Raw genomic sequence first — 127,677 nt, forward strand, 5'->3', positions numbered from 1 at the left:
GGATGGCCTCAAACTTTAGGTCCTCTTGCCTTGGCCTCCCAGTTAAATCCTGCGTTTCCAACAAATTCCAAGGTAATGTTGTTGGCCCACGGGCCAGACCTTGAGTCATGGCAAAAAATATATGACAGATCAAAAGAGGGCGTGCAGAATTCAGAAAATACTACCTATAAAGGAAAAATTTTTATGGTGCTGGGGACAGGGGCATTCTACCCCATTTATTTTGCAGGTCTGGGGTTGGAACCCAGGGGCATTTGACCTCCAAGCTACACCCCCTGCCCTGTATTTTTATTCATTCATTCTTTCTTTCTTTTCTTTCTTTCTTTCCTTCTTTCTTTTGGTGGTACTGGGGGTGGAACCCAGAGGCTTTCTACCTCCGGGCTATACTCCCAGACCTTTTTTATATTTTATTTGGAAACAGGGTCTCACTAGTTCCTGGAAGCCTCACTAAGTAGCTGAGACTGGCTTTGAACCCGTGCGATCCTCCTGTCTCAGCCTCCCAAGCTCCGGGATTACAAGCGTGCGCCACCACGCCCGGCTCTTATTCTTTATGTTGAAACAGGGTTTCACTAAGTTGCGGAGGAGGGCCTCACTAAGTAGCTGAGGCTGTCGGCGAAACATGATCCTCCAGTCTCAGCCCCCAATGCTGGGATTACAAGCATGGGCCACCACCCACAGCTCTTATTTTTTTTTTTTTTTTGTGGGTCTGGGGATGGAACCCAGGTGCATTCGACCTCCGAGCTACACCCCCTGCCCTATTTTTTTTTATTCTTTATTTTGAAACCGGGTCTCACTGAGTTGCAGAGGGCCTCACTAAGTAGCTGAGGCTGTCCGCGAACCAGGATCCTCCAGTCTCAGCCTCCCGAATGCTGGGATTACAAGCATGCGCCACCACGCCCAGCATCTTCTTTATTTTTTTGAAACAGGGTCTCACTAAGTAGCTGAGGGCCTCACTAAGTAGCAGAGGCTGACCGTGAACCCAGATCCTCCTGTCTCAGCCTCCCAAGTACTGGGGTTACAAGTGTGTGCCACCACGCCTGGCTCCTATAAACAAAACTCTAACACTGCATTGGTTAATACACTGTAATATCTGGGATAAACAAGACAGTAAAAACTAGCATTGACTACTGCCACACTAGGAATAAGCAAGCACAGAATATATTCACCAGCTTACACAACTCGCAGCCAGTGGAGGCTTGATCTGGTTTCTGCAGATCTGAGAGACATCATGGAGACCTTCTGAAGTCCCTGTGTTTTGTGTTTCTTCCATCTCTCTCCTACTCCATAAATTCAATTCTGAAGAAATTCAACAAAACACTCTTCCCCCAGTGCAGACCACAGAGAAGCTGGTGATGCTCTTGGTCATTATTTTTTTAAGCCACTGTGGTTTTATCTTCAGCACTCTGAAATACTGTCTTCTTTTCATTCTCAGGCATGTAAATGCTTGTTATATACTGGTTTAGAAACAGATAAACACAGCCAGGTGTGGTGCTTGTAATCCCAGTACTTGGGAGACTGAGACAGGAGGATTGCAGGTTAGCAGCAAGCCTCAGCTACTTAGGCCCTCTGCAACTTAGTGAGACCTTGTTTCAAAACAAAAAATAAAAAATTAAGTGGGGGTGTATCTCAGAGGTAGAAATCCTCTGGGTTCCATCCCCAGTGCCAGGAAGGAAGGAAGGAAGGAAGGAAGGAAGGAAGGAAGGAAGGGAACAGATAAAGCCAGGTGTGATGGAGCACACCTATAATCCCAGTAGTTAGGAGGCTGAGACAGAAGGGTCACAGGTTCACAGCCAGCCTCAGTAACTTAGCAAGACCCTCAGCCTATTTCAAAAATAAAAAATAAAAAAATAGGTCTAGAGGTGGAGCTCAGAGGTAGAATGCCCCTGGGTTCTATCCCCAGTACCGCAAAAAGACAGAATAAAACAGCTGTGGCTGTAGCAGTGGCAGAGCATTGCCTGGCATGTGAAGGCCCTAGGTTGAATCCCCAGCCTCCCCCACACAAAAAGTAAAACAAATACATTTTATGATTTCAATTTGGACAATATCATCTTTTTTTGTTTGGGGTACGGGGGGGTGGGACTCTGGGAATTCTACCAATGAGTGATACTTGTAGCCCTTTTTATCTTTTATTTTGAAACAGAATCTCTGTAAATTAACCAGGCACACCTCAAATTTGTGATCCTTCTGTCCCAGTCTCCCAAACACTGGCATGTACTGCCATGCCCCCTTTATAAAAGTTGGTGATTGTTCAGCACTTGGGAGGATGAGACAGGAGGATGGAAAGTAGCCAGCCTCAGCTACTTAGTGAAGCCCTCTACGACTTAGTGAGAACTTATTTCAAAATAAAGAATAACAAATAGGGCTGGGTGTGTAGCTGGGAGGTAGAATGCCCCTTGGTTCAATCCCCAGGACTGCAAATAAATAAATAAATAAATAAATAAATAAATAAATAAATAGGGGTTTAGCTTGTAGGCAGACTATTCTCCTTTGGATTCAGCCTTCAGGAGGAGGAGGAGGAGGAGGAGGAGGAGGAGGAGGAGGAGGAGGAGGAGGAGGAGGAGGAGGAGGAGGAGGAGGAAAAAGATATATAATGTTTGCATGCTTTAAACTTTTTTTTTTTTAGGGTCTGGGAATGGAACCCAGGGCCATTCGACCTCCGAGCTACACCCCCTGCCCTATTTTTTATTCTTTATTTTGAAACCAGGTCTCACTGAGTTGCAGAGGGCCTCATTAAGTAGCTGAGGCTGTCTGCAAATGGCGATCCTCCAGGTCTCAGCCTCCCAAATGCTGGGATTACAATCGTGCACTACCATGCCTGGCTTGCTTTAAACTTTTATAATTAGTATCATCCCATATATATTGTACAAGTTGCTTCCATTTTTCTATCAACATATTTATGGGAGTTGTTCACCTGGGCTGATATTTCATATTTTATATTTCACTAAGTAAATATATAGCCAGGAATGGTGGCACACACTTGTAATCTCTTTTCTCTATCTTTCTGTGTGTGTGTGTGTGTGTGTGTGTGTGTGTGTGTGTGTGTGTGTTTGTGTGTGAATGAGGATTAAACCCAGCTCTACCTCTGAGCTACACCCCCAGCTCTTTTTTTTTTTTTTTTTTGTTGGTTTGGGGGTGGAACCCAGAGGCTTTCTACCTCCCAGACCCATTTTTTTTTTTTTTTTTTTTTTTTGTGGTACTGGGGGTGGAACCCAGAAGCTTTCTACCTCCGGGCTATACTCCCAGACCTTTTTTATATTTTATTTGGAAACAGGGTCTCACTAAGTTGCTGAGAGCCTCACTAAGTAGCTGAGGCTGGCTTCGAACCTGTGTGATCCTCCTGTCTCAGCCTCCCAAGCGCGGGGATTACAAGCGTGCGCCACCACGCCCGGCTCCCAGACCCATTTTTATATTTTATTTGGAAACAGGGTCTCACTAAGTTGCTGAGAGCCTCACTAAGTAGCTGAGGCTGGCTTCCAACCTGCGCGATTCTCCTGTCTCAGCCTCCCAAGTGCAGGGATTACAAGCATGTGCCACCACGCCCAGCCTCCCCCAGCTCTATTTTATTTTGAAGCAGTTGTAAATTGCAGAGGGCTTCTCAGCCTCCCAAGTACTGGGATTACAAGTGTATGCCACCAGGTCCAGTTTAGAGAGACAATGTTTCAAAATAAAAAATAAAATAGGGTTGTTGTAAACCGGGCGTGGTGGTGCACACTTGTAATCCCCGCGCTTGGGAGGCAGAGACAGGAGGATCGGGCAGGTTTGAAGCTAGCAGCGCGCGCTGGTTTAGGAGACCCTGTTTCCAAATAAAAATGTAAAAATAGGTCTGGGAGTGTAGACCAGAGGGAGAAGGGCTTCCAGGTTCCAGGAACCCCAGTACCACCAAAAAAAAAAAAAAAAAAAAAAAAAAAAAAAAAATATATATATATATATATATATATATATATAGAGAGAGAGAGAGAGAGAGAGAGAGAGAGAGAGAGATTCTGTTGTAGATCAGAAGTAGAATGCCCCTGGGTTCAATTTCCAAAGCCACAAAAATAATAAAATAAAATAAAAACATAATAATTTTGCTGATGTTCTCCCGTTGCTCAATATTTAGATAGTTTGTGACCATAAAATTTCAGCAAATATCTTTTTACATGTTATATGTTTTCTTCACTTAGAATTATTCTTTATGTATAAATCACAGAAGTAAAATTATCAAAGACCATAAACCTTTTTAATAGCCTTGCACATTTACTACCCTGCCTTCCAAAAGGATTGTGCAACTTTAATATAAATATAGGCACCAGTATATCTTAGTTTTTTATTTTTTTTTATCACATACTTACCAGCTATGGATGATACCTAAGTTTTTCTTTAACTTTGGCTAATTTGCTCAGCAAAACTGATATCTTGATTTCTGGTAATGTTGAAATTGAGTAACTGTTTCATGTTATCACTTAATCTCAGTACCCCTGTTGTAATCTGTCTTTTCAATGATCTTGGGGACATTCTTAAGCTTTTTTTTTTTTTTTTTTTTTTTTTTTCTGGTACTGGGGATGGAATCCAGGGACATTTTACCTCCAAGCAACACCCCAGCCTTATTTTTTATTCTTTTTTTATTTTTGAAACAGGGTCTCACTGAGTTATGAAGGGCCTCGCTAAGTAGCTGAGGCTGTCCACGAACCACGATCCTCCATTCTCATTTTTCTTTTTTTTTTTTCAGAACTGGGGATTAAATCCAGGGGCATTCTACCTCTGAGCTACATCTCCAGCCCTGTTTTTTTATTCTTTTACTTTAAAACTGAGTCTTTAAAAATATAAAATAGGTCTGGGAGTGTAGCCTGGCAGTAGAAGGGCTTCCAAGAACCCCAGTACCACCCAAAACACACACACACACACACACACACACACACACACACACACACACACAAATAGGACCGGGGATGTAGCTCAGGGTTGAGTACTTTCAAGAAGGTAGACCCCTCCTACCATCTTAGCTGGCTTATCATGTAGATCTGTCTTGAGATAGAGAAAGGCCTAGTTCTCCTCTCCTACTGACTTGCTAATTACTTTTAGCTAAGTCAATCTAAGTTTCAATAGCTGTTTGCTTCCTGACCAAAGCCAAGCCTTTCTCTCTCCAGGTCTGCCGCCATTTTGACACAATTATTTTTGAAATATATTAATAATCAGAGCTTTCTCAAATCTTCCTAGGCCATTCCCAATACTGGCACACAAAACAAAACAAAGATTAAAAAAAAAAAAAAAAGCCGGGCATGGTGGTGCATGCTTGTAATCCCCGTGCTTGGGAGGCTGCTTAGTGAGGCTCTCAGAAACTTAGTGAGACCCTGTTTCCAAATAAAATATAAAAAAGGTCTGGGAGTATAGCCCAGAGGTAGAAAGCCTCTGGGTTCCACCCCCAGTACTACCAAAAAAAAAAAAAAAAGACTGAGGGTATAGCTCATAAGTAGAATGGCCCTGGGTTTAATCCCCAGTATATATATACATACATACATAAGCGGGGCATGGTGGTACACACTTGTAATCCCAGTACTAGGTAGGCTGAGAGGAGGATCGCAGGTTTGTGTCCAGCTTCAGATACTTACTGAGGCCCTCTGCAACTTAGTGAGACCCTGTTTCAAAAATGAATAAAAAAATAGGGCTGAGGGTGTATCTCATTGGTAGATGCCCAGATACCTCTAGGTTCAATCCTCAGTACCGCAAGAAAAAAAAAGAAGAAGAAAGAAGGAAAGAAGGACATAAAGATAAGAGAAGATAGGCTCTTATTAAAATCTTGCTGGAGATAAAGACTACAGAAAGCAGTAATTTGTGCTCCATGCTTTGTATTTGACGTTATCGTTTCTCCTGTCTTTATATAATCAATGTTTACACCCTGTGGTTGGTGTTTTGACTGACCATACAATGTCAGGGAACAGGAATGAATGCGGCCAGAGTTGCCCGGACTTGTTAGCAGATGTGATCTCAGTAACTAGCTACTCGCTGACTCAAAAACAAGAGGAAAGCACAAATCTCTCCCAGGTTCATGGCCAGCCAAGCAATTACCAGACTGTCTACAGTGATGGGAACTGTTTTACAGTCACTCCTTAGCCTGGATTGAAGTTTCAGTCTCAGCTTAAAGAAACAAATGAGTCATGTAAATCATTTCCAGGGCTTGGTATCCTGGAACAGGTGACATAAAGACCAGACACTCTGTCTTCCTTTCTGGCCGGAGGCTCCATTATTCACCTGGTCTCTTGTGTGCATCTACAGATTGCCCTCGAAGAAGAGCTACCACCTTATCCTCCCCCATCCCTGTTAAAGAAAACAAATAATGACTCCAACCAATGGGGATCAAACCCAAACCAAAAGCCTTCGCATGTAGGGCATGTGCTCTACCACTGAGCCACATTCCAGCCTTCCTATACTAGTACTTAGGCTGAGGTTTGAGGCCAGATTCAGCAATTAAGGGAAGAATCTATTCCTAAATAAATAAATAAATAAATTGCCCAGGCTGGCCTCAGGTCTGCTATTCTTCTCTCTCAGCCTCCAAGAGTAATTTGTATTACAGAAGTACATCACCAGGCCGGGTGTGGTGGCGCATGCTTGTAATCCCAGCATTCGGGAGGCTGAGACCTGGAGGATCGCGGTTCGCGGACAGCCTCAGCTACTTAGTGAGGCCCTCTGCAACTCAGTGAGACCCGGTTTCAAAATAAAGAATAAAAAATAGGGCAGGGGGTGTAGCTCGGAGGTCGAATGCCCCTGGGTTCCATCCCCAGACCCGCAAAAAAAAAAGTAAAAAAAAAAAAAAAAAAAGAAGTACATCACCATATAAATTTCTTATAAATTTGCAAGAAATTTGCCCGGCATGGTGGAACATATCTGTAATCCCAGTACTTGGGAGGCTGAGACAAGAGGATTGCAGGTTTTGAGGCCAGTTTCAGCAACTTAGCAAGACCTTATTTCAAAATAAAAATAGGAGCCGGGTGTGGTGGCACACGATTGTAATCCCAGCATTCGGGAGGCTGAGAACAGAGGATTGCGGTTTGCAGACAGCCTCAGCTACTTAGTGAGGCCCTCTGCAACTCAGTGAGACCCTGTTTCAAAATAAAGAATAAAAAATAGGACTGGGGGTGTAGCTCGGATGCCCCTGGGTTCCATCCCCAGACCTGAAAAAAATATAAAAATAGATTAGGTGAAGTCGGTAGTGGTGCACGCTTGTAATCCCCGCACTTGGGAGGCTAAAACAGGAGGATTACACAGGTTTGAAGCCAGCCTCAGCAACTTAGTGAGACCCTGTTTCCAAATAAACTAGAAAATAGTTTTGGGAGTATAGCCTGGAGGTAGAAGGCCCCTGGGTTCCACCTTTAATACCACCAAAAAATAAAAAAATAAAAAAAGGTTAGGTGTATAACTAAGAGGTAGAATGCCCCTGTGTTCAAGCTCTAGTACAGAAGAAAGAGAGAGAGTAGAAAAAGGATTGTCTTTGGAGTCAGCTGGGACTGAATACTGGTCTTCTCAAGGTTGAATGACCTCCTGCAAGATAGTTAAGATACTTGTGTAGCCAAAGTTTCTCACTTCTAAAATGATATGACCAGCCAGGCATGGTGGCTCATGCTTGTAATCCCAGCATTAGGGAGGTTGAAACAGGAGGATTGCAGTTTGAGGACAGTCTCAGCTAATTAGTGAGGCCCTTTGCAACTCAATGAGATCCTGTTTCAAAATAAAGAACAAAAATTAGGACTGGGGGTGTAGCTCGGAGGTAGAATGCCTCTGAGTTCCATCCCCCATACCAAAAATAAAAATAATAAAATGATATGACCACACATACCACATACCTATTCAAAATAACAGACATATGACATCCGTACACTCATATTTTGCTGACAGGTATGTAAAATGGCACAGCCTGGCCGGGTGTGGTAGCTCATGCTTGTAATCCCAGTACTTGGGAGGCCGAGATGGGAGGACCGCGCAGGTTCAAAGCCAGCCTTATTGAGGCTCTCAGCAACTTAGTGAAACAGGGGTTTCTTGAGAGGAAACCCGGCGTTTCCTAAGAAGGAACTCGACGTTTCCTTACCGGGTTCTTGTCTACGGTGAGCGAAGAATGACACCCGCAGACCTCAGGAAGGGGAGTAAAAGGTTTATTGGAAGTAGCAGGGAATGGGGGGGGAGGGTGGCTGAACACCCCAAAGGGGCTGGAACTCTGGGGTCCAGCAGCTGCCTTCAGGACAGTACTTGAGAGTAGCCAGCCCAAGCCGAATTGCCTTCAGGTGCAGGCTGCTTTCTTCCAGAGTCCGCACGATCTGCCAGAAGGAAATAGAGAAAAGTGGCCGAACACCCAAAAGGGGCGGTCAGAACTCCGGGGTCCAGTAGCTGCCTTCAGGGTCCCTACCCGAGTGTCGCCCGTCAGTTGCAAACTACTTTCTCCCAGAGTCCACACGATCTGCCAGAAAAGAGGTGCAGGTCACCCCTAGGGGCCTGGCCAGCCTTGATGTCCAGCAGAGGCCTTCAGGTCACTACACCCGAGCCTCAGATGCACTCTGCCTTCTCTCAGGGCCAACACGACCTGCGAGAGAGAGAGAGAGAGAGAGAGAGAGAGAGAGAGAGAGAGAGAGAGAGAGAGAGAGAGAGAGAGAGAGAGAGAGAGAGAGAACAGCTCCCCAAAAGGGGAGGGGGTCCCTAGAGGGAAAGCCCCCCCTTTGTTATCCGACTAAGGCGGAAGGCCTGATCGTTTGCGACCTCTTTTGGTTAGGGTGACTTTGAAACTCCAGAAAAGGAGAATTCTGGGAAGTAGCTCTCAGAATTTACATAGGGTATTTACAAGTCCTTTGAAGGGTCTCCTTTCAGGAATGCCAGACTTGCTTGGTGAGGGGCTCCTGGGTTTGTTGATTAGTAAACAGATGACTTTTGTGAAGTTCTGGCCTTCTTATCTCTGAGCCTTTGGAATTTCAGGTATTTGTTGCCCCTCAGGAAACTCAGGAGATTAGCTTTTTTCTACCAAGGCCTCTTCCCTATCTGCCTATTTCCTCCTACCTCCTCATTAGTGAGACCCTGTTTCCAAATAAAATAGAAAATGGGTCTGGGAGTATTGTCCAGAGGTAGAAAAGCCCCTGAGTTCCACCGCCAGTACAAAAAAAAAAAAAAAAGCACAGCCACTTTGGAAACCAGTTTGGCAGTTTCTTAGTTCAACACAAATCCACCATGCATCCCGGCCCTTCTACTTCTTGTCTTGGTGACTTAGCGCAGGGAGAAGGCACAGGAAGAAAGATGCTGCTCTCCTGGGAGTGGACTGGAGACAGTGTGACTTGGGGGAGGCCAGCGAGTGCCACCTGGAATTTGGATGTGGAAGTGGCCGGAGTCATGGTCCCGGGAATGGAAGTCGAGGGACGGCTGATGCGAATCATCTGGCAGCATCCCCACGACAGAGCCACAGAGAGCCCACTGAAGGACTGACCTCACCACTGATGTGAGTGAGCCACAACCTGGAAGCTTGGAAAGAACAAGGGGGCGTCACTGAGAGGCAGGCAGCCAGGATTGGCCGCCAGGAAAGGCTGCCAAGAGAGGCTGCCAGAGCCTGTCTTGGAAGAGGGGACATTGAGGGAGAAGACATTGGTCCCCTTTTCCTGGAGGAGAAGGAAACAGGGGGATGGGAAAGGCATGAAGCAAGCCTTAATTTGAATGTGAGATTTAAAAATTTAAATTAGGGGTTGGGGATGTAGTTCAGTTGGTAGAACACTTGCCTGGCATGTGCAAGGCCCTGAGTTCCATCCCCAGCACAGGAAACACACACACACACACACACACACACACACACACACACACACACATGCACAGGGTTGTGTGTTTTTTGCGGTACTGGGGATAGAACTCAGGGGCCTTCTACCTCGGAGCTACACCCCCAGCCCTATTTTTTTTTATGCTTTATTTTGAAATAGGGTCTCACTGAGTTGCAAAGGGCTTCACTAGTAGCTGAGGCTGTCTGCAAACCACAATCCTCCTATCTCAGCCTCCCAAATGCTAGAATTATAGGCATGTACCACCGCAGCCGGCTTTTTTTTTTTTTTTTTTTTTTTTTGATACTGGGGATTGAACCCAGGGACATTCTACCTCTCTGAGTTAAAACTCCAGCCCTATTTTGTTCTCTTTCTTTCTTTCTTTCTTTCTTTCTTTCTTTCTTTTTTGCGGGTCTGGGGATGGAACCCAGGGGCATTCGACCTCCAAGCTACACCCCCTACCCTATTTTTTTTATTCTTTATTTTGAAACCAGGTCTCACTGAGTTGCAGAGGGCCTCACTATGTAGCTGAGGCTGTCCGTGAACTGCAATCCTCTGTGAACTGCAATCCTCTGGTCTCAGCCTCCTGAATGCTGGGATTACAAGCGTGCGCCACCATGTCCGGCTTGTTCTTTATTTTGAAACTAGGTCTCACTAAGTTGCAGAGGGCCTTTCGAAATTGCCAGGCTGTCCTTAAACCTGAAATCCTGAGCCGGGCATGGTGGTGCATACTTGTAATCCCCGCGCTTGGGAAGCTGAGACAGGAGCCAGCCTCAGCAACTTAGTGAGACCCTGTTTCCAAAAAAAAAAAAGTCTACGAGTATAGCCTGGAGGTAGAAAGCCTCTGGGTTCCACCCCCAGTACCACAAAAAAAAAAAAAAAAAAAAAAAAAAACAACACCTGAAATCCTGTCTTAGCCTCCCAAATACTGGAATTATAGGTATGCGCCACCACACCCTGCTAGACTGGCCTTTTCTTAGAAGTAAAAGTGATCAGACATTATCTATGAACTCCACCCAAGAGATAGTTGAAAAAAACTTACTTTTTCTTAAGTAAATGGCTTTCCTAGTATATGGGAAGCCTGGTGTGGTGGCCTGGAAGATTGTGGTTCTCAGACAGCCTTAGCTACTTAGTGAGGCCCTCCACAACTTAGTGAGACCCTGTTTCAAAAATAAAGAATAGCCAGGCGTGGTGGCGCACGCTTGTAATCCCCGCGCTTGGGAGGCAGAGACAGTAGGATCACGCAGGTTCGAAGCCAGCCACGCTGGCTTAAGAGACCCTATTTCCAAAAATAAAAAAGTATAAAATAGGTCTGGGAGTGTAGCTCAGAGGTAGAAGGGCTTCCAGGAACCCCAGTACCACCAAAAAACAAAACAAAACAAAATAATAAAAAATAGGGCTTGGAGGTTGAATGCTCCTGATTCCATCCCCAGACCCACACACACAAAAAATGGGAAATATTGGAAAGAGAGAATAATCATTCTTTCCCAGAACAAGGGAGAGACTGAGCATAGCAGAAGGTGGTAACTGGAGATAAAGAACATTTCATCTTCCTCGTCCACTGGATTCAGACTGTTTAATAAGCTGGGTGGAGAAGGAGCCAATCAATTTCTGAAGCTCTCACTTTCAGATGATGCCATTCAATGCAAACCATCATTGTAATGTCTGAGTTGTTGTTTGTTTGTTTGTTTGGTGCTGGGGATTGAACCCAGAGGAGTTCTACCTCCAAGCTATACCCCCAGCCACATCCAGCTAACATTTTTTTGAAACTGTCTCATTATGTTACTGAGGCTGACCTCAAATCTATGAGTCTCTGGTCTCAGCCTCTCAAGTATGTCTCAAGAATGTCTAAAGTTCTTTTTTTTTTTGTTGGTACTGGGGGTGGAACCCAGAGGCTTTCTACCTCCGGGCTATACTACCAGACATTTTTTATATTTTATTTGGAAACAGGGTCTCACTAAGTTGCTGAGAGCCTCACTAAGTAGCTGAGGCTGGCTTGGAACCTGTGTGATCCTCCTGTCTCAGCTTTCCAAGTGCGAGGATTACAAGCATGCGCCACCATGCCCGGCTTAAGAACGTCTAAAGTTCTTTGGTTCCAGCTGTATTTGGGAAACTGCTCTAGGAGACATGAAGATCTGCTTTCAGCCAATGTTAGTCAGCGTCCCGTTGCTGTGGCACAATTTCTTGATACTGTGAGATGAACAACTTTGAGGAGGAAAGATGGATTTTGCTTCACCAGAGGTGTCCGTTTGTGGTGGTGTGGCCCTGCCACTTTGGACCCATGGCAGGGAAGCACAGCATGGCAGAGGCACTGGATACAGTAAAGCTGCCCATCTCACAGTGGCTGGAAGCAAAGAGAGAGAGACCTGAGGGGCCTAACTTCCTTCAGCTAGGCCCCGCCTCCCAAAGTTTCCATCGGCCTCCAATACGGCCTCCAATACCGCCAAGAGCTGGGTATTGTTTGGGGGAACATTTAAGATTCAAATCAAGCCGGGTGTGGTGGCACACACCTGTAACCCAATAGTTAGGAGTCTGTGACAGGAGAATCGCAGGTTCAAGACTGGCCTCAGCAATTTAGCGAGAACTTGTTTAAAAAAATAAATAAATAAAGGGGTAGGAATATAGCTTAGAGGTAGAACACTTCCAGGTTCAACCCCAGGACCACCTCCTTACATACACACACACACACACACACACACACACACACACACACACAGAGAGAGAGAGAGAGAGAGAGAGAGAGAGAGAGAGAGATTGATTTAGCCAGGCATAGTGGTGCACATTTACTTTATTTTATTTTTCGTTGCGGGTCTGGGGATGAAATCCAGGGGCATTCGACCTCCGAGCTACACCCCCTGCCCTATTTTTTATTCTTTATTTTGAAACAGGGTCTCACTGAGTTGCAGAGGGCCTCACTAGGTAGCTGAGGCTGTCTGCAAACTACGATCCTCCGGTCTCAGCCTCCCAAATGCTGGGACTACAAGCGTGCGCCACCATGACTGGCTGGTGGTACCCATTTATAATCCTAGTACTTGGGAGGCTGAGACAGGAGGATTGCAGGATTGTGGCTAGCCCCAGGAATTTAGTGGGGACATCTGCAACTTAATAATACTCTGTTTCAAAGTAAAAAGGGGCTGGGGTTGTAGCCCAGAGGTAAGATGCCCCTGGGTTCAATCCCTAGTATCACACACACAAAGATCCAAACCATAACACAGCCCCACACTCTGATGCTGTGGTTCCCAGCAAAAGCACTGAAAGGTGTGATGACAGCTCTGTCTCCTTTTAGTCTTTATGAACCCTGGATGGTGTCCTAAGATGTGACCAGCCAGGGCAACCTGTAGTCACTGCACACACCTGACCAAAGGAGGCTGGGTTCTCTTCACTTAGTTTTTCCTCTCAGTTTTCCTCATCTCACTATTTCTTTTCCCCCTTGCTCATTTCTTGGTGCCTGTGTGTGTTTATGTGGGGGTCCTGGGTCTCACCCCTGGGCTCAACTAATTGCTTCCCCAGTCGCTGGAACTACATGCATGAGCCACCATGCCTTGAGTGGGGATACTCCCTTCCTTCCTTCCTTCCTTTCTTCCTTCCTTCCTTCCTTCCTTCCTTCCTTCCTTCCTTCCTTCCTTCCTTCCTTCTGTTCTTTCTTTCCTCTTTTCCTTTCCTTTCTCTTTCCTTCCTCTCTCCCTCCTTTTCTACCTTCTTCTTTCCTTTGAATTAAACCCAAGGGTATAACTAACTTTGAGCTACACCCTCAGCCCTATTTTATTTTTTTATTTTGAAACAGGATCTTGCTGAGTTGCTGAGGCTGGCCTCAAACCCATGATCCTTTTGTTTCAACCTCCAAGTACTGGTATTACAGTGTGCGCCACCATTCTTGGCTCCCTCCCTCCCTCCTTCTCTCCTTCCCTCCCTCCTTTCTTTTTTTTTTTTTTTTTTTGGTACTGAGGATTATTGGGCCCAAAGGCATTCTACCTCAATTTTTATTTTTTATTAAGAAACAGAGTCTCACTACATTGCTGAGCTTGGCTTCGAACCTGTGATCTTCCTTCTCAGCCTCCAAAGTACAAGATTACAAGTGTGTGCCACCATGCCTAGCTTCTTTCTTTGTTTTTGTAGTATCAGGGATTGAACCTGGGGTATTCTGTCTAGGTTGCTGAGTCTTGCTGCATTGCCGGAGCTGTTCTCGAACTTGTGTTCCTCCTGTCTCAGCTTCCCAAGTTCTGGCTTACAGGTGTGCGCCATCATGCCTGGCTTCCCTTACTTAAAAAAATTGGTACTGCGGATTGAATTCAGGCACATTCTACCTCTGAACTATACCACAAGCCCTATTTTATTATTTTAAATTTTGAAACAAGGTCTCACTAAATCAAGAAAGGCCTTGCTAAATTGCTGAGGCTGGCTTCGAACCTGCAATCCTGTCTCAGCCTCCCAAGCACTGGGATTACAAGTATGTGACCCCACACTTGGCTTCACTTGCTCATTTCTTGGTGCTTGCCTTCCTTTGGTCAGGAGAGAAGAAATCTCCTCGGTACTTTTTACTCTCTACTGGAAGGTCTTAGGGTAAAATGAAATCCCAAATCTTGAGCCGCCCAAGGCACTGTGGGAGGCAATAGGCTGGGATGGAAAAACTCCTGTTTGCTGAGCCTGGTGGTACTCAGCCTCCTTTTATTATTATTATTACTTTTTACAGTAACAGAGATGGAACCCAGGGGTATTCTACTTCAGAGCTACACCCCCAGCCCTATTTTTTTTTTTTTAGCCTTTTTATTCTTTTTTAGATTTTTATTTACTTATTTATTTTGAGGGTCTGAGAACGGAACCCAGGGGCATTCAACCTCTGAGCTACACTTCCTGCCCATTTTTTATTTTATTTATTTATTTGTTTATTTATTTATTTATTTATTTATTTATTTATTTGTGGTACTGGAGTTCCTGGAAGTCCTCTACCTCCGGGCTACACTCCCAGACCTATTTTATATTTTTTATTTGGAAACAGGGTGTCTTAAGCCAGAGAGGCTGGCTTCAAACCTGCCCGATCCTCCTGTCTCCGCCTCCCAAGCATGGGGATTACAAGCGTATGCCACCGCCCAGCTTTTATTCTTTATTTTGAAACAGGGTCTCACTAAGTTGTGGAGGGCCTCACTAAGTTGAATGCTGAGATTACAAGTGTGCACCACCATGCCCAGCCAAACAGGGTTTCACTGATTTGCAGAGGTCTTCACTAAGTAGCTGAGGCTGTTGATGACTGCCATCCTCCGCGATCCTTCTGTCTCTGCCTCCCGAATGCTGTGATTACAGGCGTGCGCCACCATGCCCAGTGGTGGTTTTATTTATTATTTATTATTTATTTGTGGTACTAGAGGTTGAACCCTGAGATGGTCTTCTACTGAACTATAACCTTTGCCCTTTTTATTTTTTGTTTTTAAGAGAGGGTCTCACTAACTTGCCTAGGCTGATCTCAAATGAGATCTTTCTGTCTCAGCCTCCCAAGTACTGGAATTTCAGGCATGCTCCACTGCACCCAGTTTGTGGCTAGCCACATTGTACACACCTGTGATCCCAGTTCTTGGGAGGTTGAAACAGGAGGATTGCAGGTTCAAGGCTCAGTGTGCAGTAACTTAGCAAAATCCTGTTGCAAAATAATTAATAGAACAGCTCTGGTGGTGTAGCTTAGAGGTAGAATTCCCCTGGGTTCAATTTTCAGTAGCAAATAATAATAATAATAGTTTTTCTTTTTTTTTTTTTTTTGGTGGTACTGGGGGTGGAACCCAGAGGCTTTCTACCTCTGAGCTATACTCCCAGACCTATTTTATATTCTACTTGGAAACAGGGTCTCACTAAGTTGCTGAGAGCCTCACTAAGTACCTGAGGCTGGCTTTGAACCTGTGCGAGCCTCCTGTCTCAGCCTCCCAAGCACGGGGATTACAAGCGTGTGCCACTGCGCCCGGCCAATAATAATAGTTATTGTTATTATTATTTTTTTCGGGTCTGGAGATGGAACCCAGGGGCATTTGACCTCCAAGCTATACCCCCTGCCCTATTTTTTAACCTTAATTTTGAAACAGGGTATCACTGAGTTGCAGAGGGCCTCACTAAGTAGCTGATGTTGTCTGCAAACCGCAATCCTCCGTTCTCATTTCTGCTTTCCGAATGTTGGGATTACAAGCGTGCACCACCACGCCCTATTATTATTTTTGAATTAAGATGTGTTTCAATATTTCTTAGAAACATATAATTAAATGAAGACCCATTAGAAAAATTGCATGCAATGCAATTCATTGTGAATTTTAAAACACATAAAACATGTGTCTTACATATTATGCATGAATATATTCATAAATAGGAAAAGTACTTAAAATGGGTGGAGAAAAAAAACTACGTGCTTATGGTTACTTATGGGGAAAAAAGGGCCACAAGACTAGAAAGGGTACACAGGAGACCTTAGCTGCTGCTATAGTATTTTTGTTGTTTTTTTAATGGCACTGGGGATTAAACCCAGGGGGATTCTACCTCTAAACCACAACCCCAACACCCCCCCCCCCTTTTTTTTTTACAGTACTGGGGATGGAACTCGGGGGCATTGTTATGGTGTGGGAATGTTATGGTTTTGGGGAAACTGTCCCTGGGGACCTCTGTTAGGGTCCCGGACACAATTTTCCTCAAACCACAACAAAACCCCAAAACAGAAAAACCGTGGGTTCTTGTCCTGAGCTAAGGGTGGATACACATTAGTCCAGACTTGCTGAAGATTTAAAGAAGTTTATTATAAAGATAGAAATACAGAAGACAGTTAAAGCCCCATGCCATTCAGAAATGGCACGGGGTGGGGGGGCGATTTGAGCGAATTCACCAAAGGGACCACACGTGGACCCGGCTTTTTTATACACATGACCTCCATCTTGTTCACGTAATTCTGATGTAGTCCCCTATTTCCCTGCCAAGTTGGAGCCCAGGTGTCCTTTCCGCCTAGGTCTCTTTTCACAAAGGTCATGATCAAAGGTCAGATCGACCCCCTCCTCCTATCCTAGCTAGATTATCTAATCATGTACATCTGTCTTTAGACAGAGAAAGTCCTAGTTCCCCTCTCCTATCGACTTGCTAATTACTTTTAGCTAAGTCAATCTAAGTTTCAATAGCTGTTTGCTTCCTGACTGAAGCCAAGCCTTTCTCTCTCCAGGTCTGCCATTTTGACACAATTATTTCTGAAATATATCTATTAATAATCAGAGCTTTCTCAAATCTTCCTAAGCCATTCCCAATACTGGTACACATTCTACCTCCACTACAACTCCAGTCCTATTTTTTAGTCCTTGTTTTGAAACAGGGTCTCACTAAATTGTGGAGGGCCTAAATAGCTGAGGCTGGCCTTGAACCTTCGATCCTCCTGTCTCAGGTTCCAACCTTTTACTTGTTTTTCTTTTTTTCAAACTGGGTTTTGAACCCAGGAGCATTCTACCTCTGAGCTACACCCCCAGCCCTACAATTTTATACTTCATTTTGAAACAGGGTTTCACTAAGTTGTGGTCCAACCTTTTATTTCTTAAAAAAAAAAATAGAAGAAAATAAATATGCAAAACAAACATAAAAAATTATGAACAACTATTCAGCTTGAGAGTATGAGTGTTTACTACATTATTCTCTATGATTTTTCTCTATTTTAAAAAAAGTTCTTAAACCGGGCATTGTGGCACACACCTGTAATCCTAGTACTTGAAAGGATGAGACAGGAGGATTGCAGGTTCATGGCAAGCCTCAGCAACTTAGTGAGACCCTGGTTGAAAGTAAGAAAAAAAAATCAGGCTTGGGATGTAGTTTGGGGGTAGAATGCCCTGGGTTCAATCCCTAGTACAAAAATAAAAAAAGTTTTTAAAGATGTCTCAGTTTAGCTTAGGCATGACACATGCCTGTAATCTCAGTATTTAGGAGGCTGAGACAGGATTGTAGGTTCTCAGCAAGCTTCAGCTATTTAATGAGACTCTATTTCAAAATAAAAAATAAAAAGGGTTGTGGGTGTAGCTCAGAGATAGAATGCTCTTGGGTTCAATCCCCACTACCAGAAAAAAAAAAAAAGTCTCAGCTTAATGTTGAAAATATTAAGAAAACAGAAAAGAAGAAGACAGTAACCACTACTGCCAGGCGTGGTAGCGCACGCTTGTAATCCCTGTGCTTGGGAGGCAGAGACAAGAGGATTGCGCAGGCTTAAGAGACCCTGTTTCCAAATAAAATATAAAATATAGGTCTGGGAGAGTAGCCTGGAGGTAGAAGGGTTCCATCCCCAGTATCACCAAAAAAAGAAAGAAAAAAGAAGAAAGAAAGAAAAAGAAGTAACCACTACAAACTTTGTGTGTGTGTGTGTGTGTGTGTGTGTGTGTGTGTGTGTGTGTGTGTGTGTGGGGGGGGTACTGGGGATGGAACCCAGGGGTATTCTACTTCCAAGCTATACCCCCAACTCTATTTTTCTTTATTTCTTTATTTCTTTATTTTGAAACAGTCTCACTGAGTTGCAAAGAGCCTCACCAAGTAGCTGAGGCTGTCTGCGAACCTTCGTCTTCCTGTCTCAGCCTCCTGAATGCTGGGATTATAAGTGTGTGCCACCATGCCTGGCCTTTATTTTTTGGGGGGGAGGAGTACTGGGGATAGAATCCAGGGGTCTTCTACCTCTAAGCTACATTCCCAGACCTATTTTTTATTTATTTATTTATTTATTTTTAATTTGGAAATAGTGTCTCACTAAGTCGCTGAGCGCCTAAGTAGCTGAGGCTGGCTTCAAACCTGCATGATCCTCCTGTCTCAGCCTCCCAAGTACTGAGATTACAAGGGTGTACCACTATGCCCAGCTCCCTTTTGTCCTTATAATTCTTAACACCCTGTTTCAAAATATGATAAATAAAATAGGCTGGAGATGTAGCTTGGAGGTAGAATACCTCTGGGTTCAATCCCTAGAACCATTAAAAAAAAAAAAACAAAAACAAAAAACTAAGCTGGGCACGTGGTTCATGCTTGTAATCTCAGCATTCTTGAGGCGAAAACAGGAAGATCGTGGTTCAGGATGGCCTCAGCTACTTAGTGAGGCCCTTTGCAACTCAGTGAGACCCTGTTTCAAAATAAAGAATAGGAACTAGGGTTGAGAGTGTAGCTCGGAGGTCAAATGCCCCTGGGTTTTATACCCAGTACTGCAAACAAATAAAAACCCCAACTAGATAACTTTATTCTGGGATACATGTGTTCCCTGCTGATGCCAGGGTTTTTTATTGCCTTTAACTTAGGTGTCAAAGAGCAGGTTGTATACAAACAAAACCATTTCCACCTCCATTCATTACTGAGGCTTCTGGTTTATAAGCTTGTCCTTTACAAAAGATCTGGTGTGTATTCTATAAATATTTAATTTAATTCACATCTACTTAGGCCGGCCTGGTGTTTGTTTTTCATTCATTTTTCACTGTGTTACACAATACCAAATTCGTGTGCCAGTTTGCTCCATTCTGTTTCTAAAAGAAAGAAAGAAAAAAAACTAAAATGGTTGGTGTTGCATTGAGAGAATATGTTCAAGGTAATCAATATTTCCGTTTTATCTCCTTGGTTTGGAATAGAATATGTGTCTTCCTTCTACCTGTAGTTATTTTATTTATTTATTTATCTATTTATTTATTTATTTTTGGTACTAGAGGCTGTATCTAGGGGCATTCTACCTCTGAGCTACACCCAGCCCTATTTTATTTTTTATTTTGAGATAGGTAGCTAAGCTGCTGAGACTAGCCCCAAACTTTTAATTTTATTCTCTTAGCCTCCCAAGTACTGGGATTATAAGCGTATGACACAATGTCTGGCTTCCTTCTAACTTAATAATATATAGGGATTTTTTTTAATTTATTTTTTTTGGTGGTGCTGGGGATGGAACCCAAAGGCTTTCTACTTTCCAGCTACACTCCCAGACCTATTTTCTATTTTATTTGGAAACAGGGTATCACTAGGTTGCAGAGAGCCTCACTAAGTAGCTGAGGCTGGCTTCGAACCTGTGTGATCCTCCTGTCTCAGCTTCCCAAGTACTGGGATTACAAGTGTGCGCCGCCACACCCAGCTATAGGGACCACTTTTTTCTCTCCATCTTTTCACTTTGTGTGTGTGTGTGTGTGTGTGTGGTACAAGGAACTGAACCCAGAGGCATTCTACCTCTGAGCTACATCCCCAGATTTATTTTATTTTTTGTTTTTGAAACAGCATCTAGGTTGCTGAGTCTCACTACATTGCTGAGGCTGGCCTAGAACCTGCGATCCTCCTGTCTCAGCCTTCCAAGTACTAGGATTACAGGTTATGTGCTACCATGCCTCCCCCTCTCTTGCTTTTTTCCTCTCCTCTCCTCTCCTTTCCTCCCCTCTTCTCACTTCTCTCCCCTCCCCTCCCCTCCTCTCTCTCTCTCTTGCTCTCTTTTGTTTCTAGGATCGAATGTGTCTGTGGTACTAAAGATGAAGCCCATGCGCATTCTACTTCTGAACTATACTCTCAGCACTATTTCATTTTCATCTTTTTCTTTTTTCTCTCTCTCTCTCTTTTTTTTTTTTTTTTTTGGTGGTACTGGGGATGGAACCCAGGGACCTTCTACCTCCGGACTACACTCCCAGACCTATTTTTTAAATATATTTTTATTTGGAAACAGCGTCTCTTAAGCCAGCTGAGTCTGGCTTCGAACCTGCGATCCTCCTGTCTCAGCCTCCCAAGTGCTGGGATTACAAGCGTGCGCCACCACGCCTGGCTTCATTTTTTAAATTTTATGACAGGGTTTTGATAAGTTTCTGAGGTTAGCCTCACCATCATATTCAGCTCCTTTTACATGTGTGTGTGTGTGTGTGTGTGTGAGATACTGGGAGTAGAACCCAGAGGCTTTCTACCTCCGGGCTATACTCCCAGACCTATTTTATATTTTATTTGGAAACAGGGTCTCACTAAGTTGCTGAGAGCCTCACTAAGCATCTGAGACTGGCTTCGAACCTGTGTGATCCTCCTGTCTCAGCCTCCCAAGTGCGGGGATTACAAGCGTGCACCACCACACCCAGCCTTTCTTTTACTTTTTAACCAATTTCTTTATTTAGGGTGATAATTCAAGAACTGGTGAGCCAGGTGTGGTCATATACACCTGTAAATCCTATTACTTTGGAGACTAAGACAGGTGGATTGAAGTACTTGGCCAGTCTCAGAAATTTAGTGAGGCCTTCCACAACTTAGTGAGACCTCGTTTCAAAATAGCTCAGGGGAAGAATGCCCTGGATTAAATCCCTAGTAACACACACACACACACACACACACACACACACACACACACACACACACACACACACACAGAAACTGGTGAAGGTTGGTGGTGCACACCTGTGATCCCAGCATTTGAGAGGCTGAGACAGGAGGAGCTTACATTCAAGACAACCCTCAGCAATTTAGTGAGACCCTGTTTCAAAATAATAATAAGGGCTGGAAGTATAGCTCAGTGATAGAGCACCCTTGGGTTCAATCCCCAATATCAAAAAAAAAAAAAAAGAAAAAAAGCTGGGCATGGCAGCACACGCTTGTAATCCCCGCGCTTGGGAGGCTGAGACAGGAGGATGGCGCAGGTTTGAAGCCAGCCTTAGCTACTTAGTGAAACCCTGTTTCCAAATAAAATATAAAATAGGTCTGGGAGTATAGCCAGGAGGTAGAAAGCCCCTGAGTTCCAACCCCAGTACCACCACCAAAAAAAAAAAAAAAAAGAAAGAAAGAAAGAAAGAAAGAAAAAAGAAAAAAGAAAATCAATTAGCAAATTTCTGATGACAGTATCTTCCTAAAACTCAGGAGGGACAGAGGCACACGTATAGCTCAGTGGCAGGAGTGCTTAGTGTTCACGAGGTCCTCCAGCATCACCCCCCACCCACACACACACAGCAAAGCTTGTGTGAGTTCTCTTAACATTCTCTCCATTGTTCCTGCGGTCTCACCTCATGTACTATTATTTAATTTTTTTATTGATTTCATTCTCCCTCTGGATTTTTCCATTTAGCTTACCCTGAGGTGGATCCTGTCGCTATTCCAGGCTGACTCGATATGCCTTTAACACCTTACGGCACCACATTTTATTAGAACACCTATAAAGTATTTATTATTTCAATTAATAAAAGTATGTCCTTTGCAATAATTGCCTTGGCCCATAAGCACAAAGTTAAAAACACTCGGTAAGTTATATAAAGCTATAAAAGCCTCCAGCAGATGACAAATGTGTGTTTTAGGCATTAAGCCATTTTAAATCATTTTAAAGCTGCTTTCCCCCAAAAAGCTGTTGTATGGAGAGGCCTAGCTGAGGAAAGAGAGACGCTGGCCCAAACTCTGGAAGAAGACAAGCGAGGAGCTTCACCAGGATGGCAGTAGGTAGGAAGTTGTGTAAATATGTTGTCCATGGAGAGGCCTGGCCAGCTTTTGCTTCCTCCTCTGCAGGTGGAACCTGGGGACTGTAAGTGGGTGTGCCCTGCCAGACCTCCAGTGGCCACAGCGCTGGGGAGGGAGAAGGCAGTCTCTGGGTAACCAAATCCCAAACCACTGGGGCCTTCAGTGTTGCTATGGTCAACACTTAGTTCTCTGAAGCACATAGGGAGATTGTCCCGGCCCCTCAAGACACACTCAGTCTCATACTTGCTGTTTCAGAGGTAGCGAGAAGAGATGGGATTCATTTTTGTTTAATCTTGTGTCTTTCTCTGAGAGCTGGGCAAATATTAGCCTGGTGTGTCCTCACCGCTCAACCCACTGGGGGCTAATCATCTCTCCCAGCTATTCATCTCTGCTTCTTTGTATTAGCAATAATGAGCTCAGGAAAGAGGATCTGAGAAGCCTCTTCAATTTTAATCAGCCGCACAGAGTTACTAGTTACAAACAGTCTCACCTGTTGTTGAATATGCTATTTAGGACAATGCTCAGATTGCTGAATAAGAATAGTCCCATGTTTATGAAAAAATATATTTCTGGGCTCTACCCAAGACCCAGTGCGTCAGAATCTCTAGATAAAGGTATCAAGTATTTACATTTTAAGAAGCTTCTTAAACCGGGCGTGGTGGTGCACGCATGTAATCCCCACGCACCGTACAGATTCAAAGCCAGCTCCAGCTATTTAGTGAGGCTCTCGGCAACTTAGACCCTGTTTCCAAATAAAATATAAAATAGGTCTGGGAGTATAGCTTGGACTCTGAGTTCCATCCCCAGTACCACCACCACCACACACACACAAAAAGCTTCCTATGTGATTAGTAGGCACATTAATATTTAAGATTGAGCCAGGAACTGTGGCTGGCTCAAGTCTGTAATCCCAGTACTTGGGAGGGTGAGAGAGGAGGATCACAAATTCAAGGCCAACCTCAGCAATTTAGTGAGACCCTGTTTCAAAAAATATAATGGACTGGGGGTATAGCTCAGAAGTAGAATGTCCTTGAGTTCAATCTCCAGTACCAAAACAAAACACAATTTAAGATTGAATGGTTCGCAGCCAGCCTCAGCTACTTAGTGAGGCCCTCTGCAATTTAGTGAGAACCTGTTTCAAAATAAAAAGAATAAAAAAATTAGTCTGGGGATATAGCTCGGTGGTAGAATGCCCCTGAGTTTGATCCCCAGCAAAACAAAACAAAACAGATTGAATGGATGGAAGATTAAAAAAAAAAAAAAAAGATTTGTTTTGTTGTTTTGTGACAGTGGGGATTCAATTTAGGGACCTGTACCACTTCACACCCCAGTCCTTCTATTTATTTATATTTATATTTATATTTATTTATTTGGCACTGGGGAAGATTCAGGGACATTCTACTTCTGGGCTATATCTGCTGCCTTTTTAAATTACTTATTTATTTGTTTATCTATGAATCTATTTATGGTACTGGGGATTGAACTTGGGAGCAGCCTACCTCCAAGCTATACTCCCAGCTCTGTTTTTTATTTTTATTTTGAAATAGGGTCTCACTAATTTTTTTTGTTTTTTGTTTTTTGGTGGTACTGGGGGTGGAACCCAGAGGCTTTCTACCTCCGGGCTATACTCCCAGACCCATTTTATATTTTATTTTATTTGGAAACAGGGTCTCACTAAGTTGCTGGGAGCCTCACTAAGTAGCTGAGGCTGGCTTCGAACCTGTGCAATCCTCCTGTCTCAGCCTCCAAGCGCGGGGATTACAAGCGTGTGCCACCACGCCCGGCCAGGGTCTCACTAAGTTGATGAGAGTCTCACTACATGCTGAGTTGTCCTTGAACCTGCAATCCTCCTGTCTCAGCCTCCAGAGTTCTATAATTACAAGTGTGTGCAACCATGCCTGGCTGGTTTGCTTATTTATTTATTTATTTATTTAAGCACTGGGGATTGAACCCAAGGGCATCTTACCTCTGAGCTAAACCCCCAGCCCTATTTTATTTTATTTTTTATTTTTGGTGGTACTGGGGTGGAACCCAAAGGCTTTCTACCTCTGGTCTATACTCCCAGATCTATTTTATACTTTATTTGGAAACAGGGTATCACTAAGTTGCTGAGAGCCTCACTCAGTACCTGAGGCTGGCTTCGAACCCATGTTATCCTCCTGTCTCAGCCTCCCAAGCGCAGGGATTACAAGCGTGTGCCACCACGCCCGGCCTTTTTTTTTTTTTTTTTTGGTGGCACTGGGGATAGAACCCAGAGGCTTTCTACATCTGGGCTACACTCCCAAACCTATTTTATATTTTATTTGGAAACAGGGTCTCACTAGGTTGCTGAGAGCCTCACTAAGTAGCTGAGGCTGGCTTCGAACCTGTGTGATCCTCCTGTCTCAGCCTCCCAAGCACAGGGATTACAAGTGTGGGCCACCACGCCCGGCAGCCCTATTTTATTCTTTATTTTGAAACAGGGTCTTGCTAAGTTTCAGAGGGTCTCACAAGTCGCAGAGGCTGGCTGTGAACCTGTGATCTTCCTATCTCAGCCTTCCAAGTACTGGGATTACAGAAGTGTGCTACCACGCCTGGCTTATTATATATCTTTTACTTTTGAAGAAAAGATGAGTAAAAAAAATGTACCTCTTTGAACTGAAATGAAGAAAAATTAATAACTGAAATAACACAAGGCCAAAGTCAAAATGGAATTTTTTTAATTATTTTATTTTTTATTTTTTGTGGTACTGGGGTTAAAACCCAGAGGCTTTCTACCTCCGGGCTATCCTCCCAGACCTATTTTATATTTTATTTGGACACAGGGTCTCACAAAGTTGCTGAGAGCCTCACTGACGACCTGAGGCTGACTTCGAACCTGTGCGATCCTCCTGTACTCAGCCTGCCAAAGGTGGGGATAACTAGGGTGTGCCACCACACCCGGCTTGAAGTAGAAGAATTTTAATATTGTAAGTACTTCTAAGGAAGAGTCCAATGACTTGGCAAACCCTTATTGATGACGTGCCTCCTGTTTTTCAAGTCTATTTATTTGTTTGTTTGTTTGTTTGTTTACTGTGGTACTGGGAATGAAACCCAGGAGCTTTCTACCTTCAAGCTATACCTCAGCCCTCATATCGTTAATTTTATATATTTTTGTGGTACTGGGGATGGAACCCAGGGGATTCTACCTCTGAATGACATCCCCAGCCATATATATATGTATATATATATATATATATTTTTTTTTTTTCTTTATTTTGAAACAGGGTTTCACTAAGTTGCAGAGGGCCTCACTAAGTAGCTGAGGTTGGCTGTGAACTGCAATCCTCCTGTCTCAGCCTCCCAAATGCTGGGATTACAAGCATGCACCATCACATCCAGCTTTTACTCTGTTATTTTGAATCAGAGTTTCACTAAATTGCAGAGACTAGCCACGAACCTGTGCACCTCCTGTCCCAGCCTTCCAAATACTGTGATTACAGGCATACTCCACCAAACCTGGCTGCAAATCCAATGTCAAATATTGTGTTCTAGGGGCTAGCATGTAGTTCAGTATATGAGATCCAGGATTTTCTGCCATCACTAAAAGAAAAAAGAAAAAAGAAAGAAAGAGAAATTGTGTTCTAGTGGCTGAATAACTACCAGCAAGTGTTTATCTCCTCTTTATTTCCATTTCTCATTTGTAAAACATAGATTTCTGTATTATGTACCACATAAGGATTTTACAAAAATGGGTCAAACGAGATAACATCTACAAAAGCAGTTTGTAAAGAATAAAGTGCTTTTTAACCACTATTTAAGTCCCGGGAGTAGTAAATTGCATTATTCTTTCATTGACCAATTCTTTGTAATTTTGGGGGGAAAAATCAGCTACTAATTCAATCTTCTCCTTTGTGACTTAGGGCTGTGTCTTTGAATCATGACTGAGTGAGGTAGACGGTGGCACATGAATACATTCACTGTTTGTCTTTGCAATTGAGTTAACCATGTGGGGATTCACATGGTTGTGGAAATACTCAGATAAGATGTGTTCCTTGGAGCTCTTCCTAAGTGTAGACAAAGTTTACATCCTCATCCCTCTCACCATTCATCTTCATATCATTTCCTTTGGTGTTCAGTGTGTGTGTGTGTGTGTGTGTGTGTGTGTGTGTGTGTGTGTGTGTGTGTGTTTTACTGTGGATTGAACCTAGAAATGTTCTGCCACTGAGCCAAAGCCCCAGGCCTTTAGTTTTTATTTTGAAACAGGGTCTTGCTAAATTACTGCACATTGACCTAGAACCTGCAATCATCTTGTCTCAGCCTTTGACTTGGTTTTCAAATGACTAACAAATTTGAAGCAATAAAGAAATACAAAGCTATAAAAAGAAATCTCTTTCCCCTTTAATTGCACATCCATCTAGTTCCCACCTACTAATGCAATTACTGTCATTGATTTCATGTACATATTTTCAGATTTACTTTTATTTATGCACAAGCAGATATAAGTATATGTCATTTTTTTTCTTTTGTGGAACTAGGGATTGAAACCAAGGGCATTCTACCTCCAAGCTACACCCCCAGCCATATTTTTTTATTCTTTATTTTGAAATAGGATCTCACTAAGTGCAGAGACTAAGTAGTTGAGGCTGGCTGCAAACCAGCAATCCTCCTGTCTCAGCCTCCTAAATACTGGGATTACAAATATGTGCTACCACGCCTGGCTTATGTCTTTCTTTCTTTCTCTCTCTCTCTATTTTTTTCTCTCTCTCTCTCTCTCTTTTTTTTTTTTTTTTTTTTTTTTTTGTGTGTGTGTGTGTGGCAGTAGGGATTGAACCCAGGACCTTTCTACCTCTGAACTACACCCCCACCCTGTTTTATTTGTATTTGGAACAGGGTATCACTAAGTTGGTGAGAGTCTCACTACTTGCTGAGGCTGTCCTTGAACCTTCAATCTTCCTGTCTCAGCCTCCTAAATACTAGGATTACAAGCATGCACCACCATGCCCTGTTTATCATTCTTTTTGTATTTGTTTTTTTATTCATTTATTTATTGCTCCTGGGGTTTGAACTCTGGGCTTCATGTAATTCTGACAAGTGCTCTACCAGGATACTATACTGTTACTGTTACTTTTTAGGCACTGTGGCAGTATACTGCACCTTGCTTACTTCACTGAATGATGAATCTTGATGAATCTTGAGCTGAATGTGGTCGCACAAGTCTGTAATCTGGTACTTGGGAGGCTGAGACAGGAGGATCACAGTTTTTTGTTTTGTTTTGTTTTTGTTTTTGTAGTTCTGAGGGTTGAACTACTCAGGGGTGTTTTACCTCTGAGCTATACTGCAGCCCCATTTTTAATTCTTTTTTTTTGAAACAGGATCTCACTAAGTTGCAGAGGGCCTCACTAAGTAGCTGAGGCTGACTGTGAACCTGTGATCCTCCTGTCTCAGCCTCCCAAGTACCAGAATTACAACCGTGTATGCCACCATGCCTCGCTAGGATCACACTTCTGAGGACAGCTCAGCAAATAGTGAGACAGTCATCAACCTAGTGACATTCTGTTTCAAAATAAAAATCAAATGGGGGCAGGGGGGTGTAGCTTGGAGGTAGAATGCCCCTGGGTTCAATCCCCTGTACTACAAAAAAAAAAAAAAAAAAAAAGATGAAATGAATCTTGGAGATCTTTCCATAACAGAACATAAAGTTTCCTCAATCTTTTGTTTTTATTCTATTGTATAGCGGTGTCATCCATCATTTACTTAGTCGTTATTTTATTAGAGAACTTTTAGATGGATTACAATCTTTTGCTATTATAATGTTATAACAAATAAACTTGAACATTCATTCTTTTCCATCTATGGGAGTATATTTGTAAGATAAATTTCAAATGGCTTGTTTTCTAGCCTCTGAATGTTTTGGTTGATTTATTGGGATGATTCTCAAATTGTGCATATCCTTTGTTTTCAATTAGAGAAAACAAAACTGTCCACAATACTCAATACACAATACTCTAAGAATAATTTCCACACAGTGTTGAATATAGCAGAATTGCATTTCTCTCTTTTTGTTCTTGCAAATAAGATCTGCCAGAACTGTGAACCGGTTTTTAAAATGGCCTAACAACTCTTCCAAAAGTTTAATTTATTAAAAGCAATGACCTAACATTGCTGAAGAATAATAAGTATCTAAGCATCATGATATCTAGTTCTTTTGCTGCTACTTAGCTGAAGACTTCTTTTTGTCTTTACCACAGTTTCATTGCTTTGGTTCCCTTATTAATGGAAGTGTTTGGTTAAGGTCAAAGTGGCCCAATATATAACGATGAAGCCAATTATGAATAGTGAGTAAGATGGGGAAATATGATGGCTCAGCCGGATATGGTGGCACACCCCTTGTGATCTCAGTACCTGGGAAGTCGAGACAGAATGATTACAGACCAGCCTCAGCAACTTAGCAAGGCACTCTGCAACTTAGCGAGACCCTGCATCAAAAATAAAAAAAATAAGCCAGGTGTGGTGGCACATGCTAGCAATCCTAGTATTTGGGATACTGAGACAGAAGGATCACAGGTTTGCAAACAGCCTCAGCTACTTAGTGAGGCCCTGTTTCAAAATAAAGAATAAAAAAATAGGGCTAAGAGCGTAGCTCAGAGGTAGAATGCCCCTGGATTTAATCCGCAGAACCGCAAAAAAACAAAATAAAATAAAAGTAAGTAAAATATAAGAAAGGGCTGGAGGTGTAGCTCAGAAGCAGAATGCTCCTAGGTTCAATCTCTAGTAACACACACACACACACACACACACACACACACACACACAATGCATGGTGCCTAAGTGATTTTTGTGTATGTGTGGTACTGGGGGGGGGGTAGAACCCAGGGGATTTCTACCTCTGGGCTACATCCCAGCCCTATTTATAATTTATTGGAAATAGGGTTTCACAAAGTTGCTGAGAGCCTCACTAAGTTGCTGAGAGCCAGCTGAGGCTCTCAGCTTTGAAACTGTGTGATCCTCTTGTCTCAGCCTCCCAATAGCTGGGATCACAAGCGTGTGCCACCATGCCCGGTTGGCTAAATGATTTCAAATAGCTCATCTAATTACCAGAATTTTGTTTTGTTTTGTTTGAAACAGGGTCTTGCTAGGTTGATGAGAGTCTCGTTACTTATTGAGGCTGTCCTTGAACATGTGATCCTCCTGTCTCAGTATCCCAAGTAGTGGAATCACAGGTTCATTATCAAATCTTATGCTTCAAATTCAGCTTTAGAAAAGTTAAGTTTTGTAGCTATAGCTTGTTAACAATTGCTTGAGAACTCCAACTTTTCCTTTTTTTTTTTTGTTTTTTGTTTTTTGTTTTTTTTGCAGTACTGGGGATGGAACCCAAGGGTATTCTACCTCTGAGCTACATCCCCAGCCCTATTTTTTATTCTTTATTTTGAAGCAGGGTCTCACTGAGTTGCAAAGGGCCTCACTAAGTAGTAGCTGAGGCTGTCCTAGAACTGTGATTCTCCTGTCTCAGCCTCCCAAATGCTGGGATTACAAGCATGCGCCACCACTCCCAGCTCCAACTTTTCCTTAATGTTGATTAATAATCAAAGTGATTTCAGTGGCAGACAGAAATTACTACTTACTCTAAGATGATTTTGAAGTATTTATTCAATCTACATGAAACAGATGGCACTAGATTTATTTTTGGTAAGAGGTAGAGCTTTAACGGAAAGCCACGAACAATCCTCAAAGTTCGCTTTAATTGTCTTGCAATGATCTTTATCTTAGCTGTCCCTTCCTCATTCTCAAATGCCTTTTTGTCAGATTTGCTTAATCAAGGGCAAAATAGACTTAAAAAAAATCTGTCCTTGCACTTCCTCAAGGGAATGAATAAAAAGAGAGTTAGCAGTTTGAGAAACTAAGACAGAGGTCTTGGACAACATAAAATAGATGGATGGTTGGGAGCTGACTTTGGTTTTCATCAGACAATTCAGCACTTGAATTGGAATTGACACATAACATAGCTTTATGATGCAAAGCAACAGAACTCAGGATTGAAGATCCATTTTTTATATAAAGTACTAAGCTAATTGACATATAGATGAAGAATTAAATGGAAATCCATTTACCTATTTTTGAAGACAGAAATCCTTAGATCTGCTGGGCCGCACCCTTTGTCACTGTAATTTCCACCTCATAGATACTGGGGATTCTACTTTAATCTCTCTAGGGTGGCAGCCAAGAACAGAAGATTAAAACAACCACCGCAAGAATAACTTCTCATTGCAATGGGTTATGGCCCTATACATCAGTCTTTGCGAGTTGAAACTGTGACAGTCTTTTTATTTGGTTACTGAGCCTGATCTTGTGATATTCAAGTACCACATCTTCACTAATATGTTAGCTTTCAATACATGTATCTTATAGTTTGTATTTACTGCACTTCCATGCAAATCATTTTTTTTGAAGATTTAAAGAAGTTTATTAGAAATATAGAAATACAGAAAATAGAAATACAGCTCCATACCAGACTGGCATGGAGGGGTGACTCGAAATTAATACACCCTCCATGCAAATAATTTTTACCAGATATGAGAGGTTACACATATTGTCAAAGGATGGCTTAAAAAATAGGTATGCAAGCCGGGGGCGGTGGCGCACACTTATAACCCCAGCATCTGAGAGACTGAGACAGGAAGATCTCAGTTCGCAGCCAGCCACAACTACTTAGTGAGGCCCTTTGCAACTCAGTGAGATCTTGTTTCAAAATAAAGAATAAAAAATAGGGCTGGGGATGTACGTTGGAGGTAGAATCCCCCTGGGAGTTTACCTTGGAGGTAGAATGTTCCATCTCCAGTACTTCAAAAAAACAAAAAACAAAAAACAAAAAACAAACAAACAAAGAAAACAAGAAATAGGTATGCAAGCTGGGCATGGTGTTGCACACTTGTAATCCCAGTACTTGGGAAGCTGAAATAGGAAAATTGCAGGTTGGAAGCCAAAAAGCAGTAACTTGTTGAGGCTGTTTCCAAAAATAACTAAATAAATAACTAAATAAATAAGTAAGGCTGGGGGTATAGCTCAAGAATAGAACACCCCAGTAACAGAAAGCAAGCAAGCAAGCAAGACAGATACTGGTATGCACTTTTAAGTTTATCATATTAAATATTAAATTCTGTCTCCTTTAGTCTCCTCCTTCAAGAGGCAACCTTACTCTTCAGTTTCACTCCTAAATACTATTTTCTGTAAGCATCTCAAAGGGAAAAATGAGCCAGGAATAGTGGTGCATGCCTGTAATCCCAGTACTTGGGAGGCTGAGATAGGAGGATTGCAGGTTCAAGACCAGCCTTAGCTAAGTAGTGAGGCCCTCCGTGACTTAATGAGACCCTGTTTCAAATTTAAGAATAAAAATAGGGCTGAGGGTGTAGCTCAGAGGCAGAGTGCCCCTAGGTTCAATCCCCAGTACCCCCCCAAAAAAAGGGGAGAATGATAGCTTATCACATAACAAAACACATTGTCACATCTAACAAACCGAACAAAACTTCTCCATCTTGAGTCCTAATTCCATACTATTTTGCCATGCCTATGTAATCTAGTGTGAATACCAGCAAATCATAGTTGACAACAACTCCGGGCTCCTGAGCAGAGCTGAAGCAAAGCTGGACTTTCCGAGATCAGTACTATCTGAAGGCGCAGCGGCGGTGTTTGTCACCACATGGTGAAGGGTGCCTGCTCTAATCTACAGCTCACCCCAGAGTGAAGCACCGCTGCCTGGAGTAGGCCTGGAAGTGGCTCAAGTCTTCTGCAACCTTCATCATGTAAAATGCCTCAAGGGATTTCAAAGCTGATGCTAGAATATGTTTGTGCACTGCTGGACGCAGAACCCTTTTTATCTCAAAATAGTACAGACATCATCAAAAGTCCCTGTAGGGCAGGCATCCAGGGGCTGCTTTGAATGCTGCTGACTGTGCTTTAAAGGAAGCATGCCATGCCAGAAAATGCAACCGGGAGCCAGTTCTCTTAAGAAGTTAGGAGAGAGAGCCTCAAGAAGGGCTTTCTGGAGTTTGGAGACCTTGTCACCGTGCGACGATACAACCACTGTGATTTCGCATACTTTTTTTTTTTTTTTTTAAGTTGCTGTCTGTAGAAGTAATGGTGTTGTATTGAAAATGTGGAGAACAAGCCGGGCGTGGTGGCGCATGCTTGTATTCCCAGTATTGGGAAGCTGAGACAGGAGGATAGAGGTTCACGGTCAACCTCAGCTACTACTTAGTGAGGCCCTCTGCAACTTAGTGAGAGCCTGTTTCAAAATAAAGAATAAAAAATAGGACTGGGGATGTAGTTCAGAGGTAGAATATCCCTGGGTTCAATCCTCAGTAGACACACACACACATATACACACACAAAGTGGAAAACAGTCATTTCCAACAAATGTGCAATGAACTATTTGGTGGTGTTTGAGTAACATGTGTGTGGTCTATTACTTAAGAAACACAGCACTGGGACGAGGTAGACCTGAGTTCAAATCCTGTTGCTTCCCACCTATTTTCTAGGTAATGTGAAATAAATTTAGCTTTTTTATTTGCAGGTTTTTTTTTGGGGGGGGTGGAACCCAGGGGCATTCTACCTCTAAGCCACACCCCCCCCAGTCTTATTTTTTATTCTTTATTTTGAAACAGGGTCTCACTGATTTGCAGATAGCCTCACTAAGTAGGAGCTGAGAGGCTGTCCTCCAACTGCAATCCTCCTGTCTCCACCTCCCAAATGCTGGGATTACAAACTTGTGCCACCACACCTAGCCTTATTCTTTATTTTGAAACAGGATCTCACTAAGTTGCAGAGGGCCTCACTAAGTAGCTGAGGCTGTCTGCGAACCGCGATCCTCCTGTCTCAACTTCCCCAATACTGGGATTACAAGCGTACGCCATCACGCCGGGCTTTTTATTCTTTATTTTATTTTATTTTATTTTTTTTTGGTGTGTGTGTGTGTGGTACTGGGGGTGGAACCCAGGGGCTTTTCTACCTCCGGGCTATACTCCCAGACCTATTTATACTTTATTTGGAAATAGGGTCTCACTAAGTTCCTGAGAGCCTCACTGAGTAGCAGCTGAGGCTGGCTTCAACCTGTGCAATCCTCCTGTCTCAGCCTCCCAAGTACTGGAATTACAAGCATGCACCACCATGCCTGGTTGTTTGGCATCTTTTTTTTTTGTGTGTGTGTGTGGTCCTGGGGATGGAACCCAGGGGTATTCTACCTCGGAGCTACCTCCCAGCCCTATTGTTTATTCTATGGTATATTTTGAAACAGGGTCTCACTGAGTTGCAAAGGGCCTCACTAAGTAGGCCAAGGCTGGCCATGAACTGTGATTCTCTAGTCTCTGCCTCCCAAATGCTGGGATTACAAGCATGCACCACCACACCCAGCTATTGGCATCATTTTTTAAATAAAAATATAAACTAGAGTCAGTGTGGAAGCCAAACATAGGTGCACGCTTGTAATCCCAGTACTTGGGAGGCTAAGACAGGAGAATTGCAGGTTCTCAGCCAGGCTCAGCAACTTAGTGAGATCTTCCACAACTTAGTGAGACCCTGTTTAAAAATAAAGAATAAAAAATAGGGCTTGCCGAGCTCGGTGGTGCACGCTTGTAATCCCAGTACTTGTGAGGCTGAGACAGGAGGATTGTGCAGGTTCGAAGCCAACCTCAGCTACTTAGTAAGGCTTTTAGACATTTAGTGAGACCTTGTTTCTAAATAAAATATAAAATAGTTCTGGGAGGCCGAGAATGGTGGTACACGCTTGCAATTCCCGCTCTTGGGAGGCTGAGACAGTAGGATCGCGCATGTTTGAAGCCAGCCTCAGCTGGCCTAAGAGACCCTGTTTCCAAATAAAAATATAAAATAGGTCTGGGAGTGTAACCCGGAGGTAGAAGGCCTCTGGGTTCCATCCCCAGTACCACCACCACAAAAAAAAAAAAAAAAAATTGGTCTGGGAGTGTAGCTCCCAGGCAGAAGGCCCCTGGATTTCACTCCAGCACCAAAATAAATAAATAAATAAATAAATAAATAAATAAATAAATAAATAAAATAAATAAAAAATAAAAAATAAAAAAATAGGGCTTGCAGTGTAGCTTGGAGGTAGAATGTCCTTGAATTCAACCCCTAGTACTGCAAAAACAAACAAATAAATAATCAGTGTAGTGATGCAGACCTGTAATCTTGTAAGATTTTGTTTAAAAATAAAAAAATAAAGCCAGGTGTGGTGGCACACACTTGTATTCCCAGTACTTGAGAGGCTTAGATAGGAGGGTTGCAGGTTTGAAGACAGCCCCAGCAAGTAGTGAGACTCTCATCAACCTAGGGAGACCCTGTTTTCAAATAAAATAGGGCTGAAGGTATAGCTCAGAAGTAGAATACCACTTCCCCAGTGCCACAAAAAAGTGAAATAAAATAAAATAAAGCACACAAAAAAACAAATAAAAGGGCTGAGGTATAGTTCGGAGGTAGAATGCCCCTGGATTCAGTCCCCAGTACCAAAACCCCAAATGAAACAAAACCAGTACTGCCAATAGGAGCCAAAGAAGAACAGAACATATGAGCCCATTCCAAACCTCCCCTTTGACTTGAAGAGTTTTTTAACTTTAAATTTCAAAGCAATTTAAAGCTGGGGGGGGGGCTATAACTCTACTTAACCAGCATATATTCAATGTTACATAGAATAATCAGTAGAGAACTTAGAAAATAAGGATGCCAGGTAGAACAATGAGGAAAGAGGAAATTTTTTGGTTAACCTGACAATAAGATCCAAACTAGCTGAGACAGGAGGATCACAGGTTCGTGGCCAGCCTCAGCTACTTACTGAGGCCCTCCACAACTTAGTGAGAGCCTATTTAAAAATAAAGAACAAAAAATAGGGCTGGGGGCACAGCTTGAAGATAGAATGCCCCTGGTTTCAAGCCTCAGTTCTGCGCTCGTGCGCACACACACACACACACACACACACACACACTCTCTCTCTCTCTACTGAATGTTGAGAAAAACAATAATCAACAGGGTCTGTTTTCTTCTTAGTATCCTTTCCCATCTCCTCCTTCCTCTCTGGTTTTCATTCAGCCATTCCCCCTTCTCCACACCATCCCCACCTCCAGTTCCTCCAGTCTTAGTTGGGTAAGACACTCAGCACATTCTATTTTCACCCTCTCGGCCCACAGCCATCCCCTAGTTATTGATTGAGGGGTGGGCCTGTGACCTAAGTTATTCAACCAGAGAAGCTCAGGACTGTTGTTTGGAAGGCTGATAGATGCTGCCTTTTTTTTCCAGATGATTTCCTGTGCAGATGTAGAGCAGGATCTGAAACTGTAGGGACGGGCTCACTCAGCCTATCCACGAAGCTGCCGCGACCACACCAGTAAGACCACGGGGATTACAGAAAGAGAACTCCTCCCATTTCCAGTTATACAAGCCAGTAAGTATGCTTGCTGTTTAAATTCGTTTGAGTAGCCGGGCGTGGTGGCGCACGCTTGTAATCCCCACACTTGGGACGCTGAGACAGGAGGATCGCACAGGTTCGAAGCCAACCTCAGCTACTTAGTGAGGCTCTTAGCAACTTAGTGAGACCCTGTTTCCAAATAAAATATTAAAAAGGTATGGAAGTATAGTCTGTAGGTAGAAAGCCTCTGGGTTCCACCCCCAGTATCACCAAAAAAAAATTTTAAAAAATTTAAAAAAAATTTAAAAAAATTTAAAAAATCGTTTGAGTAGGTGGCTTCTTCTTCTTCTTCTTCTTCTTCTTCTTCTTCTTCTTCTTCTTCTTCTTCTTCTCCTTCTCTTCCTTCTCCTCCTCCTCTTCCTCTTCCTCCTCCTCCTCCTCCTCCTCCTCCTCCTCCTCCTCCCTCTCCTCTTCCTTCTCCTTCTTCTTCTTGAACTGGGGATGGAACCCAGGGACTTTCTACCTCCGGGCTAAACCCCCACACCTATTAAATTTAATTAATTAATTAATTAATTTGTGGTACTGAGGATGGAACCCAGGGACATTCTACCTCTGAGCTATACCCCCAGCCCTATTTTTTAATTCTTTATTTTGAAAGAGTCTCACTGAGTTGCAAAGGGCCTCACTAAGTAGCTGAGGCTGGCTTCAAACCTGAGTTATCCTCCTGTCTCAGCCTCCCAAATGCTGGGATTATAAATGTGTGCCACCATGCTTGCCTGGCTATCTATAATTCTAATGAATTCTTTTTTGCAACTGTGGGGATCAAACTGAGGGTTTCATGCATGCTAGACAAGTACTCTCCATCCTCAGCTCTTTTTTTTTTTTCATACTGGGGATTGAACCCAATGACTGCACCCCACAACCCTTTTTAATTTTTAATTTTGAAACAGAGTCTCACTAAGTTGCTGAGGCTGGTTTTAAATCTGTATTCCTCCTGTCTCGGCCTCCCAAGTACTGGGATTACATGAACTACCACACCCAGCTTTATCCTAGATATTGAATTAATTCTAAATGCATTAATATGTGCTAAAGAAGCTTAGAGCAATGCCTAGCATGTATTAAGTAATAATAACAAATAGTTACACTCATTATTACAGAGAGAAGTATTAGGATTATAAAATGGAGATTGTAATGACTAATCTGTCTACCTAACAAAGTATTATTAATAAAACAAAGAAAAGTGAACTATAACTCCCTCCACTATAAAAGTAATACATATTCATTATAAAAAATTTGGGAAACACAGAAATATGTTAAGAAGAAGAATAAAACAAGCCAGGCATGGTGGTGCAGGCTTATAATCCTAGTACTTGGGAAAGTGAGACAGGAGAATCACAGGTTCAAGGACATTGTCAGCAATTTAGTGAAATCCTGATTCAAAATAAAAAATAAAATAGGATTGGGGATATAGCTCAGAGGTAGAACACCACTGGTTTTAATTCCTAGCACCACACACATACACATACACACAAGAAGAAGAAAGCAATTATAATTCCACTATCCAGAAAAAAATTAAATGTTGGTTTATTTTCTTCTATTTTCTTTCTTTCTTTCTTTCTTTCTTTCTTTCTTTCTTTCTTTCTTTCTTTCTTTCTTTCTTTCTTTCTTTCTTTATTCTTTGGTGGTACTGGGGTTCCTGGAAGCCCTTCTACCTCCAGGCTACACTCCCAGACCTATTTTTACATTTTTATTTGGAAACAGGGTCTCTTAAGCCAGCGCAGCTGGCTTCAAACCTGTGCAATCCTCCTGTCTCTGCCTCCCAAGCGCGGGGATTACAAGTGTGTGCCACCACGCCCGGCTATTTTCTTCTATTTTTATTGCATAATTGAAATTATTCTACATATACAATTTGCATTATGCAAGTGTGTGTGTGTGTGTGTGTGTGTGTGTGTGTGTGTGTGTGTGTGTTTCTGGGAATTAAACCCAGGGTATTCTCTGAGTTATATCCTCAACCCCAATTTATTTTTTATTTTGAAACAGGATCTCACTAAATTGCTGAGAGCCTAAGTTACTGAGGCTGGCTTCAAACCTGTAATCCTCCTCTCAGCCTCCCAAGTACTGGGATGATGGATGTGTGTCACCATTCCCAGCTTTATTTTTTTATTTTGAAACAGGGTCTCACTAAGTTGCTAATGCTGGTCTCAGACCTGTGATCTGGACTCCTGTCTTAGTGTCCCAAGTACTGGGATTATAGGTGTGTGCCACTATCCACTATGCCAGGCTATAACTTCATTTTTTTTTTTTTTTAGCTAAGGTCTCACTATATTTCCCAGGATGATCTTGAACTTGTGGGCTCAATTCATCTCTGCACCCCCCACCTAACCCCTCAAGTAAGCTGGGACTACAGGTGTACATTACCTCATCCAGCGTCTATTACATATATTGTAGAAAGGACTATTGTGCAGGGTAGAAAGATAACTCAACCACCTTCAAATTCTTTTAGTCCTGGAACATTTCAAACAAAGTAATTTCATATTATCTTTCCTAAAAGGCAAGTAGCATTTGGAAATCATCAACGACAAGAACTCTTAGTGTAGGCATTTTTATCATCATTTTTTATTTTTTGCACTGAAAGCAAAAGAAATCACTCCAAGGAGGATTAAGCAAGAACACTAGAAGTTAGCCGGGCATGGTGGCTCACGCTTGTAATCCCAGCATTTGGGAGGCCAAGACAGGAGGATCAAGGTTCCCAGACAGCCTCAGTTACTTTTTAGTGAGGCCCTTTGCAGCTCAGTGAGACTCTGTTTCAAAATATGGAATAAAAAATAGGGCTGGGGGTGTAGCTTGGAGATAGAATGCTCCTGGGTTCCATCCCCAGTACCGCAAAATAAATAAATAAATAAATAAATAAATAAATAAATAAAACAAACACTAGAAGTTTATTACTATGGGCAGCTGAGAAAATAATCACAACTCGGAAGTAGAACAGACCAACCAAAGCACAAGAAGTGGGATGGCGTCTTTCAAATAAGACTTAGGAACAACAGTAAAGGAAGGAAGCTAACTAGGCAGTCACATGCAATGACAAAACCTCCAAGCCTCATGTGCGGCCAGAGGCAGCTTTTCTGCAGGGCTGATGAGCAGTAAGCTTCAGGGCCACTGTCTGCCCCAGTCTCTTCTAAGGCCCTGGTAGAAACCTTTGCAATCTTACACTGTTTGTCTAAGAGGGCACTCAAGATTGTCCATACAAAACCGGTTTGCTTCAAGCCTATAAACCACTTGGCCAGAAAAACAAAGCTTAGAATATGCATGGTGTGTTTGCAAGTTTCATTTTTCAAGCATTTGCTGTTCAGACATGCTTCTATATGTAAATCATACCTAGATAATAATCAGTTCAAGCTATATTATCATTGGAAACAAATAATATTTATATGTATACTCTACATGCATATAAATTTGAGGAGCCTCTAATTTGGGGATCTGCATTGATTTTAAGGACTTGATATTCTTTTGTTTGTTTGTTTGTGGTACTGGAGGTGGAACCCAGGGGCTTTCTACCTCTGGGTAGAAAGGTAGACCTATTTTCTATTTTATTTGGAAACAGAGTCTCACTAAGTAGTTGAGGCTGGCTTCAAACCTGTGCGATCCTCCTATCTCAGCCTCCCAAGCACTGGGATTACAAGCATGCACTACCATACCACACCGACTCTAGGACTTGATATTCTTGTCTACTTAACTTGTTTGATATATCGTTGTTTTGATCTAGACCAGCAAAAAAATTCAAAAAAAAATTTTTTTTTGCAGTACTGGAGATTAAACCCAGGGGCATTCTACTTCTGAGCTACACCCCCAGCCCCATTTTTCTGTATTCTTTATTTTGAAATAGGATCTTACTAATTTGCAGAGGGCCTCACTCTGTAGCTGAGGCTGGCTTCAAACCTGTGATTCTCCTGTCTTGCCTCCCAAGCAGTGGGATTACAAGTGTGTGCCACCATGCTCCGTTTATAAATTCAAATTTTGAATTCTTTATATGTTTGTGTGGTACTGAGGATCGAACGCAGGGGAATCTACCTCTGAAATATACCCCCAGTCCTTTTTATTTTTTGTTTGGAAACAGAGTTTCACTAAATGCTGAGGCTGACTTTGAACCTGCAATTCTACTGTCTCAGCTTCCCAAGTACTGGGATTACAGGTGTGCATCACCAGGCCTGGCTAGTCTGTAAATTCTAATGATCTATTCATGTTGTAAAGGCATGACTCACCTATGGTTAAACCAGTTTTGCTTCAAGCAACTGCTTTGCTTCCTTTTGAGAGGTGAGTCCACTGGCTTGGCATCAGTGATAGAACACAGAAACATTCTAAGCAGGAGAGAAAGCTGGGACAGCTAGATAACTTTCTAAGTCCTCTCGAGTCACATTTTGTGTGTGTGTGTATGGTACTGGGGATGGAACCCGGGGGGCATTCTACCTCTGAGCTATACCTTCAGCCTTGTTTTCTTTCTTTCCTTCCTTCCTTCCTTCCTTCCTTTTTTCTTTCTTTCTTTCTTTCTCTTCTTCTTCTTCTTCTTCTTCTTCTTCTTCTTCTTCTTCTTCTTCTTCTTCTTCTTCTTCTTCTTCTTCTTCTTCTTCTCCCTCTCCCTCTCCCTCTCCCTCCCCCCCCCTCTCTCTCTCTCTCTTTTCTGGTGGCACTGGGGTTCCTGGAAACCCTTCTACCTCCAGGCTACACTCCCAGACTTATTTTTATAACTTTTTTATTTGGAAACAGGGTCTCTTAAGCCAGCATGGCTGGCTTCAAACCTGCCCGATCCTCCTGTCTCGCCTCCCAAGAGCAAGGATTACAAGCATGCGCCACCATGCCGGCTTAATTCTGTATTTTTTAAACGGGGTCTCACTGAGTTTCAGAGGGCCTCACTAAGTAGCTGAGGCTGTCTGGAAACCACGAGTCTCCTGTCTCAGCCTCCCAAATGCTGGGGTTACAAGCACACGCCACCACTCCTGGCTTGAGTCACATTTTAAATGAGCGATAATCATGCCTCAGAGACATCTCACTAGCTACAATACTGCCACTGTGCAAAGCTATGAGTCATATTTTTATAGTGGCTTCTCTGTTTATGATTAGAAGTGTGATTTTACAGAATATCTCAAAGCCATTTTAAAATGCAAGTAAAAAGAGTGGCAGGTCATTGATACATTTTTCATGTGTCCATTGAGGGATTTATCAGATGGTTAGTATGATGTGATCAGAAGACCACACATTTCTGAGTCAGAAAAAGTAGGATTTGCTGGCTATGAGGGAATGCCTATAATTCCAATACCCGAAAGTCTGGGACAGGAGAATTCCAGGTTTGAAGCCCACCTCAGCAACTTAGTAAGACCCTGAAAAAAAAAAAAAAGCCGGGTGTAGTGGCACATGCTTGTAATCCCAGCACTTGGGAGGCAGAGACAGGAGGATCGCGCAGGTTCAAAGCCAGCCGCACTGGCTTACGAGACCCTGTTTCCAAATAAAAAGTATAAAATAGGTTTGGGAGTGTAGCCCGGAGGTAGAAGGGCTTCCAGGGCCAGGCATGGTGGCGCACGCTTGTAATCCCAGTGCTTGGGAGGCTGAGACAGGAGGATTGCACAGGTTCGAAGCCAGCCTCAGCTACTTAGTGAGGCTCTCAGCAACTTAGTGAGACCCTATTTCCAAATAAAGTATAAAAATAGGTCCGGGAGTGTAGCTCAGAGGTAGAAAGTCTCTGGTTTCGACTCCCAGTACCACACACACACACACACACACAAACAAACAAACAAACAAACAAAAAAACAACAAAGAAGGACTTCCAGGAATCCCAGTACCACCAAAAAAATAAAAAATAAAATAAAATAAAATAGGGCTGGGGGTGTAGCTCAGAGGAAGAATGCCCCTGGGTTCAATCCCTAGTAACACACACACACACACACACACACACACACACACACACACACATAGAAAATAAGATTCAAGCTGGGCGTGGTGGCGCACGCTTGTAATCCCAGCATTCGGGAGGCTGAGATCGGAGGATCGTGGTTCGCGGACAGCCTCGCTACTTAGTGAAGCCCTCTGCAACTCAGTGAGACCCGGTTTCAAAATAAAGAATAAGAAATAGGTCAGGGGGTGTAGCTCGGAGGTCAAGTGCCCCTGGGTTCCATCCCCAGACCCACAAAAAAAAAAAAAAAAAAAAAAAGAAAAAAAAGAAAAAGAAAATAGGATTCAATTTTCTTCTCTGGTAGATAGAACTGATTTTGGCTATTGTTAAGTTATTTAGTTTCTCTGAGTCTCAGTCTCTTTACCTGTAGAATGGGCATATACTCATCTTGCAAATCTCAACTCTTGCCTTCTGCCAGCACCTTCTATTTTTGTTTGTTTGTTTGTTTGTTTTTTGTTGTTGTTGGTACTGGGAGTGGAACCCAGAGGCATTCTACCTCCACTACATTTTTTATTCTTTATTTTGAAACAGGGTCTTACTAAGTTGTGGAGGGCCTCACTAAGTAGCTGAGGCTGGCCGAGAAGCTGTGATCCTCCTGTCTCAGCCTCCCAAGTACTGGGATTACAAACCTGCGCCACCACACCTGGCTTGCCGGCACCTTCTTATCAAGTGGCAAATAGCAACAAAACTTCATACTCCTCAGGAGCTCCTGTCTTAGTTTGGTCTCTCTTCCAAAAGGGAACATCCTGGAAGAGACAACTGTGCGTGCCAGCTCTCCTCCCTGAAGAGTCACTTCCACCTCTATTTACTGCAAAAGCAGCTTTTCCTTACAAAGACAGCAGTGACTAGTGGCGAAATTCAATGGCCTCCAAGTTCAGCGGTCCGCTCTTGATCCTCACATTACTTGGCCTTTTCTAATTATTATTATTTTTTTGTGTGTAGGGATGGAACCCAGGGGCCTTCTACCTCTGAGCTACACCCTCAGCCCATTTTTTATTCTTTCTTTATTTATTTTTGGTGGTACTGGGGGTTCCTGGAAACCCTTCTACCACCGGGCTGCACTCCCAAACCCATTTTTATATTTTATTTGGAAACAGGGTTTCCTAAGCCAGTGCAGCTGGCTTCGAACCTGCGCGATCCTCCTGTCTCTGCCTCCCAAGAGTGGAATTACAAGCGTGCGCCACCATGCCCGGCCTTTTATACTTTATTTTGAAAAAGGTCTCATTAAATTACAGATGGCCTCACTAAATTCCTGAGGCTGGTCTTGAACCTGCGATTGTCCTTGTCTCAGTCTCCCAAATACTGGGGTTACAAGTGTGCACCACCACACCTGGCTAGTTCTCCAGACTCTACTTCTTTTTTTGTGTGTGTGTGGTACTGGGGTTCCTGGAAGCTCTTCTACCTCCGGGCTACACTCCCAGGCATCATATATATTTATTTATTTATTTAGAAACAAGGTCTCTTAAGCCAGCGCACGGCTGGCTTCAAACCTGCGCGATCCTCCTGTCTCCACCTCCCAAGCGCGGGGATTACAAGCGTGTGCCACCACACCCAGCTCCAGACTCTACTTCTGATTCCAGCCTCTCTGTGAGCTTCCCCTAGATGACTCCTATGCATCTCATGCTGGAGATTTTGCTGAAATTTCTACCTCCACTTCTTCCCGCCCCAAGAATGTCATTTTTCCTATTTTTTGCCAGTGCCGTGATGCTCACCATGGTCTCCCAGGCTCTGTGTTTAAATAGTTGGGATTCATTTTATTCCTTCTTCCTTTTCTCCACTCTACAGAACTGATTTCCCTGGCCAGTGACTGGCCAGCACTATAGATTTTTACCTTTGCAATGGTCTCCTCTTCAATCCCACTGTCTCTTTCTCAGATCTGCCCATATTGACTTGTTTTTCTTTTTGTTGTTGTTGTTAGAATGGGCATTCTACCTCTGGTCCTATTTTATTTTTACTTGAAACAGGGTCTCATTAAGTCGTGGAAGGTGCCGGGCGTGGTGGCGCACGCTTGTAATCCCCGCGCTTGTGAGGCAGAGATAGGAGGATTGCGCAGGTTCGAACCCAGTCGCACTGGCTTAAGAGACCCTGTTTCCAAATTTTAAAAATATAAAAATGGGTCTGGGAGTGTAGCCCAGAGGTAGAAGGGTTTTCAGGAACTACAGTACCACCTAAATAAATACATAAATAAGTCGTGGAGGGCCTTGCTAGGTAGATGAGACTAGCCGCAAACCTGTGATCCTCCTATCTCAGCCTCCCAAGTACTGGGATTCCAAGTGTACACCACCACGCCGGCTTCATACTCACTTTTCACTCAAGATCACAGTAGATCAGGGAAAGTCTAGCTGCCCTAGTTGTTTCCTGATAGGGCTGTCATTCGTTTTTACCTAGAAGCCAACTCTAATCATGTGCTTTTCTAAAGGCTTCTACGGCTCCTTTAGATAAAGCCACCCACCATCCCGCCTTAGCTTGTAGTATAACCTCTGTGCTCTAATTAGGTGAAGCTCTCCCACACCCCACATGCCGCTCCTTCTTCTAGAGAAGTGCTTCTTTCATCTTGTTGTTCTCTCCTGACACTGCTGATACACATCCTAGATATGTTCCTAGGAAATCTCAGATACCATCTCCCTTATGATCCTTGCCTCCGGTTCTTACACAGGTGTAAACAACTTCTTCCTCTGCCTTCCCTAAAAACCTTCAATTCTCCTCTTATGCCATTTATTTATTTTTGTAGTAGGAATTAAACCCAGGGGCATTCTACTTTGAGCTACACTCACAGCTCGATTTAATTTTTTATTTGGAAACAGGGTTTCACTAGGTTGCAGAGAGCTTAAGTTGCCAAGGCTGGCTTTGAACTCTCAATCCTCCCGTCTTAGCCTTCCAAGTACTGGGATGGCAAATATATGCCACCATGCAAGGCTCCTCTTGTACCATTTACAACTTCTCACCTAGTACTACCCTTATGCATGCACAAATTATTGCCTCTCTACCAGATTGTAAAGCTCGTTTTTAACCTTTTTTTTTTTTTTTTGGTACTAGAGATTGAACGCAGGGGCATTCTACCTCTGAGATATCTCCCCAGTCTTATTATATTTTTTATTTTGAAACAGGGTCTCACTAAGTTGCCGAGGCTATCCTCAAACCTGTGATCCTCCTGTCTCAGCCTTCCAAGTATTAGGATTATAAATTGTATCATCATGCTGGGTTAAGCTTATTTATGTGTTCATATAGTCATTTTTTTTTGTAGTGAGGATTGGAACCTAAAGCCTTGAGTGCTGGAAAAAGAGGGGAAAGAGCAGAAAATCCCCATGAGGAAGTGATACCTGAACCAAGTCTTAAACATTGAGCCAGTCAAGGGTGAAGAGAGAAAAAGCAATCTGGATGGAAGGAAGCAGCTATGTACACACAGGTGATGTTTGGGGCTGGGGATGTAGCTAAGTGGCAGAGTGATTGCCTAGTGTGCATGAGGTCCTGGGTTCTATTGAGAGACAGTGAGAGAGAGAGAGGGAGAGAGAGAGAATGAATGAATATGAGCCTCATGCTATGTTGCCCATCCTGGTTTTGAACTTTAGTTTTTCCAATTAAAAATGTTTTTCCTTAGCTGAACATGGTGGTCCACGATTGTAATCCCAGTACTTAGAAGGCTGAGAAAGGAGGATTGCAGGTTCAAGACCAGCCTCAGCCCCTGCGATTTAGTGAGACCCTGTTTCAAAATAAAAAATAAAACACAGGGTTGGGGGTGTAGCTCAAAAGTAAAATGCCCCTGGGTTCAATCCCCAGTACCACACACAAAAAAGTTTTTTCTTGGCCATGCTATCAGAGAATTGAGTAACCATCACTTGAACTCTTTTCTTTTCTTTTCTTTTTTTTTTTTTTTTTTTTGTGGGTCTGGGGATGGAACCCAGGGGCATTCAACGTCCAAGCTACACCCCTTGGCCTATTTTTTTATTCTTTTTTTTTTTTTTTTGGTGGTACTGGGGTTCCTGGAAGCCCTTCTACCTCCGGGCTACACTCCCAGACCTATTTTTACATTTTTTTTATTTGGAAACAGGGTCTCCTAAGCCAGCGCGCGCGGCTGGCTTCGAACCTGCGCGATCCTCCTGTCTCTGCCTCCCAAGCGCGGGGATTACAAGCGTGCGCCACCACGCCCGGCTTTTTTTTATTCTTTATTTTGAAACCAGGTCTCACTGAGTTACAGAGGGCCTCACTAAGTAGCTGAGGCTGTCAGCGAACTGCAATCCTCCAGTCTCAGCCTCCTGAATGCTGGGATTACAAGTGTGCGCCACCACGCCCAGCTCGCTATTTTCTTTAGCATGTGTGTGGCACTGGGAATTGAATCCAGAAGCATTCTACCTCCAAAGTACACTCCAGATTGATTTTATTTATTTGGAAACAGTCTCAACTAGGTTGCTGAGAACCTGACTATATTGCTGAGGCTATTCTTAAACCTGAGATCCTCCTATCTCAGCCTCCCAAGTACTAGGATTACAAGCATGCTCCACCATGCTTGGCCATGAAACCCTTTTTAATAAATTTCTTAGTTGATTCTAAAAAATATTCTGATTTGGGAGCAACTATCCTAGTCCAGTCTGTCTCTTCTACTTCTGCCATGCCGTGTGTGTTGCATAAGACCATGTCAAAAAGAAGAGAAAAGCTGGGTGTAGTGGCGCACACTTGTAATCTCAGCATTCGGGAGGCTGAGACAGGAGGATCATGGTTCCTGGACAGCCCCACCTATTTAGTGAGGCCTCTGCAACTCAGTGAGACCCTGTTTCAAAATAAAGAATAAAAAATAGGGTTGGGGGGTGTAGCTCGGAGGTAAAATGCCCTTGGGTATAATCCTCAATACCACACACAAAAAAAGAAAAATTATATGAGAATTTTAAGCCTAGGTTTGTTCTCAATAGTGTGTGTGTGTGTGTGTGTGTGTGTGTGTGTGTGTGTGTGTGTGGTACTGGGGATGGAACCCAGGGGCATTCTACCTCTGAGCTATACCCCCAGCCCTATTTTTTCTTTTTTCTTTGGAAACAGGGTCTCACTGAGTTGCAAATGGCCTCACTAAGTAGCTGAGGCTGTCCGCAAATTGTGATCCTCCTGTTTCAGGCTCCCAAGTACTGGGATTACAAGCATGTGCCACCACACCTGCCTTCCAATAGTGTCATTTGATAAAATTGAGTAAGCGAGGCATGGTGGCCCATGCCTACAATCTCAGTACTTGGGAGGATGAGACAGGAGGATTTCAGGTTGGAGGCCATCCTCACTATTTAGCAAGACCTTCAGCACCTAGTGAGACCTTGTTTCTAAATAAAAATATTAAATGGGACTGGGGGTGTAGCTTGGAGATAGAATGCCCCTGGTTTAAACCCCAGTAACAAATAAAATAATAAAATAGCCAGATAGCCAGGTATGGTAGTGCATGCTTGTAATTCAGGTACTTAGGAAGCTGAGACAGGAGGATCCAAGTTCAAGATCAACTTCTGGAACTTAGGGAGATCCTGTTTCAAAATAAAAAAAATAAAAATAAATTGAGCTGGGGATGTAACTTGAAGGTAGACCACCCTTGATTTAAATCCCCAGTCCTGCAAAAATAAACATAAAATAAAATAAAGTGACATCTTTAAGTCTATAACATTGATAAATGGGGTAATTAACTCATTCATAATTCTTCAGTGACCTGAAAATGCAAACACACTTCTTTCAGGACCTACCTACTTTTGATTTGAAGATCCTCCCCATTCCCAAATCATTTTCCTGTCCCCTCTCTTATTAGAGGTCAGTCTTGAAGATACAGTTCCTAAAGCATGTATATCCAGGCCAAAGCGGGGCATGGTGGTGCATGCTTGTAAACTCAGCATTTGGGAGGCTGAAACAGAGGGTCACAGTTCGCAGACAGTCTCAACTACTTAGGCCCTTTGCAACTCAGTGAGACCCTGTTTCAAAATAAAGAATAAAAAAATAGGGCTGGGGGTGTAGCTCAGAGGTAGAATGCCCTTGGGTCCCATCCCCAGTACTGGGGGGGGGGGAAGTATATATATTCAGGCCACTGTCTGAATTCAGAGTGTTTTGAGTCACAAAAATTTGCAGATCTTGGAGTTCAAGTTCCTGATTTTGTGGGAAAGGAAGGAAATAGGCTCGCCCAATGCCGCACAGCAGAGCAGCAGAATTGGGACTGACAGATCCTTGAAGCTGCTTCCGCCTGTGTCTCTGTGTGATCGCTCACTTGGTAATACATCGCTTTACCACTTTCCACACCTTATATTTAAGTCTCTGACTTTCACACAAAAAAATTTTGTTTTTGGGGTTGAAGTCAGGGGCCTTCTACCTCTGAACTACACCCCCCAGCCCTATTTTTTTTTTTTTTTTAATTTTGAAACAAGGTCTTATGAAGATACGGAGGACCTCACTAAGTTGCTGGAGGACCTCACGAAGTTGCTGAGGCTACGCTTGAACCTGTGATCTTCACATAAATTAGTGAATTGTGATAGGCATTAATATTCACACTTGATGGATAAGAGAGTCCTGAGCAAGGAAGGAACTAGCCCGTTGTTCACAGGTGTATTAGCTCCAACTTCTGTGATTAAATGTCAACACTGGGTGGCTTAAACAACAGGAATTTATTTCTCATAATTTGGGAAATCCAGGATCAAGGTACCCATCTGGTTCCTCGTTGATGACTTTCTTCCTGACTTGCACTGTCCTCCCATAAAGAGGGGAAGGGCAAGTTTTCTGATGTGGTTGTCTCTTTGTTCTTATAAGGGCACTAATCCTATCATGACGGCTACCCCCCCACATCTAAATCTAATTACTCCTAAATGGTATTTACAAATACCATTACATTGGGGGTTAGGGCTTCAACGTTCAAATTTGGGTGACCAGCAAAGTTCAGAGCTAAATTCATGCCCGTTGCAGAACCAGGACTAGCACCCAGGACAACTTCAAAACCACTGACCATGCATTTGTTGAAGCCTCCACTGTGTGGGGGCACTGCAGCAGGACACAGCCAGGTTTTGTCAGAGGCATAAAACAGGTGTGGAAATAGCGAGGGGAGCAAGTGCTACATTGGGAAATAGCCCTCGGAGCATTGAGAAGCTGAGTAGAGCAGGGGGAGAGTGAAAATGTTTCCAACAGGTAGCTACTGGAGGACACTGCAGGCACAGGAACGGTATCAGGAAGAGCTCTGTAATGGAAAGCTGATTCACATAGTCTTTAGGGGAATGAGGCAGAGCCAGTTTAACCACAGGGAACTGCTCTTGTAGGCGAGCAGCTGAGAACAAGGCTGGAAAAGCCAGGATTCTTCTCACTTGGCCACTCTATGGACATCGGCTCTTCCGGTCTACTGTCAGTGGCGTAGGGGGCCTGTTCTCTACTTATTTAGAAGCTAGTCCAGGTCTCTTCCGAAGGTGGTACATAAATCACAGGCTACTGAAAGGAAACAAAGCTAGCAGAGCCCTTGTGACGGCGAGACTGTGGTGCCAGTGGTGAAAGGGGCAGCAGAACCTTTTCCCAGGGAGCAGAAATGCAGCTGAAATGCAGCTGAGCAAGAACACAGAGAGAAAGCAGGTCTCTTGAGCTAGAGAACTGAAGGAACAAACCAGGATCTTTCCCTGAAACACACAAGTAGGCAGGGGGCCTGGTCTTTCAGCTCAGCATAGTCCTGGCACCACTGCTCTCCACGGGAGGCAGTTATCCTTGGCTTGGACACCCTTTTAAAACGACTAGTAAGGATGAGGCCTAAGGACCAGAGGTGAACTGTGTGACAACTCCGCAGGGTTCGGGGCGAGGAAAGGGCGATGCAGGCTGCAGGAGCAGAGCACGGGAGGCGGTCGCCCCCGGCTCAGGGGTTTGGGAGCGGGAAGGCTCTTTGCTTTAAACCTCCCTGTGCTTCAGGAGCAGCCTTAGGTAAAGCGTCCAGGACTTCTAACAATTAATCGTGTTTTCAAAAACCATTTGCAGAGCCCCAAAGAGGGCGGTACCCAAAGGAATCTGAAAAATACGCCGCTGGGGCGGGGCGTGCTCGAGTCGGGCGGTAGCAGGCCGATAGGGCGGTGCGCCCAGATAACCGCGAGTTTGCGGGAGGCCCAGCCTCGCCTCGCCAGGGCGGACCCGAGGCCGGGGTCCGCGGCTCGCACACCCCCGCGCCGCGCGGCCCGAGGGTCCGGGGCGGGGGCGGGGCTGGCCGCGGCCGGGGGCGGAGCCGGCGGGGGCGCGCGGCTGAGCGGGCGGGAAGAGCGGGGCCTGCAGGGCATTCATTGGGTCTGAGCTGCAGAAGGGGCGGTGTCCTGGGGCAGTTCTGGGAGCCAGCATTGGTTCCTGCAAGGGGGAGGGCGTGGTCTTGTGAAGTCAGTTCCGGTTGGTGTAAAACCCCCGGGGCGGCGGCGAACCGGCTTCAGATGCTACTGGGTCGCCGTGGGGAAAGCCTCAGAGTCCGTGTTTGTGAGCTTGAGAACCCAGTACTCCAGCGACCCGGCGAGGGATGGCGGCCACCGAGACGGCGGCCGTCGCCGCGGGCAGGCTTCTGGTCCTGCTGTTGCTCGGGCTCTCGGCGCCCACTGCGGTGCTGGCTGGATACATCGAGGTGAGGACCGGGCAGCGCCCGAACGCCGTCTCCGCCCGCCGGGGAGGCCGGCCTGCGGGCGGGCGCGGGGTCCGCGGCGGCGGGCTGGGGGCGCGGCGCGGGAGGTCCGCGCTGGCTGCGGCGGGTCCCGCGCGCCCTCCCCCGCCCGCCCCTGCTTGGCGCAGTGCTCCGCGCGAGGTCGGGCCGCCGCCGCCGCCGCAGAGGCCAAATGAAAGGCGTCGGAGCGCGGGGGGCCGCCTCGGCAGCCCCGGCCCGCCTCCCGCGGCGCCGCCGCCTCCCGCGGGACCCGCGCGCCCGCACCTGGGCGGCCGGCCCGCTCCTCCCCGCGCGGCGCAGGGCCTCGGGCCGGGCGCGCACCTGCGGGCGGCGGGCGGGGGGCGCAGCCTTTGTTGGCCAGGTGGACCTGGCCGTGAGGACGCGGCCCCGGGCTGGGACCCGAGCCCTTCACACAGCCCTCTGCCCCCTTTCTTGGGGGGCTCCGGCCAGGAGAGAGATGACCCGCGAATGCATTGTAAAAACTCTCTTGAAATGGCACTTTTTTGGTGCCAGAGTGTGCGTGGATTTTCCGCGCCGGAGGTGACCCGCACAGGGCTCGGCGCGGCGGGGCGGGAGGTTGGCGGGACTTCGGGCGGTGGAGACGGCTGCGGAGCCGGGCGGCGCGGGCTCGCGCTCTGCAGCGGGGTGTGCGCCCAGCCGGCGCGCTGGAGCCTCTGGCCGAGGGAGATGTGGGACTTTATTTTTATTTGCCTTCTCTAAATAGTGCCTGAACTGTTGGACTGCAGTGTTTCTGGTGTCGTTTATTCCTTGTGCCTATTCGCTATATTTAAGGTTGCTCTTGGTTTCTGCGTGTGAAGCTGATTTCAGAGAGACAGGGTTTGATTTAATAGGCACTGCCTGAGAACTTCCTAATAAAAACCTCAATTTAGAATGTGTTCATTTCTACAGAATCTGTAAATACGTCCATGGGTAAAAAGAACTCCAATAAGAAAATTTCTCTGATGGAACTGCTTAAAACCTTTGTATTCATCCTGCTTAAAGCTTTATGATTCTAAAGGTGGAAAAAGTTAAGTTCTAAGTAGAAATAATATATGTGTATATACACAGGCTTTTAGATTAGGATTATTTTAGTCTCCCGGATAAGATGTCGTATGAAGAGCATAGGTAAGATGGGAAGGGAAATAAAATAAGGATTTTGTGCCTAAGAGAACTTTACTGGTAGGTCAGGGCCTGGAAAACCATTGTTCACACTCTTATCTCACTTCCCAGTGGTATGACTTCAGGAACTAGTGAATTCACAATAAAGGATTCATCATTAAAAAGAAATATTAACATAAGCCTAGAGAGAAAGGAAAAATAGCGATATCAGAATTAGTTGTGGATTAAATTTGATTGTTAGCCATACTTTATTCAGTTGAAAAACCGGACTAAACGTCAGAACTAAACATCTCCACAAACCGCTTTGCAAATGCTATTTATATGGTAACGTCTAGTCTTTGGAATTACATTTTTTACCACACTTAGTTTTCAAAAGCGGTCTTTTGTCAGGCTGGCAGAATTTTACTTAAGCCTATATAATTCGATTTTGTTTGTTTGCTGTCAGGCAACGACTTGCTTAAGCCTTAATATAAATGAGAATGGCCTAAATCAGGATGTCTTTGGGAAGGCCCTTATTGAGATTAGCCAAAAGGATTCTGGCCAAATCCCTGATCAAGTTGCTTGGCACAGAATTATTGATTGGAGAATCTTAGTGTTGCTCGGTGTTGACTAAATTAATCTCTTACACCTGTTTAAAAAGTAAAACCCCCCCACCTCTGAGCTCAAGAGTCACTTCCTTTCAGAAATTCCAGACAAGTTCTTTTGGGAATCCTAAGATAGGACTTGTGCTGAAACCCTGCACCCCATACAATGGACTTTTAGGTTTCTGAGAGCCAGAACTTGTTTGTTTTGCCACATCTGAAAGCAAGAGGGCCACTTGATTACCAGCCTTCAGGAAACTCAAATTACATGCAAATGAAAGTATGATAACTGAGTAGGAGAAAAGAAGGCTTTGTGTTGGTATTTCCGAAAGGTGGTGGTGGGGGGATGCCCAATTATACCTGGGAAAGATACTTTGGTAATGCTTCTGTCATAACTTTAAAAATCTTGATAATATAATAAACAGAGTCTCTTTTGTAGAGGGAGGTGGAGGTTGTTGTATTCCCAGTCTAAAGTTGGGCTGTCCCATAGTGTAGCCACTTACCTGTATGTGGCTATTGAGCTTACTGTATGGCTGAGGAGGAATTTTTTATTTTATTTTAATTAAGATTTACATTTAAAATTTTAGTGACTGGAAGACTTTTAAATTTGAAACAACTTTTTGTAACATTTAAAAAACCTTTGGTATTGGGGATTGAACCCAGGGCCATTCTAACTCCTAGCCACACCTGCAGCCCTATTTTATTTTGAAACTTGCTAATTGTTGAGAGTCTTGGTAAATTCCTGAGACAGGCCTTGAACTTGTTCGTGTGTTCGTTCGTGTTCTCTCTCTCTCTCTCCCTCTCTCCCTCTCTCCATGGTACCTCTGAGCTACACCCCCAGTCCTGTTTTTTATTTTTTATTTTATTTTGAAATAGGGTCTCACTGAGTTGCAAAGGGCCTCAATAAGTAGCTGAGGCTGTTCTTGAAGCACAATCCTATCTCAGCCTCTCAAGTACTGGGATTACAGGCATGCACCAGCACACCTGGCTCTTGTGAATCCTTTTTTTTTTTTTTTTTGGTGGTACTAGGGGTGGAACCCAGGGACTTTCTACCTCTGGGCTATACTCCCAGACCTATTTTATACTTTGGAAACAGGGTCTCACTAAGCAGCTGAGGTTGGTTTCGAACCTGTGCGATCCTCCTGTCTCAGCCTTCCAAAATAGGGATTACAAGTGTGCGTCACCACGCCTGGCCATCTTGTGAAACTTTTGACTGTTCAGCTATGAAATTTAAATGCAGATCAAGTATTTCTTATACTAGATCTTGAAGGCTTAGTATGAGAAAATAATAAGATATTTCAGTTTTTATGTTGATATAATACTTTAGAAATTTGACTAAATAAAATGTATTGCAACTAATTTTACCAGTTTCTTTTAAATCCACTGAAAGTTAATACTACATTTATGTTTCTCTTGGGTGGTGCTCACTTAGTCTTACTGTTTGTCTTATATTGTTATTCATGTAACTTTTGAATACAGTGCTGTATTTTTCCCCATAAGACCTTAAATATTGTGAGGACAATTTTGGATATATTATTTTTTGTTAGTTTTGTCAGTTAAAAATTGTTTAGAAATAACTTCAAGCTGGGCAGTGGTGGTGAATGCTTCTAATCCCAGTACTTGGGAGGCTGAGACAAGAGGATCACAGGTATGCCTCCAGCCTCAGCAACTTAGGCCCTCTACAACTTAGTGAGAACCTATTTCAAAATACAATAATAAAAATTGGGTTGGGAGTGTAGCTTGTAGATAAAATGTTCCCAGTACCAGACACAGACACACACACACACCCCTTTAGATTGCAAAAAATGCAGCAATTATACAAACAACACTTTATACCATTTATCCACATTCACCATTGATATATTCCATAATTTATTCTTTTTTGGTACTGGGGATTGAATCCAGGGGCATTCTACCCCCAGCCTTATTTTATTTTTTAAATAGGGTCTTACTAAGTTGCTGAGGGCCTCATTAAGTTGCTGAGGCTGGCTGTGAACCTGCTATCTTCCTGTCTCAGCCTTCCAAGCACTGGGATGATTAGCGTGTACCGCTCCGCCTGGTTTCATATTCAGAATTTGTTTCATAGGCTTGGAGTATAGCTCAGTGGTGCTACACTCTGGGTTCAACAGCACTACAATAAAGAGAATTTGCTTTATCATTCACTCTATTATTGTATTTTTTTCTCTACTACATAAAAGTAAGCTGAATTCATCATCCTTTTTATTCCTTAACATTTTAGTGTGTATTTCCTAAGAACTGAGAACATGCTCTTATATGACTTTAGTGTAGTTATCAACTTAAGGAAACTTAGCATTGAATCAAGTCTCTTTATACCAGTTTGTCACTTGACTCAGCATTTGTAAAACATGGTTATTTGTTTATTTATTGTGTTGGGGATTGAACCCAGAGGCATTCTATTGCCAAGCTACATCACCATGTCTATTTTATTTTTTGTTTTGAAACAGGTCTTGCTAAGTTGCTAAGAGCCTTGCTAAGTTGATTTTCCAAAGGCTGGCTTCAAAACTGTGATCCTCCTGTGTCAGACTCTGAAGTACTGGGATTATAGGTATACACTCCACACCTAGCCAAACATGGTTATTTTATTTATTTTATTTTATTTTATGTTTTTGGGTCTGGGGATGGAACCCAGGGGCATTCGACCCCCGAGCTACACCTCCTGCCCTATTTTTTATTCTTTATTTTGAAACAGGGTCTCACTATGTTGCAGAGGACCTCACTAAGTAGCTGAGGCTGTCTGTGAACATCCATCCTCCAGTTTTAGCCTCCTGAATGCTGGGATTACGCCCAGCTCAAACATGGTTATTTTAAAAGATAAAGAGCAGCAGGCGTGGTAGCGCACGCTTGTAATCCCCGCGCTTGGAAGGCTGAGACAGGAGGATCGCACAGGTTGGAAGCCAGCCTCAGCTACTTAGTGAGGCTCTCAGCAACTTAGTGAGACCCTGTTTCCAAATAAAGTATAAAATAGGTCTGGGAGTATGGCCTGGAGGTCGAAAACCTCTGGGTTCCACCCCCAGTATCACCAAAAAAATAATAATAAAATAAAAAAAAGATAAAGAGCTAGCTGGGTGTGGTAGCCCATGCTTATAATCTCAGTACTTGGGAAGCCATGACAGGAGGATCACAGGTTCTCAGCCAGCCTCAGCTACTTAGCCAACTACAACTTAGTGAGACCCTACCTGTTTCAAAATAAAGAAAGAAATAGGGCTGGAGGTGTAGCTCAAAGGTAAAATGCTCCTGGGTTCAGTCCATGGTATCGCAAAAAAAAAAAAAGAAAAGAAAAAAGAAAAATAGCTTGGTAGTAGTATGGGTAACGTTTATTTAATTTTTCAAATATAAAAATCAGATTTGTGTGTGTGGTGGGGGCTTGGGATTGAACCCAGGACCATTCTACCTCTGAGCTATATCCCAGCCCTTTTTGTTTGTTTTGAAACAGGGTTTCACTAGGCTGGTGAGTCTTACTTCTTTCTGAGGCTGTCCTTGAACTTGTGATCCTCCCATCTCAGCCTCCCTAGTACTGGGATTGCAAGCATGCACTACCACACTTGGCAACCTACATTGTTTTGACTTTGGAAAAATCAACATAACTTTTCAGGATTCTTTATATTATTCATCCTTATTGAATTCTCAGACTTTCACATTTTATTTTTTATTTTTTATTTTTTGCGGGTCTGGGGATGGAACACAGAGGCATTTGACCTCCGAGCTACACCCCATGCCCTAGTTTTTATTCTTTATTTTGAAACAGGGTCTCACTAAGTTGCGGAGGGCCTCACTAAGTAGCTGAGGCTGTCCGCGAGTTGTGATCCTCCTGTCTCAGCCTCCCGAATGCTGGGATTACAAGCGTGCGCCACCACGCCCGGCTCACATTTTCTTTTTAAAATAACAGAAAAAAACTAGGTAATACACATAGTCATTGTATAAAAATTTTTAATGCAGATAAACAACAAATGAAGAATAACCTGAAATCATACCATCCAGAGAAAACCTCACTGAAAAATTTTGGTGGTATGTATCCTTCTAGATTATTATGCACAGAAATTGAGTAAAAATCGCACTTCATATTGGAGCCTTTGCCTAACAATCATTAGAGCTGTCTTAAAATGAGCTGCTAAAAAGAAAGAACTTTTATTCTGTGACAAATTGGGCAAATCTTTGTATAGTAGGTATAGTTGCTATGTAGGGGGTCGGTGAAAGAATTCTAAATTGCCTATAATTTAATTTTCATGAGTTGTTTCTTAGTGAAATAAACTAGATTACCTTGCAGCCTAATTAAATTTACTATACTGTACCTTGATTTATAGCCTAAGATGGAAAGTAGACCATATTAGGTGCATTCAGAGAGAAAATGGGGTTCAATCCTTTGTATCAAGTACAACTAATAATTACTTTGCTAAGGGAATTTTTCTTTCACATAGCATCATGAAATATTTTATTTTTTTGCAGTGATGGAAATTGAATTGAAGGCCTCATATTCATGCTGGGCAAGCATACTACCACTGGGCTATATCCCCAGCTCAGTTTTTTGCTTTATTATTATTTATATTAAATGGTTTTTTTTGTGTGTGTATGGTACTGGGGATGGAACCCAGGGCCATTCTACCTTCCAACCACACTCCCAGCCCTTTTTATATTTTGCTTTGAAACAGTGTCTCACTAAGTTGCTGAGAGTGTCCCTAAAATGCTGAGGCTGTCCTCAAACCTGTGATCTTCCTGTCTCAGCTGCTCAAATACTGGGATGGATTATAGGTGTGTGCCACCATGCTTGGCTTCAACTCTTGTTTTATTTATGTATATGTGGGACTGGAGATTGAAGCCAGGGACATTCTATCTCTGATGTCCACCCCAGCCCAGTTTTTTATTTTGAAACAGAGTCTCACCAAGTTTCCGAGGCCGGGAACAAACCTGGGATCCTCCTGTCTCAGCCTCCCAAATATTGGGATTATAGGTAGTGCCACTATGCCTAGCCAAATCTTTTATTTTATTTTTATTTATTTATTTATTTATTTTTGGTGGTACTGGGGGTGGAACCCAGAGGCTTTCTACCTCTGGGCTATACTCCCAGACCTATTTTATATTTTTATTTGGAACAGGGTCTCACTAAGTTTTTGAGAGCCTCACTAAGTAGCTGAGGCTGGCCTCGAACCTGCGCGATCCTCCTGTCTCAGCCTCCCAAGCATGCGCCACCACGCCCGGCGTCAAATCTTTTATTTTAAATGAAGTCTTTTAAAATATGACCGTTATGTTTTTAAAATAGGAAAGTTAGGAAACTCGCTGGTTTCATTTGTTATTCATTCAACTAATACTAACCCCTTTACATGGTTCTGAAGTAGGTGCTAAGTAATAGAGTAGTAAAAACAAATGTGGACGGATAGTGCTTTTTTCTTCTACAGATGCCCTTGAACGTGCTTTCTAGGTCTAATCCCCAGAAATTCCTACTGAGGACAACTGCTCAGTTTCAAAAGCTTTTCTGTGTGTGTGTGTGTGTGTGTGTGTGTGTGTGTTTTCTCTTTTCTCTCTCTCCCTTTCTTTTTCTGTATTGGGGATTGAGTCCAAGAAGAGTCTACCTCCAGGTTACGTTCCCAAAACTTTATTTTTTGAGTTGGGATCTTAAGTTGCTGAGTGTCCTACAGAGTTGAGGCTAGCATCAAACAACTTGTGAGTTGAGGCTAGCCTCAGAAGTGATCCTCTTGTTTCAGCCTCCCAAGTACTGGTTTTACAGGGGTCAAACTGCACCCAGCTCCCCTGATGATTATAATGCACAAATAGAGAAAACAAAACTATAACAAGAAACTCCTGATGATTATAATGTACAAATAGAGAAAACAGAACTATAGCAGAAACTATTAACAAAAGTCATTTGGATCCATTGTCTGCGTAAATTCTCAGCGGTCTGGTTATGTAGGTATTCTTATCTCCACTAACAAGGCCAAGGGTTGGAGGTCACAAAGCTTGGAGAGGGCAGGAATTTACCATATTATGTGCCAACTCTCTACTCTGTCAGAGTGTTTCATAATGTTTACCTTTTGGTTGCAGATTTCATTTTTATGTTTTCCCACGACTAAAAATCTGATACGAATATTTCCTTTAAGATGTAATTATCATGAACCAGTATATACCAGATTTAAAGGTGACTCTAGGGGACAAAATTACAGATGATTTTTGCAGTTTTATATTTTCCACTGATTTTAAAAAAAACTCAATGCCTTTGTATAATGTGCAAGTACTTTTTAGTATTAAACTTTTTTGTCATTGTCTTTTGACAAAAAATTTTAAGAGAAACGATGTGACACCGTGTAGGAATTTTATTAAAATCAGGGCAAGGCATTATTATTTGGAAGAGGAAAGGTTACCAGCACCCTTTGTAAGCACTTGCCAGTGACTGGGCTGAGATTGTGATCTAGGAAACAAGTTACTCAGCAGGGTGTGATGGCGTATACCTGTAATCCCAGTACTTGGGAGGCTAATACAGGGATATCACCAGTTTGAGGACAGCCCCAGCAATTTAGCAAGAGCCTGTTTCAAACAAAAAATAAAATTAGGGCTGGGGGTATAGCCTGGAAGTAGAAAGCCCCTGGGTTCAATTCCAAGCACACGCACACACCTACGCACTCAGCAGCCATAAGGTTGGTTAATAGTAATAGTAAGGTTGGTTCACCATCCCTTTCAGATCTTCTTCCTCAGACTAACTCCTGCAGTGGTTGCAGAGCGGCTGCTGTAATTCGACAGGGCATGCTCAGAGATGGTAATGTCCAGAGGAAGTAGAGAAGGTGTCTTCTTATATATCTCCTTTTTTTAGAATGGAGAAACCTTTTACAAAGTCTACTTTCACAAGACCCCTCAAGTGTCACTGGTCAGAATTGTATCCTGAGCTTCAGCTAAAGCAAACCTCTGCAGGTTTGAGGCCAGCCTCACCAATTTAGCAAGGCCCTCAGCAGCTTAGACCCTGTTTCAAAATAAAAAATAAAATAGGGTTGGAGTATAGCTCAGACGTAGAATGCCTCTGGGTTCAACCTCTAGTACCAAAAAATAAAATTTAAAAAGGGCTGGGGAAATAGCTTGGAGGTAAAATGCCCCTGGGTTTAATCCCTAGTGCGCCCCCCCCCAAAAAAAAATTAGGTGGTGAAATTGAGACACCAAGGAGCCCCTTATACAGTGCATGTATTAGATCACTTCCCTTCATTTTGGAGCAATAATGACATCCAGAACAAAATGGCTAAAAGACTATGAAAAGTTTGACCCTGATGAAATATGAAGGAGATAGGTAGCCTAGGAAAATGGGGATTTTAGTGATGGTAAGGAACATAAGTTTTTCAGATATTTTCCTTTTTCTCTGGAAGGCCAAAGAGTTGAGTTGCTGAGAGAGAAGTAGGATTTTTACTTCTCAGCCTCTTGAGTCACTGGGATTATGGTATGCGCCACCATGCCCGGCTTCAAATCTTTTAATATTAGTTTATTTTAGTCTAGCTCACCTGCTTTCTTTCTTTCTTTCTTTCTTTCTTTCTTTCTTTCTTTCTTTCTTTCTTTCTTTCTATTTTTTTGGTGGTACTGGGGGTGGAACCCAGAGGCTCTCTACCTCCGGGCTATACTCCCAGACCTTTTTTATATTTTATTTGGAAACAGGGTCTCACTAAGTTGCTGAGAGCCTCACTAAGTAGCTGAGGCTGGCTTCGAACCTGTGTGATCCTCCTGTCTCAGCCTCCCAAGTGCAGGGATTACAAGCGTGCGCCACCACGCCTGGCTAGCTCACCTGTTTTCTTACTTTGATAGTTTTCATTATGTCAGCCATAAGATAAATCACACAAGTCAAAATCCAGATTTTTTTGTTTTCATTGCAAAATATATGTAACAAAATTTAATCACTTTAATTTCAAAAATTTTAAATTGTGAAAACAATGTGAGATCTATACTCTTGAGAAATTTTATTTTTAGCTGGGCATGCGTGGTGGTGCATGCTTGTAATCCCAGCATTTAAGAGGCTGAGACAAGAGGATTGCAGTTCGCAGACAACCTCAGCTACTTAGACCTTGTTTCAAAATAAAGAATAAAAAGTAGGGCTGGGGTGTAGCACGGAGGTAGAAGGCCCCTGGGTTTCATCCCCAGTATATGGGGGGCGGGGAGAGGATTTTTTAATGACTCTTTTCAGTTTATTTCATGAAGGAGTTACACTAGTCCAAGTTAAAAGCTGACCCCAAATGGTTACGTTATACAAGCCATGAAGTTTTTAAACTTGTGACAAGAGACAGAAGGGAAATTCTACTCAATGCAAGGAAATCCTCACTTAAGCTTCAGTGAGCCACAAGCACTTAAAACCCATGAACCTTCAGCTGGTCTTTCTTAGCCAGTCTAGTCTCTACCAGGAACTGGCATATGTTTTTGTGCTGGTTACCCCGTAGCTGAATTACTTCTCCATATTCTGGATGCTCAATTACAGTATCATTGCAGGCAAATTTCTTCTTAACCGCCTTCACAAGTTTCTTTTTATCATGATCATCAGCGATCCCATGGACGGTGGTAAGGGTCTTCCTGCTGTTTCTCTGTTGAATTCTTATATGGATATAATCCTCAGTGCCAGCAGGAAGCAGGTCATCACCCTTACTTGCATCAGCAAAGGGGATGAAAGAGTGTAGGTTCTGGATAGCGAACATAGAATACAAGATACAATTCCTTTTCCTCGGTGGAAACAGCCTGTGGAAGGCAGCTGCGGGGATGAGGGGGGGAGGCTGCTGAGTCCTGTGGCTCAGTGACTGGGGCCGAAAAAAACTTTTTTTGTGGTGTTGAGGGTTGAACAGAGGGACATTCTAAGTGTAACCATCAGTCCTATTTTATTTGTTTGTTTGTTTGTTTATTTATTTATTTATTTATTTATTTATTTATTTATTTTGGTGGTACTGGGGTTCCTGGAAGCCCGTCTACCTCCGGGCTACACTCCCAGACATATTTTTACATTTTATATTTGGAAACAGGGTCTCCTAAGCCAGCGCACTTAGCTGGTTTCGAACCTGCGTGATCCTCCTGTCTCTGCCTCCCAAGCTCGGGGATTACAAGCGTGCACCACCACGCCCGGCCTGTTTTATTTTAAAACAGTTTCAGCTGGGCGTGGTGGTGCAAGTTTGTAATCCCAACGCCTGGGAGGCTGAGACAGGTCTGGGGATGGAACCCAAAGGCATTCGACCTCCAAGCTACACCTCCTGCCCTATTTTCTATTCTTTATTTTGAGACAGGGTCTCACTAAGTTGCAGAGGGCCTCACTTAGTAGCTGAGGCTGTTCACGAACTGTGATCCTTCAGTCTCAGCCTCCCAAATGTTGCGATTACAAGTTTGTGCCACCACACCTGGCTTACCAGGGACTTTTCTACCTGGCTATACTTCCAGACCTATTTTATACTTTATTTGGAAACAGGGTCTCACTAGGTTGCTGAGAGCCTCACTAAGTAGCTGAGGTAGGCTTCAAACCTGTTTGATCCTCCTTTCTCAGACTCCTAAGTGCTGGGATTACAAGTGTGCACCACTACACCCGGCTATGTTATGTCTCTTGAGTGTTAATATCTGGTGAATTTTACTCTCTTAGGTTAACTATCAACCCTTTTCATTGTGGTGCCTTGTACATAGTCTAAAGTTGAGGTAGAAAACTCATGGCCTGTAGGCAGAATTTGACTTGGCTCTGTGTTGTTTTGTCCTCACCAGGTTAACCTTATTGTATTTTATTTTTATGTGGTATTTAGGATTGAACTGGGAAGGGGGGATTCACTTCTGAGCTACACTCCCATCTCTTATTTTATTTTTTATTTTGAAACAGATTTTACTAAATTGCTGAGCGCTTTGCTTAGTTGCTGAAGCTGGCTTCAAACCTGCGATCCTCCTGTTTCTGCCTTCCTAGTACTGAGGTTACAGGTATGTGCCACCAAGGGCTGTTCTTCATTGTATTTTGAATTCAAAGTACATATTTTTATTTCCAAACTATATACATATATATAATTTATTTTTTTATTTTTTTATTTTGGTACTGGGGTTCCTGGAAACCCTTCTACCTCCGGGCTACATTCCCAGACCTATTTTATACTTTTTATTTGGAAACAGGGTCTCTTAAGCCAGCGCCGCTGGCTTCGAATCTACGGGATCCTCCTGTCTCCATCTCCCAAGCGCAGGGATTATAAGCGTGCGCCACCATGCCCGGTATTTTTCTTTTTTTTTTTCTTCTTTTTTTGTGGTGCTGGAATGGAACTCAGGCTTTCTAATTTTGGGCTACACTCCCAGACCTATTTTCTATTTTATTTGGAAACAGGGTCTCACTAATGGCTTTGAACCTGTGTGATCCTCCCGTCTCAGGCTCCCAAGTACTGGGATTACAAGCATGTGCCACCACACCCTGCCAATGGGTTTTTTAAAATGTTTGTTCATTTTATCATACATCTTAATGGAGTACAAGATGATAGAGGCATACATGCACACATCACTCATGTAGTCTTTACCCAATTTCTACCCCATCAGTATGGGTTTTAATGTAAAAATTTGTCCACGTTTTGAAGAAATAGAATCATCTTTGATTGCTTAGGCTCTGTCCCCTATCTTCTTTTCCAGAGGATTTCTGCTACCGTTTCATGAATTTTTTTAGTAGCAACTTTTCTTCCCCTGTACTTCATAGCAGCTATTAGAAAAATGATTGAGACTTTAATTTCCTTATGATATATTACTAAATATCCTGTTGGCCTGTTGTTTCGAAAGATTTATCTTGTCATTTGATACAAGGCATTGAAACCAAATGTTGGTTAGTATCACTTTTAAACCATAAGAATAATATTTGAGACAGATTAAAATCAGATTAACATAAATTGAGTATTGCTCTTAAAGGATTAAATAAAAAGCACAGACTCAAATCTGACCAGCTCTTCGTCAAGCAGAGCCATTTCATGAAGTTTATGTGTGTATGTATACAATATGCAGTGTGTGAAGAAGCTGAATCCTTCATAGAATACAGATGTATGAGGTTTGTTGTGGGTCATCTAGAGCCAGTCTTGATTGGATAGAATGAATCTTCATTAAAGTATCCCCATAATAGTCTGATTTTATGGTGGAGGGGATTGAGCCAAGCCCTTGCACGTGCTAATCCTCTGAGCTCCACACAGCTCCCCATCGCATTCAGTAGAGCTACCTATAATCTCAGGTACTCCGGAGGCAGAGACAGGAGGATCCCAAGTCTCCAGCTAAGGCTGGCCTGGGCAGTTTAGGCAGACCCTGTGGAAAAAAAAGGAAGGAGGAGAGAAGGAGGGATGGAGGGAACTAAGGGGGAAAAAATCAAAAGAAGTCATCTCTAGAAGGTCCAAGAGGCAAGTATTAAGAATTTGAAGCCAGGTGTGGTGGTGCATGCCTTTAATCCCAGTACTTGGGAGGTTTAGGCTGGAGGTTTACAGGTTCAAGGCTATCCCAGCAAGTAGTGAAATTCTCATCAATCTAGTGAGACCCAGTTTCAAAATAAAAATAGAGCCGGAACTGGTTGTGTGGTAGTGCATGCCTTTAATCCCCATATTGGAGGCTGAGACAGAACGATCACAAGTTCAAAGCTAGCCATGAAAACTTAGGCTCTCAGCAACCTAGTGAGACCATTTCTAAATAAAAAATAAAATGGGAATAGAGGCATAGCTTGGAGGCAGAATTCCTCTGAGTTCAATCCCCAGTACCAAAAATAAAAATAGGGTTGGGAGTGTAGCTTAAAGGTAGAGTGCCCTTGGATTTAATCCCTAGCCCCCCCCCAAAAAAAAAATATTTGAGAGAGAACAGTAGAAATAGCATAAGTTAGCTGGGCGTGGTGGCACACGCTTGTAATCCCTGCACTTGGGAGGCTGAGACAGGAGGATCGCACAGGTTCGAAGCCAGCCTCAGCTACATAGTGAGGCTCTCAGCAACTTAGACCCTGTTTCCAAATAAATTATAAAATAGGCCTGGGAGTATAGTCCGGAGGTAGAAAGCCTCTGGGTTCCACCCCCAGTACCACCAAAATAAATAAATAAATAGCATAAGCTAGCTATTTATTACTTATTATTATTAATCAACATTGTTAATTTGGCCCACAAGGAGGCCAGTGAATAATGTAAAGACGACACAAAGGAGCTGGGCATGGTGGCGCATGCCTGTGATCTCTACTTGAGAGGCTGAGACAGGAGGATCACAGGTTCGAGGACAGCCTCAGCAACATAGTGGGACTCAGCAACCTAGCAAAATCCTGTTTGAAAACAAAAAATAAAATCATACTGGAGAGTATAGCCTGGAAGTAGAAAGCTGCTGGGTTCGAGCTCTAGCTCCACACCAAAAAAAAACCACACCAAGACAAATATGTTGAAATTTCATAATACTAGATATTGGGAGTAAAGAAGAATAAAGGAAAAAAAGATCAGAAAGAGAAAAAAAGGCCTGTACAAAGATTAGAAATCAGATTGCCCTTTAGATTTGTCAACAGCAGTGTGTGAAGTCAAAAGCCCTTCAGTTTTGAGGGGAAATACTTTTCTTCTATAGTTTAGTCCTTATATAAAATCGGGCCTATAAAGTAATAACCTTTTTGAGATGTCATGTTTGAAATTTATGAAATTTAGCCAGGCGTGGTGGCGCACGCTTGGGAGGCAGAGACAGAGGATCGTGCAGGTTCGAAGCCAGCCGCGCGCGCTGGCTTAGGAGACCCTGTTTCCAAATTTAAAAAAATGTAAAAATAGGTCTGGGAGTGTAGCCCGGAGGTAGAAGGGCTTCCAGGAACCCCAGTACCACCCCCCAAAAAAAAGAAAGAAATTTATGAAATTTATCATTCATGTGCTCTTCCTTCTTCTTCTTTTTTTTAATGTGGTACTAAGGATTGGACCCAGAGGCATTGTGCCTTTAATCTACACCCCCAGCCTGATGTGTAAATACAGGGTATCACTGGATTGATGAGAATCTCACTACTTGTTGAGGCTCTCTAACCTCCCAAGTACTGGTATTACAGACGTGCCATACCACGCCTGAGCAAGCTGTGAGCCACTAAACTGGTGGCCCTATGCCTCCTTGCTTAATCTGGATCTGGGCCTGATGTCATCTCTCCTGAAAATTCCTTCTGCTTTTCTCTGGTTTCATGACAGATGAAGCAGGAAAGTGGAGAGATGGAGTAACATTACCTTTTAAGAAAATGAAATCAAGAGCCCAGAATATAGCTCAGTAACTGGGCATTTGCCAGGCCTGCATGAAGCCCTGGGTTTGAGCCCCAGCCCTGGTGAGGTGGGATGAGGGGTACAACTAACAGCACCTAATGCATCTGACTGCACTGCAGGCAGTTCATTGGGTTTGTTATTTTTTGACAGTTTCAGGGAGAGTTAGTAATCAGTACCTGTGATATCCAGCATTGATAAAGAAAAAATGGGATTGCTTACAGTTAATCTAAGAAAGGAATTCTGATCGTACTAGGTGTCTATATTAAAATAAGGGAGCCAGATATTTTGGTGCATGCCTGTAATCCCCTCGTGTATGCAATCCCAATACTCAGAAGGCTGAGACCGAAAGGTGGTGGGTTCAAGACCAGCCTAGCAAGGCTCCCAGCAACCAAGTGAGACACTTTCAAAAAATAAAAAGGGCTGGAGGTTTAGCTTAGAGATCAAATGCTCCTGGATTCAGTCCCCAGTACCATCAAAAAAAGGTGGGGGGATTGATTCGACCAAGAGTGAGTGAAATGGATGGGCTTAGGGTATGATTGTTTAAAAGTTAACACATTTTTAATAGAAAGTCAATAATGTCTGGACCAAAAAGAAAAGTACAACGTGTTGTTTAGAAAAGTGGAAGTAAGCAGCAGATGGGTGGCCCAGCAGCTGTGGAAATACTGCCTTTAGGAGTGTGCTTGTGTTGGGTTGGAGGGCTGGTTTTTTAATATTGTTCCAGCTTTGTATCGTGTGAATTTTTTCAAACTGTGTATGTGAAATCACTTGATGACCAAAATAAAATTAAGTTTCTTTTTCTCATTTAATTTGTCATTCTTTGTAGATTGCCTACATGCAGACTAGTACAGTTTTAATTTAGAAGTCACTGTTGATATTATTTTACCTCAATATCTTGAAAAACTTGAGAGCTTAGGCTTAAGAGTCTGACAGTCACTTAGATGGGTATAAATTACTACCTACTGTATTCTAGGAGGTATTGCCAGATAAAGAGGTTTGAAACACAGGAACTTGAATTTTTTTTTTTTTAATTGGAGATTGAGCCCAGGGGCATTCTAACTCAAAACTACACCCCAGCCCTGTTTGTTTGTTTGTTTATGTACTGGGGATTGAACCCAAGGGCATTCTACTTCTGAGTCACACCTCCAGCCCTATTTTATTTTTTACTTTGAAACAGGGTCTCACTAAGTTTCAGAGGCCTCACTAAGTTGTTGGTGCTAGCTGTGAACCATACGAGGATTATAAGCATGCACCCCTGTGCACAGCTAAGAACTTGTAACATCTAATGGTGTGAGAGATGGATACTGCAAGTAAGCAAGCAAGCTAGTTTCAGATTGTGAAGGGGAAAAAGAATGGGTTGAGGATGGGCCTTTAGCTAGATAGGGTCATCAGAAAGCCTCTCAGGATGCCACCTGAGCTGAGTCCTGAAGAGGAGAATACATCTGCTTACAGAAGAGCAAGGAAGGGAAGTTGTGGGTGGAGGACCTAGTGGCGGAGCGCCCTCGCTTAGATGCAGCACTAAGGGTAGTGCTAGAGCAGGTAGTTTGAAGCTCCTAGTGGGCCTTGTACACCAGGCAGTGACTTTGAATCCAGAAGAGTAGTGAGTTCTGACATGAAGTGCTGGGTGGAGACGCTTCAGGGACAGGGCCTGGCCCAGCTCCCCAGTGGCCTCCTGACAAGCAGAACAAGAGTGCCATTGTGTTTTCCACTGTACAGGATTGGTTCACATATGTTTACACACATTTATATCCGTATTCATTTTTTTGTGCTTAGGTGTAGCTTTTCTTACTTTGTGTTTGTGTTACTGGAGAATGAAGCCAGGGGAATTCTACCTTTGAGCTATATCCCAACCCTTTTTTTATTTATCTAAACAGGATCTCCCTAAATTGCTGGGGCTGGCCTCAAACCTATGATCCTCCTGTCTCAGCCTCCCAAGTACTGGGATTATAGATAGGCCTGTGTCACTGCACCTGGCTCCTGCTGTTCCTTATGCCTTTATTTAGTAATGAGCCCAGGAAGGCTAATTAATGGCCAGTGCAGCAAGCAGTAGGCACACTAACTTACAGTCTATGATAGCGTTATTACCTTCTTTTTTTTTTTTTTTTTTTTTTTTGGTGGTACTGGGGTTCCTGAAAACCCTTCTACCTCCGGGCTACACTCCCAGATCTATTTTATACTTTTTATTTGGAAACAGGGTTTCTTAAGCCAGCGCCACTGGCTTCAAACCTGTGTGATCCTCCTGTCTCCGCCTCCCAAGCTCGGGGGATTATAAACGTGTGCTACCACGTCCGGCTATTACTTTTTTTTTATTTTTAAGTTGCTGGTAATTACAATAATGCACATGGACATGTGTCCAAGACAGGAAGAATTATTGTCTGCAAACAGATCTGGTGTGAGCTGATAATGAAGTCTATTTATTTTTAAATTTAAATGCTACATAAGTCATAGAAAATATGTCTTTTGCTTTGAACTTAGAAAGGGTGGAACATTTTCATATTTTTGTTGTTTTCATCGTTTTAATGGATATTAAAAGATAAAATTATCTTTTTTTCACCAAGATTAGTATCTGAATATCTTTCACCTAAGAAAATATTTAATGGAATTACTGTATAATAAAAATTGCCATTTGTGTGTTTAAATATGAATTTCCTCTCTCACTCTGTTTTGTTGAAATTATTTTTTTCCTTTTATAGTGGTACTGGGGATGGAACCCAGGGGCATTCTACCTCTGAGCTATACCTCCAGCCCTTCTTTTTTTTTTTAATCTTTTATTTTGAAACAGGGTCTCACTAAGTTGTGGAGGGCCTTACTAAGTAGTGAGACTGGCTGCAAATCCTATCCTCCTGTCTCAGCCTCCCAAATGCTGGTATTACAAGTGTGAACCACCTCGCCCGGCTTGTTGAAATTATTTTGACAGACTGTCATTTTTTTCTAGTTATGAACGAAGACACAGGTCGTTCATCCAAGAATTTCTTGCCTTTCACCATCACAGAACCTTAGGAATAAGCCAAGCTTATGATTTCCAATATTTGGTTTTTATAGAATAGTAAAACCAAGAAGAAAGTTTTAAACAAGGTTGTTATTGCTAACTAAATATTACAAAATAATTTTTTTTGTGTGGTACTGGGGGTGGAACCTAGAGGCTTTCTACCTCTGGGCTATACTCCCAGACCTATTTTTATACTTTATTTGGAAACAGGGTCTCACTAAGTTGCTGAGAGCCTCCACTAAGTAGCTGAGGCTGTCCATGAACCATGATCCTCCTGTCTCAGCCTCCCAAGTGCTGGGATTGCAAGCATGCGCCACCATGCCCAGCTTACAAAATAATTTTTTTTTTTTTTTTTTTGGTGGTACTGGGGTTCCTGGAAGCCCTTCTACCTCCGGGCTACACTCCCAGACCTCTTTTTACATTTTATATTTGGAAACAGGGTCTCCTAAGCCAGCGCGCGCGGCTGGCTTCGAACCTGCGCGATCCTCCTGTCTCTGCCTCCCAAGCGCGGGGATTACAAGCGTGCGCCACCACGCCCGGCCTTACAAAATAATTTTAAAAATAGAATGCCAGCCGGGCATGGTGGTGCAGTTTTGTAATCTCAGCATCTGGGAGGCTGAGACAGGAGGATCATGATTCATGGACAGCCTCAGCTACTTAGTGGAGGCCCTTTGCAACTCATTGAGACCCTGTTTCAAAACAAAGAATAAAAAATAGGGGTGGGGATGTAACTCAGAGGTCAGATGACACTGGGTCCCATCCTCAGCACCATGATAAATAAATAAATAAATAAGACTGCTTACTAAGTACTATTGTGCATGCCTGTAATTTGTATTTGGAAAGCTGAGACACAAGGATTGCAGGTTCAAGGCCAGCCTCAGCAATTTAGACTGTTTGAAAATAATATAGAGCCGGGCGTGGTGGCGCACGCTTGTAATCCCCATGCTTGGGAGGCTGAGACTGGAGGATCACACAGGTTTGAAGCCAGCCTCAGCTACTTAGTGAGGCTCTCAGCAACTTAGACCCTGTTTCCAAATAAAATATAAAATGGGTCTGGGAGTATAGCCTGGAGGAGGAAAGCCTCTGGGTTCCACCACCAGTACCACACACACAAAAAAAGAAAAGACCGCCGGGCGTGGTGGCGCACGCTTGTAATCCCAGCATTCGGGAGGCTGAAACCTGGAGGATCGCGGTTCGCGGACAGCCTCAGCTACTCAGTGAGGCCCTCTGCAACTCAGTGAGACCCAGTTTCAAAATAAAGCATAAAAACTAGGGCAGGGGGTGTAGCTCGGAGGTCAAATGCCCCTGGGTTCCATCCCCAGACCCGGAAAAAAAAAAAAATATATATATATATATATATATATGTGGCTGAGGGTATAGTTCAGAGGTAGAATGCTTTTGGGTTCAATTCCTAGTATCTCCTCCAAATTATATATATATATATGATATCTTTTTTGTGTGTGTGGATTTGGGGATTGAACCCAGGTACATTATACCTCCAAGCTACACTGCCAACCTTATTTTTTATTCTTTATTTTTAAACAGGGTTTCACTAAATTGAGGGCCTTATGAAGGTAGATGAGATTGGCTGCAAACCTGCAATCCTCCTGTCTCAGCCTCACAAGTACTGGAATTACAAGCATGCGCTAGCATGCCTGACTGTCTAAATAATCTTAAATTCATATATATTTAAAATTATATATCTAAATGTATATATAACTTTTAAACATTATATATGTATAACTATTAAAAATATACATTTTTTTCCAGAACTGGAGATGGAACCCAGGGGCATTCTACCTCCAAGCTGTACCCCCCAGCCCTGTTTTTATTTATTTTTGAAGCAGGGTCTCACTGAGTTGCAAAGGGCCTCACTAAGTAGTAGATGAGGTTGTCTGCAAACTGTGATCCTCCTGTCTTAGCCTCCCAAATACTGGGATTACAAGTGTGTGCCATGTTTTTCTTGAATTTTTCGTAGAAGAATCCTGTATCATATTATTATCATATTATTTTATCACCTGTGAATCAATAACAATGATTTAGAAGGAGCATACTTCATAATATTAAATTTGTAATACTTTCTAAGTGTTTATTACTTGAAATCATTTCATCCTTTTAAGGTTCAGGCAAATTCATCCGTATTTATTTATGCCAACCCTGCACACATTATTTAGTGAACTTTTGTGGGGGGTTACACCAGAAGACAGTACACCTCCGAGCTACATTCCCAGCCCAATTTTTATTTTATTTTTGAAACAGGGTCTCATTGAGTTGCAAAGGGCCTCACTAAGTAGTAGCTGAGGTTGTCCACAAACCGTGATCCTCCCGCTTCAGCCTTCCGAATGCTGGGATTACAAACATGTACCACCACGTCTGGCTTAATTTTTTATTTTTTATTTTTAATTTTTTGGTGGTACTGGGGGTGGAACCCAGAGGCTTTCTATCTCTGAGCTATAATTCAAGACCTATTTTTTTATATTTTATTTGGAAACAGGGTCTCACTAAGTTGCTGAGAGCGTCACTAAGTAGCTGAGGCTGGTTTCAAACCTGTGCAATCCTTCTGTCTCAGCCTTCCAAGCATGGGAATTACAAGTGTGCGCCACCATGCCTGACTTATTTTATTATTTTGAAATAGGTTCTTGCTAAGTTGCTAAGGGTCTCTCTGAGCCTAGCCGACTCTTAATAACACCTAAGTAGTAGTGACCACTGAGTTCAAAGGTTAAGCCTAAGTTCACACCATTTAGATCATCAAGCCTCCTTGCAAAGTATGATAAATGATTATTTTGCTGTGGAATAATAGTGAAATGTAATTCAGCGAGGAAGCCGTCTTTGTTTCCAGCATATGCCTCTTATGCATTGGAATTTCTAGGAAAGTAAGTTGGGCATGGTGACGCACACCTGTAATCTCAGTACTTGGTTTTGTTGGGACAGGAGGATCACAGATTTGAGGACAGCCTCTACAACCTAGTTGGAACTTGTTTGAAAATAAAATTGGGCTAGGGGTGTGGCTTGGAGTAAGAATGCCTCTGGATTCAATCCCAGTACCAAAAAATAAATAAGTGTATATAAATTTTAAAAAATGTGGCTGGGGTTAGAGGTAGAGTGTTCTGGGTTCAATCCCCAGAAACACACACACACACACACACACACACACACACTTTTAGGAAAGTAGACTTTTATCTTTTGTAGTGTGGACAAAAAACCAAAGTTAATATTGTAGCAATGTAGCAGGGCATGGTGGTACATACCTGTAAACCTAGTACTTGGGAGGCTTAGACAGGAGGATTGCGAGTTCACAACTAGCCTCAGCAGCCTCACGAGGCCCTTAACTGAGACCTTGTTTTAAAATAAAAATAGAGCTGGGGTACAGCTCAGTGGTAGAATACCCATGGGTTCAATCCCCGTTCCCTCAACACACACACACACACACACACACACACACACACACACACACACACAATGTATACATATAGTTAGCTATCTCAATTATTGTGGTAAACTAAAATTTGGGTAGAACCATATTTATATTGTATAAAAATATAAACTAAGGTCAAGAGCGATTAAACAGCTTTCATGAGGTTGCATAGCTAATTCGCAGAGGAAATGTCCATCAAGAAAACAACTTTAGACAAATAACTTCCATAGGGCTCCTTTAATCACAGAAATGTCTCAGTAGTAACTACAAATTCATCCTGACTTCATTTCCATCCAGTTGGAAGGTGGGCTAGAGTCAGTAAGCTACCTATTCCTGACAGTTTTCTTTAAGTGGCAGAGTTATATTAAGTAGTTTATGTAGAGGCTGGGCATGGCAGCACATGCTTGTAATCCCAGCATTCGGGAGGCTGAGACTGGAGGATCCCGGTTTGCAGACGGCCTCAGCTCCTTAGTGAGGCCTTTTGCAACTCCGTGAGACCCTGTTTCAAAAAAATAAAAAGACTAAAAAATAGGGCTGGGATGTAGCTCGGAGGTACAATGCCCCTAGGTTCCATTTCCAGTAGCGCAAAAAAGAAAAAAAATTATGTAAACATTTGGTGGCTGAATTCTCACAAAATATGGAGCATTAATGCCAGTGGCTTTGTGCATGTTCAGATTTAATAGGTAAGGATAGGACACACAGTCTTTTAAACTCATTTAATGCCATCCTGGGTTTTGGAAAGATGTCTAGTCACATGGAGGCTTCATGTGCTCTTCCCTTGAGTGCCCATCATTTAAACCCTGCTCTGTGTAATTGTAGCCAGAGAGAATTAAATCTTCAGGAGCCAGCTCGATGGTAATGACACTGGCTCTGCAGCAGCATTGTGCTTAGTGCTTCTGTGCATTATCTTAATTTAATCCCCACCACAGGCCTGAGAGGAATAGGTATGTGAGTAGCCCTGTTTTACAGATGAAGAATTTTCAAGCCTGATAATAAAAATAGCCACCAGTGCTTGAAGATGTTCCTTCTTTGCGACAAACACTGCTTTAAGCACTTTGTCATTGTTTTATTTTATTTGCTTATTTGTTTATTTTGTGGTGCTGGGGATTGAACCACTGAGCTATATCCTCGATTCTATTTTAAAATGAAACAAATTAGCACACGCTGGCCTTAAGAATATGATCCTCCTGTTTCAGCCTCTCAAGAACTGGGACTACCAGGCATGTGCCACTGCCCCTGACTTGTCGATTTTTTTTTTTTTTTTTTTTCGGGTCTGGGGATGGAACTCAGGGGCATTCAACCTCCAAGTTACACCCCCTGCCCTATTTTTTATTCTTTATTTTGAAACCGGGTCTCACTAAGTTGCAGAGGGCCTCACTAAGTAGCTGAGGCTGACCGTGAACCACGATCCTTAGGTTTCAGCTTCCCGAATGCTGGGATTACAAGTGTGCACCACCATGCCTGGATTTCTTTTTGTTTTGTTAGTTCACTTTTTATTATCATTTTAATAGAGGAAACAGGCTCAGGAAGGTTAGGTGACCCACCAGAATTGACATAGCTGGTCAGTGACGAAGCTGGAACCCACTCATGTGTCTTATGCCATGGATTTAGCCACCATCTCACACACTTCCTCTGAGTCACAGAGCACAATGAAAAGAATAATAGTTGGCCAAGGCAAGCCCGCAGTGGCTCTATATCTCTGCAAATGAGTTCCTTTGACATATTTTATAGTAGCCATTGGGAAGAAACACAAGAACTGCTGAAGAAACCATTTGTGAGGATTTTAGTAAACACTGTCCTGCATGATTTTTTTTCACATAAAAATATTTTATGTATTTGTGTATTTTCAGTATCTTCCTTTATAAAGACTCAGCTCTCCTCTTAACATATAGTGAACAGTAGTCCTCTGTTAAATCATAGTGCTTGGAACTTTACCAGTGTAATCCAGATGGATAAATTACTGTGTTCCCAAAAAAGCTGTGGAGACAGGCAAAGCCATTTTCAGTCTTGGAACTGATACCTCATTTATACTTTAATATTTAGAGCTCTAATAAAAGCAGGGGTTATTTGTGTAAATTAGTGTCTCTGAAAAATAATGCCTAGCAGCTGGTATATGTATCAGTATAGGGATAACTTTTAATGCTGAGTTTTTCCCCCTACACCTGATTTACCAGTTTCTAATTAGTTCTAATGTGAAGCAAAAGACCAAGAACTTAAAAATGGATGTAATGCAAAGTGTCATTTTAAAGAAGAGATTGTCTCAGTACTGTTTAAACCAGAACACTGAGCCCAGACGTGGTGGCGCACGCTTGTAATCATAGAGCTTGGGAGGCTGAGGCAGGAGGATCGCACAGGTTCGAAGCCAGCCTCAGCTACTTAGTGAGGCTCTCAGCAACTTAGTAAGACCCTGTTTCCAAATAAAATATAAAAATAGGTCTGGGAGTATAGCCTGGAAATAGAAAAGCCCCTGGATTCCACCCCCAGTAACACAAACAAAACAAAAAGCAAAACCAGAACACTTAGTAAGAATCTTGCTGTTTTGTCAGAGTGTGTTGAAATTTTTGAAGCATAGATTTTTTTTAAATGGTGGTACTGGGAACTGAACCCAGCAACTTGAGTATGCGAGGTAAGTTTTCTGCCACTGAGCTATAACCCTAGTCCCTTTTTATTTTGAATCAGAGTCTTGCTAAGTTCCTCAGGCCAGGCTCAAACTTGTGATCCTCTTACCTAAGCCTTTGACTAGCTGGGGTTACAGGTGTGTGCCACTACACCTGGCTTGAAGCCAGGATTTTTTTTTTTTTTTAATTCAAAGCTTCACTTGTCTGCTGCTATTCTAAAGGTTCCATACTATAGGCACCCCTTTAATAGCAACCAAGGTGGAATGAATTTCTTTACATTAAGCTCTGGGTCAGAATTGTATAGTTCTCTTATTGCTAGGAAACCTGCTCCTGGGGCTTTACTACATTAGGATGTGTAGTTGTGTATTTGGAATAGATAATATGCTTTTTAGGTATTGAGACTGATCTCTGTAAACTTGGTAGTTTTCTAATTTAACTAGTGTGTCTTCTCATTTTAACAACCGATTAGACTTTTTAAGATTGAAATCATGGTTTTCAGGTGAAATCCATGTAGATAATGAACAGGTTTTAAAACAAAAACACTTTAGTTTTGAGGCAGTATTAGTGAATCTAGGGTCTCTTGTGTGGTCTCATGCATGCTGAGCTCTACCACTGAGATGCATTACCACCCCCCCCAGGAAAAAAAGCTCTTTATTATTGTGAACTAATTTTAAATAAAAGTTGCAAAGATAACACAGTTCCCCATGCCTTCCATTAATGTTAACATCTTATATAACCCATAGAGCAATTATCAAAATTGGGAGATTTGTGTTGGCATAGCTTAGGCAAATACTTGCTCCAGTTTCTCCTCTAAAGTCCTCTTCCTGTTGGAGGATCCTGTCCAGGTTCCCACATTAAGCTTGTCATTTTTGCTTAGTCTTTTCCGATTTTTCACAGTACCTCAGTTTTTCCTGGTGTGTGTGTGTGTGTGTGTGTGTGTGTGTGTGTGTGTGTGTGTGTGTGTGTGTGTGTGTCTGGAATCCTGGGCTTTATGCTTTCTACCACTGAGCTACAGCCCCAACATCCCCAGCTCTGATTTTTTTTTCCCCTTCAGGGTATTGGGGTTTAAACCTAGGAGCCTTCTACCTCTGAGATATATGCCCCCAACCCTGTTTATTTTTTATTTTCAAACAGGGTCTTAATAAATTGCCGAGGCTGGCTGTAAACCTGTGATCCTCCTGTCTCGGCTTTCTAAGTACTGGGATTACATACAGATGCACACCATTATGCCCAGTTCTGATCAGTCGTCTTTTTTTTTTTTTTTTTTTTTTTTTAGGTACTGGGAATGGAACCCAGGGGTATTCTACCACCAAGCTAACCCCCCAGCCCTATTTTTATTCATTCATTTTCTCTCTCTCTCTCTCTCTCTCTCTCTCTCTCTCCTCTCTCTCCTCTCTCTCCTCTCTCTCCTCTCTCTCTCTCTCTCTCTTTGCGGTACTGGGAATGGAACCTAGGGACATTCTACCTCTGAGCAATACCCCCAGCCCTGTTTTTTATTCTTTATTTTGAAAAAGGGTCTAAGTTGTGGAGGGCCTCACTAAGTAGCTGAGGCTGTCTGTGAACCATGATCCTCCTGTCTCAGCCTCTCAAATGTTGGGATTACAAGTGTGCACCACCACGCCCGGCTCCAATTTTTATTCTTTATTCTGAAACAGGGTCTCTCTGAGTCGCAAAGGGGCTAAGTAGCTGAGGCTGGCCTCAAATCGCAATCCTCCTGTCTCAGCTTCCCAAATCCTGGAATTACAAGTGTGTGCCATCATTCCCGGTTTCGTTTAGTTTCCCTCCCTCCCTTCCTCTTTCTTTCTCTCTCTTTCTCTCTAACGGTACTGGGGGTAGAACCCAGGGGCATTCTACCTCTGAGCAACACCCCCAGCCCTATTTTTTATTCTTTATTTTGAAACAGGGTCTCACTGAGTTGCAAAGGGCCTTACTAAGTAGTAGTTGAGGCTGTCTGCAAACCGCGATCCTTCCTCTCTCAGCCTCCTGAATGCTGGGATTATAATCGTGCAACACCACGCCCAGCTCTGGTTCTGATTAGTATTCTGAAATGTCTTGTTGCTGGTAAAGTTAATATTTGTGTCTGATAGGTATCTTCACTCTAAAATAACTGTTTTCTGTTTTGCAACTAATAAGTATCTTAGGGGAGATATCTTCAAAGTGTCCCAAGAACTGGGTTTATTTCACTTTGTCCAGTTAAGTAAATCTTTGGTGAAAGTTTGTGAGATAGATTTAAGTTATAATTTATTATCAGGTGCTGTTCAGCACTTGAGCAAACAGGAATGAAAGTAGTATATAGGTTCTTCAAATCTTTTAATAGATTGTCATTTTAATGGCTTAAAAAAAAAGATCTTTGAATAGAAGTGTTGTGTCTTGCTATTTGCTATTGCTAGCCTCAAATGATAAGTAGGCGCTGTAAAACCCCAGATCTGTGTATTTTTCCCCTACCTTTTTTATTTTTGAAACATTTGAAGATGCTTCCTCTATAGCAGTCACTTTGACAAACCCTAGAGCTGGATCTGATTCTGAATAGTAGCCTTTAATGAGGAAAGAAGTAATGAAGCCTTGGAGTGGGAGGACCGCCTTGGTCCTGAGTGGTGGTGTCAGGGGAGAAGAGATGGGGATGCAGCCCTGGGAGTTGTGTCTTTTGAAGTGATGATGAAAAGACCTGATGTATTGTAGGTTCTGATTTAGATTTATTGTATTTGCATGTGTATTGCTTTAAGTTATTTTAGGGTTTCAACCAAGTTACTAGAAGTAGTTTTTACCAAGTTGAATTTCTGTCCTTGGATAGCTAAACTGTTTTCCCCAAGCCAAATTAATAAAATGGAATTTCCTATTAAGAATGAATTATTAAGTAAAGTAGAAGCACTGGCTAGGAAAGCAATTGATGCAATTTGTTTTCAAAGCCTTAAAAGTGCTGCGATGTGCATAGATCATAAGGACTGGCTTAAGTGCCAACACATGGGGCATTAATTTTCTTTCATAGAGGATTCCAGGTTCACAGGATGTCAGAAGTGCTGACTTGGCAGTGAATCCCATTTGTAACAAGTTAAATTAGGGAATGGATTGATTTATATGTTGATGTAATGGATCAAGGCACAGTCTTTGCTTAAGAAAATGGAGAGCACATTAAATAAGAGCATTTTCAAAGTAAAGAAGTCCAAACATTATAGAAAAAAATTACACTGTCACACCCAAGGTAAGGTTGGGGTATGTTTGATTAGTTGATTCCTAGACATGGTCCACAGAGGCTTTTTATGTTTCAGATGATACCTTCTTGAGAGTCTCTCATGACCACAAGGATTAATCTTTGTGAACTCAGAAGTGAATCACTATGGCCTATTAGCTGTCTGGATTGATTCCAGTTACCCTCCTTTTTCTTGGTGGTAGCTGATGTGAGGATCTGTTGCTGCTTAGCTACTCTTCCTGTTGCTTTAACCTCTGGTATTTTAGATTCTCTTTAGGGAAGGTAATGCTGACCATCTTGGTGTAGGGATCAAATGCACTCACCACTGATGTATTGACCTCCGTGGTTGACCCGTAAACTGAACATTTATACTGTTGGAACTCTTGTGGTCTTTTAACCAACAACCATAATGAGTAACATGTGGAACATAATCTTTGGTGCTGATAAATGGCTGCCTGTGCTAAAATCCACTACTTCAGGGCTGTGGCTTGGGTGAGCTCACGTAACTAATTGACACTCTTTCTGACCTGTGTCATTTTTGGAATTTAAGGGGTAAATGTTTTCACTTTTACCTCCAGCCTTCTGAAAGATTGGATACATACCCAGAACCTTTTTATTTAGTATCTGTGTTTAGTGTTAAAGTATACAAGGTCATAGACTTTAGAAAAGATTGCTTAGAATCTTTCATCAGATTGGTAGTTCATATGTAGTAGATTTAAGAAACATGTTTCTTTCTCGTTTGGCTTTCTCGTTTACATATTTGTCATGTCTTTCTAGGTTTTCTTGATTTATTTCTATCTGGGCTTTTGAAGTAGGAAGCAAAGAATTTGGGAAGAGTGCTTGTATTAGTTTTGGTGTACACACAAACACACACACACACCCCTGGGATTTCTTTGTTCTTATCTCTCTATATATCCATTTTTCTCTGTATCATAATTCGGTTTTCTAGCCACAATCCTTAGATGTGGATTGTAAAAAAAAAAGACTTTTTTTGGATGTTGGTTGTAGGGATGCAACCTTAGGCCTCCCTCCTAAGGAAGTGCTAGGAAAGCTCTCCACCACTAAGTGTTCTATAGTCTCAAGAAGAGGCTTTTTTTTTTGAGGGGCGGGAGCTAGTACGGGCATTGAACCCAGTAGAGGGACATTCTACCTCTGAGCTATTTTTTATTCTTTATTCAGCCCTTCTCTGTGTGTGTGTGGTACTGGGGATGGAACCCAGGGGAATTCTACCTCCAAGTTACACCCCCACCCCTATTTTTAATTTTTTTTTTTGGGTGGCACTGGGGGTGGAACCCAGAGGCTTTCTACCTCCGGGCTATACTCCCAGACCCATTTTATATTTTTTATTTGGAAACAGGGTCTCACTAAGTTGCTGAGGCTGGCTTTGAACCTGTGTGATCCTCCTGTCTCAGCCTCCCAAGTGCGGGGATTACAAGCGTGCACTACCACGCCCGGCTCCCACCCCTATTTTTATTCTTTATTCTGAAACAGGGTCTCACTGAGTTGCAGAGGGCCTCACTAAGTAGCTGAGGCTGGTCTTAAACCATGATCCTCCTGTCTTAGCCTTCCAAATGCTGGGATTACAAGCATTTGCCACCATGCCCAGCTTCAGCCACATTTTTTATTCTTTATTTTGAAACAGGGTCTCAGTAAGTTGCAGAGGGCCTCACTAAGTAGCTGAGGCGGTCCACAAACTCAATGATCCTCCTTTCTCAGCCTCCCAAGTACTAGGAGCATGTGCCACCATGCCTGGACCAGAAAGAGGCCTTTTGGTACACAACTTGAGATTCAGCATGAAAATTAAGTACACTTCTCTTGTTATACCATTTAACGATTTTTAAAAATTATCAAACACTATTTAAGCATTACCTGCACAAAAGTGTGTTCCTTTCTCCAGGTATCTCTAAATGTTTTTTCTCTTTGGAGGAGGCAAGAATTTATATCACTCTTTAGCATCATGCAGAGTTTACTGAAGGCATGGGACCTCTTCCTTTAATAAATGAGTATTCATTACAGCAGAGCTACAGTCAGTTTTAGTTAATTAAGGTGATAATTGTTTGCTGGATTTAGTTGTGGTATTTTCTAACCCTGACAGACTTTGACGACATTTTTATTTCAAATTAGCTTTTTCCCAGTGATCCAACAGTGTTTGTGCGCCCCTCCCCTTTGTGTATATGTGTGGTACTGGATATTGAACCTGAACCCAGAGGCATTCTACCTATGAGCTACACACCCATCTCTATTTTATCTTTATTTTGAAACAGTCTCACTACTTGCTGAGGCTGTTCTCAAACCTATGATCCTCCTGTCTCAGCTTCCCATGTACTGAGATTACAAGTGTGTGCTACCATGCCCAGCTTCTTTCTTCTCTTGAATAGAAAGCAGGCTGATGTTGTTCTATTTTATTATTAGTTATTGACTATTTATTACTTTGCCTAATTTATAAACAACTTTATTATAGTTATTTATTTGTACTGGGGATTAAACTCAGGGACATTTTACCTCTGAGCTGTAGCCCCAGATATATTTTTTTATTTTTATTTTGAAATAGGATCTTGTTAGGTTGATGAGGGTCTTCCTTCTTGCTGAGGCAGCTTCAAACATGCAATTCTCCTTTCTTAGCCCCCCCAAGTCCTGAAATTGCGAGTGTGAGCTACCACACCAGGCTCTCATAGGCATTTATGTATTGAAAAACCATCAGGCATCCACAGGAATTGTAGGACACATCCTTGGGGATAAAGGCTGTAACATTAGATGTATATGTGATCTTCTAGCACATAGCACTTTCCAGGAGTCTTGCTCTCATCATTCATAAGCACTTTTTTTTTTTTTTTTTTTTTTTTTTTTTTTGCAATACTAGGGATAGAACCCATGGGCATTCTACCTCTGAGCTACACCCCAGCCCACCCCTATTTTTTATTCTTTATTTTGAAACAGTGTCTTACTAAGTTATGGAGGACCTTACTAAGCAGTTGCTGGCTATGATCCTGCAATCCTCCTGTCTCAGCCTCCCAAGTACTGGGTTTACAAATGTAAGTCACCACATTGCCTAACTTTGTAAATACTATTTCTTGCCTGTATGTTCTGAGGTATTAATAATTTAGAGCTGGTCACAAAAAGAGGATACTGACCCAAAGAAAGACTTTATGGAATAGTAAATTACCTTTAACCAATACAAGATAATAAAAGAATTTGTTCATGAAGTGTCCATCTCCCTGTGTGTGTGTGTGTGTGTGTGTGTGTGTGGTGTGTGTGTGTGTTACTGGAGATTAAACCCAGGCACATTATACTTCTGAGCTATGTACACCACTGGCCCTGTTTTAATTTTTATTTTGAAAAAAAAAAAAAAAGCCTCACTAGGTAGAGTCTTACTACGTTGCTGAGGTTGCCTTCAAACCTGCGATCCTCCTGTCTCAGCCCCCAAAGTACTGGGATTACAGGTGTGTGCCACCGTGCCCGGCTCTTTAAAAAGATGGGTCTTGCAGACAGGTGTGGTGGAGCACCTAGTACTTGGGAGGTTGGGACAAGAAGATCACTGGTTCAAGGAGAGTCTCAGCAACTTAGCAAGACCCTATTTCAAAATAAACAGAGTAGAATGGCCCTGGGTTCAATCCCTGGTACCAACAAAACAAACAGATGGGTCATGCCACGTTGCCCAGGCTGGCCTCCAAGCTCCTGAACTCACACAGTCCTGCCTAGGCTTCCTAAGTAGCTGGGACCACAGGTACGCACAATGGCTGGCTCGTGAAATCCTTTTCATTGTTCTGTTTCCACAAATGATGCCACCACATATTGAGTAGTGCAAGCTGTTAGCCAGCTTTGCATTACTGTAGTGAGATAGTTGAGATAACTTAAAAAGAGGAAGCATTTATTTTGGCTCACAGTTTGAAGGTTTCAGCCCATAGTTGGTTGAGGCCTGTTGCTTTTGATGGGTGGTGAGGAAGAACATCATGAGGAGAGCACATGGCAGAGAGCTGCTCACTTCTTGGTAGCTGGGAAGCAAAGTCACGGGAAGAGCCTGATGTTCTAAGGTCCCCTTCAAGAGCACACCCCCAGTGACCTGACTTCCTTTCACTACACCCTACCTCCTAAGGATTCCAACCACCTCCCAGTAAGTAGCACCTCAGGCTGGGAACAAAGCTGCTAGCACTTTACATTATCCTGTTCCACATCCTCCTCATCTAATCTCTCACTAAGACTTGCCATTTTTCTCTTTCTCATCTGTTGAGTCGTTCTTCACCACACCTGACCTTAGCCCAGGGTAACTGTTACCCTTCTTTATGCTCTGTACCTCTAGCTTCCTGAACCTTTTCCCTGCTTACACGCCTATTTCCTTTTAGCCAGTTCTTGATCCTGCAGCCAGAGAAAGCATCAGAGCTGCATTTTGAAGTAGTAGTTTTGGTTGGGCGTGGTGGCGCATGCTTGTAATCCCAGCGCTTGGGAGGCTGAGACAGGAGGATTGCACAGGTTGGAAGCACAACCTCAGCTACTTAGTGAGGCTCTCAGCAACGTAATGAGACCCTGTTTCCAAATAAAGTATAAAATTAGGTCTGAGAGTATAGCCTGGAGGTAGAAAGCCCCTGGGTTCCACCTCCAGTACCACGAACAAAAAATAAGTAGTAATTTCGTGTTCCTAAAATCTCAACCCATCTAGGGATAAAGACTGAAATCCTTTGGAGTACAGATGGTCTGGGCCTGCCTCTCCCTCCCCTTTCTTTTATCTCACCATCCACATTCATTACATGTTCAATGTTCAAAGCTCTACTCTTTCCAGGAGGCTTCCTTGATCGTCTTCCCACCATTCTTAGATTCCTTTTTATATGTTTTCTCAGCACTCTCTTCCTTGTTAGGACTGGGAATGCAGTTACACATTTTTTTGTGCACATTTTGCCTGGGAGCCTTGAGATTCAAAATAGGGTCATGACTTTTTGCTCACCCTGTATCCTGAACATTTAGCACATTGCTTTGCAAAATAGTTGCTCAATAAAAATTTTTGGAGCCAGGCGTGGTGGCACACGCTTGTAATCCCAGCATTTGGGAGTCTGAGACCAGAGGATCGCAGTTCGTGGACAGCCTCAGCTACGTAGTGAGGCCCTTCGCAACTCAGTGAGACCCTGTTTCATAATAAAGAATAAAAAAATTGGGCAGGGGGTGTAGCTCGGAGGCCAAATGCCTCTTAGGTTCCATCCCCAGACCTGCAAAAAAATAAAAAATAAATTGTTGTATGGGTGAATTAAGTAAAATTATTGGAACTTTCATCATTCCCTAATCATTTGGTATGTGAAGAAATGAGTAGATTTCTTGTTTTAGAGCAGAGTATAGTCAAGTTACAAGCTCTCAAGTTAGAAGTATCCTAGGTCAGGTTAGATTTCCCACTGACTTTTATTTCCATATGCTTCCAAAGATCATTTAAAATAATTTGACCCACCTCCTGAGGAAAGGATTTGCTTATGAAGATAAGCATAGTGAATAATGAATGAAGGATACCAAATGATCAGTTCTGTCACAGACTGCTGAATGAATGTTCCTTTCTGCCAGCCTTTTGGGAGTAAACCTGGAATTTTTTTTCCCCCTTTGGTATAGGCTCTTGCAGCCAATGCTGGAACAGGATTTGCTGTTGCCGAGCCTCAAATCGCCATGTTTTGTGGGAAGTTAAATATGCATGTGAACATTCAGACTGGGAAATGGGAACCTGACCCAACAGGCACCAAGAGCTGCTTTGGAACAAAAGAAGAAGTTCTTCAGTACTGTCAGGAGGTAAGATTGTTGCCAGGAATTTAAAACCACTTTTTTTTCCCCCTGTGTCAGGGTTGAGTTTGTTTACTTTGGAAACACTCTGTCATTCTTTTGACCCACAATCAAGATGATGCCAATAATTGGAGCCCTAGGCCCTTTGCTTCTAAATGTTTGCTCTGATTGAGATCTCTCAAAGGCTTTGCCTGTGTGTGCTTTGAGCTTTCAGTTCTTTCCAGAAGAAATGCTCCAGGAGTCTGGCAAGTGCTCTAGGAACATAACTTGATACTTTTGTCTTCCCACCAATCTTAGAAGGTGGAAGGCAAAACATGTCATATGTGCTTGTGCTTTCTACTTGCTTATAAAAAGCTGCCAGTATTAAATGATCATCTCAAGTCTGATTCAGCTTCTTTTGGTTAATAAAAAAAAGGGCTATGAGATGTTTTAATTTCTTACCAAGACTTAACATTTAAGGCCAGAACAAAGTATTGTTTTATAATTTCATTAACAGATACTTCAATAGACTTGCTGCTTAATTAAGTTCAGGAGTTAGCAGTTTATAAGTAAACTTTTTTTTTTTGGGGGGGGGGTCTGGAGATGGAACCCAGGGGCACTCAAATCAACTTGATATCTAATTGTATTTGTTTTGGGTTGAAAGTCTGCTGCTTTTTGAAAGAGAATGCATGAAAGCAGTTAGAAATGTAACCTGTCAAAAGAAAACTAATAGTTCAGTGTCATTATACTTGTGACTTCATTTGAAACAAGGGATGGTGGAGTGGAACTTCAGCTTTATGTAGGTAAGAGTGGAGGCTGAGTGAACTTAGATTTTTATCCTTGAAAGTGTATATCCATCTGTGGATTGACTTGCTGTGTGTGTCCTTAACAGATGTATCCAGAGCTAAAGATCACAAATGTGATGGAAGCAAACCAGCCTGTCAGTATTGACAATTGGTGCCGGAGGGACAAAAAACAGTGCAAGAGTCACGTTGTAATTATACCTTTCAAGTGTCTTGGTGAGTGTTCTCAGTTACTTTTCAGGAAGTCCTATCCCTTAAGTTTAATTTTCTCTTGGCATACAGTGAAGTATCTGTAGCTGTTAAAGTGAATGTATTGGGAGACTTTCTCTTGTGGATACGTGACACTTTCTTAAGTCCATGGATGATTTCTCAGTGATTGCTGTCTCTTCTGTTGTGGGCTTCTTTTGTCTCTGGAGGATGGGGCTGTTGCCTGATACTGAATAAGAATGTTGCAGCCAGATGTGGCAGCCCATGCTTGTATTCTCAGTACTTGAGAGGCCGAGACAGGAGAATCACAGGTCCAAGACAAACCTTTGCAACTTAGCAAGATCCTGTTTAAAAAGGGCTGGGAATTAGCTCAGAGGTAGAATGCCCCCTGGGTTCAGTCCCAATACAAAAAAAAAAGCATGCTCCATGGAGTAATTCAGCTTTGCCCTCCCATTACCATTTCGAAATGCATGTTTTGCGATGGTAGAGAGGGGTGCTCAAGAAAGGAATTCAAGGAAGAATCTTCTCCTCCCTTGTTTCATCCTACACACATATGAACTGTTAATCAGACTAGACTTCCAATAATGTTCAGAAGTGATTCACAGCAGCCTGTGGACAGGTGTCAGGGCCAGATGCTGTGGGACCTGCCATTCTGGAGGGTTTGGGCTCACCAGGGTGTTTATGACTCCATTGCTGGTGTTATCATTTGGAGCCAATTTGAGTAAAGCTGCGACAGCATATTACTCAGAACAGGGTTGTTGCTTAGCGAATGTAGTCACCCTAGCCATTCCTCGCCTGACACATAATGAATTATGCTTATATATCTGGAGTCTGGGTGATTCAGGAACAGATTTGGTCACAGATGCTTAAAAGGGCAAAACTGGATTTTAGATGATCCATGATAGTGCTGGCATAATATGGTATTGCCATTGACATCCTGAGTAGTTCTGTAGGTATATCTAATTTGAGCCATTAGTTGAACTTATTTCCCTCTCTCCATTAAAACCTTCCTTTAAACTACAGACAACAGCAAAATGGGATATGTTAACTTTTCTAAGTCTCACATGTAGCAAGGCCAATTAACAAGAAAATCAGACCCTAAAGGACAGTATTTAAAATGCTCAGCAATAAACTTTGCTTTAAAAGCATCCAGCAGGGGGAAGAGGAGCATTGTGTAGGCTTAACATCATTTACTTTAAAACTATGCATCTTGCAGTAGTGTGAGACTTGTTAAAAATTTTGTCTGATGTAGTTTAAGAATGTTCTTCCCTTCTGTTTGGCTCTGAGGAATCTCTGTGAGGTTTCATTTATTCTCTAAAATGGTGGTACCACACTTGGAATCCCAGTACTTGGGGGGCTGAGACAGGAACTTCTCGGGTTCAAGGACAGACTCAGCAAGTAGGGAGACGCTTATCAATCTACCAAGACCCTGTTTCAAAATAAAAACAAAATAAGGCTGGGGGTGTAATTCAGAGGTAGAATGCCCTGAGCTCAATCCCCAGTACCACAAAAACAAACAAAAATGTTGTGGAACAATAAGTGAAATAAGCGAAACAGGTTTGTTTTATTTGTTTTGTAGTGTCCTGGTAACAATCTTAAGCACTGAGCTGTGCCTCCAGCCCAAGAGATTATTTTTAAAATCTTATTTTTTATTTTTGTAATAGTAGGGATTGAACCCAGAGGCATTTTACCTTAAAGCTACACCCCCAGCCTGATTTTATTTCTTATTTGGAAACAGGTTATTGCTAGGTTGATGAGAGTCTCACTGCTTGCTGAGGCTGTCCTCAAACCTGTGATCCTCCTGTCTCAGCCTCCCAAGTACAGTGATTGCAGGCACATGCCACCACACCCAGGCTACTTTTGAATATTTATAGACAATAGATAGTAAGTATTTGAAATAGTTTCTTTGTATCCTTTCCCTTAAGACTTTGCAGTCTGATCTTCCTCTTCCAGTTTGTTCTTGTCACATGCCAGCTCTTATTTATGTGTGTGTGCATTTTGCTGCGGCTTGCTTGAACTTAGAGGCAGTCTATCTCAGAGCTACACCGCCAGCCCTATTATATTTTGAAACAGCGTCTAAGTTGTGGAGAGCCTCACTAAGTTGCCGAGGTTGGCCTTGAACCTGCAATCTTCCTGTCTCAGCCTCCCAAGTACTAGAATTACAAATGTGGACAACTATGCTTGGCTGCATTAACTTCTTTTTGTGTGGATGTGTGATACTGGGAATGGAACCCAGGGGCATTCTACCTTCGAGATACATTCCCAGCTCAATTTTTTATTCTTTATTTTGAAACAGGGTCTCACTAAGTATCTGAAAGCGCAGGGATTACAAGCGTGTGCCACCAAGCCTGGCTTACTTTTATTTTGATACAAGGTCTTGCTAGGTTGATGAGAGTCTCACTACTTGCTGAGGCTGTCCTTGAACTTGGAATCCTCCTGTCTCAGTCTTCCAAGTATTTGGATTACAAGTGTGCGCCACCATGCCTGGCTAGGAAAATAGCCTTTTAAGTTCACAGCTGATTGTGGTTTTGGTTATTTTGGATGGATGTTTGAACAGGAAATGATACTGCTATTAGGAAGACTACCAAAAAATATTTCTACCTAATACCTGTAAGGCTTTGAAGTGCAATCTCCAGCAGGTGTGCAGTGATGCTTTGGAGTAGCCCGCCCACAGCTGTGGTGCTCCTTTAAGACAAGCTTTCTAGCCTTTGAATTCACAAGATCCCCAGTTGCCAGTGTGAACCGTAGTGCAATATTTCTCTTTATAAGAAATTATTCTGAATTCTCAACTCTTAGAATCCTGTTTACCTAAAAGGCATCTACCCAGGATGGGTATATGAGGTTTTACTTTAGTGCATTAGCTATTGCTTTGCTATAGATTTCTTTATAATTATGGTATATAGTTTACTTTGTGTAAAATTAATTAAACAAGGCCTAATATTAACATCAGTAGTTAGAGCTTACAGTTATGTAGTTATCATTTTTGTTCTTACCATTTCATGTGTCTTAGAGATAAGGTCACTTAATGCTTACAAAAAGATAAGTGAATTTAGGTACAGAAGATCTAAAAAATTGCCTAAGATTACTACTACATAAAAATGCTGGCATTTGCCAGGAGTGGTGGCGCACACTTGTAATCCCCGCGCTTGGGAGGCTGAGACAGGAGGATCGCACGGGTAGGAAGCCAGCCTCAGCTACTTAGTGAGGCTCTCAGCAACTTAGTGAGACCCTGTTTCCAAATAAAATATAAAATGGGTCTGGGAGTGTAGCCCGGAGGTTGAAAGCCCCTGGGTTCCACCCCTAGTACCCTCCCCCCCAAAAAAATGCTGGCATTGAAGCCTATTATTTAACCCTATATGCATTGCCTCTTAAGTATATGCTTATGTCATAAATTAACAAGTAGAAAATGATTAGTTAATACATAATAATCACATTAAACAATTTGAGTTTGTGATTGAACGTCAGAATTTAAGTAATTCCTACAGATTGAACCTCGGGGTTGTTTTTCTTAGTAGAAAAGATCCTAGTTTACCATTGCATTTGTGTGTGTGTGTGTGTGTGTGTGTGTACATACATACATGTGGGGGTGGGAGTGTGGCTTGGGATTGAATACCCAGGGGCATTCTACCTCTGAGCTCTATCCTCAAGTCCTTATCCTAATTTTTGTTTTGAAACAATATCTTGTTCTGTTGTTGACAGTCCCACTACATTGGTGAGGCTATCCTCAAACCTGCTATTCTCTTATCTCAGCCTCCCAAAGCACTAGGATTGCAGGCATGTTCTGCCACACCTGGCCTCATTTTGTCATTTTTAAACACGATTCTAAGTTTGGTTGAATGGTACCAGCTCCTTTTGGACTTTAAGGGTCTTCAGGGGCAGCACTGTATCCAGCGTAGCTTGGCATTCCTGCTTTTCTGTCAAACAGAGCTGTTTGACCCCAAAAGCCCTTGTATTAATGGCACTATGAAACCCAACTTGCTAGCCGCGCGTGGTGGAGCACACTTGTAATCCCCGCTCTTGGGAGGCAGAGACAGGAGGATCACACAGGTTCAGAGTCAGCTGTGCTGGCTTAAGAGACTCTGTTTCCAAATAAAAATATAAAAAACAGGTCTGGGAGTGTAGCCCTGAGTAAAAGGGTTTCCAGGAACCCCAGTACCACCACAAAAAAAAAAAAAAAAAAAGAAAGAAAGAAACCCAACTTGCTGCTTGTAACACTCCTCTTGCAAGGAGACTGTACTTAACTGCTGTGGCATAAGGAATGCATCTTTCCTCTTTTTTTATTTTTTTTGTGGGTCTGGGGATGGAACCCAGAGGCATTCATCCTCCCAGCTACACCCTCTGCCCTATTTTTTATTCTTTATTTTGAAACAGTGTCTCACTAAGTTGCTAAGGGCCTAAAAAGTAGCTGAGGCTGTCTGAGAATCGATCCTCCAGTCTCAGCCTCCCTAATGCTGGGATTTTTTTTTTTCTTTTTCCCCAGTAGTGGGGATTGAACCCAGGGACATCTACTTTTGTATCTCCAGGTCCTATTTTTTATTCTTTTTTTTTTTTTTTTTTTTTTGAAACAAGGCCTCACTAAGTTGCTGAAGCTGGGCACAAGCCTGGGGTCCTCCTGTCTTGGCCTCAAGTCGTAGGATTAGCAATGTGCTGCAATTTCCTCATGCCAGATCAGCCATTCTCTTACTACTTGGGTAGTAAAGTATTGACTTCACCCAGCCATGATGATAAAACTGGGTGGGGCTCTACATAGACTTTCTACTTGCTAAGCCCTAAGACTGTTCTTAGTTTATGTTCTTATTACACTCCCCCTCTCCTTAACCTCCTCTCCATCTCTTGCCCCTACTTACTGCATCTTTCCCTAAGCAAAGCAGACATCCCTCCACTTAAACCCTGTGTGGAGCATAAGGCTAATATATTAGAAGCAGACCCTGAGCAATCCAGATATTTTTATATACACATAATCATATATATAAATAAATATATAGTATATATATTCATGCACACACACACTTTAACTTTTATTATAGAAAGTTACAGATATTTTTAGACAAAGAAATTCTGGTTGCCTATTTGTATAAGGGTCATCATTTCGGGAGCCACCTTTACTCATCTGTGTTCTACCCCTCCTGCCCTGCCCCTGAAAATAAATCATAATCCTCTTTTTCTCTCTCACTGTAAATAACTGTGCAGCTAGACATGGTGGCTCACGCCTGTAATCTCAGTATTTGAGAGGCTGAGACAGGAGGATCACAGGTGTGAGGCTGGCCTTAGCAATTTAGTGAGACTGTCGGCAGCCTAGCAAGCAAGACCCGAAGGGCTGGGGTAGAATGTCCCTGGGTTCAGTCTCTAGTATTCCCCTCCCCCAGCCCCCCCAGCTATGTGTATTTTTTCCTTACCTTAAAATTTTACTTTTGAAAAGTTTTAGACCTAAAGGAAAAAGTGTAGTGAATACCTGTTTACCCTTTACCTAGATTCTTCAGTTTTGTCTGATTTATCTGGGTATGTGTTCTCTCATATATACTTGTTTGGTTGCTAAACCATTTGAAAGTAAGTTGGGACATCAGAATAGTTCACTTTTAAAAACTAGCTTGTGTCTTCTAACAACAGGAACGTTCTCCTGTGTAATAAAAGTATAGTTATCAGAAATTGGACATTTCTGTAAATGTTCAAACAGTGGTCTTTATAACCCTCCCACCCACCTTTTTGGTGCTGGGTATTGAACCCAGGGTTCTACCTCTAAACTACACCCCCAATTCTTTTTTTTTTTTTTTTTTTAATTTTTGAAACAGAGTGTCTCTAAGTTGTTGGGGCTGGCCTCAGACCTTTGATCCTCTTATCTTAGCTTCTGAGTACTGAGGTTTAAGGTGTATGTCACCACACCTGGCTCTAGAACCTTTTTAAAAGGATCACACATTATATTTGATTTAGAACAATTCCCTAGTCATTAAAAAATTTTGTTTAATGACAGTGGCATTTTTAAAGGTTCCAGTAAGACGCTAGGAGTATTGTTCTTGTGAGCACAGAGATTATGGCTGTGTGTATTTGAGGTGGTCATGGAGAGGAATCCTATTCATGTCCTCCCATCATGTGCTCTTATAGCCATGCAATGGAACTGCAAAGGAATATTGTTAGGAAAGCATTAGGAACTTCCCTGGCATCATAGCCCTGATGAAATGATGAATTCTCGTGGTACGCATATCTGGTTATGTGCAGTAGAGGCTGCTCCTGTATACACCTGGCTTTGTAACTGTCATAATCTGTAATAAAGGTCATTTTACCTTGAGTCATATTCTGATTTGCTTCTGACAAAATTCTCTTTTTCAGTGGGCGAATTTGTAAGCGATGTCTTGCTAGTTCCAGAAAAGTGCCAGTTTTTTCACAAAGAGCGGATGGATGTGTGTGAGAATCACCAACACTGGCACACTGTAGTCAAAGAGGTAAGAGAATGGGTGGGGAAATTCCAGGTTGTTCTATCTATTAGAAGACAAAGTAGCACTGGTCTCCAAACTTCACCATGATTTTCAGTTATTTTATTTGATTACATCTATCTTCTTAAGTTAAAAATCTTTTGGGAAGCCAGTCGTGGTGGTGCACACTTGCAATCCCTGTACTTGGAAGGCTGAGACAGGAGGGTTGTGGGATCACAAACAATCTCAGCTACTTAGTGAAGCCCTCTGCAACTTAATATGAGACCTGTTTAAATATAAAGAATAAAAAATAGTCCTGGGGGTACAGCTTGGAGGTAGAATGCCCCTGGGTTTCACCCCAAATACCGTACAAACACACACACACACACACACACCTCTCTACCTTTTGGTAGCCAGGCATTGAGGTACATGCTTATAATCCCAGTACTTGGGAGACTGAGACAGGGGGACCTCAAATTCGAAGCCAGCCTCAGCAACTTTGGAAGACTGTTAACAAATAAAAATAAAATAGGCCTGGGAGTATAGACCAGAGGTAGAAGGCCCCTGGGTTCAATCCATCAAAAAAACAAAACAAAACAAAAAACCACTCATTTGGGAGAAGAGTAGATGTTTTGGTAGGGAGGTACAGCATAGACAATCTAGCTCCTAAAGTGATAGCTCTTATTGGGCTATGGGTGTGGCCTCAGGTTTCATTTCCAGCGCTGCAAGAAAGAAGAAACAAAATACTAGTGATATTTTTCCCCCTTTATTTGGGCTAAGGTTTAGCTCAGTAATAAAATACTTACCTAGCATATGTGAAGCCCTGGGTTTAATTTCTAGCACCCCCTTACCCCCAGTATACACACACCACAAAGATATTAAAAGGCTGCAAGCAGTGGTAGCATATGTGGTTGGTGGGGCTCCCAGTACAACATCTTAAGTCCTCAGGGCTATGAATAGCCAACTCTAAAATACCAGGGCATAGCTATGTACATAGGTAGGATTCGGTACCATTTCATTCTTCTGGTGGAGAAGAGCACTTTGTAATTCTGCTGGTTTTCTAGCCAAGTCGTCTTTTCTTTGTCCGAATTCTAAAGTGGTGCCTATACCAGTAAATAATAAAAATTGGCATTGATTACCTCTATTGGGTGCCAAAAACTACTAGGAGAAACTCCCTTTTCCTTAATTTTTTTTCAAATTTGTGCTTTCATGGTTTTTGTCTTAGATGATGAAGGAAGTTAAATAATATTTTAAGCCGGGCATGGTGCGCATGCTTGTAATCCCCGCGCTTGGGAGGCCGAAACAGGAGGATCACACAGGTTCGAAGCCAGCCTCAGCTACTTAGTGAGGCTCTCAGCAACTTAGTAAGACCCTGTTTCCAAATAAAATGGAAAAAAGGTTTGGGAATGTAGCCCAGAGGTAGAAAGCCCCTGGGTTCCACCCCAATACCACCACCAAAAGAAAAAAAAAAATAATAATAATAATATTTTATTTGTGGTACTGGGGATTGAACCCAAGGTTTCACATATTCTAGGTAGATATTCTACCACTGAACTGTTCGATATATCCCAAGCCTTTTTATATTTGAAATGGTCTTGCTAAGATTTCAAGCGGGTCTCAAACTTGTAACTTCTTGCCCCTGCCTCTCAAGTAGATGGGATTATAAGCATCTGCCATCATGCCCGGCTTACAAATCTTCTTAATAGCATCACAACTTTTTTTAAAGGGAAAATATGTTTTTAATATTTTATCTTTTTGCTGGGTGTGGTGGCGCAGTACCCTTGTAATCCCAACATTTGGGAAGCTGAGACAGGAGGGTGGAGGTTCAGGGACAGCCTCAGCTACTTAGGCCCTTTGCAACTCAGTGAGACCCTGTTTGAAAATAAAGAATTAAAAAAAAAAGTAGGGCTGGGGTATATCTCTGAGGTAAAAATGCCCCTGAGTTCTATCCCCAGTACCGCTAAAAGGAAAATAATTATCTTTGTGCATCACAACTTTTGACCCATTAAGTTGTATGTTCATAAGAGAAAGCATTACCTAGTGATTTTTATTTTTGGTATAAAGGACTGAACCTGGACCATCTTACCTCCAAACTACGACCCCAACCCATTTTATTTATTTGTTTGTTTGTTTGTTTCTTTGTTTATTGTGGTACTAGGAGTGGGACCCAGGGGCTTTCTACCTCTGGGCTATACTCCCAGACCTATTTTGTGTTTTATTTGGAAACAGGGTCTAAGTTGCTGAGAGCCTTACTAAGTAGCTGAGGCTGGCTTTGATTGAACCTGAGCAATCCTCTTGTGTCACTCTCCCAAGTACTGAGATTACAAGCGTGCTCTACCACATCCAGCTTTATTCTTTATTTTGAAACAGGATGTTGCTAAGTTGCCAAGACTGGCTTCAAACCTGTGATCTTATGTCTCAGCCTTCCAAGTAGTGGGATTGACATGTATGCACTGCCACCACTCGGTTTAATTTGGGCAGGGGGTACTGAGGATTGAACCCAGAGGCATTCTACCTCCAAGTTATACCCCCAGCCTGATTTTTTAAGTTTCCTATTTGGAATCAGGCTCTCGCCAAGTTGTTGAGGCTGGCTTTGAACTTGTGATCCTCTGTCACAGCCTCCCAAGTCCTGGGATTACAAGTGTGTACCACCACACCTGACTCTGGCTCAGTATTTTTTTTTTTTTTTTTTTTTTGGTACTGGGGGTGGAATCCCGAGGCTTTCTACTTCCCGGCTATACTCCCAGACCCATTTTATACTTTATTTGGAAACAGGGTCTCACTAAGTTGCTGAGAGCCTCACTAAGTAGCTGAGGCTGGTTTCTAACCTGTGTGATCCTCCTGTCTCAGCCTCCCAAGCGTGGGGATTACAAGCGTGTGCCACCACGCCCGGCTTGGCTCAGTATTTTTAATGTCTCATCACCTTACCCTGGATTACCCGGTGGTTTGATAAGGTTTTTTTTTTTTGGATAAAAATAGAGATCAAGAATCTTTGCTTGAGTGTATTCTGAAGTAGTCTGTGGGTTTCTTTTAGGCATGTCTGACTGAGGGAATGACCTTACATAGCTACGGCATGCTGCTGCCCTGTGGGGTGGACCAGTTCCACGGCACTGAGTATGTGTGCTGCCCTCAGACAAAGATTATTGACTCTATTGACTCTACTGGGGCCAAAGAAGAGGAAGAAGAAGAGGAAGAGGAGGACGAAGAGGAAGACTATGATATTTATAAGAGGTATTGTCCTGAGGTCTGAAATCATTGTGCCTGCTTGTTGGCTCTTCTGTAGAAGTGGCCATTGGCTGCTAGTCTGTCCCTTCTGGATAAAGTGGGCATATACTTGTTATGCTGGAGTTGATTCAATCTGCATAATATTCTAGCCAAACTGATTGCATGAGAACTTGAATTTTTGGCTTTCCATTGTCCTTGGCCACTTTATTTTCTGTAGGTTATTGCCTCTGTGCTCACTAACTCTTCCCTTTTGCTGATGTAGCTAGGCTGAAGGCTTTTGTAGCACAGTTACAAATAAGTTGAGCTTATTTCCTGTCTCTGCTTTTGTGTTTCAGAATAGGGAAGGGAGTCATTGTTGTGCTTGTTCATAGGAATTAGTATTAACCTTCCCTTTTTTTTTTTTATTATTGTGGCCTTTAGTGAATTTCCTACTGAAACAGATTTGGAAGACTTCACAGAAGCAGCTGTGGACGAGGAGGATGAGGATGAGGATGAGGAAGAAGGGGAGGAAGTGGTGGAAGATCGTGATTACTACTATGATACCTTTAAAGGAGATGACTACAATGAAGAGAACCCAACAGAGCCAAGCAGCGACAGCTCTATTTCAGACAAGGAAATTGCTCATGATGTTAAAGGTAATCCAGTAGATAGCTGTGGCTTTAAAATCCACATAGTCATTATTTACTTAGAATTTGTATTGCAGGCCGGGCGTGGTTGCACAAGCTTGTAATCCCCGTGCTTGGGAGGCTGAGACAGGAGGATCGCACAGGTTCAAAGCCAGCCTCAGCTACTTAGGCTCTCAGCAACTTAGTGAGACCCTGTTTCCAAGTAAAGTATAAAATAGGTCTGGGAGTATAGCCTGGAGGTAGAAAGCCTCTGGGTTCCATCCCCAGTACCACCACCAAAAAAAAAAAAAAAAAAAAGAAAAGAAAAGAATTTGTATTTGCGTTCCTCATTCATCCCAGGTAAGTCTCAAAAAAGGTGTCTCTGCATTGATTGCACTGAAGGAGAACCCAGCTTCCAGGTTCAGTAGCGGAGCCATATTATCAGTGAGCAGGCAGGCACCTCAGGCAGAGAGGTGCAGGGCTGAGTCAAAGAAACAAAGATTGTATTTATTATAAGGATTTAATTAGAGAATAAAAGCAACAATGTGTACCCTTAAGCAGGATTCCTTCACATCCAGCCTGTGTTCTCTCCTTTCAGCTTTCTCAGAGAGTTTCATTTTCCAGGCCTGTTCTAATATGTAGTGTTCTCATCTGTAGGCTATTATGTGGAATAGCTGGTAGGGTGAAATTGAATGATCTTGCTAATTAAAAATAGAAAAGGTTATGATAGTTCCAGAGACATTTACACATAGCTTCTGTATTGAAACCAGTTAAGATGTGAAAAATGATTTAGGACCCAACTGGAAGGAAATGACTGAACCCATCTAGAAGTTTATGATACACTTAAAGAACATGAAAATGGGTTCGCTGTCCCCTCCAGGCACCTTAGTGTTTGTTATGGTATCACTACTTAAAACAGCCTTTCCATCTGCAGTGACTTCATTTGGTCCTTGAAACCACCAAAATAGACAAACAAGGCAACTATCTCTGAACAGGTTTTCAAAAATGTAGACTACTATTGTGCAAAAAAAAAATTTTTTTTTAATTTCCATTCCTACATGTCTTTCTCACTTGGAAAGCAGGGGTAGTCAGGGCCTTCTGTCCCGTCGTGGTCCCCCTCCCTGCTGTGCAAAGTCCCGCCACCGGCCGGTAGCATTGTGAAGCACTTGAAGCACTGCTCTGCCCTGCTGACACTCTGACCGTTTCCACACAGCTCTCTGCTCCCAGGAGGCGATGACGGGGCCCTGCCGGGCCGTGATATCTCGTTGGTACTTCGACCTCTCCAAGGGAAAATGCGTGCGCTTTATATATGGCGGCTGCGGCGGCAACAGGAACAATTTTGAGTCTGAGGATTATTGTATGGCTGTGTGTAAAGCGATGAGTAAGTCCCGCCTCGCGCTGGCCTTGTGCAGCAGCACCGTCCTGTCCAGCGTTCTGTCTCTCCTGGCCGTCCTTGTGACTGCATCTGTGTCATGTTTCTGCCAACTCAGGTGTTTGCTGTCAGTCGTTTCCCCCCTCATTTTTGTGCTTTCTAGACTGAGGCTTGGCTTTCCTGTTGGCGGTTGTAAGCTCAGTTTTCCATGCCCCTTGCTCCCCATATGTCTGGTGGTGGTTGGTGGTGGTGTGTGCCCTCCTGGTACAGTGTGTGGCATAGCCAGGGCTGCTGCTTCCTTCCCTGGCCTTGGAGTCTGCAGGCTTCCAGGGTGCTTTAGTGTTTGGGAGGCAGTCATGTCCTCAGCTGTCTGACTGAAAGGCACCAAAGGGTAACAAAATAACCCAGAGTTTTGGACAGGCTCCTGTTCTGAGCTTTGCCTTTGAACTACCCTGTTGCTTACCCTCTAGTGCATGCCACCGATGCAGCACCCACTCTCAGAAGGAGTGACAGTGAGAATGCTTTTTGGATTCCAGAATATTGAAATTCTTTGTTATTTACTCTAGGGAGAGAGCTCTGCAACCAAGTGGTAGTAACTATTTCTCTAATATTTTGGCAGCACTGGGTCACGCAAGGCTTTAGGAAGTGAGGAAATCTTAGCTCGTGTATTGTTTTGTTCTCAAAGGAAGTGCAGTGGTTTAGTTGAGTTGGGTTTATGTTAGGCATAGAGGAAAAAAAGAGTTTTTCTTTCTACTACTGTCCTTTCTAAGCCTCTCTCTGACCTTGCAGTACTAACCTATGTGTTAGAGAAGTCCTGAGGTGGGCAGTTTCCCTTGGTTCCTACCCTGGAACTCGTCAGAATAATGAATTGCTGCCTGTTCTGGTGTTTGTGCTAGAGGTTTGGGATTCTCATTTCTGATGGTTTTCACATACTTTCATGTCCTGTTTTTCTTTCTCCTCCAAGTAAATTTTTAAGTCTTAATCTAATTCGGCACTAGAGGCAGGCTGTTGTTACTTGATACAGTTGAAAAGGTGAAAGAGAAGTAAGCCTCAGCAGTTTTGATGCATGAACTTTGTTGATTTAGGAAAGGCTCAGAGATAGAAATTATTGTAATGTTTACTGCTTTGTAAAACAGCTCAAACTGAGGAGCAACAGAACACTGTTCTGGCTGTGTGTGGTCATTCACACCTGTTAATTCCAGTATTTGGGAGGCTGAGACGAAGGATTTCAGGGTTGAGGCTAGCCTCAGCACTTAGCAAGACCCTGTTTCCAAATAAAAAGCAAAAGGGGCTGGAGGTGTAGCTCAGAGGTAGAATGTCCCTGGGTTCAGTCGTAGTACCAAACAAAAGACTGCACTGTTTTGGGTTGAAACTTAAGGATTTAGGGTACTGTAAAGATCTCAGGAAATAGAGAGGTGTCAGTCTTTATGCAGAGGTTTCAGTAGCTACTGCTTTGAGACAGGGTGAAATGGCAGGTCTGTAAACGTGTTTGGTGTGTCTCAGGGTTTTGTATATTTGGGGTCCCTTGCTGGAAGGCCTTGAAGGCAGAAGGATCAGGTTTCAGTGGCCATGTTTCTCCCTCTTTAAAGGGCTGAGGTCAGTGGATGCACTGGCACCAGGACTCTTGTTATGACTCTGACCTGAGCTCTTCTTTAGAAGTAAACCTCTAAGCGTGCTGTCCTTTTCCTAGTTTGTTCTCAGAGGGGGGTGAGCCACATTGTGTTATGCGTAGTCTTTATCCAGCGTGGTGACAGGAGCCATCCTCGGCGCAGAAGCCTTTACACTGCCGACATGTGTTACTGATGGCTGTGTGCAGGTGGTATGGTTGGACTTAAAATTCTTCTTCATTGAACTTTCAGTCTCGGGAAATGTGGTTTGCTAAGTAGTATATTCTAATTTGGCTAATCTGAAAGTTGAATATTAAGATCTGCTTTAAACTTATGTAGAACTCAAATATTCACATGATTTTAGTTGTAGTTTTTAGATTTATTAAATAAAAGAGAGCAAAGAAAAGATGCTTCTGACCAAAAAACTTGAGAATAGCTGGCTAATTTGTAGCTATATCCATCAGTTATATAATTAATTTAATGGGTTAAAATTACAAGTTATGGAAATTAGGTGAATTTGTTTCTGAATATAAAATTAGTTGAGTTTTGACACTTTCTGTGGGTCATGATATGTATTAAACAAGTTATATGTTATTCCTTCCTGGTTTAGGGAATCTTGAATGCATTGGGCCTAACAAGTGTTTCCTGGGTATTTCGTGCCAGGTTAACTGAGTTAGCTTGACATCCACAGTCCTTTCTCTTAGGAGGCTAAACTCCACTGTGCATGTACTTGTCTGGGTCTAGTAAGTTATGCCTGACCAGCAGGGAGGCGAGGGGTGTCTGTTCATGAGCTTCTGCTCAGGGAGACACCTGAGAAGGCCTCTCATTCAGTGTCATGAGTCAGATAAACCCAAGGTATCTTCATAGCCATGGAAGTGTCCTTGGGTTAGAAATTTAACTTTATCCCTATTAATCCCGATACAGGGGCACTGGCCGTGATACTGGGGTTGAGCATAAGAGTTCTTCAGTAGTGTTGAAAACTTAAAATTATAGCTAGGGTGATTTGGATTTTTTCTACCCAGAATCAAAGGATATTCTATTGAGCTAGTTTCAGTTGACCTAAGATTGCCAGAAGATTACAGGGCAGGGGGAGGTCTTAAAAAGTGGAGAAGTGCTTCCACAGGGCCTAGTTTCAGCCCTGGTCCCTGTTCAAATGCCATTAGTCACAAGCAGTAAGGTAGCTGTTTTCTAGGTTTTCAGGTTTCATATCCTGAAGGGAAAATATAGGAGCAACTTTCTTTTTCTGCCCCTACAGTCCTGAGTAGATGCCTCAGGGGCGTTGAAGATACAGGGGAGGGGGTGCTACCAATAAATTGCTGTATTAGCATGGACTGACATGGTTGATGAATACTGTGTAAGAAGATTGCCCACTCTAATCCAACAAAGTGAAGTCTTGGCAGAGAGCAGCACCCTGCACTTGTAGTAAGCCACAAGACAAATTGAGTCCATCCTACAGGTCCTGAGCTTGGCTTTCTTCCTAGAGCACTATGCAGTTTTAACAGTGCGCCTGACCCCTAAAGAGAACTATTTCTGCACTTTTGTTTCAGTTCCCCCAACTCCTCTGCCAACCAATGATGTTGATGTGTATTTCGAGACCTCTGCAGATGATAATGAGCATGCTCGCTTCCAGAAGGCTAAGGAACAGCTAGAAATTCGGCACCGCAACCGGATGGACAGGGTGAACCTTAGCACTTTCCTTATCTTTATGGTGTTTAGGATTGGGTAGCATGCTTTCTTCTGTGCACGATACTGGTGTTTCAACCCAGGGTCGTCTTTGTGCTAAAGAAGCACTGTATTTTTTTATGGGTGAAGAAAATGACACCATCTTTCTAGAATTTTCTGCTGAATAGTAAGGAGTGGTGAGGTTGGAGACAGTCAAGGGGAGCTGCCTTCTTCATAATGATGTAGCTACCCTCTGTAGAGTTGTGGGCACTGCTGAGCACTTCTGTAATTATTAATCACTTGTTACTTTTTCTTTGCCATCACTGGCGTAAAATATTTTTAAAGGAGGAAACTATATCACCGTCATAGGTTAGTATCATTTTCCCAATAGAACAGGTTAACTATAAAAATAGATTATTAATACATTATAGCCAGATACCACTGCTGGTGGAAGGTTCTAATAAGAGACTTTCTCTTCTTTAAGATTATTCTAAAGTGTTAGCCGGGAGTGGTGGCACACACTTGTAATCCTAGCGTTCAGGAGGCTGAGACTGGAGGATCGCGGTTCATGGACAGCCTCAGCTACTTAGTGAGGCCCTCTGCAACTTAGTGAGACCCGGTTTCAAAATAAAGAATAAAAAATAGGGCAGGGGTGTAGCTCGGAGGTCGAATGCCCCTGGGTTCCATCCCCAGACCCGCAAAAAAAAAAAAAAAAAAAAGTATTCTAAAGTGTTAAGAGTAATAGGAGCCTAGAATGCCTCTTCCTCCTTATTGGAAGGAGATTGATACAGGATGCCCTGCTAGGCCTGTGTGAACACCTATAGAACATCTAGCTGGGCATATTCCATAAGAAATGCTCATTATTTTTTCCACATCAGTTCTGAGAAATCCATGTCAACATTAATGTTTCTGGTGCAGGAACTAAGGCACAGAGACTTTTTTTTATTATTATTTTGTAGTGCTGGGGATTTAACCCAGAAGCATTCTACCTTCAAGCCACACCCCTAGCCCAATTTTATTTCTTATCTGAAAACAGGGTCTTGCTAGGTTGATGAGCGACTCACCACTTGCTGAGGAGCCCTTGAATCTGCTGTCCTCTTATCTTCACCTTCCAAATACTGGGGTTATAGGCGTACACCACCATGCCTGGCTAGCACAGAGACTTTTAAATAACTTGCCTGAGGTTATGTAACAAGGACATCATGGAATTGAAGCTCCTTCTGGGTATCGTTGAGGCCTAAGAACTTTATGAAGCAGCAGTGCCCTGAGCTAATAAAGGATCATATGATATAGTCTCCGACATTGGAGTAGTCAGTGCCTGGCAGTATTTTTAGAAAATGGCAAAGTTGTTTCACAGGATTATTGTCTTAGGAGTGTTTTTTACTTCTATAGGTAAAAAAGGAATGGGAAGAGGCAGAACTCCAAGCCAAGAACCTCCCCAAAGCAGAAAGGCAGACCCTTATTCAGGTAAGACGGTCTGACCAGTTGAAAATATGATTACAGCCAAATTCCCAGGAAATTTTAATTTCTCCTTTTAGTTCAGGACTTAAGTTGCAAGGGAGTTGTAACTGACCTCTTTTCTTTTTCACCTTTAATACTGTTCACCTATGGTAGAAAGAAACCAAACTCCTTCCCAGAGTCTACCTAATTCATGCCAGGAAGTAACCTTAGTTCAGCTGCTACTTGTTAATTCTGCTTTCTTGGCAAAAGTCCCCTGTCATCTTTGTTCTTGGGCTGTGACTTGTTTTCAGCAGTACTGAATTTTCCCCCTTTGGCAGACTGAAAAGTCAAAATACAGAAAACAAAGATCCTGATGCAAGTGTATCTCTTTGTAAAATTATAACCTTAAAATCAAAGCAATAAACTTCATTCCCCTGTAGTAGAAGACAGTTGCTAGGAATAGAAAATAACAATTTAATTGACTTATCAAGTACAATCTGAGTTATAAGCCATTGCATTTCTTGTATGGAAGTTAAGTGTTGTTCCTTCTTCATGACTTAGCATTTCCAAGCTATGGTTAAAGCATTAGAGAAGGAGGCAGCCAGCGAGAAGCAGCAGCTAGTGGAAACCCATCTGGCCCGAGTGGAAGCCATGCTGAATGACCGCCGGCGGGTGGCGCTGGAGAACTACCTGGCTGCCCTGCAGTCGGACCCGCCCCGGGTGAGTGTAGCCGGCGTCTTCATTGTTGCTCACCTTGAAAGGGGTGGTTGTGGAGACCGTGTGTGGCATACAGTTGGCTAAAAATTTACGTTTTTATGACAAGTTTTGGCAAAGTTGAAGGTAAGAAGAGAAAGGTCCTGGAGGAAAGCATAGCTTCAGGGTATTGAAGAGTTGGAAGTTATACAATTATTGGGTTTTCTGTGGTAGCCTTATTTCCAAAGAATAAAAATTTCCTTTTGTGAATGGAGGCTTTTGAAACAATTCTATTTGAAATAATACTCTGAAGAAAAGGGTAATCTATATTGAAACTTTTGTAGTGCTCTCAACTTGTTTTTGTACTGGGAATTGAACTCAGGGGTGTTCTGATTTTGGGTTACACCCCAGCCCTATTTTATTTTTATTTTGGAATAGGGTCTCAGTAAGTTACCACATACTGGCCTCAAACCTGCAATCCTCCTATCTCAGCCTCCTAAGTACTAGGATTACAGGCACGCGTCACTTCAGTATTTGTTTGTTTGTTTAATTTTCTAATACTAATCTGCCTTTCCTTTGGGGAATGAGAAACATTGGAGAGGAGGATATTTGTGTTTTCTTGAAGGAGCCAGAGTACTCTTTTCTCTTTGAGGTGGCATAGGAAACCACCTAACCTGTAATTCAGGTGTCCAAGGCTAAGCCAAGAAAGAAGACAGATCAGAGGAGGACTATGGGCTGGAGGTACTGGAAACAGTGTTTTTAAGGATCTTATATAACACTGGGACTTAGTTTTTAGTATTTTACCTAGAAAGATAATTCTTGTTACTTGGTAAGCCAAAGAAGCTTTCAAGGCCACAGCTTTCATTCTTGTACCTAGCTAAGCTTTCCATTCTGAAGTGAACTTTTAATGCTTTGTTTCCTACTGTTTTGAATTCTCTCATCTGTGGATATTAAGACAACGCTGTTTCTCTCTTGTAGCCTCACCGCATTCTCCAGGCCTTGCGGCGTTATGTCCGAGCTGAGAACAAAGACCGTCTGCATACCATTCGTCATTACCAACACGTTTTGGCTGTGGACCCAGAAAAGGCAGCTCAGATGAAATCCCAGGTATCTTAGACATTGAAATGGTTGCCTCGGGAATAATTTCAGTTGGGGCACATGTCTTGGCTGTTGATAGGACAGCACTGCTAGTTGTGCTTATGTGTCCTTAGAAAGTGATTGATTTGCAAAGACATTTGGTATATGTGTTGGTTTTCACTTTTGTACTATTGTTAAATATTTTTCCTCTATTAAGTACCTGTACGTAAACTGTGTGTGTGGCCGGCCCTGGGGATTGAACCCAGGGGCATTCTACCTCTGAACTACACCCTCAGCCCTATTCTTTTTATTTATTTGTTTTTAACAGGGTCTTGTTAGGTTGATGAGAGTCTCACTACTTGCTGTGGCTGTTCTTGAAACTACTATCCTCCTGTCTCAGCCTCTCAAGTACTGGGATTACAGGCATGTACCATCTGCCCGGTAGCTTTAAGCAATTCTATATCAGTTTATTTTTTATTTAGGGTATTTTATTTTATTTTGGGGAAGTGTATTAAGTACATCTTAAGTTGTCTTGGATTGGGGCTGTGGCTCAGTGGTAAAGCCTAGGATGTGCAAAGGTACTGAGTTCCATTTCTAGTACTGGAAAAAAAAAGTCTCTTCTTGTTTTGTGCACTCTGGCTTTTGTTTAGACTGTTTTGTGTTCTGGGTCTTATCCCATGCTGCATTAAGCTTTTCTTTTTCTTCTTCTTTTGCCATACTGGAGATTGGGCCCAGGGGCATTCTACCTCTGAGTTATGCCCCCAGCCCTGTATTTTATTTTTTATTTTGAAACAGGGTCTCACTAAGTTGCTAGGTTTCTTTTAAACCAGGAATTTTAATAGCTCAGCCTACTCATTTTCCTGGACAACCTTGTAATGTCACGGATCTTATTTTATTTCTTATTTGTTGGGCAGAATTTTATGTCACCATCAACATGCCAGATTCTGTAGTAGTGTCTCATGATGCGAAGTTAGATCCCTTGAGTACCCTTGAGCAGCTCAGAAATGACTCTAACATTAATTTTTTTAAACTGTAAAGATGAAGAATAATTGTCTTTAAACGTAGAGTTTACCTGAGAAGTTGGGTGCTTGAGAAGAGGGGATAAAAGAACTCAGGCCCCCAAGAGAGTAAGGATGTGGAAGAGTTAGTGTGGACCTGCAGTTCAAAGCTTGGCTTCTTGCCAGAGGGAAAGAGGGCCAAGACTCCTCCTGGAGTGCCTCTAGAAAGACTGGTGGGAAATTGGACTTTGTCGGGGGTTAGTGAACCTTTTCAGGTCTACAGATTCTTTTTTTTTTTTTTTTTTTTTTTTAATCTTAGTCCTGTAGGGCATGGTGGCGCATGCTTGTAATCCCAGCATTCAGGAGGCTGAGACTGGAGGATCACAGTTTGCGGACGGCCTCAGCTACTTAGTGAGGCTCTCTGCAACTTGGTGAGACCCTGTTTCAAATTAAAGAATAAAAAATAGGGCAGGGGACGTAACTCGGAGGTCAAAATGCCTCTGGGTTCCATCCGCAGCCCTGCCAAAAAAAAAAAAAAAAAAAAAAAAGTCCTATTTTTCAAGCTTTTTGTGAAAAATAACTGTTTATTTATTATTATTATTATTTTTACAAAATAAAACCCAGCAACAATGGCCTGTTTTGTGTGGTGACAGTAGAAAGGGGGACTTCAATTAATACACTAAACTAATAGCCCTAATGCAAGGGGGATCAAACCATCACACCAAATAAAGTGGGAAGTAGAGCTCTGTCATCGTAGAATGTCTTGGGGGAGATTTGACTCCTCTGTGAGCTGTTTACTGTCTTTTCTTGGCATGTAATTCTAGGAGAGCGTGGCCACTGACTTGGATTAATCTTTTGCCTATTGTGCATTTAGTTATCTGAACACTAGAAAACCCATCCCATATCCAATGTGCCAAATTATTTTTAGTGCGTTTGTGTTTTGACTCCAACCTTCATGAGGCCAAGTGTGGAATTTTCTCCTTGTGGCATCCTGTCAGTGCTCAAAGTGTTTTATTTTTAAAGCATTTCTGGTTTTTAGTGTTCAGATTAGAAGTGTTCAGCTTGTATAACTTTTGTCATATTTCCTTGCCCAGATATGTGTACTGTACGGTGCTTTTACTCCTTCATACTGCGTAGCTCAAGGGGTACTATAAAGACACAATTTTATAATATCCCATGCTGTGGTTCTTACCCTCCTGTGGGTACATGGCTCCTAATTCACCTGAGGAAGTCTCACAGTGCCGACACTTGCTGAGACTGTGGGTTGCACATTGCAGTTCCATTTGCCTTTTCTCTTAGGCACTCTTGTGCTTTCCCATCAATTTACTTGAATGACAGAATGGCACATATGAAATTAAATTGTTTTCATTCTTGCTTTTAAAGGCCAGGAATATATCAATCTACAATAAAGCATTTTTATATTTAACTTTTTTTCATTTTGACCCTTCATTGCTAATGGTTTCAAGCCCACATAATTAATGCATTGACTTCAAGCACCCTCTTTAGGAAAAACTCAAGAACTGCAAATGTGACCAGGCAGGGATAACATGGATCCGCGGAGCCTATGTGAGCTATAGTAACATGCCTCACTGTGTCATGGGGTGGATGTTGTCTCAAATCTTTCAGTTCCACCCTAAAGAACTTTTTTTTGTTCTTGGATAAACAATCTTAGAGGTTTTGCATTCAGAAAGAGAGATTAGTAAACTAAGGTAAATGTCTTCCTTGAACACTTTATTAAAAATCAGATTTTTTCCCCCCTAAAAGAATAGAGATTTAAGCGCCAAGCATGGTGGCGCACGCTTGTATCTATTGTTAGGCCAGTAATTTCAGTCTGTGTTTAATTCCATCTAATCTGACCAGTGACAAAAAATTTACTCTCACTCAGTAAAACCTTATTGACTATCCAGCACTGTACAAAGTAGGGATTTTTAGTATAGTTGGTGATAAGTGCCTAATATAAAAATCAAACCAACAACTAGCTAGCAAACATTTTTTAAAATTAAATTTTCTTCTGGCTGGAGCCCTCTCTTTAGATATTCTCTTATCATCGAGGAGCATCATAATGCTGTCTGAGCAGCCTTGTACTTCACTAGTTAGTAAATAGAGCACGGGGAATGACACATTTCTGCTCTGTTGGACTCTGTAGTGAATACCTCTTTGGAATGCTATGGACGTGTGTGGGTGTCTTGCTTGCAGTTTCCTCCTGGCCTGGTTATTTTCACTGATGAGACTTCTCCACCCTAACTGCTTCCAGGTGATGACACATCTCCATGTGATTGAAGAAAGAAGGAACCAGAGCCTCTCTCTACTCTACAAAGTTCCTTATGTAGCCCAAGAGATTCAAGAGGAGATTGGTGAGTGTTGGCTTATTGTCAGTGTCTGGTAGGACTTGAGGGTTAAGAGAAATAGGAGTAAGAAAGGCCAGTGAGGTCGAGAATTAGCACACCACGGCTTCAGAGGCCTGGAATCAACTAGAGCTCACACGGCAAGGTCGAGTCCCCAAGGACGGGTACACTGGCCAGGAGCCACAGAGCCTCGAGTTCCGTTGACCTTCATCTTGTTAGCGGAAGAAAATCTAAGGTGTGAAATTGCAGGGAACTAGGGTGTTTCCTATTACTATCCCCCGCCTTAATTGGTGTATTCAAGGCACCCTGTTTTTACAAATCCACACTTATTCTCCCACTCTTTATATTCTTCATTTGTTTAATAAATTTTATTATATCTATTGTGCATTCCCTACTAAAATGGTATGCCAGTGGATAGTATCTGCTAGAGTTCCTGTTAATAGTAGGAAAGAAAGACAGTAAAACAAGTATCAGATGGATTCCAAATGGGTAGAACATTACAACCAGGGTAACTTGAAAGGTGGGTAGTGGCTTTAGGTCAGGGCTGCTGCCTCTGGGGGACAGTAACCTGAGATCTGAATAAGCACAAGCCATCTGCAAAGATCACAAGGGAAAACACATTGTTAGCAGAGGGAAGCTGGCCTGAAGTTGAAGGCAGGTAGCATTGGCCAAAACACAGTGAGGGGGAATTGAGGTCAAAGAAGTAGGTGGGTCCAGATCGTGAAGAGACTTAATGAGTAAAATCAAGGAGTTTAGATTTTATTCTAGGATAATGGGAAGCTGTCAGGGATTTAAGCTTGGGAGTAACTATATTTGGATTATGCTTTTAAGAGAACTTTTTTTAATCACTTGGTTGCCATGTGGAGAGCTGAGTAACATTGGAAACCAGCCAGTGAGTGATTACGACAATCTAGGAGCGAGGTGGCGGTAATGTGCTAGATGTCTTTAGAAAGGTGTGTTTTAGAGGAAGAGGGGAGGGAGGGCGTGCAGAGGGTTAGGTGTGGGTGAGCAGGGAATAGCCTAGAGAATAGTGCTCAGGGTGTCACAGTGAGCAGTTGGTGGATGAATGCTGCTGCCACTGTTTGCTAAGGTGGGGACGAAAAGAAAGAATTCATTTGTACACATTAAAATAGGAAGTGTTTTTAGATGTTAAGTGGCAACAATCTAAGCTAGCCAGACAGATGGGCTGGAGGTTAGGCAGTAGTAACTGTGTTTAGGGAGACAGGTTTTGGAGTTAACAATATATGGTTGGTTTTGAAACTTGAGATCATTCGGGAGGCTGAGACCAGAGGATCGCGGTTCGCGGACAGCCTCAGCTACTTAGTGAGGCCCTCTGCAACTCAGTGAAACCCGGTTTCAAAATAAAGAATAAAAAAAAAAAAAAAAAAATAGGGCAGGGGATATAGCTCAGAGGTCAAATGTTCCTGGGTTCCATCCCCAGACCCTAAAAAACAACAACAACAAAAAAAAAAAACCTTGAGATCAGCCAGGCATTGTGGTACAGACTTTTAATCACAGTACTAGGAGGCAGAAACAGGAGGATTGCAGGTTCATGGCCAGCCTCAGCTACTTAGTAAGACCCTCTGCAACTTAGTGAGACTCTGTTTCAAAATAAAGAATAAAAGATAGGGCTAGGGGGATAGCTCAGAGGTAGAATGCCCCTGGATTCAATCTCCAGTGCTACAAGAAAAAAAATAAAGTTGAGATCAGAGAGGTGGGTCAAAACATATGAAATTGCAGTTATGTAGATGAGTAAGTCTATAAATTGAATGTTCAGTGAGCACTATGTTTTATATTGGTAAAATATTTATAATACTTTTTATAATTTTCTATACTGAAGATTTTTTATTCTGTTTATATTATTTATTTATTTATTTATTTATTTATTTATTTATTTATTTATTTATTTTGGTGGTACTGGGGTTCCTGGAAGCCCTTCTACCTCCGGGCTACACTCCCAGACCTATTTTTACATTTTTATTTGGAAACAGGGTCTCCTAAGCCAGCGCGCGCGGCTGGCTTCGAACCTGCGCGATCCTCCTGTCTCTGCCTCCCAAGCATGGGGATTACAAGCGTGCGCCACCACACCCAGCTATATTAATTTTTATACTGAAAAGTTGCTGGGGAAATTTTTGGTACTATTAATAAAAATAACTGCAGAAGCCGGGCTTGGTGATGCATGCCTGTAATCCCAGCATTTGGGAGGCTGAAACAGGAGGAGTACGGTTCACGGACAGCCTCGGCTACTACTTAGTGAGGCCCTTTACAACTCAGACCCTGTTTCAAAATAAAGAATAAAAATAGGTATGGAGGTGTAGCTGTGAGATAGAATGCCCCTGAGTTCTACCCCCAGTACAAAAAAAAAAAAAAAAAAAAAACTGCAGAAGATGTATGTTGCTTCATGTAATTGGTAATTATTTCATAGTGTATATCAAAACATCACATCATACATCATAAATACATACAATTAAGAAAGGCTCAGTGGCGCGCACTTGTAATCCCAGGAAGGTGATGAGAGAGGAGGATCACAGGTTCAAAGCTATCCTCAGCAAACTTAATGAGAGTCTCAGCAACCTGAGATAAAAATAAAATAAGCCTGGGGAGTAGCTCAGAGGTAAAATGCCCCCAGGTTTAATCCCCAGTAACACACACACACACACACACACACACACACACACACACACACACACGATTAAAACAAATCCAGCTGGGTGTCGTGGCACACGCTTGTAATCTCAGTACTTGAGAAGCTGAGATGGGAGGATCACAGGTTCGTGGCCAGCCTCAGCTACTTAGTGAGGCCCTTTGCAACTTAGACTCTGTTTTGAAATAAAGAATAAAAAATTGGGCGTGGTGGCGCATGCTTGTAATCCCAGCATTCGGGAGGCTGAGACCAGAGTATTGCGGTTTGCAGACAGCCTCAGCTACTTAGTGAGGCTCTCTGTAACTTAGTGAGACCCTGTTTCAAAATAAAGAATAAAAAATAGGGCAGGGGGCATAGCTCGGAGGTCTGATCCCCTGGGTTCTACCTCCAGACCTGCAAATAAAGAATAAAAAGAAAAGCCTGGGGGATGTAGCTTAGAGGTAGAATGTCCCTGGGTTCAATCCCCAGCACCACGCGCACGCACACACACACACACACACACACACACACACACACACACACACACAATTCAGACATTGGAGAAAACCACTTAATCAGAGAGTGGAGGTAGAGGATTGGGTGCTGGATGAAGCCCTGGGGTTCCTGCTAGTGCTGTGTGGTGCTGCAGAGTTGGGAAGGTCTTTCTTGGGAAACTGGGTCACAGACTGGTATGACATTCTGTGGATCTTGAGTTCTGGAATGACAAAAATCAGCATTTTAAACTGCTGGTCCCATACATAGTCACTGTCCTTCTGAAAGTTCCTCGCTGTGTCTTTCAGATGAACTTCTTCAGGAACAGCGAGCAGACATGGACCAGTTCACTGCCTCCATCTCAGAGAGTCCCGTGGACGTCCGGGTGAGCTCTGAGGAAAGCGAGGAGATCCCACCGTTCCACCCCTTCCATCCTTTCCCGTCCCTTTCTGAGAACGAAGGTGTGTATAGTCCTTGGTTCTTCTTGGCTATGGGATGGGAAAAGACAAAATGAGAAAATTGCGGTCTGTTTTTTGAAACTGAGTTGAGTTGGGAAGGTCATGTTCCTGGCAGGAGGCAGGGGAAAGGGAGACTGAACACCCCAAGCACTTGCTGTGTGTGGGCCCTGTGCTGGGTCCTTTTTAGCTGGCTTCAGCAGCACTATGAAGTCAGGAATATTCCTCCTGTTTGACAGATGAATTGCTTCAGATCCACTGCTCTTTCTGTTTGTGTGAGGCCCCTTACATGCGGAAGTCACTCTGAAGGTGGTATATAGCACTTTGATGTCATTACCTTTCATATGGGAGGTAGGTAGTAGAGGGACAGAGAAGGTATCTGGACCAGTTCAGGCTCACATCTCTGATGTGTGGGCTAAGACGCTATGTCAGGCATGCTTTCCTTTATTCTCTTCTTGGTTCTCCATGCCTAAAAGTATCTCTAAGGCCCGGCAGGGTGGCGCACGCTTGTAATCTCAGCATTTGGGAGGCTGAGACAGGAGGATCGCAGTTCGAGGATCGCTTCAGCTACTTGATGAGACCCTTTGCAACTCAGTGAGACCCTGTTTCCAAATAAAGAATCAAAAATAGGGTTGGCGGTGTTTCTCGGAGGTAGAATGCCCCTAGGTTCCATCCCCAGTACCACAGGGGAAAAAAATTAAAATTTTTTTAAGTATCTCTAAAAGCTGTGAATCTGCACCAGAAATAAGCAAGCTGCAAAGACCCATCCCCTGAGACTTGTCTGTGTAATCAGATTTTATTTACTGCTGCCGCCTGTGGTGATAGTAATGATAAAATGGCCCTCAGCTATGGAGTCCTGATTATATGCCAGCTTTAGTTAAGCACTTGGCTTGGATATTTTCTTCAATACTCAGAATAATCCTCTAAGGTAGGTACTCTTGAGTGTCCCTGTTGGGGAATGCCAAGGTATCAAGAGGTCGAGTACTTGCCCCCTGGTCTCCTGTGGCTTGGTTTAGGATTAGAACCCTACCTGATGGGTGTCTTACGGTTCCTGGGTACCGTCACATGCCTCTGACCAGATACAGTGCTGGAACAGAGGTCTGAGGAAAGCCCCAAATTGGATGGCAGGGATGGAAGGTGGTGTGTGCCAAGCAGCTTAGCCTTCAGGCCTTAACAGAAATGCAGTCTAAACTACTGTCGCAGAGGTACAAACTCAGTGCAGGGGATCTTGTAGTAATAAGACAGGAACTGAGAAAGTGGGTAAAGAGGTGTCACCCTATTCTTATTCTTATTCTTATCTTAAAAATCCCAAACTCTGAGGCTATAGGGTGGCCATGCATGGACTTTTATGTGCATTTGGGGTTAACATGTCTTGGACATAGCTTAACTAAGACCTTGTCTCCTTGTCAGTAAACCACAGTCCGTACTAACTACAAGTTTTGCTATTTTCTAAGAATAATTTTGTGGGACAAACTAATTTGGGAATTTTCTTAAAGGCACAAGTCAGATCTACTTTTTCCTCTGATCAAGGATACCTTTCAGTGATTTGCTGTGTGTCTTATTTCAGGTTTGTTTAGGGGATATTCCTACATGGTAATTAAGGAAAAAGACTTTTGTTGACATTACAGAGAAATTCTAAGACGGGAATTTTGAAAGAAGTCATTTTCTTTCTTAATCTCCTTTTTGCTATTTTTTTTTTTTTATTGTTTTCTTTTCTGCTAGACACTCAGCCGGAGTTGTACCACCCAATGAAAAAAGGTTGGTTTGTCAAAGATGTTCCCTTTAAGACCTTCATTCCTTTTCACTCCCCTGGTGTGTTGGAAGCTTCATTTTCCGTTTCATGCCATCACCTGACTTTTTCCACCTCATTTCTTCCGCCGTGGCCGTGAGTGGAGCCAGTGTAGCTCTGTGTCTGCATTGCTAGGAAGCTGATCTGGCTTCCTGGAGCTTAGTCCAGTGTCAACGGTATTGAGCACTGTGTGACTACCCTAGCTTTTCTTCTGGGATGTCCAGAGAATGCCCAGTAACCCAGAAATTTCCTGAGGCCTTTAAATCTGGGTAGATCTGTTTTTAGAATATTCCATTTAAGCAGGTTGGTTTTGAATTGCTAATGTGTGTGCATAGTTGACCGGTGGAGTCTTTTTTTCCTTTCCCTCTTCTTTTTTCTCTGCTTCCCCCTATTCTTTGCAGCCGTCCCTGCCCTCTGTCTGTGCCACTTGTCTCATGTCCCCTGAGTTGTCACATTTCTCCAACATTCTCAAGAAGCTGATAGATGAGAAAGGTCAAGGCAGGTGAATGAATTCTTGCTGTAGTGAGTCTCCAGTTTTTGAAGAGTTCACATTGTGGAAGCCGTGTGCTGAATTACCATGCTAACTCTGGTTTAATGCTCTGAACCATCCCTCTGGGCCTGATTTTGAGCTCTATTTCATAGATCGGGCAATTAAAGAATCCTCTGAGCTTGCCTGACTTGCTCCAAGTCTGAGCAAGAGGAGAGGCCTTGGGGTCTGAGCCCAAGTCTCTGTCCTCAGAGCCCACACAGTTTCTGCTGCCTAAGTTGCCAGCTGCTGAACCTTCGGAGGGGGGTCATCTAGAATAAAAGCAAACACTTTATGTTGCTAATGTTGTATTTTATGAGTCCACTCTTTAGCTTTGTCAGATTGGTTATGGATAGACCACGCAGTGTTCCTTGGCTCAGACTTTGGTGTTCTGGTTTATGCCACAGCATATTTACAGAACATAAAAGTGATTTGAATCTTCTGAAAACCACATTTATGTAAATACTTTATTGTGTTCTAGTCATGTATGCTACTTTGGAAAGCACTGTGCTAATGTTCCTCTCAGTGGAACATCTTAGATGCATATACATAAAGATGAATTTTCTAGAAGCTTACCTAGCTTTCACCTTTGTATTTAAACTGTTATGAGTTAGAAGAGCAATTTAACCATTAACTTTTGCTCTCTTAAAGTCACTTGTTTATACATTTTATTACGCCAAAGTGATTTTGGTTAATGTTTATGAAACGGTGGGTTATGCCATCAAAAAAGTTTTAGAACAGTCTAGACTAGTAGTAAGCCTTTTAAGTGAGTTGGTTTGGAACTTAATCGTGTGTGTGTGTGTGTGTGTGTGTGTGTGTGTGTGTGTGTGTGTGTGTTACTGGAGGTGGAACCCAGAGGCTTTCTACCTCCGGGCTATACTCCCAGCCCTATTTTATATTTTATTTTGAAACAGGGTCTCACTAAGTTGCTGAGAACCTCACTAAGTAGCTGAGGCTGGCTTTGAACCTGCACGATCCTCCTGTCTCAGCCTCCCAAGCGCGGGGATTACAAGTGTGCGCCATCACGCTCGGCGGAACTTAATCATTTTTAATAGGACCCTGCCCTTAAGACCTTTAAAATTCTAAGGAGAGAGATAGAGATGGAAGAAGCTCAGAATTCGAATTTACCAAGGTTGGTCCTTGCTGAGAACACCCTTCTATCTTTTTTTCAAATAATGGAGAACCCAGTATTGCTGCTTTATTGGCATTTTGAGACTTACAAGCCATCCTGATTTAACTAGAATCAAATCATACAGTTATTTTAATCTGGTGGTGCATGCTTTTTATCTCAGTACTGGGGAGGCCAAGACGGGAGGATCACAGGTTTGAAGGAAGCTTCTTCAACTTAGTAAGACCCTGTTTCCAAATAAGAAATAAAATTGGGTTGGAGGTAGAATGGCCCTGGGTTTAATCCCCAGAACAAAAAAAAAAGAAAAATTTTAGAAGAAATTACATTATTTGGGCTGCTCTGTTATAATTAGTTAATGAATTTAGTAGCCTGCTAGTTCAGTAGCTGTGGTAGCTCTTATCAGTTGTTCCTTATTTCTCAGAGTTGGGAATGAGTCTAAGCTGGGTGTGGTGGTGCACACCTGTAGTCCCAGTACTTAGGAGGCAAGGAGATCACAGATTCAAGGCCAGCCTCAGCAACTTAGCAAGGCTATGCTCAAAAAATGAAAAGGGCTGGGGGAGTAACTCAAAGCTAAACCTTGGGTTCACTCCCCAGTACTAATAAATAAATAAACAAGTCTTAGTGAGGCTCTCAGCAACTTAGTGAGAACCTGTTTCCAAATAAAATATATATTTAAAAAAAATAGCTCTGGGAGTATAGCCTGGAGGTAGAAAGCCTCTGGGTTCCATCCCCACTACCACAAAAAAAGTTTTGCTTTATGACTAGACTTGGCATCATTGCCTGCTTTTGACAAAGCCCAGGGCAGCAGTACTGTATATAAATTCACATTAGAATTTTACTCACTTGCAGGTAGTTGCCTTTGAATGTCAAGTGTGCAGTCAGATTGATCTGATCTATTTATTTATACAAGATTGAAGCCGGGCGTGGTGGCACACGCTTGTAATCTCAGCATTTAGAAGGCTGAGACAGGAGGATTGCGGTTTGTCGACAGCTTCAGCTACTTAGGCCCTTTGCAACTCAGTGAGACCCTCATTCAAAATAAAGGCTAAAAAATAGGGCTGGGGGTATTGCTCAGAGGTAAAACACCCCTGGGTTCCATTCCCAATACTGCAAAGAATAAAGATGCAAATCACAGGCATGTATATAGAATTGTGTGTATTGTTATTATAAGAAGCATGGGCTGGGATATAATAGCCCAATGGTAGATTATTTGTCTAGCATGTTTGAGGCTCCAGGTTCAAATCCCCAGTACCACAAAAAGAAAAAAAAGAAACTTAAAATAGCTAGAAATCACATGTTTTGAAGCTGAAAATATAGAGAATAGTTCCTTTTTCTCCCTGTGCTGGGTATAGTCTTGCTGTCACTCCCAAGTACCACATATGAGTAATGTTGACCCCCATAGCTAACCTTAGAAAGGGAGAGTTACTATTCTCGCTCCAGGTAAAGAGCAGCACCTCCTGTCCTGGTGCTCCACTCCTCCCTGTTGATGGAATGCTTTCTTCCTGTTTGTTCTGCACCTGCCCTTTAAGTTGTGACCCTCTAGAACCTAGGCTCCCAAAGGGATACAGCTCAGCAGGAGGCACAAGATTGATCATTTCAAACTGAGATTTTAAGTGCTGTAACCTGGGAGGAGCTGAGATTTAAAGGACAGATGGGGGCTTGCTGTGGGGAGGGAGTATGTGAGGAAGAAGGGATTGCCTGTGGACTAAGCTCACAGCACACATGCCAGTCAGCACTGCGCGCAGGTCCTTCATCCAGTGGGAGGTCCTGGGTGCTGAAGGGCCAGGTATGGGATAGCAGGCGCCCAGCAGTGTCACATAGGAGGAGTGGCATGTTCTCCATCCAGACTCTGCTTCTGTATTTCACAGCAAACGTCCTCCCCCAAAGGCTTATGCTCCATTTATTCCAAGTGGGAGACAAGTAAGCACTCTGTCTTCCTTCATTATACCCATCAGTCCTCAGAAAATGCCTGTATCATTCATCCTTATAGCGCAGTGGCACTATCATCCTCAAACACAGTGGCACGTTGAGTTGGGGTGGCAGGGGTGCTTGGTGAGGGCTCCCTGGCTCCCGGGTAGGAGTTGGCTGTCTCTGTGAGATTGGTCTGAGGTGGGTCACCTAAAAACTGAGCTGCATTCTCTCTCTACACAGGATCTGGAGTAGGAGAACAGGATGGGGGACTAATCGGTGCAGAAGAAAAAGTGATTAACAGTAAGAATAAAGTGGATGAAAATATGGTGAGCTCACTCTCTTTTCTGCCCAGCGCGTTTCCTTTTGACTCCCTGCTTTGAGTGGCTTGGTGGTATTGCTTCCAGATGCCCCTCTGAGAGTCTGCCTTCCTAGTAGGAAGTAGGGCTCCAGCATCTACAGAGATGGGCTGTGCTGTTTAGCTTCTGCAGATGGGAAGGGCTAAAAACTCTTTTGCCCCTGCAGTTCATCTTTTGCTATACAGTAGGAAAATAACAGCTAAATTTGCAACTAAAGATACCAATAATGTATTAGAGGCTATTTTCAGGTGAGTAGAGATTTAGTAACTTGAAAATTTAGAATAAAGTTGGGTTTGGTTCTTACATTGCCAGCCCTTTTGTATTCTTTTGGTATTCTCTATTACTTACATTTCTGGGTTCTATTTATTTATTTATTTATTTATTTATTTATTTATTTATTTATTAGTACTGGGGTGGAACCCAGAGGCTTTCTACCTTCGGGCTACACTCCCAGACCTATTTTTTATACTTTATTTGGAAACAGGGTCTCACTAAGTTGCTGAGAGCCTCACTAAGTAGCTGAGGCTGGCTTCGAACCTGTGCAATCCTCCTGTCTCAGCCTCCCAAGCGTGGGGATTACAAGCGTGCGCCACCACGCCTGGCTCTGGGTTGTTTTAGCTAAACTTGATACTTAAATGTGACTTCCTAGTGGTCCTGAGATGTCTCCACAGCAGTTACCAAGGGACAGCACAAGTGAAAATCCTTACCTGGCACTGCTGTTCACGAGTTTGCATTCACACCTGCTCCTTCCGTGCAGCCTTTAATGAATGGGTCTGCATGAGTGTGGCAGGCTGTATATTGAATGTTCCTCTCAACCAGTTGCTAGTTGCTGACATTTTTATGCCTTACAGGTCATTGACGAGACTCTGGATGTTAAAGAAATGATTTTCAATGCTGAGAGAGTTGGAGGCCTTGAGGAAGAGCCGGTATGTGTTCAGCTTCAGAACCCAATGTCAGGTTTCACATCCGCTTTAGCTACTCTGACTCTTAATTCAGGTAGGAAGTGAGATGTGCCTGGTGTTCTGAGTGAATAAGGGTCCCTCATGTCATTTCCCCATGCTTGTGAGTAAGAAAACTAAAATGAAAATCTCTCTGGGAATGGGAAACATGGATACCCTCTCCATATGGATATCACCTGTAGAGCCACCTTGGGCTTTAGAAACCGACCTAAACGCACATGGCTCTCCTGGGTTACTGGACTCACAGTTGCCAAGTGGCCACTGGGACTTTGTTCTTTGTCTGCGTTGTCATTTAGGAAGCGGTGGGACCTCTGCGGGAGGACTTCAGTCTAAGCAGCAGTGCCCTCATTGGTCTGCTGGTCATTGCAGTGGCCATTGCCACAGTCATCGTCATCAGCCTGGTGATGCTGAGGAAGAGGCAGTATGGCACCATCAGCCATGGGATCGTGGAGGTGAGGAGCTGGCTGGCTCTATGCCTTTGGCCCAGGTGGGCTGGGGGCAGGAACAGCATGGAATTCAAACATCTTAACTTCTTGAGTACTGGATGTGTTGCCATCAATTACATTACTCACGGGATTATTAGGTCATGTTTTGGAAATCAGCCATCACTGAATTATGCTGATCCTGTTTCAAGGAGCAGTCACCAACTTTTAGTATTAATTTGGGCTTTGATTGTGAATATCAGAAAATCATAAGAACATTTTATACTATAGAGAGTAAGAATGTTTTCTCAAGAGTATGTCCTTCTGGGCACGAGGATCACAGGTTCAAAGCCAGCCTTGGCATTTAGTGAGGCTCTCAGCTACCTAAAGTGAAACCATTTTCAAATAAGAAACAAAATCGCAGTGGGAGTGTAGCTTGGAGGTAGAATGCCTACTGGTTCAATCCCCAGGGCAAGAAAGGGCGTGGGGGTCGGGCATGGTGGCGTACCCATGCCCGACCCCCATGGGATTACATGGTGGTGTAATCCCAGCGCTTGGGAAGCTGAGACAGGATCGCATAGGCTCAAAGCCAGCCTTGCCTACTTAGTGATGCTCTCAGCAACTTAGTGAGACCCTGTTTCCAAATAAAGTATAACATAGGTCTAGGCATATAGCTGGGAGGTAGAAAAGCCTCTGGGTTCCACCCCCAGTACAGTGAAAAAAAGGGGAGACTTTTTTTTTCTGTAGTAGTAGTACTGGGGATGAAACCCAGGGGCATTCTACCTCTGAGCTATACCCCCAGCCTCATTTTTTTATTTATTTTGAAACAATGTCTCACTGAGTTGCAAAGGGCCTCACTAATGTAGCCGAGGCTGTCCTCAAACCATGATCCTATCTCAGACTCCCAAATGCTGGGATTACATGTGTGTGCCACCATACCCAGCTAAAATAGGGGGGGTGGTATTTAAAAATGAAGAACTGAGCCGGGCGTGGTGGCACATGCTTATAATCCCAACATTCAAGAGGCTGATACCGGAGGATCGCAGTTTGTGGACAGCTTCAACTACTTAGTGAAGCCCTCTTTAACAACTTAGTGAGGCCCTCTGCAACTCAGTGAGACCTGGTTTCACAATAAAGAATAAAAAAATAGGGCAGGGGGTGTAGCCCAGAGGTAAAATGCCCCTGGGTTCCATCCTTAGACCTGCAAAAAAAAAAGAAAGGAAGGAAGGAAGGAAGGAAGGAAGGAAGGAAGGAAGGAAGGAAGAAAGAGAGAGAGAGAAAAGAAAGAATAAAAAAATAGGGCTGGGGTTGTAGCTCAGAAGTAGAATGCCCCTGGGATCTATCCCCAGTACCGCAAAATAGATAGATAGATAGATAGATAGATAGATAATAAAAATGAAGGACTTCCAGCTGGGCGTGTTGGCGCATGCTTGTAATCCCAGAATTTGGGAGGGTGAGAACTGAGAATCACAATTCGCAGACAGCCTCAGCTACTTAGGCCCTCCACAACTTGGTGAGACCCTGTTTCAAAGTAATGAATAAAAAATAGGGAGTATAGCTTGGAGGTCGGTGCCCCTGGGTTCCATCTGTAGACCTGCAAAAAGAAGAAAAAAAGAAGGACTTCCAATACTACTGCTTATTTTTTTCAGTGTGCATGCTGATAAGTACTCTACCACTGAAAAGTACTCCCAGCCCAGCTTCTCTTTTTTTAATGGGGAGGTTAGGAGGAAGAACAGGAAACTTAGAAACTAGAGTCCACGCAGGCCGTTTCTGTTCTGTCTTCTGCTGATTTATAATTGGATCTGTTTGCCACTTATTTTTAGAGTATGGTGGCAAATATCCAGAGTCTCTTGATTCTAAATATAAATACAATAAGGAATATAATGTGCACTGGAAATTTAGGTGTTTTATTGTGTGGAGTGCCAAAGATGGAACCTAGGACCTGGCACATGCTAGGCAAGCATATTACCACGGTGCTACATCCCCGGTCTGAATGTAAGTTCAAATGCAAGTCTGTAGCTTGGTCTTCTCTCCTGCTGGAAGCTGGCCTAGCTGTCGAGTTTCAGAGCTGGAAAAGACTAGAGGCCATCTGGCCTACTCCCTTTTCATAGTTGAGTGATGTGGCTCACCTCCACTATCCCACATGTCATGTAGCAGAACAGAGACCTGCTTGGACCAAGCTTCAGGACTCTAGTTGTAGAGAGAAGTTGTACTTCTTTCACCACCTACCTTTCTTTCTTTCTTTCTTTCTTTCTTTCTTTCTTTCTTTCTTTCTTTCTTTCTTTCTTTCTTTTTCTTTCTGGTGGTACTGGGGAGGAACGTAGGGACATTCTACCTCCAAGCTACACCACCGGCCCTATTTTTTTTTTCTTTGTTTTGAACAGGGTTTCACCTGCTGGGTATGGTGGCACATGCTTTTTTTTTTTTTTTTTTTTTTTTGTGGTGGTACTGGGGTTCTTGGAAGCCCTTCTACCTCTGGGCTACACTCCCAGACCTATTTTTTTATATATTTTTTTTTTCCTTTGGAAACAGGGTCTCTTAAGTCAGCGAGGCTGGCTCCGAACAAAGGGACACACACTTTTAATCCCAGCATTTGGGAGGCTGAGACAGGAGGATTCCACAGATTCAAAGCCAGCCTCAGCTTCTTAGGCCCTTTGCAATGCAGTGAGACCCTGTTTCAAAATAAAGAATAAAAAATAGGGCTGAGGGTGTAGCTCAGAGGTAGAATGCCCCTGGGCTCCACCCCCAGTACCACCAAAAAAAAAAAATAATAATAATAATAATAATAATAATAAATACAAAATAGGGCAGGGGGTGTAGCTCGGAGGTTGAATGCCCCTGAGTTCCATCCCCACACACCCCCCCCCCCAAAAAAAAGAAACAGGATTTCACTGAGTTGCAAAGTGAGCACTAAGTAGCTGAGGCTGTCCTTGAACTGTGATCCTCCTGTCTCAGCCTCCCAATCCCTGGGATTACAAGCCTGTGCCACCACACCCAGCTCTTTACTCTTTTTCTGTGTTCTTATCACCAGCTTGCTTTTGGTTTCTCCAGTGGAAACAAGATGCTGGGTCGCTTTGTTCCTAGAATATTGTGCAGCAAACAGCTTAGTCTTCTGGTGCCTGTGCAGGCCTCTTCCAGCGCACTTCCAATAACCTGTAATCATTGTTCTTCCAGGTTGACCCAATGCTCACCCCAGAAGAGCGTCACCTGAACAAGATGCAAAACCATGGTTATGAGAACCCAACCTACAAGTACCTGGAGCAGATGCAGATTTAAGCTTCAGGAAGCGTGTGGCACATTGGGTGGAGGGGTGGTGCAGGTGGGCCAGAAGCCCAGCATCGGATGGAGCGCTGACCCCAGTTGCTGCCAGAGGGTCTCACCTTCCACCCTGACCTTTTGCATCATTAAGACTATAAAGTACTACTGTAGAATTGCAATTTCCATTCTTTTAAATGGGTGAAAAATGTTAATATAACAATATATGATATATAAACCTTAAATGAAAAAGATCTATTACAGATATCTGGATGTAGTTTTCTTTTTTAAATTAATCAGAAGTCCCACTTGTATTGTCTCACACATGCTCTCTTGTAAATGGAAATGTTGGTTCCAGTGATAGACTGTACGTGCAGGCTGTTCCAGTTATGATATACAAGTCAATTCTTAGGCTCATCCACTGTCCTAGTTTTTATTTAAAAAAAATAATAAAGTAAAAAAAGAAGGCAGTATTCCCTTTGTAAACTTTTAAAAAGTTGCTGAGAAACTGAGTGGAATAGGGCATTGTCCTTAACCACTGAAGCACATCCTGGTACCCTTACTAAATGGTTCTGAGGTTCCTGGAAGTCAAGCGCTTCCAGTGCTGGTGCCTCGGTGTCTGCGCGCCAGCTCCCCACCAGGGGTCAGTGCATTTTTGTTTACCCCCTCTGAGCAAGCATAATGGGGGTGTCCAAGGCTGCTCTTCCAAATCCAGTTCTTCCACAGCAACCAGCCTGTAGATTGTACACGACATCCTTTCACCATCTGTCAGTCACTTATTGTAGCTTTCTACTACTCACCCCCCTCTAAATATATCCAAATGTGCAGGCTCTCCCCCCTGGATGTCTCCCCAAGGCACTGACCTGCGGCCCTCCCTTGGTACCTCCACTTCTGCCCTTCCTCTGGCCCCAGCCTTGCTGTTCACTCAGACACCCACAGTAAGTCGGCGGCTGAGACCCAGGAGAGCATAGGGGGCCTGTTTTTGTGAAAGGAGAGGGTTCCAGGTTATACATGAAATAGAATCTATAGACACTGTGGAAAGCTTTGAAGATTTTTTTTTTTTTTTCCTTCACATGAGTCCTTGTAATGCTTGTATAGTTGATGTTAATACTCACAGACCCCCCCCCTCTTTAATTTGAAGGTTCTGGTAACCTGTAGTATATATATATATATATATTTTCTATTTTCCTGTGGCTTTTTTTTCCTTTTTCCTCTCTGACCTTATCCATGTCTCTTCCCTCTATGCACAGATTAAACTTCACCTACAGACTCCTTAATATGATCTGTGGAGAATGTACAGAATTTAAACACATCAATAAATATTTTAACTTCCACTGAGACTCTGTATTTGATTGACACGGCACTGATCTGTGAGGATGGTCTTACCTCCTGCCTATGGAGATGGTGGGTTTCTGCTTCTGTGAAGGACAGCAGATTGGGGGCAGTGGCTAGAATAAGCCGACATGAACAGGTCTCATGGGGGGGGGGGTGGAACCCAGGGCCATTCTACCTCCGACCTACACCCCCAGCCCTATTTTTTATTCTTTATTTTGAAACAGGATCTCACTGAATTGCAAAGGGCCTCTAGCTATCCACGAACTGAGATCTTCCTGTCTTACCCTCCCAAATGCTGGGTTTACAAGCATGTACCACCATGCTCAGCTCAAACAGGCTCTCTGAGTTAGGTGTGCTCTGTGCTGGCCTTGACCCTGCAATTCTCCTATCTTGGCCTTCCAAGTGCTGGGGGGGGGGGTGTTACTAAGGATGGAACCCAGGGGCATTCTACCTCTGAGCTCCCAGCTCTATCTATTTATTCATTTAGTGCTGGAGGTTGAGTCCAGAGGCATTTTACCCCTAAGTATCTCCCCTAGCCAAGTTTTATTTTTTATTTGGAAACGGTCTCAGTAGGTTGCTGAGAACCTCAATAAGTTGCTGGGGCTGGCTTTGAACCTGCGGTCCTTCTGTCTCAGCCTCCCAAATGCTGGGGCTACAAGCGTGCACCACCAGGCCCAGACAGGTGCTGGGTTTCTAAGTGTGTAGATTGTATCACTGTGCCTAGCAGCAGATCTTGACTTGGGCTCAAATTTCATTTTTTATTCCAAAACTAAGAAGGAAAGTTTGCTTAGGACATTAATTTAGCGAAATTGAATTTAGGCTACCAATAATAATTAATTTGAGACTTCTTAGTGATACTGGAAACAATGAGTAGGGCTTATGAGTGAATTTTGAAAGAAATGTTTGCAGCTCCTGTTTTCTTTTTCTTTTTCAGGAGTGGTTGTACTGGAGATTGAACCCAGTGTGGCTCTACCTTTGAGCTACATTCCCATCTCTGTTTTATTTTTTTGTATTTTGTGAGTTTTTTTTTTCTTTATTTTTGTGGTACTGGGGATGGAACCCAGGGGTGTTATACCTTCAAGCTACACCCCCAGCCCTATTTTTTATTTATTTTGAAACAGAGTCTCACTGAGTTGCAAAGGGCCTCACTAAGTAGCTGAGGCTGTCTGCAAACTGCAGTCCTCCTGTCTCAGCCTCCCAAATGCTGGGATTACAAACGTGTGCCACCATGCCCAGCAGTTGTTTTTTGTTTTGAAACAGGGTCTTGTTAAGTTATGGTACACTGGCCTCAAACCTGCCATCCTCCTCTTTAAGCCTCCCAAGAACTGGGATTACAGGCTTGTGCCCTCACACCAGCTTGCAGCCTTTATATCTGATTTCTTAAATAACCTGCCACCAAAGCCGGGCGTGGTGGCGCATGCTTGTAATCCCCGCGCTTGGGAGGCTGAGGCAGGAGGATTGCGTAGGTTCAAAGCCAGCCTCAGCTACTTAGTGAGGCTCTCAGCAACTTAGTGAGACCCTGTTTCCAAATAAAATATAAAATGGGTCTGGGAGTATAGCCCAGGGATAGAAAGCCTCTGGGTTCCACCCCCAGTACCACCAAAAAACAACAACAACAAATAACCTGCCACCAGGAGGAGTCCCTGTCCTTTCTTTGAAAGTGTTACTGTTTAGAGGGCTTCGTGTCTGTGGGCTATTTTCACTGTTTGTTTTTTGTTTTTTTTTTTTTTTTTTGTGGTACTAGGAGTGGAACCCAGGGGCATTTGTACCTCCGGGTTATACTTCCAGATCTATTTTATACTTTATTTGGAAACAAGGTCTCACTAAGTAGCTGAGGCTGGCTTCGAACCAGTGCGATCCTCCTGTCAGCCTCTCATGCGCTGGGGTTACAAGCATGTGCCATCACGCCCAGCTTTCACTACGTCTTTTTAATACTATGCTCTTCTGAGGACTTCTCAAGAGTCCCTACCTTAGTTTATTATAATGCAATTTAAATGTAGAGAAATTATCTAAGGCATATCGTGTCTATCTGTGTGTAGGTGGACACGTGTGTACATATGTGAGGGATCTTAAGACACCCGCACAGGGAGTGAGCATTTCTGAGCCTCTGGCCAGGAAGCACCTTGGGCGAGCCAGTGAACACGCTGGTCGTTTATAAGCATCAGCACATCCCCATCCGCCTCCCCTTCCTGTGTTGGCCACTCGGGTTGCTGCCAAGAAAGTCATGGAGGAGGAAACCTGTTTTTGAAGCCAGAGTTTCTGCCAGAGTGCTCTAAAGAATGTTGTCACCACATGACCCTCTCCTATCGGGTAGGGAGTTGCTGTAGCGTTCATGATCTGAATGCAGATGCAGGAGACTGGCTTTGTTAATTATAGAATAATGTCCGCTGCTGGCTGCTTTGCAGGCAGCGTCTGGTTTAATCGTCTTGTCCCTTGGAGGGATAGCATAGGTATCCATGTCTTACAACAAGCTGACATCTTCCAGACCCAGCTCTGTTGGAGCCTTTGATTCATCAATCCTGGAAAATGGGCCCTGAAGTTTGTCCCAGAAGGGAGTCCCTGTCCGCCGGTACCAGTCAACTCTCCGCTCTCAGGAATTTTGTCCAGTACCAGCATTTGATGATGGACCTGGGAGAACTTCAGGGCTGGTGACATGGAGAAGTGTCATTCACACATTTATTACCCAAACATGGCAGCACTACTTCAGCCTCGGTTAGCTCAAGCCAGGCCCACCTGTCTCCTTTACCCTAAATGATCTGCACTCAACTAGGTACAGATCCATCTAATCAAATTCTACTCATACTATAGAGGTAAATGTATATGGGAGCCATATAGAGATTATATTTTGTAAGGAAACACCCAAGGAAATGTGCAGCAGGCACTGCCCGTGGGCCTCACCCTGGGCTGGCTCCCCCCTGCTCCCTGGCAGCACAGCCTCCCCGTGGGTACCGAGAGAAACTCACCCTTCTGGTTTCTGCCTGGGTGACTCAGCTCTGACCTCTGGGGAATGTGGCCCTACCCACCCTGCACTCGGCCTCAGGGGCTGGCAGCCGGCTTGGTACAAAGGTCCTCCTACCTGCTGGTCTCCTCTCAGTTTCAAATCAAATCCCAGCAACTGAGGAGGTCTGAGCCAGCCCAGGTGTCCTGCTCATCTGCTCTGGTTTCAGTTGCTGTGACAACACAGATACCCTTGTCTTAGGAGGCACAGACTAGACGGAATGAGTCCCTAAGGTTGGGAGAGCCCAGAGGTCTGCTTTGTGAACATACTCTTAACATTTCTCATGGGACATCATGGACACGAACAAAACAATAAAGTAGAGGGACTTGACGGCTTCCTCTTCTCATTTCACAGTTGAAACCTGACCACAAGGCCGTGTACTGTGAGTGGCAGAACCAAAGTCTATGGTTATGGGCAATGGGTTCTTTTTCTGGACCAAAGGGCAAAGTCATGCTTAGACCAGAACCTGGCATGGCGACGCACACCTATATTCCCTGTACTTGGGAGACTGAGACAGGAGGATCGCAGGTTCAAGGACAGCTTCAGCAAACAATGAGGCATCAACCTAGCGAGACCCTGTTTCCAAATAAGAAAATCGGGGGGGGGGGGGGCCTCCGATTTTCCCTCCGGGCTAAAGGTAAATGCCTCTGGGTTCAATCCCCAGTACCACAAAAAATAAATTAAAAAAGAATAAAACAGACCAATATCTTGTTACCTACAAAATAGGGGATGTAGTGTCTATTCTGTCCCTTGCAGGTATTTTTAAGCAGGCCTTAATTAGGCTTTGTTATTAGTGCAGTCCCAGCGTGGAGCATCCCATTTCAGCTATCCAGAGATCATAAATTGATATATTCCCTAGAACCTGAAAATGGATGAGGCATGACTGTGGGGGAGGGGGAGAGAGAGAGAGACTGAGACTGGAAATTGATTGGATTTTTTTTATTTTGAAACAGGGACTCACTGAGTTGCAGAGAGCCTAAGTTGCGGAGGCTGGTCTTTTTTGTTTTGTTTTGTTTTGTTTTTTGGTGGTACTGAGGGTGGAACCCAGAGGCTTTCTACCTCCGAGCTATACCCCTACCCAGACCTATTTAATATTTTATTTGGGAATAGGGTCTCACTAAGTTGCTGAGAGCCTCACTAAGTAGCTGAGACTGGCTTCGAACCCGTGCGATCCTCCTGTCTCAGACTTCCAAGCACGGGGATTACAAGTGCACGCCACCACGCCCGGCTGCGGAGGCTGGTCTTGAACCTGCAAGGTTCCTGTCTCAGCCTCCCAGGTACCAGGATTACAAGCGTGCACCACCACACCCAGCTAGGTGTGACTTTTTGAAGAATCTGTTCAAGTTCTGTGGCCAAGATAACCCCAATCTGGTTGAGCTTCAGACCTGAAAAATCAGTACCTTTTTCTGATCCCAGCAGTGGCTGGGAAAGCATAAAACTTGGAAAGCATAAAAAAAAAAATAATTTTCCATATTTTAATAAGGGTTGAAGCATCTGGGGTTCAGTAAAACATTGCTGATATAGGGATGAGAAAAGCGATGGCCGGCTTTTGCCCACTTCTCTGGGGCTCTCCCAACCAAAGGTCATAGTTGATTCCGATTTTCTTAGTTTTTACCTAATGTCCACTTTCTGTCCTAGGACATGACATGTTATTTAATTATTGTGTCTCTAGGCTGGTGTGTGTGTGTGTGTGTGTGTGTGTGTGTGTGTGTGTGTGTGTGTGTGTTTTACTGGGGATTGATTTGATCTCAGAGGCATTTTACCACTAAGCTACACCCTCAGCACTTTTTTTTTTTTTTTTTTTGGTGGTACTGGGGTTCCTGGAAGCCCTTCTACCTCCAGGCTACACTCCCAGACCTATTTTTTTATATATATTTTTATTTGGAAACAGGGTCTAACTTAAGCCAGCATGGCTGGCTTCGAACCTGCGCGATCCTCCTGTCTCCGCCTCCCAAGTGCAGGGATTACAACCGTGCGCCACCACGCTTTTTAAACAGGATCTAAGTTACCCTGTGCTATCCTTGAACCTTCAATCCTCTTGCCTCAGCCTCCCAGGCACTGGGATTATAGGTGTGCCCCCACTACACCCAACTTCTAGGCTCCTCTTGACTGTGGCAGTTTTCTTATTTTCCTTGTTTTTATTGTGTGGGTTTTTTTTTTTTTTTTTTTTTTTTTGTAATACTGGGGATGGAAGCCAGGCACATTCTACCTCCAAGCTACAACCCCAGCCCTATTTTTTATTCTTTATCTTTTTGAAACAGGGTTTCACTGAGTTGCAAAGGGCCTCACTAAGCAGCTGAGGCTGTCTGCAAACTGTGATCCTCCAGTCTCAGCCTCCCGAATGCTGGGACTACAAGTGTGCGCCACCACGCCCGGCTTGTTATGACAATTTTGAGGAGCACTGGTCAGGTATTTTGTAGGAAGCCCCTCTATTGAGGATGTGTCTGTTTGTCACATGACATACTCTGGAGTTAGGATTTATTGGGAGGAAGACCAACGAGGGAAAGTATCATCTCATGTGGAGAGCTGCCAGCATCTCAGGACTTCCATTGGTCAACCCTGGTCACCAGGCCAGGCCGTGCTTGGCATGTGTATCAGGCTAGTTAACTACACTGAAGTTAATTCCCCTCCACTGTCATTTTTGGAAGAACATTGCTATGTGCAGCCTACACCTAAAGAGTGGAGTTGAGCTGTTGTCTTTTTCTTTTTTTAAGTACTGGAGAATGAATCCTGGGATGTTCTACCTCTGGGCTACACCCCCCACTCTATTTTTTATGTTGAAACAGGGTCTCGCTCAGTTGCTGAGGCTGGATCCTGCCATCCTCCGGTCTCAGCCTCCCATGTACTGGGATTATGAGCATGTGCCACCACGCCCAGCTTTCTGTTATCTTAATATTGTTTAAACTGTGTTCTGATACTTTGGAATAGAGCAATTAAAAAGTCTGGTTCAAAGGTCAGATTGTACATGTGATTATACTTGTACTGTACATGTGATTAACAAAGCTGAGTACTTGATTGTGGTGACAGTTTCACATGGACTATACATTTAACATGCATTTTTTTTTTTTTTTTTTTTGGTGGTGCTGGGGGTGGAACCCAGAGGCTTTCTACCTCCAGGCTATACTCCCAGACATATTTTATATTTTATTTAGAAACAGGGTCTCACTAATTTGCTGGGGGCCTCACTAAGTAGCTGAGGCTGGCTTCGAACCTATGTGATCCTCCCGTCTCAGCTTCCCAAGAGCGGGGATTACAAGCATGAGCCACCACACCCGGCTCTTAACATGCATTTTATTGTATATCTACTATGCCTCCATAAAGCTGTTTGTTTGTTTGTTTGTTTGTTTATTTATTGTGGCAGTAGGGATTGAACTCAGGCATTCTATCTTCAAGCTACACCTCCAGCCTAGCTTTTTTTTTTTTTTTTTTTAAATTTGGAAACAGGGTCTCACTAGGTTGATAAGAGTCTCACTACTTGGTGAGGCTGTCCTCGAACCTGCGATCCTCCTGTCTCAGCTTCCCAAGTGCTGGGATTACAGGCATGCGCCACCGCACCCAGCTCTTACTTATTTATTTTTATTATTTTTATTTATTTATTTTTTGCAGTACTGGGGATGGAACCCAGGGGCATTCTACCTCCGTTTTATAACCCTAGTCCTATTTTTTATTCTTTATTTTGAAATAGGATTTCACTGAGTTGCAAAGAGCCTCACTAAGTAGCTGACGCTGTCCTCGAATGGTGATCCTCCTGTCTCAGCCTCCCAAATGTTGGGATTACAAGTGTGCGTCACCATGCCCGGTTTATTTATTTATTTATTTATTTATTTATTTATTTATTTATTTTATTGCAGTACCGGGGATGGAACCCAGGGGCATTCTACCTCTGAGCTACACCCCATCCCAATTTGTGTGTGTGTGTGTGTGTGTGTGTGTGTGTGTGTGTGTGTGAGGATGGAACCCAGGGGCATTTGACCTCCTAGCTACACCCCCTGCCCTGTTTTTTATTCTTTATTTTGAAACAGGGTCTCACTAAGTTGCGGAGGGCTCACTAAGTAGCTGAGGCTGTCCACGGACTGCATTCCTCC

At 43.0% G+C, this 127,677-nt stretch overlaps 2 protein-coding genes across 29 annotated transcripts; one reads left to right on the top strand and one right to left on the bottom strand.

The window, feature by feature from the left end:
- Positions 1-49,809: 49,809 nt before the first annotated feature.
- Positions 49,810-119,280, top strand: APLP2 (amyloid beta precursor like protein 2; the record flags this gene model as incomplete). 28 transcript variants are annotated; one of them, XM_080700001.1, is made up of 18 exons in its annotated part: positions 49,810-50,042; positions 82,758-82,931; positions 83,794-83,920; positions 90,236-90,348; positions 93,353-93,549; positions 93,964-94,178; positions 95,362-95,529; positions 98,675-98,805; positions 100,182-100,256; positions 100,791-100,949; positions 101,901-102,029; positions 105,252-105,351; positions 108,766-108,918; positions 110,635-110,670; positions 114,508-114,593; positions 115,475-115,549; positions 115,879-116,034; positions 119,179-119,280. In XM_080700001.1, the coding sequence occupies 18 exons, from the start codon at positions 49,941-49,943 to the stop codon at positions 119,278-119,280; spliced, it is 2,298 nt and encodes a 765-aa protein (XP_080556127.1). The 28 variants fall into 28 exon arrangements, with proteins under 28 accessions (XP_080556127.1, XP_080556138.1, XP_080556112.1 ...); XM_080700012.1 differs by having other exon boundaries at positions 49,941-50,042; positions 90,236-90,360; positions 93,497-93,549; XM_080699986.1 differs by having other exon boundaries at positions 49,941-50,042; positions 115,879-116,028.
- LOC308273204 (eukaryotic translation initiation factor 1-like) lies at positions 60,103-60,816 on the bottom strand (the record flags this gene model as incomplete). Its single annotated transcript, XM_080710293.1, has 1 exon — positions 60,103-60,816. The coding sequence occupies exon 1, from the start codon at positions 60,442-60,444 to the stop codon at positions 60,103-60,105; it is 342 nt and encodes a 113-aa protein (XP_080566419.1). The 5' UTR covers positions 60,445-60,816.
- Positions 119,281-127,677: the final 8,397 nt, after the last annotated feature.

This window comes from Muscardinus avellanarius, assembly GCF_963383645.1.
Source record: "Muscardinus avellanarius genome assembly, chromosome: 1".
Lineage (NCBI taxonomy): Eukaryota > Metazoa > Chordata > Mammalia > Rodentia > Gliridae > Muscardinus > Muscardinus avellanarius.